At 36.7% G+C, this 144,179-nt stretch overlaps 6 protein-coding genes and 1 long non-coding RNA gene across 13 annotated transcripts in view; 3 read left to right on the top strand and 4 right to left on the bottom strand.

Moving 5' to 3' along the window:
- Positions 1 to 36,437: 36,437 nt before the first annotated feature.
- On the top strand, positions 36,438 to 72,570 carry pot1 (protection of telomeres 1 homolog). Of its 4 annotated transcripts, none has more exons than XM_058767699.1 (22): positions 36,438 to 36,520; positions 39,657 to 39,732; positions 41,783 to 41,919; positions 43,207 to 43,285; positions 43,688 to 43,785; positions 47,446 to 47,553; positions 47,709 to 47,753; positions 48,257 to 48,362; positions 49,385 to 49,515; positions 50,978 to 51,271; positions 51,358 to 51,513; positions 65,638 to 65,807; positions 66,839 to 66,930; positions 67,023 to 67,046; positions 67,159 to 67,191; positions 67,358 to 67,514; positions 70,079 to 70,269; positions 70,346 to 70,481; positions 70,575 to 70,657; positions 71,710 to 71,804; positions 72,073 to 72,175; positions 72,286 to 72,570. In XM_058767699.1, exons 3-22 carry the CDS (start codon positions 41,800 to 41,802, stop codon positions 72,390 to 72,392), a joined length of 2,328 nt encoding a protein of 775 aa, XP_058623682.1. In that variant the 5' UTR covers positions 36,438 to 36,520; positions 39,657 to 39,732; positions 41,783 to 41,799; the 3' UTR covers positions 72,393 to 72,570. The 4 variants fall into 4 exon arrangements, with proteins under 4 accessions (XP_058623682.1, XP_058623681.1, XP_058623684.1 ...); XM_058767698.1 differs by having other exon boundaries at positions 72,070 to 72,175; XM_058767701.1 differs by lacking the exon at positions 47,709 to 47,753 and having other exon boundaries at positions 72,070 to 72,175.
- A 228-nt stretch (positions 72,571 to 72,798) lies between these two features.
- Positions 72,799 to 78,770, top strand: gpr37a (G protein-coupled receptor 37a). Its single transcript, XM_058767702.1, has 2 exons — positions 72,799 to 74,120; positions 77,335 to 78,770. Exons 1-2 carry the CDS (start codon positions 73,197 to 73,199, stop codon positions 78,157 to 78,159), a joined length of 1,749 nt encoding a protein of 582 aa, XP_058623685.1. The 5' UTR covers positions 72,799 to 73,196; the 3' UTR covers positions 78,160 to 78,770.
- Positions 78,771 to 85,713: 6,943 nt separating this feature from the next.
- On the top strand, positions 85,714 to 87,737 carry LOC131534687 (uncharacterized). The gene is made up of 3 exons (XR_009269417.1): positions 85,714 to 86,080; positions 86,998 to 87,032; positions 87,611 to 87,737. It is a non-coding gene; the product is annotated as an uncharacterized LOC131534687 (long non-coding RNA).
- Positions 87,738 to 89,001: 1,264 nt separating this feature from the next.
- Positions 89,002 to 94,272, bottom strand: spam1 (sperm adhesion molecule 1). Its single transcript, XM_058767707.1, has 4 exons — positions 94,202 to 94,272; positions 92,973 to 93,905; positions 90,171 to 90,260; positions 89,002 to 89,500 (listed from the first exon to the last, which is right to left on the bottom strand). Exons 2-4 carry the CDS (start codon positions 93,894 to 93,896, stop codon positions 89,195 to 89,197), a joined length of 1,320 nt encoding a protein of 439 aa, XP_058623690.1. The 5' UTR covers positions 93,897 to 93,905; positions 94,202 to 94,272; the 3' UTR covers positions 89,002 to 89,194.
- A 909-nt stretch (positions 94,273 to 95,181) lies between these two features.
- Positions 95,182 to 104,230, bottom strand: hyal4 (hyaluronidase 4). Of its 2 annotated transcripts, XM_058767705.1 has the most exons (5): positions 104,101 to 104,230; positions 101,116 to 101,251; positions 99,117 to 100,108; positions 98,494 to 98,583; positions 95,182 to 97,728 (listed from the first exon to the last, which is right to left on the bottom strand). In XM_058767705.1, exons 3-5 carry the CDS (start codon positions 100,068 to 100,070, stop codon positions 97,258 to 97,260), a joined length of 1,515 nt encoding a protein of 504 aa, XP_058623688.1. In that variant the 5' UTR covers positions 100,071 to 100,108; positions 101,116 to 101,251; positions 104,101 to 104,230; the 3' UTR covers positions 95,182 to 97,257. The 2 variants fall into 2 exon arrangements, with proteins under 2 accessions (XP_058623688.1, XP_058623687.1); XM_058767704.1 differs by lacking the exon at positions 101,116 to 101,251 and having other exon boundaries at positions 104,101 to 104,223.
- Positions 104,231 to 117,115: 12,885 nt separating this feature from the next.
- On the bottom strand, positions 117,116 to 137,769 carry hyal6 (hyaluronoglucosaminidase 6). The gene is made up of 5 exons (XM_058767706.1): positions 137,385 to 137,769; positions 128,870 to 129,065; positions 128,025 to 128,789; positions 126,392 to 126,481; positions 117,116 to 117,632 (listed from the first exon to the last, which is right to left on the bottom strand). Exons 2-5 carry the CDS (start codon positions 129,020 to 129,022, stop codon positions 117,180 to 117,182), a joined length of 1,461 nt encoding a protein of 486 aa, XP_058623689.1. The 5' UTR covers positions 129,023 to 129,065; positions 137,385 to 137,769; the 3' UTR covers positions 117,116 to 117,179.
- A 4,315-nt stretch (positions 137,770 to 142,084) lies between these two features.
- si:ch211-91p5.3 (uncharacterized) overlaps positions 142,085 to 144,179 on the bottom strand; it is a 12,207-nt gene continuing 10,112 nt past the window's right edge. For all 3 annotated transcript variants that reach the window (XM_058767691.1, XM_058767692.1, XM_058767693.1), the window contains one exon: positions 142,085 to 143,922. In XM_058767691.1, coding sequence (XP_058623674.1) covers positions 143,813 to 143,922 — 110 coding nt within the window. In that variant the 3' untranslated portion in view covers positions 142,085 to 143,812. The remainder of the gene's footprint in view (positions 143,923 to 144,179) is intronic.

Below are 144,179 nucleotides of genomic sequence, written 5' to 3'. Positions count from 1 at the left end.
TGCAACTATTCCAACCAATCACAAAGTCCAATCAGCATCTGACCAACCAGATTTGAGTATTAACTGAACTTCAGTTAAAACTTGAACTTCTTGTATAGTTGTAGATTTTACATAACATGTTCAGAGTTCATTTTAACATGTTGATATGAGATTGCTTCTATGTAGATTTTGTCTTGTAGTTATGAGGTTCCTGCTCAAGACAAATGAAAGTTGCTACAAAATTTGGTATGTTTTAATTTTTTTTTTCCTTTAATGTTTTTATAGGGGTTTTATTCAGAGCAGCATATAAGTATACTTAACCCCAAAATGCAAATGTTTACTCACTCTCATGTTTTTTTCAAACCCTCACGCTGGTATTAAGTAGAAATTCTGCATTTTTAGACCCATATACTGTACAGTAAAGCACTAAATCAAATTTTAAAATTCTAAAACAGTGAATCTGTTCTGCCATATTTAGGATGTCCCACAGAGCGCGAGGGCTCATTAACCAGACTGTGAGGAATTCTTGAAGTGTAAGGCGTATCCGTCTCATACTGGCCAGAGAGAGATATGAGCAAGTATATGATGTTAAAAATGGTTTATGGAGTAAAGAGAGGAAAACTGTTTATATGAAGAGCACTTTATCTCTGAGGAGCAAGAGGACTACTCATGTGAGAAGTACGAGAATGTGTCTCTCTCTCTTTTTCCCTCCGTTTTCTAAAAATTATCCTTCTAACCTTCATGGAATTTGAAAGCTAGCCAGCATAATTTAATCAATTTGCATCTATAATGGTGGAAAGCGGCTTTGATCTTAATGCGGGCAAGTTATGAGGCGCTCAGAGTTATTGTTACTAGACTGAAGAATCCTGGCCTAAACACCTAATATTAATGAATTCGAGGCTTTAAAAAACAAACAAACAAAAAAAACAAACATGCTTCCCACCTGTTCAAGTCACGTCACCTATATTTATATAGTGCTTTTTACAATACATACTGTATAATGTGTCTATAACGCAAAAAATAAAGTCAGTTCATCGATTCAGTAATCACACTGACGGAGAATAACTGCTTTGAAGAAGTTGTTGAACATTGTTTTACTTTTTTCTTTTCTCTTCAGAAGCCAAGCACAGAAGGTTTTGTTATTATTGTTTTGAAGGTTTTGTTCTTCCTTGTTTTGTTATTAAAACTGAATGAATCTAGATTCCTCAGTTCATTTTCTGACTGCTGGTTAAAAGGTATTAAAAGGCTTTTGAAATTGTAAATTGTTTGCATGTAAAGCATTAATAAAGTAACTGATCTGAGGCTGTAACTGTGTAACAACTGGGTGTATTGATACAAAACTATCTAAAATATATCATTATTACAATGCCTTGCCCAAAACCCTATCAATTCAGTCATAGCACCACCTATTGGTTGTAAGTTATACTGTGACTATTGTTTCCCTAAAATTTATTTATTTATTTTTTTTTTTGGATGCCTTACTGAATCAAATGTAAAAGTACAATTTCTTTCTTATGGTGTTGCATGATCTTCAAAGTGAAAACCTTTTTAACCCTGCAAAAAATTGAATTCTAAAAATCAAAAAAATATATTTGTTTTAATGTTACCTTTTTGTTAGGCAGTGAAGAAACAATTTCAATAAAGAGTTTGATATATTGTTTTGATATTAAAATACTCAAGTATTAGGACTGTTTTACACAACATACCATATGGTTTATGGTTATTTTCAACACATGCATTGTCAACTTCTGAGAATGTTCTAGGAAGCAGCACCACACTGCTCAAATGTTCAGTGTGAATACTGTAACCTGTTATGTGAGCCTAAAATTGCACCGCAAATGCAGAAAGAGTGAGTTGATGTGTCTTTTCTTTTCATTGAAAGACTTTTATCATCATTAATGCAGCACAAGTATTAGATTCACTCATACAGAACTTATTCACTTGTATGTATTGTATATTCCATACACACCTCTCATGGTGTTTTCGAATGCTAATGAATCCTAATATTTGTTTGAAACTGTTGCCCAGTTTTGATTGGGTGAACATCATTTTATATGACACATCATTCATCTTTATAGCTTTGCTGATGCATCAGGCTTCCAGAACGTTTCAAATAATTATGTTAAGAACTTCAGTTCAGATAAATCTTGCACACATTTTTTTCGTGTACAACTGATGACTTTTGCATTTTAAGGCTGATGAGAATTCATTTTGTCATCTTTTTGCAGACCTTGGCCTTGAAGTAACTTTTTGTGCTTCTCTATCCGTCATTCAAACCTGTGTAACCTTTTACCACAAAGCACTCAGAAATGAAGACCCATGGACCTTTCAAACCCTTGAGCGCTATGGACTACAGATGATCTTTACATTAAAAAGGGGCTTGAATGAGCTCATGTATTTCAATACCATAGAGAGGAAGAGAGAAAGAATGGCAGATGAGATAAAGAGGTCAATTCTCGGTAAGGTAAGACAAATGGAAGCTGTTTTAAAGTTTGATGTGTTCTTATATGACAATCGTTCTGTAATGGACCATATATGAATTTTTAGAGCACTGTGTATTTCTTCAACCAGCATATATAGCAAAAAACAACAACAAAAAACAGTTTCTAGGGAATGTAAATTCAGTGAATGATATGCCATACTGATGTTACATCATTTCTGAAACATATGCTTGAGTGCAAATTGAGTTAATTATTAATATGTGGTCCATAACCAGAGAGAAATGTGATTTTTATTCTGTTGTTTGATATTGACTCTGTCTGGAGGTTCTCAGAGCTTCACCTCCCCGTGAAGAGATCACCTCAGGCAGCCCCAAAACCAAGAGGACCATTGCTTTGAATGAAAAGGAGATGTGAGGTATGAAATCAGTCTTGGCCTATTTTCCCTTAAATGTGAAGTTTGTCATTTCTGTGGCACTAGAGGCATCAACTGTTTTCAAACAGGTGTCCTGAACTCCCCCCTCTGCTGTTGGTCAAATAAACCAATAGCCCTGCCCCCAAACCCACACCGTTGGTTGAGCTAGTGTTGCTATGCTGAGCTAGACAGTATTTTCAAATAAACAGAGAAATGTTTTTAAAACACCACAGAGACACACTCTGAGCCCAAATATGTCTACTTCCCTACTATATAGTAACTGAAAAACCTTATATAAAAATGGTAGCCTGAACAAATTCATAGTATTTATAAAACGGTAGGTAAAAAGTATCTGGATGACCTACTGTAGACTACTGTACTACTTCTGCCAAAATTCAGAAGTGCGCATTCGATGGATAATTTAATATCCCATGAGGCCTTGGGAGAGGAGCTGTGAATGGCAGTGAAGTGGCACAACTGATGCTGTAAGTCACATAACAATGACAACATGGCAGATGTAGTACATCTAAATTTCATTCACACTACACAGAACACATTAACTGTCATAAAGTAAGTTCTTCATCAACTGTACTCAGACACTATATGCAATTTCGCAGCTAGAGTGTTTACACTTCTTGAGGAAATCAACTTGGTTATCTTAGCATATTACACTAGGACAGTAAAAAGTATTTTCAGTTTAAGAAAGAGATGAGAGCTAATGTTAATTAGTGCCGCTTGCTTGTTGTCGTTTTCGCATCAGTCTTTGCATTAGCCAGAATCACACACCAAACTTCATACATTTTGATTCAAATAAATGACTTCTTGTCTGCGCTTTGTGTTAGATCTAACTGTGCACTGGTACAGATATCCCGCGCTTGTCTGCCTTGTACTGCACCAAGAATCATTGTGAGCATGAGGAGAATATATTTGCATGAAATTAAACAATTGGAGGACAGATCAAAACATATTACACTGCTAGCAGTTAGTGTTAGGTAATTACTTTCAAGAGGGTGGGAGGTGGATGAGGGGCAGATGGTTATGCTTTTAATTTGAATGAGACTGATTAAGTTTCCATAACTTAAATGAAATGGCTTGTTTAGTCATCTGTGCAGAGAGAACGTATCAGTCACTGTCATTCCATATGTTATTCACACCTCACAGTAATAATTACAGATGCTATACTTTACTACACAATCACATGATCCTTAGCTTATGATGCTTAAAGTCAACAAGAAACCATTTTCACAACCAAGGAGGTCAGTAATATTTGAAGAAAGCAACCCAGAGTCACTGGAAAATTGTACTTGTGGTGACCTTTCTGCCAAGTTATATTATGCTGTTTCTTTTCAGTTTTATCTGAAACAGATTAACGTAAATCTGGCCATGTTTTATAATGTTGGTTGTTGAATGTATTGCGGCAATTTGGAAATAAAGTGTCCATTGAGTGCCACTAAAATATTAAAGCTTTTGAAAAAAAAACATCCTACCTATACAGTAAACTCTACCCTAAACCTAACCAGTAGTGTTAACAAAAGCTCTGCATCACAACTGCATTGTGCGCTACCAAGCAAGCTTACCTCATTAGAAAAACCATACATATATGGATCTGTTTGTGTGATGCAAATGTCACAATGCATTAGTTTACAAATCATGCACGACGGTGGAAGTGTTTTGAGGTCAGAAGATAATATTGGAAATTTGCAAAAATAAGTCTTAATTAATCCCTGTAGACACAATTTGTTTGAACGGGAATAACAGTTTTTGGTGTTTTGCTGCCACAAGTGGTTATTTCAATTGGAAGCTGCAGTTAATTGTATTTTTTAGTGTAATGTATTTTTTTTTTTTTTTTTTTCAAAAATATAAGTATAGAGGCATGATTTTCCACTGAGCCTTGGGAGGAAGTGATCTGTAAACATTCTGATTCATCTCAATGGAAGTAGCTCGGCTTGACACCTTGTTTGCAAGCAATTTTGCCTCAGTAATTTGACATATTTCTGAGTGAAACTGGGTATTCAACAGAAAAAAAAGGAGGGCTGGATTTGATTTTATCCACTGGAATTTATTGCAGTGGTTTTCAACTGCTCAATGCTAATGGCCACCAAATATGACCTCCATATAACAGGTGGTTGGAGGAGAGGAGCTGGCCTAAAAAATAAGGGGGCTTGGTGATGTCAGACAAGCAGGAAAGTCGTTTCAGAGGTGGAGAAAATAGTTACATTTTAATAAAAGATTTTGAAGACAGCTCTTTCATAACCGGACCAAGAAAGTGTATATATGGCCGATTTGATTTCACATTGACTTTGAATGATGATGATCAAGAAGGTACACAAACATGGACCATGGTGAATCCATTTAGACTTGTTTGGGTGGTATTAGGCATACTACAGACCTCATTCATGATTACCATAGTCAAATAATCTGATCTGTAATGATGTCTTCAACATATTGTGATAAAACAGTTTTATAGACACTGAATGTCATTATAGCCCGACGTCTCACATGGAAAGCGTGAGTTAATTTTCCTCGCAAAGTGTGGAATAATGAACTAGTCAGAGATCTTATGTCCCTGAGAGTGATGCTTCATATTGTGTCTGTCTAATGGGCTCCTGTTGCTGTGGAAACAACATTCTTTTTATCTGGATGAATGGAGTTCCATTAGATACGTCCCCTTGGTTAGTAAGTCCACCAACACCAAGAGAGAGGTTTTACAAAAAATAACAATAATAACAAAAGAGAAATATGAAAAAAGGAATTGCAAGGTTGAATTTTTTTCTGCCTCACTAGCTAAGGCCAATGAAATATGTCAAAACAGGACTATAAAACAAGAGCTACAAAGTGAGAAAGACAAGGACAAAGAAAACGAGAAAAACAAGAACCTATTGAGCCATTAACGTCAAACTAAATATAAAACACTATATCTGTCCATTTTTCAGAATCACTTTGCCGTGGGAGCAAAGGTGAGTGAACGCGTGGCCGGGGGCGTTCTGTGAAACAGCTTTCATTTCAGAAATGAAAGGATAAATGAGTATTTCCTTTCTTTTTGTTCAGTGTGCACTCATTTGAAGTTTCTCAAATCTCTGATGACGCACAAGGGTGAACGGCAGTAAATCATTATCTGCTGCATGGGGTCATTAATTGTTTAAATGTTTCCACTACAGGTTTGATCAAAAAAGCAAAATTATAAAATGAAACATGTTGTAACATTCACATAAGAAAAAAATATTCTTTTAAACATTTAAAAAATATTTAGAACAATTATGTCATGACAACTCTCAGAGAGTTTAGCATGGTAATGTACATGGCAATGCAAATGTGTTTGGTCTTGGCGAAATAAATCTTCTACGCTGCTGTGGCAGAGCAAGTACCGAGATTTGCTACTGCCAATACAAACATAGACATGCTGCTGTGACCATGTAGGACATACTGCCGCTCAGTGTTGGGCTAGTTACTCAAAGAATGTAATATATTACTCATTACTAGTTACTCCTTTCAAAAGTAATATTGTTACTTTACTTATTACTTTCTGGCAACAGTAATTAGTTACATTACTAGTTACATTACTTTTTCTTCACGCCCCACAGAAGTTGTAACCGTGTATCTTCCAGATAAAATTCTTCTAGAATGTTACTAACAACATATTTCTGTCTCATCATTTGACCAAAATCACAGTCAGAAGTTATTAAAAACACTCAATAGTGATTGATAGTGGCATTCAAGTAGAAGTGTTGTATTCATCTCATTAATTGTCATGTGTAGCTTGAAGTAATTTTTCCGTTACCCTTATGCGATTAAATTTCGTTATGCATTTTATCAAATCACATGAGTTTGTAAGAAACCGTTTAATTTTTCAAATATATTTTTAATTATATTAATATAATGTACCACATGCGGATCAGACGGATGTAATGCCAGAGTAAAGTAAAGCCACAACTTACACAACAGATCTTTTTTTCCTGACAAAATCAATATATATTTCTATCTGCTGAATGTAAGCTTTTCCATATTCCAAGCTTGCCTGCTGCACTGGGGACATCACATGCATGTGCGAATCATGAAAATAAATCTAGGGAATTATTTGATTGTTAGATTTTAAATCAGCGGGGTTGAGGCATCAAAAGTAACTAAGTAACTAAGCTGTTATATGGAAAGTAACTAATATTATTACTGAAATCTTATTAGTAATTAGTTACACTACTAGTTACTGCAAAAACTAATATTATTACAGTAACTAAATTACTAGTAACTAGTTACTGCCCAACACTGCTGCTGCTGCATATATAACATACATGAAATAACCCCCATATAGAACATAAATGAAATTATCCCGTAGCAGATCTATACAAGTGGAGCTGGGGAAGGAGAAGGGTTTCTAAAGCACTCTGCAACTGCTACAGCAAGCACCAAAATGCTGAGCGCTGAGCACTGAGCACTGAGCTCATTGGCTGCTGATAGAAAATAGTATCATCTGAATGATGATGTGATAATATCAAAATTGAGTTAGAACCTATTGGCCTGCGTCATCTAGAGTTTCATGATAGAATTTATCAAATTTTGCTACTGGGGACATTAGCAAAACGTTCTTAGAGCATATTTTTGTTAGCCAAGTTAGAGTTGTTCTTCTAACCATTTAGTGTTTGATGATGTCTAATGTTTTAAAAATCTGTTCAGAATTTAAAAGTCGTGTAGTGCATTCCAGTTTTTACCAGATTAGCAGACTACAAAACATCATCCTACAGGACGGCACAATAGACCAATCAGAATCAAGTATTCCAGAGCATTGCCTAACAACAAACAAAACGTAATGAAGTATTGCCATGCAATTGAACCTGATGGATTATGTATGCTTCAGTGTAAGATTTAACAGCTGTTAAGGGATGTGGCAACAAGAAATTATAACAAGCATATTAAAACAACTTTGAGTGGTGTCTTTTGAGACTGTATTGACTGTACATTTGAATCAAAATCACAATACTGGTATCATCTTGTTGCACGAGTTGATTTGCATTTCCTGAAGGAAATGCAAGAGCTTGCAAATCAATAAAGTTTATTTCGATAGTCCACTTTAGGCATTCTTCTAACAGAAAGTAACATTGCAACTACATGTCAACTAGTAGTCATTAGAGTATAAGTAGACTGTCTGCTTAATAACTTCTAACACTTTATTTTGATGGGTCCACAACATTCAACAAACTGACTATGAGCAACTTTGCCAGTATATGTGAGTTTATTCTACTAAACCTAAACCTACCCTAACAGTTTACTCTGAGAATTAGTAGATATGTAGTTGCAAATTAATGAGAATTAGTTGACATGTAGTTACAAAGTTACTTATAGTTAGTAGAAGTCCACTTCAGACATATCAAAATAAAGTGTAACCTAAGGTAATAGTATATTTTTATGCTTCGGTTATATGTAAATGAAGTGCTGCTATAGTATGGCTGTAATGTCAGTTTTAAGCCAACCTTTCCTGGAAGGCTAATTTCACTGGAGAAAACAGCTTATGGATAGAGGACTCATATTTTATCTGGAAACAATGGTGTGAAGTTAAAAATGCCTTAACGATGGATTTGTTTCTTACAAACATGCAGGATTTCACTTCACAAGATGTTAATGGATGGGCTGGAGTGGTGTGGATTACTTGTGGATTATTGTGATGTTTTTATCAGCTGTTTGGACCCTCATTCTGACAGCACCCATTCACTGCTGTTTATCCACTGATGAGCAAGTGATGGAATGCTAAATCTCTCTAAATCTTTACTGAGGAAGAAACAAACTTATCTACATCTTGGATGGCCTGATGGTAAGTATGGCGTTCAGGAAATTTTCATTTTTGTGCGTACTATTCCTTTAAGAGACTCAGGCTAATTGAACGAGTAAATTTAAATACTTGAGGCTTAGGATTTTGATATTCTAAACAGGAATATCAATACATTACTTACCTGCAAGTGCTGTAAAGATAAATGTCTGATGGCTCTGTTTAAACATTTGTTTAAAAATACCTTGATTTTAATGTTCTTGGAAAACCAGGTTATGATGTGAAGGGCGTAACAGTCAGCTATACATTGTTTCAGGGTCAATGTGATGAGTTTTCCTCTGCAGGGTTAAGTAACATCAATAATTCAGTTGAATGGGGTGAAGAGTTATACATTTGCAGTGGTTAAACTTTTAAAATATGAATGAAGCTGTATTTTAGGGGTTGGCTTATAAAGGATTTTTGGAAATCTCATGAGTGCCTCTGGTAAGGGGAAGCCTATCAATTACACTTATGATGAAAAGACTGGGGAATCATCAGTAGGGTTGGGTACCGAAACCCGGTACCAATATGGCACCTGTACCTATGTAACCGGTATGTACTAGAACCGAATCAGAACGCAGATTTCGGTGCCTCATTTCGGTGCCATGCCTGAGCGATCGATTGAAATATTTGTCGTTTGTTTCTCCAAAACAAATGTAAGAAGCATCATCACCGGAACGTCATGTGAAAAATAATTTCCCGACTGAGAAAATGCACGTGACCTCAAGTCCAAAGCTCTAATAATACAAGTCCAACAAATCTTTGTAGTAACGCGAGCGTGCTGTTTTCACATTCTGCCTTAAAAGCACAACTCTGGAAATGAGAGTATCCGAGGAGCGCGTGAATGCAGAAATTACACTTGCTCTGACGGCAGCAGGTAGCCCTCCATTAACTAGCTAAGCTAAACATTCTTAAATTAAAATGCCAAAAGCTAAAATTCTCTTGTATTCATGTTTTTAAACCTGTTGTCCAACAAAGAGATCATTACCTTTTTAGTCCACAACACCAGTTACATGCTTCCTTTTGTGATCTGATGTAGCTCCTTGTCACAGAATGAGGCAGGAAATGATCCATAGGCTACTAATACATCGATTGGCAATGGATTATAAATATACTTAATTATGGAAATACCAGAGATGGCTTGAATAACACGGATAAACTATACATTGTTGTAGTCGAGTGTTTATTGTATTTGTTTCATCATTCAAAACGTTTATATATTACGTTTACTCAGTTACATCCATAGCAATGCATTTGTCCATATTGGGGATTTCCTGGAGCTTCATGAGTTCGGCTACTTCTGTGACTGGATGTGTGGATTTTTTTGTGCGAGGGTGCCCTCTGGCATCCAGTATAAATGAAAAAGACATCATGTGTTTAGTGCTAATGGCCAATCCAATTATTAATTGGTCATTTTTATTTATTTTTTATTATTTTTAAGTATCGGTTCAGGCACCGGTACGGTTTTAAAAGTATCGATTTGGCACCGGTATCAAAAAAAAAAAACAAACGATACCCAACCCTAATCATCAGGGACCATGAAAAGACTAGAATATATATTTCTGTAGCCTGTAGAACTTCATCTACAGTACATCATCATTAACATAAATTATATAATGCTTAACATGTAACAGCTGTTGTGCTCTTTGGGAAGCTCATGAGGTTTTAGTTTGGCTTGCATCCAGATTCTTTAAGACGCAGTAACAAATATTTATTGTACATTATAATGTGTCATACTTTTTATATATTTCATAATTTCGTTTTTTTTTAGATTTCCAAGAATGTCAGTGTGGTTTCAGACTAATTATATATGTTTCAGTGTGATATATACATATACACATATACATATACATATACACATACACACACACAAAGTATCTCACAAAAGTGAGTACACCACTCACGTTTCGGCAATAATTTCAGTATATCTTTTCAAGGGACAATTCTATAGAAATTAAACTTGGATATATTTTAGAGTAGTCAATATGCAGCTTGTATAGCAATACAATTTACTGATTTACTGTCCTCTGACGAGATTTACTGTCCTCTGAAAATAACTCAAAATACAGCCATTATTGTCAAAAAAGTTGGCAACAAAAGTGAGTACACCCTAAGTGATAACAGCTATATGTCGTTTAACCATGCAAAGCCACATGTCCTATTCATCATGTTCATGTTTTTGTGTGCTTGACAGGACTATACAAATTTGTGTATCTTGTTTTAGAGCAGTTAAAATTTGGTGCTTTGAGTACAATTCTCTCATACTGACCACTGGATGTTCAACATGGCACCTCATGGCAAAGAGCTCTCTGAGGATTTGAGAATTAGAATTGTTACTCTCCACAAAGATGGCCGAGGCTGTAAGAAGTTCGGAACACCCTGGAGCTGAGTTACAGTACAGTGTCCAGTGACATACAGAGGTTTTCCAAGACGGGTTTCACTCGGAACAACCCTTGCAAGGGTCGGTCAAAGAAGTTGAGTCCTTGTGCTGTGCGTCAGGTGCAGAAGCTGGCTTCAAAAAACAGACACATAAGTGCTGCCAGCATTGCTTTAGAGGTTGCAAAAGTGGAAGGTCAGCTTGTCAGTGCTCAGACCATATGCCGCACACTGCAACAAGTCGGTTTGCATGGCCGTCGTCCCAGAAGGAAGCCTCTTCTGAAGCTGGCTCACAAAAAAGCCTACAAACAGTTTGCTGAAGACAACCTGGCCAAGAGCATGAATTACTGGAACCGTGTCCTGTGGTCTGATGAGTCTAAGGTAAACTTGTTTGGCTCAGATGGTGTCCAACATGTGTGGTGACGCCCTGGTGAGGAGTACCAAGAAAATTGTATCTTGCCTACAGTCAAGCATGGTGGTGGTAGCATCATGGTCTGGGGCTGCATGAGCGCTGCTGGTACTGGTGAGCTGCGGTTCATTGAGGGAAACATGGATTCCAACATGTACTGTGACATTCTGAAGCAGAAGATGATGCCCTCCCTTCAGAAGCTGGGCCGAACGGCAGTTTTCCAACATAATAACGACCCCAAACACACCACCAAGATGACAACTGCCTTGCTGATGAAGCTGAAGGTGATGGAGTGGCCAATTATGTCTCCAGACCTGAACCCTATTGAACACCTGTGGGGCATCCTCAAGCGGAAGGTGGAGAAGCACGATGTGTCTAACATCCAACAGCTCCGTGATGTCTTTATGGAGGAGTGGAAGAGGGCAACAACCTGCACAGCTCTGGTGAATTCCATGACCAGGAGGATTAAGGCAGTGCTAGATAACAATGGTGCCCCTACAAAATATTGACACTTTGGACACAGTTTTGACATGTTCACTTAGGGTGTACTCATTTTTGTTGCCAGTTATTTGGACAATAATGGCTATATGTTGAGTTATATTTAGAGGACAGTAAATTTGTACCTCTATACAAGCTGCATATTGACTACTCTAAAATATATCCAAGTTTCATTTGTGTAGTATTGTCCCTTGAGAAGATATACTAAAATTTTTGCTGAAATGTGAGGGGTGTACTCACTTTTGAGAGATACTGTATATATACAGTGGATACAGAAAGTATTCAGACCCACCTTAAATTTTTCACTCTTTGTTATATTGCAGCCATTTAGAGGTCGACCGATAGTGGATTTTACCGATACCGATAGCTAGATTAGACCACACTGGCCGATACAGATTAATCAACCAATAGTTTTCTAAATGTATACTGAAAGAAAGCTAGTGCTTTACTATTTAAAAAAAAAAAAAAAGCAGTAACAGTACTGAACCATACATTGTAAATGAATACAAATATTAATATTATTTACTATATTGATCATTAAAGTTATTTCATAGTTTGCTAATGTTAAAAGAAGAAACTTTACAATTTTAAAAATGTAGCCTATTAGTTGCTAATAGTGAATGTTGAAATGAACACACTCTAACAAGGAACAATACTTCTACAGTTTTCATTAATGCTACGAATGGACTCTTATTGTTAAGTGTTACCATTTAATTTCAACAATCATGCTTAAAGATGGCCTTCTTTAAATATCTACACAAGGCCATAGCATTAAAATTACATACATGTGGATCTTGTATGTGTACTCACACACTTTTGCTTCTATTTTTTAACACTTAATAATTATCGAATAAAAAAAAAATATATATTTTAGTCACACACCGGGGAAAAAAAGCGCAGCGCTGCGTCTAGGAGATCTCAGAGGTATCACAAACTCACACACGCACACACCAGATGCTTTGCGTTCAATTCAAGTTGCGGTCTAAAACTATTTATTTAATCCCAAAATGGACATAAATTTGCTTCAAGAATGAACGATGTGGCATAAATGAGTTTGAAGTTCGGTGTTTAAAAAAACAGAGCAAGCGGAAAGAGAAATCGCGATCTATTACAGCTCTCTATATGAAGTATACAGACTTTATTAGAGCCACAGAAAGACAAACGTTTTGCTGAAAAATGCACAATACATAATTTATAGCCTAGGGTGAAGTCATTATGTACATTCACAATGATTTGGGACAAATATAATGTAATTTAATAGAAAACTATGTGAATGGCGCTCTGTTCCGCAGCAGGATTTTCTGTTGGCTGTATTTAAATACGCGTCTGGAGTTTCCCGCTCTGTGCAGCGCTCAGTGTCACGTGTTAAAATAAACAACACGTGCTGTCAGTGATTTCCGCCTCTAGAGGCCGCTCTCGTACTGTATAATGCCAGCGGACCCTTCTCAGCAACTCCAGCAATGGTTGCAAACTGGAAAACTATCGGCATGGATTTTTGCCGATAACCGATAGTTGCGGCAATCAACTATTGGTGCCGATGAATCGGTCGACCTCTACCAGCCATTTGCTAAAATCATTTAAGTTCTTTTTTTTTTTCCTCAATGTACACACAGCACCCCATATTGACAGAAAAACACAATTGTTGACATTTTTGCAGATTTATTAAAAAAGAAAAACTGAAATATCACATGGTCCTAAGTATTCAGACCCTTTGCTGTGACACTCATATTTAACTCAGGTGCTGTCCATTTCTTCTGATCATCCTTGAGATGGTTCTACACCTTCATTTGAGTCCAGCTGTGTTTGATTATTCTAATTGGACTTGATTAGGAAAGCCACACAACTGTCTATAGAAGACCTTACAGCTCACAGTGCATGTCAGAGCAAATGAGAATCATGAGGTCAAAGGAACTGCCTGAAGAGCTCAGAGACAGAATTGTGGCAAGGCACAGATCTGGCCAAGGTTACAAAAAAATTTAAGCTGCACTTAAGGTTCCTAAGAGCACAGTGGCCTCCATAATCCTTAAATGGAAGACGTTTGGGACGACCAGAACCCTTCCTAGAGCTGGCCGTCCGGCCAAACCGAGCTATCGGGGGAGAAGAGCCTTGGTGAGAGAGGTAAAGAAGAACCCAAAGATCACTGTGGCTGAGCTCCAGAGATGCAGTCGGGAGATGGGAGAAAGTTGTAGAAAGTCAACCATCACTGCAGCCCTCCACCAGTCGGGGCTTTATGGCAGAGTGGCCCGATGGAAGCCTCTCCTCAGTGAAAGACACATGAAAGCCCGCATGGAGTTTGCTAAAAAAACACCTGAAGGACTCCAAGATGGTGAGAAATAAGATTCTCTGGTCTGATGAGACCAAGATAGAACTTTTTGGCCTTAATTCTAAGCAGTATGTGTGGAGAAAACCAGGCACTGCTCATCACCTGTCCAATACAGTCCCAACAGTGAAGCATGGTGGTGGCAGCATCATGCTGTGGGGGTGTTTTTCAGCTGCAGGGACATGACGACTGGTTGCAATCGAGGGAAAGATGAATGCAGCCAAGTACAGGGATATCCTGGACGAAAACCTTCTCCAGAGTGCTCAGGACCTCAGACTGGGCCGAAGGTTTACCTTCCAACAAGAAAATGACCCTAAGCACACAGCTAAAATAATGAAGGAGTGGCTTCACAACAACTCCTTGACTGTTCATGAATGGCCCAGCCAGAGCCCTGACTTAAACCCAATTGAGCATCTCTGGAGAGACCTAAAAATGGCTGTCCACCAACGTTTACCATCCAACCTGACAGAACTGGAGAGGATCTGCAAGGAGGAATGGCAGAGGATCCCCAAATCCAGGTGTGAAAAACTTGTTGCATCTTTCCCAAAAAGACTCATGGCTGTATTAGATCTAAAAGGGTGCTTCTACTAAATACTGAGCAAAGGGTCTGAATACTTAGGACCATGTGATATTTCAGTTTTTCTTTTTAATAAATCTGCAAAAATGTCAACAATTCTGTTTTTCTGTCAATATGGGGTGCTGTGTGTACATTAATGAGGAAAAAAATGAACTTAAATGATTTTAGCAAATGGCTGCAATATAACAAAGAGTGAAAAATTTAAGGGGGTCTGAATACTTTCCGTACCCACTGTATATATAGTAGAGACATTACAAAATTATCAGTTTCAAGTAAAGTATTTAGAAGAATGTGTGTACTAATGAATATTAACTTTTTTTCTTTCCATTGTTCGAAGTCTGAAAGGACTGCATCATTTTTTGTTATTAGAATGTCCAAGGATCAGCATTCTCCACCTAAAAGTTATTTGGCAAACCAAAATGCAAGTCATAGAGACTTGAAACTTGGTGGGATGGTAGTACTCACACCGCCTACAACGCAGTGGGGATTTCTTTAAGACTGCAAGGGAAGCTCGGCTTCCCTTATAATGTAAAAAAAATAATGGTCAAATATGTACAATTGTGTTAACATTTTATGGACTAAAAATGCGTTAGAACACGTTCATCTCGAAGACGAGTTCATTCAGAATCAGCTACATACAGCAGGTTGCCTGACTCGATTTCCTTCTCATACATTCATTCACATTAATTAAGTATTCAGAGAATAATATTGTCTGTTTTCACTTACATTTATTTATTTATTAAATTTTGATTAATTTTGTAGAATTGAATTATAAATCAAGCTTGTATAATATCGTAAGACATTTTTATGGTATCGTGACAACCCTATTATACACCACATTTCTTGTTTCAGTTTAACCTAATTCCCACAGTTCCTCCGTCGAGTTTAATATCTTTTTTTTTTTAGATTGTTTGTTCATTCATACAGTAGGCTAAGCTAGCGTCACTGGAAAAGACGCCTAGTTGGTACGAAAGGGTCACAGAGCATTTTCTTGAAAAGGAACGTAGGGCAGGATTTACGTATAAATAAATGGACAATTTTTATGATGTAGGCCGAAAATGAGCTTCCCCTCTTTGAAAGACCAGCAGCTGCCACTGCTACAACATCACCAAGGCTCACCCCAATTGGCCAGACGGTGGGGCTACAGCGATCAAAAGTTCAAAATCTCTCATAACTCCTAAATTGTTAGGCTCAAGTGTCTTATATTCTTGGAATCCTTGATATTTTTGAAAAAAAAAAAAAAAAAAAACACGTTTCTGAGCTAGACCTAGGTTTTTCCATACAATCAGAACCAAACCAGTGCAGAGAGATTCTCTGGAGAGTGAATATCAATAATTATCCAAAAAAAAAGTTGATCTTTCGACTCACCGTTGTGACGGGACGGCAAAACGTTAAGGGGTGGAGCCACTTTTTCTAAAACGTCTATCTCTTCAATGGAAAGAGATATTTTCGCCAAACTTGGACCACGTATGTAAGAGCTCAATCCGAGGTAACAGTAAAAAAAAAAAAAACGTGGAGTTTGGCCATTTGGTGGTGCTAAAACAAGGAAAAAACATGAAAATGGCTATAAAAATGCTCCCGTTAGTCCGATTGACTTAAAAACTGGTATAGGCCTACTGTGTCTTTGTCCAAAGGGCCACAAGTGTCTTCGAGGACATTCCGCGCATCTCAAAAAAACCTGGCCACCACTGGCCCAGGAATTTTGAGCACCACGAAGCTCGTTGGCCAAAAGCCTATCCTGAATGAAACCTCAAAATGCCACAAAACTGAGTGAGCACATGAGAGATGAGCATGCACAGTTTTATGGAGATCGTACCATAGGTGGCGCTATAACAGCATAAATTTACCATATAAAATATATTTATGTGGTAAATTAACTGCAGTTTGTAAAAATGTTCTTTTTAATCATTGTCTTAGCTGGTTACAAACATGTTAAATAATACACAATGTCTTTCACAATTTTCTTAAATGTCTTAAAGTGCTTGAACCTCGGTAATCGCTGCTTGCAGCTATATTTATTATTACGGTTATTATTTGGAACAACAGTTTGTAAAAAATGTCTATGTGATAAATACATTTATTGTTATTGTTTTATGACCTCTGTCAATTTGAATGTTCATTTCAAATAATGATTTGTTAAACAATGTATAATTATTACTTATGAAAAATATCAATGCATGATATATCAATTAACATCAATGAAAAATGTATGAAAGAATGTTTGATAAAAACTTAAATAAGTCGCACACCAATGAATCCACATAGAGCTAAAGTGTTCAAAACACACACACACACACATTAACGCATTGGATATATGGTCTGTTTCCAGTTTCTTTCTAGCCCTTATTATAAAGCTTTTTATGATCCGGACACACACAGTGTGAACTCATTATTCTATAACTGGAGGCAAGTCTTCTTGGTAAATAAAAGTGAATGTTTTTGAACGCCATTTTCTTTCTCTGTTCACTAACTTTGTTTACTCGTTAACTGTTCCAAGGCTGTGTGTGGCCTCCTGGTTGGGAATGAAGCATTTCTGAATTACGAGGGGATGTCTTCATGTAATAATTTCAGTAATTATCACAATCAAACATTTTCTCGTTCTGCTCTCGTTACCGCATTGTACTTGAGATAATGATGAATTTAATTATGCCCTGCGTAATTGTATATAATTATCAAAGAATTGAACATAAGAACTGGCGGACTATGCTTGATGTGCCATCGATGACAGAAAACCATTCAAACTAGTTCTTCCACCTTTTTCAACATTTGTGTTCTTAGCTCAAGTGGCTGATTAAACACCCTCAAACTTCATTGTTTAACTAAAGTGCACCACATTTTATTGTTAATTAGTAGCTACAAATTAGCATATATTATATGGAAGCAGGTCAGATGGCTGCCAAAATTAACATATTGTTTACTATTCCTGCTTACATCCGTGTAGTGATTTTCTCTCTCCATTATTAATGTTATGATTTTCATATGTTCAGACGTCATCCAGACTACATCTTATTTTGAGAAGTTAAACGGTTCCCACATATATTGTAATTTTAAAATTCTATGTTTTACAAAAATAGCTGTGGGGTATAAAAACAGCTGAGGGAAATAATTCCCTGGTTGATGCGTCTAAAGATACTGCAGCCGCACAAAAGCCTAGTCTGCATGAAATGGGTCATTATCACACCTTCCTTCCAAAATAGCTCTGATGCAGCAGATAATAACACATTGATTCAAATAAATTTGACAAACTAAATAAATATTACAAATGCAACTCAGTGCTTTCATTGCACAATGAAAAAGGAAGTCCTAATTAGTGCCACTGGAAGAAACCATGAGCAGAACATATAATTTCATAGTTTAAATATAGCTGCTAGCAGCGATTACCGGGGCCAAGCCCGTTTGGGCTGTTTTTGGCCTGTTTGAAAGTTGGGACTTTATTCGGATGTTTTTAAACGTTGCGCACGGTTTCCACGGTTAAACACCCCTTATGAAAATTAACCATGTTTTTTTTTTGTTTGTTTTTTTGTAGTAACCATGGTTTAACTATGGTTTTTGTAGTAAAACCATAGCAACTACGAAATTAATCATGGTTTTACTGCAGTAATCATGATTTATCTATAGTTTTGGTAGAAAACCATAATTGCAAAATGAACTATGGTTTATATAACTGTAGTAAAACCATGGTATCAGAACCATGGTTTGCACCAAAACCACGGTTACTACAGTCATGGTTAACTACAGTTTTACTATAGTAAAACCATGGTTAATTTTCGTAAGGGACTTGCTACACATTGAATTTGTATAGAATCTTCAGAGCTATGGCCTTTTGATTTACACAGATTCTGAAGCTCCATAATTCAAGTGACTCAACTCAAAATTAAGATTTTGTATATAGATATGTACTATTTAATAAGCTTAGATGAGATCATACTTTGAAAAGCACAACATCTGGAAAAGAAGCAACTTCAGCATCATTTCTTGCCACAGCAAATATGCTGGTCTGGACATGTGTGACACCGGATTCAAACCCACGACCCAACGGTTCACGAAACAGCGGCTTAGCAGAGCGCGCCACTCAGTTGACGCACTTTTACTGGGCTGCAGCGGAAAGGTTTAGATGTGAGAATGATCTCCCCAATATAGTGCTTTAGCATTTTAACCAGCGTAATATGCAAAGTTAATTTAATTGTAACGCAGCTTATGGTTAACTTGATAGCTGAAGAGTCGCATTAAATAGTATGGTAACTGGTTAGCCTGTAACTTATTAGCATGATAAGCTTACGAGCAAAAGACGACAAACACGGGCACAGTCAACTTTCCAGAGGAATTTCTTGGGAACGGTAGTGAATATCAAAAATCTGTTCAGTCATTTCTGTGCAGCTCAGTCCGAAGATCATCTGAGCCAAGTTTGGGAAGAATTGGACAGATTTTGAAGGAGGAGTAGCAATAAAACTGTTTTTCATTTAATTCAATATGGCTGATACGTACATTAATGGAAAATGACAAATGAGACAACGTCAGAATCGGCATGACCCAAGGAATCCATAGACATAAATATTATATTTTTCTGACTGACTGTTCAAAAGTTATAAGCGAAAATGTGAATTTTGGTATGTCACGACCCATAGGTGGCGCTATTCCCAACTTTGGCATGGACCCTCAGATCATGGTGTTGATGATGCGTACCAAGTTTCGTTTCGATTGATCAAAGTTTGGCGAGATACAGCCTCTGAACCAATTTTGGGTCGACCTCGTTAAGTTCACAACATCATAACTTTTGAACAAACATGAATAAAAAATATGTTCAGTCATTTATGTGCGGCTCAGTCCAAAGATCATCTGAGCCAATTTTCAGAAGAATTGGATCAATTTTGAAGGAGTAGTAGCGAAAAGACAGAATACTGTACTTTTCAAAATGGCCGCTACTGTAATGGGTGGAGTCTTAATGTAAGCTATTGAATGTGTTCAGCACGAAGAGCTTAATCAGGTGTACTAAGTTTCATTTTTCTAGAATTAGGGGTTTGTGAGTTATTACCATTTCAATGTTGAATTTTTGAACTGGTGGTGGCGCTATAGAGTTGGTTCTAGAGACCCCAAAGTTGGTCAGATCACTAGTCATGGCCATCTCTACAACTGTGCCAATTTTCATAATTTTCCTATTTTCCCTTCATAGGGCTGCCATAGACTGCCATTGGACGAAAATAATAATAATAATAATAATAATAATAATAAAGAAAACATACGATTACAATAGGGGCTACAGCCCATTCTGGGCTTGGCCCCTAATAATAATAATAATAATAATAAAGAAAACATACGATTACAATAGGGGCTACAGCCCATTCTGGGCTTGGCCCCTAACTACAGCCCATTCTGGGCTTGGCCCCTAATTATGGTGTCACAGGGAGTTGAATTTGGATTTGTGCTGTGAAATCCATTTTAATGCATGGGGGACAAGGGGACAACATTATTTTAAATGACTTTCTACAATGAAAAAAAAAAGGTTGTGTGTGTGCATAGCTGTATAAACGTGTGTGTGTGTGTTTGTCTATCTGTGTTATTTTAGTATCACTGATATACTATTATAGTTTTTGTTAATATTTTGAATTAGTTTTATTTTTTTTATGCTTCCACTTTACTTTGAGTTTAGTTTTAGTAATTTTGTTGTTTTTGTCATCTTAGTTTTTTTTATTTATTTTTTTTTATTAATGTTTATATAGCTTTAGTTATTTTAGTAAATTCCAAAATGAGAAATCAAATAAGTTTAAGTTTTTAAATATTTATTTCAGTTAACTTTTTATTTCAAGTAAGGAAAATGCTTTATGGTCTGAGTTTTAGTTTTGTCTATATAGTTTTTTTTATTAATTTGTATTTATTAGTTTTTATTTAATTTTAGTTTAGTATTCAATTTCAGAAATTAGAAATGAAATAAATGTAAGTATTTTAAACATTTTACTTTATTTCAGTTAACTTTCATTTTATTTCAAGAAATGTTTTTATTGTCTTAGTTTAGGTTTTGTATGTAGCCCCTAAAGGGACATGGTGGTGGAAATATTTTGCGTTCTCTCCCAAAACGTTTGCATTCCCTCAAGAAATGTTGCGTTCCCTCGCAAAATTTAGCATTCTCTCGCAAAGATATTTGTGTTCCCTCGCAAAACTTTTGCGTTAGTGCTTAGTTCAAGGCATGTTTTTTGGGGGACATTCTAAAACACTTAATGTGGCTTAAGGTTTTAAAACAGTGGTAATGGAGGTCCAAATTCGATAATAATAAATAATGATAACATTATTAGGCTAATATTAATAACATTATTAATAATATTACTATTAATAAAGCAGAATAGCCCACACTGTAAAATGAAATTCATGCATGATTAAAAGAAAAAAGTTAAGTGAACTTGACAATTCTGAGTTACATTAACAAATAAACAAATGCAAATGTGTTGTGGTCACTTTTTATTTTAAGTTGGATTGGTTTTTATTTTAAGGTTAATTTAATTAAATTGAGATTACTTAAAAGTGTGAAACTACTTAACTTAAAACTAACAAGTTAATCTGAGTTCTGTCTACTTACTTAAATTGAGGAAACCCGTTGCCTTGAAAAAATTAAGTAACCACAACTTACTGTATTTGTGTAATTACAATTCACTTGTGACTGATTTGATGTAATCTTATTTTACTGATTTCTTTCAAATTGAAGGGTACTAATACAATTCTCAAAAATACAAAATTGTTCAAAACAGACTGCGCAAACATTTCTGAGTAATTGTCATAATAATTGTCAAAATAAAAATGTAACTGTTTATGCTGTACTTTGGATCAAATAAATGCAGGCTTTGTGAGCAGAAGAGACTTCTTGGGAAAAAAAAAAAAACATTAAACAACTTTTGACTGGTAGTGTATGTTCATCTGTTGGAGCTGAATTGGGGGAAATTTCTAATTCATTTATATTTTTATTTCAACTGCAATTAACCAATTAAAATTCTGGAACATTCAGAGACGATACATTCTTTATTCATGCGAGTGAGAAGTCAAGTGTTCACGTACCTGAATAATATCTGCATGCACAATAATGAAAACAACACACAAAAGGGCCTCCACATACAACAGAGAGTCTGGGGTGGCAGGTGAAACTTCTGACTGAGGTTGTCACAACATAGCTTCACGATGCTCATTTTGGCTTCTGCCAGACTTCAGTTTGCTTTTTAAAATTATTTTTACATTTTAAATGAGTCTCACAGAATCGCGTGAGCTTCCGAGATCCACAAAAGTCAATTTACTACAGAACAAACAGTTCACACCAAATAAAGTTTTGAAAACATTAAATATATTATTGAAAAGGTACGTGTTTTAGTGACCAATTTAAACAACTAAAATGGATAAATGTTTACCTCAGACTGTATCTTGAACCATCTCACGCACAAAAAAAAACAGGGATATGTAACATAAAGAGGGGAATTTGAAAACTTAACACAGAAAAATATAAATTGAGTGAAATTTAACATTACATGGACAAAACGACAAATAAAAGTAGATTTAAAATGCTTACCTTTGGCTTAGCACCCATCTGTCAGTTCACTGCACGATTTTAGCCCAATTTTTCACTCCCCTACAGGTTTTGAGAAATCGCCGACAAATGCCCGAAATCGGAGGCAAATCGGTGCTCTTTCACGCGAGTGACAATTGCGCAGTGTGAATGATCAAAGACGCGATCTGATGCCGAGTTCACACTGCACGATTTTCAAACTCATCGGATCGCTGTTGTTTTCACACTGCGTGACTATCTGGGGTAGCATTCAGTCGCTGCTTTGTTCACACTGCACGATGGATCGGCGACAGGGGTTTTAACATTGCATGTCTTTACAATAGGAAGAATCGCCCACAACTCTGTCTGATCCGCAAACACACCAAAACACACGCGGGAAGTGATAAGGAAATAACGCGAGAACGCGCGTGCCTCAGCCTGAAATATTTGGCATGCTAAATATCTGGAGCTGTCGGCGATTCACAATCACGCTGTGTGCAATGAGTTCTGACTGAAATGGCGCAATGAGAAACCAATATACAGGGCAGAGGGAAGTTCGGGGAGGAGTTATAGACCAGAATATCAGTATTTTAATAGGTATATACAATTATATCATACAGAAACAAGCACAAACATTTGCTTGACCAGCCGCAACATCCACAGTTACTGCAAAATTATTATTTACCTCTTTGCAGTTCCCTGTTCCCTGCATAAATTTGCGGGCTATATTTTTTTAATACTTCCAATCTTGCTCGAGAACTCCTTCTGATGCACGCGGGTTCTCGCGTTATTTCCTTATCACTTTTTGCGTGCTTTGTTGTGAAACGTAGTTTGCGGATCAGACAGAGTTGTCGGCGATTCTTCCTATTGTGAAATCATGCAATGTGAAAGCGACTGCATGCTAACCCAGATAGTCACGCAGTGTAAAAAAAACAACGTCGATCCGACCAGTTTGAAAATTGTGCGAATAAAATCAATTGCATACAGGATCTACCGCGGTGGTATCAGTCTTTGGTAATATACAGAATTAATATCATATAAAAAGCACGTAAAAGTCTTTTGAAAATGCCCGCGGTGGAAGTGATAGTACTTCTGCTCCAGCTGGCACGCGCATAGAGATGTCTCTTCAATCCGCAACGTTAAACACCGAAGCGCATATACTTACTTGCCGGCAACACGCCAAAATAAAAGTCTGCTGATTTACATTTTGAAAATGATGAAAATTCATATAAAAAAAAGAAGTAAATATTAGCATTCTATTTTTAAGTTTACTATATAATAATTGTATTTGTATTTAATACTCCCTTTTTATTTTAAAATATTTAAAATGAATTATAATAGTATTATCAATAATTGTACAATAATATGATCTCTATATATATATATATATATATATATATATATATATATATATTTCCCCCTCTGTGTACTGTGAGGACCAAACCAAATCTCCAGGTAATCTTATGAGAAACAGGCTGAAAAACTTATGTGCACCTCTGCCTATAACACATGCACAAAGTAGCCACATTTTCAACCTTTTCACTAAACACAAATAAATTCAGTTCATTGAACTTAATTGCAATGCTTTAAGTAACAAAAAGTAGTAAAAACTCAATCAAGCTGAGTAATGTCAACAAAGCAGAAACAAATAAGATGAACGTAATTTTACTAAGTTAACAGTGCATCATCTTTTACAGTGCAGAATATGAACACAACATGCTGCACGCTAAGTTTTTTCTCCCCATAGAAAACGCTTAAGGTAGGCTAATGAACAAATACGGTGATTTAAAAATACCAAATCTGTTTACAGTTTATATTACGAACAGAAAAGCAGATGAGCCCAGAACGGAATGCGCAGTTTTATGTGTTTTCATCCCCGTAGTCAAAACATTATGAAAAACTCTTGGCACATTGCTTTTCTGTACATAGTGTATCTTTTTTTTAAATATATAAAATTTGGGCTTTTTATCACTGTTTTTTATTTTAAGCCATGTTAAGTGCACTATGGGGGAGAAAACACTTATAGAGCAATTCAGCTCATATTTTTGGCTCATCTGCTTGCCTGCACACAGTAGGCTACATATTTTTAATACATAATATAGCATATTTGGTCTTTTTTATCATCTTCATCAAGCCGCGTTAAGCGTTTTATGAACCACTGCAAGCTGTATAATAAACAGGAAGTGTTTGACCCAACTTGCGAGAGAATGCAAATATCTTTGTGATAGAACACAAACGTTTTGCGAGGGAACGCAAAGTTTCTCAAGGGAACATAAAAGTTTTGTGAGAGAATGCAAAACATTTATAAAATATTTTTCCTCCCACCCCGATTTTTTTTTCACCACTATGTCCCTTTAGGGGCTCCGAAGTTTTGTCTCTATTTTTATACAATTTTCTTGATTAGTTATAATAATAGAAATAGAAATATTGCCTGAAATAAAATAAATTTAAGTTGTTAAATATTTTACTTTATTTCAATCAACTTTTATTTTATTTCAAGAAATATTTTTATGGTCATTGTTTTGGTTTTGTCTATATAGTTTTTATTGATTTTTATTTATTGGTTTTAGTTCAGTTTTAGTTATAAACCCTTTTTGTGCCGACGTCACGATTACGTCACATCGCTAGCTGGAGGCAAAACAAAGGGAAACCTGGAGGCAGCCAATTCAAACTAGCACAGATTCGCCTACATAAGGAGCTTAAAATATCATCTTGTTGTGATGTTGGGTGCCAGAATCGACGTAGTACAGGCTCCAATTGGAAATTTACATGCTGCCACTGCCAGACAAAAAAAAAAAAAAAAATTGATGACAGTTGTGGTTAAACGCTATAACAGGATAAAACGAGCGGACTAGACAGAAATGCTCGCGTTTGCAGCGCAGACTTCTTATCAGAAAAGGTTAAATAAAGTATTGTATTTTGTTGTTATGGATTATGGTTTGTGTTACGTGTTTAAAGATTTCTTGCATCTCACAACTATGTCATGTATGGAATAATGTCTGTGTGTGCATGTGTGTAAAACAACAAACTGACGATTTATATGCTTAATCATCTGTAATATACATTGTTGTGATTGATAGTGGCTGGAATTTCTAAGAACTTGGTTAGAAAGAATAATCAAACACAGACTGTTCAAAATTAGTTTCTGGAATTTTTATTTCTAGAATATATTCACATCTTACTTTAAATGTACTGTATGTAAAGTATTGTAAAGGTACTGTAATGTCACAGTGAACGTAACTTACAGGATGTATATAGTTTAAAATAACAATTTGGCTATTACATGATACATACATCTTCAAATAATATATCCATCACATTGAATGTTTAACTCACTTTTTGTATTTTGACCCAGTTCACTCTCATGTAGATGTAAAAATAGTTGCCTGCTGAAAATGATATATACATACAGTATCTCACAGAAGTGAGTACACCCCTCACATTTTTGTAAATATTTTATTATATCTTTTCATGTGACAACACTGAAGAAATGACACTTTGCTACAATGTAAAGTAGTGAGTGTACAGCTTGTATAACAGTGTAAATTTGCTGTACCCTCAAAATAACTCAACACACAGCCATTAATGTCTAAACCGCTGGCCACAAAAGTGAGTACACCCCTAAATGAAAATGTCCAAATTGGGCCCAAAGTGTCAATATTTTGTGTGGCCACCATTATTTTCCAGCACTGCCTTAAAGGGATACTCCACCCCAAAATGAACATTTTGTCATTAATCATTTACCTCCATGTCGTTCCAAACCCGTAAAAGCTTCATTCGTCTTCGGGAACACAATTTAAGATATTTTAGATGAAAACCAGGAGGCTTGTGACTGTCCCATTGACTGCATAGTAAATCGCACTGTCAAGGTCCATAAAAGTATGAAAGATGTCGTCAAAGCAGTCCATCTGCCATCAGACGTGCAATCTGAATTTTATGATGGGACATTTTTATGATGCACAAAAAATAAATAAATAAATATATATATATATATATATATATATATATATCGACTTTATTCAACTTTTTCTGCTCCTCCGTGACACTTCCTGCAAGCATGTTCATGAGTTCACTAGCAGAGCACGACACAAGCACGCCTCAGATGGCGCAGCACATAAACGCGTTCCGAAAACAAACAAAGCTTTTACGGGTTTGGAACGACATGGGATTACAGTGATTACTGACAAAATTTTCATTTTGGGGTGGAGTATCCCTTTAACCCTCTTGGGCATGGAGTTCACTAGAGCTTCACAGGTTGCCACTGGAGTCCTTTTCCACTCCTCTATGACGACATCATGGAGCTGGTGGATGTTAGAGACCTTGTGCTCCTCCACCTTACATTTGAGGATGCCCCACAGATGCTCAATAGGGTTTATGTCTGGAGACATGCTTGGCCAGTCCATCACCTTTACCCTCAGCTTCTTTAGCAAGGCAGTGGTCGTCTTGGAGGTGTGTTTGGGGTCGTTATCATGTTGGAATACTGCCCTGCGGCCCAGTCTCCGAAGGGAGGGGATCATGCTCTGCTTCAGTATGTCACAGTACATGTTGGCATTCATGGTTCCCTCAATGAACTGTAGCTCCCCAGTGCCGGCAGCACTCAGTGAAGACAAGACACACTTGTCTTTGTAATCCTCACCTGGTTTCCACCACACATGCTTGACACCATCTGAACCAAATAAGTTTATCTTGGTTTCATTAGACCACAGGACATGGTTCCAGTAATCCATGTCCTTAGTCTGCTTGTCTTCAGCAAACTGTTTGCGGGCTTTCTTGTGCATCATCTTTAGAAGAGGCATCCTTCTGGGACGACAGCCATGCAGACCAATTTGATGCAGTGTGCGGCATATGGTCTGAGCACTGACAGGCTGACCCCCCACCCCTTCAACCTCTGCAGCAATGCTGGCAGCACTCATACGTCTATTTCCCAAACACAACCTCTGGATATGACGCCGAGCATGTGCACTTAACTTCTTTGGTCGACCATGGCGAGGCCTGTTCTGAGTGGAACCTGTCCTGTTAAACCGCTGTATGGTCTTGGCCACCGTGCTGCAGCTCAGTTTCAGGGTTTTGGCAATCTTTGTCCTACGCCATCTTTATGTAGAGCAACAATTTTTTTTTTCAGATCCTCAGAGAGTTCTTTGCCATGAGGTGCCATGTTGAACTTCCAGTGACCAGTATGAGAGAGTGAGAGAGATAACACCAAATTTAACACACCTGCTCCCCATTACACCTGAGACCTTGTAACACTAACAAGTCGCATGACACCGGGGAGAGAAAATGGCTAATTGGGCCCAATTTGCACATTTTCACTTAGGGGTGTACTCACTTTTGTGGCCAGCTGTTTAGACATTAATGGCTGTGTGTTGAGATATTTTTAGGGGACAGCAAATTTACACTGTTATACAAGTTGTACACTCACTACTTTACATTGTAGCAAAGTGTCATTTCTTCAGTGTTATCACATGACAAGATATAATAAAATATTTACAAAAATGTGAGGGGTGTACTCACTTCTGCGAGATACTGTATACAGGTGCATCTCAATAAATTAGAATGTTGTGGAAAAGTTCATTTATTTCAGTAATTCAACTCAAATTGTGAAACTCGTGTATTAAATAAATTCAATGCACACAGACTAAAGTAGTTTAAGTCTTTGGTTCTTTTAATTGTGATGATTTTGGCTCACATTTAACAAAAACCCATCAATTCACTATTTCAACAAATTAGAATATGGTGACATGCCAATCAGCTAATCAACTCAAAACACCTGCAAATGTTTCCTGAGCCTTCAAAATGGTCTCTCAGTTTGGTTCACTAGGCTACACAATCATGGGGAAGACTGCTGATCTGACAGTTGTCCAGAAGACAATCATTGACACCCTTTACAAGGAGGGTAAGCCACAAACATTCATTGCCAAAGAAGCTGGCTGTTCACAGAGTGCTGTATCCAATCATGTTAACAGAAAGTTGAGTGGAAGGAAAAAGTGTGGAAGAAAAAGATGCACAACCAACCGAGAGAACCGCAGCCTTATGAGGATTGTCAAGCAAAATCGATTCAAGAATTTGGATGAACTTCACAAGGAATGGACCGAGGCTGGTGTCAAGGCGTCAAGAGCCACCACACACAGACGTGTCAAGGAATTTGGCTACAGTTGTCGTATTCCTCTTGTTAAGCCACTCCTGAACCACAGACAACTTCAGAGGCGTCTTACTTGGGCTAAGGAGAAGAAGAACTGGACTGTTGCCCGGTGGTCCAAAGTCCTCTTTTCAGATGAGAGCAAGTTTTGAATTTCATTTGGAAACCAAGGTCCTAGAGTCTGGAGGAAGGGTGGAGAAGCTCATAGCCCAAGTTGCTTGAAGTCCAGTGTTAAGTTTCCACAGTCTGTGATGATTTGGGGTGCAATGTCATCTGCTGATGTTGGTCCATTGTGTTTTTTGAAAACCAAAGTCACTGCACCCGTTTACCCAGAAATTTTGGAGCACTTCATGCTTCCTTCTGCTGACCAGCTTTTTAAAGATGCTGATTTCATTTCCCATCAGGATTTGGCACCTGCCCACACTGCCAAAAGCACCAAAAGTTGGTTAAATGACCAGCAAACTCACCAGACCTTGTCAAGAGGAAAATGAGAAACAAGAAACCAAAAAATGCAGATGAGCTGAAGGCCACTGTCAAAGAAACCTGGGCTTCCATACCACCTCAGCAGTGCCACAAACTGATCACCTCCATTGCCACGCCAAATTGAGGCAGTAATTAAAGCAAAAGGAGCCCCTACCAAGTATTGAGTACATATACAGTAAATGAACATACTTTCACTAAAAATTGTTCAATAAAAACAATTCACTAAAAATGTTTTTTTTTTTTTATTGGTCTTATGAAGTATTCTAATTTGTTGAGATAGTGAATGGGTGGGTTTTTGTTAAATGTGAGCCAAAAGCATCACAATTAAAAGAACCAAAGACTTAAACTACTTCAGTCTGTGTGCATTGAATTTATTTAATACACGAGTTTCACAATTTGAGTTGTATTACTGAAATAAATGAACTTTTCCACGACATTCTAATTTATTGAGATGCACCTGTATATATATATATATATATATATATATATATATATCTTCATGACTAGCTAGACACAGGTGAGTTTCTCTTTACTACAGTGGTGTCTTAGGTTTTTCTATAGATGTGAGTCACTCAATCGGAGGTAATCCTGTCAGATCGTCCATCCTTTGAGTGAGTACAGGTCGACCAATCTGGTTTCATCCGTTAAAGTTAACTTATTTAAATAACAATCACGGTCCGGCACAGTGAGTGATCTTACATATGCAGGTCAAATCGAATTTTCTCCACTAATTGTTAAAAAACAAGCTAACAAACTTCACAGCTAGCATTAGTAAAGCGGTCAGTGGAATCTTTCTGCCTCCACCTAAGCTCCGCCCACAGAAAAACATCACAATGTTTACTAACAGAAAAAGGGTCTATTTTAGCACTTCAAGTTCAAACATTAGAAATGTTGGCTGAAACAAAATAAGTGGATTTTTAAAAATATATATATATATTATGTTATTTAACATTTATTTTATTTAAAGCAAAGATTTTTTTTTTCTTCCATGCTCATAAATTTAGTTAACTATAATAACCTTAAATATTTAATGATGAATTTTCATTTTGAGGTGAACTATCCCTTTAAAATTTAGGCAAGACACTTGTCTCCAGCATGTCTACCCAATCTGCCCTGGGAATCCTCCATGTTGGCCAGCTTGGAAGTCAGAGATTGATCTGAATAGTAGTGGTTACAGCTTTATGGCTCACATATCAATTGGAACTTTGAAAGCTTGAAAGGTAGATTGTGGATTTCATTTTTTTTTTTTTTATTGAATCTATACAGTTGAACTATTTGTGCTGATTTTATTCATTTTCTATCATAGAGACTTTAGCCAGTAAACATAACACCCTAGCATTGTGGCAGCAAGTTTACACATAAGAACCATTCACATTTCCTCCTTTAATACATCTTTCATACAATTATTTTCATAAAATAAGAGCTCAGATCACTAATCAAACCATCTGACTGCTGAATTTACTGTCCACAGGAGTCTTGTATGTCTTGTTCTCTTTCTTATTTCTCATCCGGTCTCTCTCTTTAGTCTCTCTTTCATATTTGCCACATACATACACGCACACACAAGCCCAATGCTGACAGATGCCTGGTTCTCCACGGCCTCATTATGACCCTGTCCACCATAGAGTTACTTCCCATAAAACATGTGGCATTTCATCAGGAAAGTGCTGGAAGCAAAGCCTCTGTCCAGGGCCTGCTTATAATAGGTCTCCAAGGCTTTGGTGTTGATGCTGTGAGGAACCCCAAGACATGCCGTGCGGTCATGGGATGACCCCAAAATGACAAACTCTTCATTTGTATTGTTTTTGAATAGGACCCGAGGTCTGTCAGGTATACTAATGCAGTGGCAAGCCTTTATGTTGCCTCATTTTTTATCCTTCTGAGTTATTCACCAGAATAACTCCTTAGGCTAATTGCTGTAACTGAAGGAAGTGAAAGAAATTTCAACTCCTATATCACATTTATGTCAGACTCCACAAACCCTCACTCACGGGTTGACTCTTTTCCTAAAAATGGCCCCTCGACACCCAGTAATAAACATTCACCTGACAATTTTTGTCGAATCAGAAGATGCTGGGGAATTCCTTGTGAACTGCATGTCTAGATAATCTAGTGTTTTTAGATGGATTCATCTTCATTCTGTACACTGTTGAGAACAGAAAGACCTGTTTGTAACAAAACCAGACAAGGATCTGTCTTTGTAAGCAAAGTCTGTTTCCACCATTTTTTGATGCTTCTACTCTCAGCTTCTACACGTGTAAATGGGAAAAACATGCACTAGATGGAAGTCTGGTCAGTCAGCACATTGAATATGAGTATAGCGATTTTTAACGCCATGTGAAGTTGAAAAAGTTTGCTTCTTACAAATGTTTTTGTTCTGTATTAGGGATGTGCATCTCTATAACTGAGGCCAATGCGATATACATCTCGATGCATAGCCAACAATACGATGCATTAAAGATAAATATGAAGCAGCTACTGATGCAATGCGATACGATTCACCCCTATTACAATGCATTGTTATCCAATTTCAAATCTTTTCAACACAATGCAATTCAATGCAATATGATGCAATGAAAAAAATATGAGGCTATGCAATTCAATATGGTACAGATAGTTTGTTTTTATTTATTTGGTTCAGACAGACAGCAACTTATAAATTAACTTAAGTGCCTTCTGACCTCTAACGCCTCAGTCCCCATAGTGTTGTGATTCGTCATATTCACATAGCAGCAGTGGTGAGAGAACGCACTTGAGAAAGAGTTTAGAGAGGAGAAATCAATCTACATATAAAATATTGGTCACAAATTATTGGTCACTTTCTAAATTATATATAAATAAATCATTTTTTAGTGATGCAAATATGTTAGAAACGATGCATCACAAATGCCAACTTGTATCTAATGCACACTTTTAAATCGATGCATTGCGTCGTTAACTTTTATGCCATCCCTATTCTGTATAGAAATGTGTTTCCATCACGGGATAAAAAATTCAAAAGGTAATTGTGACTTTTTATCTCACAATTCTGACTTTTTTTAAGAAAAAACTCTAAATCATGAGATAAAAAGTCACAATTACAATTTGTATTTTTATTCCTTGGTGTAAGAACTTTTTGAGTTTCTGTCTCACAATTCTGACATTTTTTTAATATGAACTGCAAGATAAACTCAAAATTCTAAGAAAAGTTAGAATTTTGAGATCTCATAGCCAGAACTCAGACTTCTGATTTTTTCCTCTCACAATTCAAAGTTTATATCCCAAATTTCTGTTTTCTAAGGAATAAAAATTAAAATGGTAATTGACTTTTTATCTCATGATTCAGATTTTTGTCTGGAAATTGTACTTTTATATCTCATAAACTATAAAAAAAAAAAAAACACAAGTCATAACTGTGAGATCTTTTGAGATAACCTTTGAAAGCAGAATGTGGAACTCATTTTATGTAACCAAAGAAGAACCAAAAATCAAAAGGAAACAGACTACTGGGAGAATTCTGCATCTCCTAATTGGTCCACTTGAAGCTTCAAGTCATCTTCAGTACTTTCTGACCTGGAAAAGTTTGTTGAGGAGGGACAAATAACAGTTTGATACACATAAGATACAGTCATATCCCCAGTGTCTCAGTTTGAGGAGTGTGAGAATGTGGGCACTACAATATATAAGTGTGAAATAAGCCAAACCTGTCTTCACTTGTTTGTCACAAAGTTTTATGTCTAAACACAGCACAATGTTCTGACAGACACACTTAGCACATGCCTAGATTGTTTAGCACTTTTAATGATCTAAGACACATCAGCCAATCAGGGGCCTGTGTTGACATGCATTAATTTACCATGACTTGAATAATATGAGCTGAGGACTACTGAAAATAGTGTAATTATCTAATTATAGCGTGCTTTGTGGTCTACTTATTAAATATTTACATTTTTATTACAAAGAAATACCTAGAAATTATACACTGCCATTTTCCTCTAAAACTGCAATGTCAAGAAGGTTTCAGATTTGTGTGGTCGACTAAAAAAACCCTAAAACCTGGGTTTTCAACCCTGCTCCTAAGGTCCTTCTGCCCTGCAAAGTTTATTTCCAACCCGCTTCAGCACACCTGACCTGTGAGTTGTTAAATGATCCTAAAGACCTTGATTTGCTGGTTCAGAGGTGTTTGATTGGGGTTGTAGCTAAACTCTGCTGGACAGTGGGTCCCCAGGAGCAGGGTTGAAGTCATATGCCCTAAAACAAGAATTCTGTAGTTACTGAAAAGTCTTAAAGGAACAATTTACTCACCTTCAGGCCATCCAGGATGTAGATGAGTTTGTTTCTTTTACAGAAATTTAGCATTATATCACTTGCTCACCAATGGATCCTCTGCAGTGAATGGGTGCCGTCAGAATGAGAGTCCAAACAGCTAATAAAAACATCACAATATTAATCTACAAGTAATCCATTCCACACCACTCCAGTCCATCGTGTCTTGTAAATTTATGTCTGACGGCACCCATTCACTGCAGAGGATCCATTAGTGAGCAAGTGATGTAATGACAAATTTCTCCAAATCTCTTTTGATGAAGAAACAAACTCACCTACATCTTGTATGGGCTGAGGGAGAGTACATTTTCAACCAATTTTCATTTTTCAGTGAACTATTCCTCTAAGCAATGGATAAGAATAACTTGTACATTTACAAATAGTGATGCACATTTATAATATGAACACTAAATGCTTCCATGATACATTACTATCAACTTAGTACTTTGCATGCTAATGCCTCTTTGCTTTATTGTCTCTTTTGAAAGAGTTTAGATAATGCATCCATGTTCTCTCGCGCATGTCACTGCAAATGGAAAAATGTGTGTCTTTCATTTAACATGCATGCCTGGTCACGAAAAGGTGTAAATTACAAACACATCTGATGAAAAATTGGATTAGTGCTCTGGAAAAGTGTCTGATTTACACATAATTTGTGCCTCATTAATGGCAGCCCCTTGTGTCCAAAATCTAACAGGATCGTGATCTTGAGTCAGTCAAACAGGCAGCCAAGAATCTTATAGCATGTGCTTACATAATCTTAATTTAGTATTGAGCAGGCAGACATCCTGGAGGAAGATCTTTGAGAATCTTGGCTCACTCATACAGGTATCCTGTCATAGGATCCTGCGGGATACAGAGGAACCTGAATCGGTATCAAGCAGGTGGGACGCTGGAGGGCAGGCGCTTCCTGGCTGACATTTTATTGGATTTCACAGTATCTTTGAGTTTTAGTGCATCCATGCCAGGAAAGTAACCAGAGGCGACGTCATAGAGCAACTTTAGCACAGGACTAATTCTCTACGGTGATGTGCCAACAAATGAACTGAAACATCATTAAATATGGAGAGTCCTCAAAACAGATAAGCTTCAGATAAATTACATAATCATAAACACAAGCAAAATTACATGTCAGTGCAATTAACGAGCCATATGAATCATAAAGAATTGATACCTCTTTACTTTAAACATTTAGGGACATTTCCTAGTTCATGCTTTAAAAAAAAACCTCACTTGTTATTATCTATGAATCAAAAAATGAAGAAAATGCATGAATGTGAATGTGTGTTTTTTTTTGTTTGTTTGTTTTAAATTGTGATTCTAACTCGTTTTATTACACAAAATCCCACTATGATAGTAAATACTAAAACTGTACATGGTAACCATTGCTAATAGCAGATTAGCAAAATTAGGCTATGTATTATAGCCTATACAATTATAACTTTACATTAAAAAAATACAAAAATAAAACAATAAAACAGAATTTCACAAACTGTAAATATACAACAGTACTTTTTAAACTTTTCAAATGTTATTTTACAGGTAGGGTAGAGTGGGGGTAAACGCCCCCCTTAAGGACTGTGTAAATTATTTTCTGTAAAACAAAGGTTAAATGTGTTCAGAAAAGTTATAGTTTTAGTGACACTGACATAAATTATAAACCAAGTATGAACAATGTCTAGAGTTTTCATGTTGTTAGATTTTTAACAAAAATGAATTATGTACCAAGGCAAAACGCCCCCATGGGTTGGGTAAAATGCCCCCCAGTCAAACAAAGCAATTTGCTTTAAACATTTACAGCAAAATCAGAGTACATGCAGTTTTAGCTTAAAATAAAATAAAAAAAAGAATATAATCAATAATTATGCATTACAAAATTATAATAGCCTATTTGAAAAAAATTGTTAGCTGACGCTAACTGGCTAGCTCCCTGCTGAAAAAAAAACAATAGAACCCTGCCCAAAACCCAATAGAAAATGTAATGGTTTTAATGGTTATAATGGGAATTGTATTGGTTTTAATGGAAACTATAATGGTGTCTACTGGTATGTGATGGATTCTATTGGTGGGATGTTAAATCCTATTGGAAAAATGCCCAAAACACACTACAAAAAGGAATTTTGTAATGGTTTTACTGGAAAAAGCTAATGATTTATAATGGTATTTTAATGGAAACCATTGGAATTTCTGTGATGGTTTCTATTGGGCTTCTATTGTTTTTTTTTTAGCAGGGTAACTAGCTACCTGATGATGACTTGAGGTAATTTTTATAAAGTCCAAATATTTCGATTCAACTAACTAGTTAGAATATAGTTGATGGAAAAACAAAGGATTTGTTGTTCAGAACAGAATAACTACAGTAGTTGCCCATTGCCCCCTCGGGGCGTTTTACCCCACTGACTATGTTTGAGAAAACAATTATGTCATTCTGAAAATATAATTATATTTTTATTAAATAACACGTACTCTCTATCTACAGACTCAACTGTTCTCATATCATATATAACTGTGATGTTCTACAAAACAACAAGCTTTAAAACACTTTTTTTCTTACTGCTGAAAATGAGATCATTTACTGTGAAATCTGTTTTCTCTCAGGTATACGTCACCTGTGTGAGCTTCATAGTGAAAACTTGTACATTACTCTTGTCAACGTACTCCATATAGTTACAATAAAAATGTATTTATTTTGGGAAAAACAATAGTGTGGGGGCTTTCCACTCTACCCCCTATGTTTGTACTTTTGGAAATGGATCATTATGTCTAAATTATCTTATTGTTTTGCATTTTTAGGCTAACTTTGAGCACAAATTAGCCATATGATTAAAGAATAATTGTAGAAAGAATAATTGTTTCGTTGATTAATTTGTACTTTCACCCTAGTTAGTTTTTAAGTTTACATTTATTTATTTATTCTGAACATGGTCACATTCTTTGTTAATTTCGTAATTTTGTACAATTGTTTGCATTGTTTTGTTTGCTATTTTGTATGTTAACTTTTCCTTTTTATAGTTTATATTAAACAAAAAGCAATATATAGCCTATATTGTGGAAGGATTTTTGCCTTCGTATTTCATACTTCTGTAAAAACATTCCGTTTCAATAAATACCATTGTCTGAAGGCAAATATTTACGTATAAAGAGTTTACTATTGGTCCCAAGCGCTGTGATTTCCGCGGGTTTTTTTTTAATACGTCAACCAGTGACGTAATATCCGGTACAGTACGCGCCTATTCAAACCTTCAGGAGGAGGAAGTTAAAGCAGCGTGCGGTGAGTTTGACATGTCAGATGAATGCAATGTTTCTCAGCTGTCGACTACAAAATATCAAGATGCATGGATGCAAATATAGATGTGAAATAAACGCGCTAGACAGCTTGCACTGAGTAACTTAAGCAGGAAGTTAGCTAGAACAGCTAACTTAGTTGTTTACCTCAGTTATGCAGGTGTTTTGCTGGCTCTGCAGAGATGAATGCGGCTGCATTTGATTGTCATTAACAAATGTATACATACAAACATTTGCTAACCGCAATGAAACACTCATGCAGCCTTAATATGATTCTTAATATATGACGTTAGACTTTTATCGGAAACATAATTAAGTGATAATGTTTACCGAAGTGCACAAATATAAACGAGAGCGATATGATTTCAATTTGATGGCTCGTGTAATACCGCTACCACTGACATTAATGACAGCCGCTGCTCTGCATAAATGTCAATGTATAAACTCAATTACATAAAGGCCAACAGTCGTTGCAGCTAAACAACCTTTGCTTCGCCACAGATTCCGAGAAAATAAAGCGGACACTGTCTCTCTCTCTCTCGTTGTCATTATCGTTTAGCGTGAGCCTGCATCTGTGGTGAATGTGCCTGAGGAGCTGTTGATGTTGGCATTATTACTGGAGCGTTTTGTTAACAGGAGCTCGTAGGGTCACATTATCATTCTCCTGAAGCGCGCTGCTGTTTTAACACTCGAATATATCCATTTAAACACAGCAGAGGGCCGTAAATGTGTGGAAGGTTTGTTTGTCCAAGCCAGAGATAATATATCTGTGCATAGCAGTGCTTATATCTTTGGCCATTTTTACATAAGCACCATAGGCTTGCAAGTCTACAACCAATTTTTGAGCATCATTAATAAAATGTTTGTCCTTTATTTTTGTCTATAAAGGGCAATGAATGAATAAATAAATAAGTTAAAGAGAATCAGGGCGTATTAACCAATCAGAGCCAATCAGCACTTTTCAGTGATTTTAGGGTTTTTTTGTTTATTAAAGAAAAGAATGAACATTACAATAAATTTGAACAAATATGTCCGCATACACAGAAGAGCAATCTTAATCTACATATAAACTGCTAAACAATAGTAAAAAATGATCTTCCTTTTTCCTTTTTCCTTTTCAAGGACTCCACGGGGAAACTATACAAGAAAAAAAGCTTCCATTTCTAATAAAAATAAATTACATTTTGGTATTGATTTCACAATTATTTATTTATTTATTTTTTTTTAATGAATGTTTTATTTACCTTGCAAAATGTAAAAGTTAATGACATACTCAATCATTTTGCTTTTGTGTGAATATGTGCGAATAACATTAAAGAGAGCATGTAATTGACATTACTTTGAACAAATAAAAAGGCACTAACATCAGACCAAAATCACAATTATAAAGCAAATGTGTGTTACAGAAAATGTAACTATTGCCAATGTCCATGAATTTAAAAAGAGCTACTTTACATGGGTACATTTTGTGAAGTATTTTAAAATGTACCTGTTTTATTTCAAAATACTGAATTTGTAAGGATTTGACCAAGCTGTTTTAATATCAGAACTTTTTGCATTCCAAAAGAATTTTCCTCTAGGGGAGATTTTATGTTTTGACTGAAAAATTTGAGGAAGTGAATATTTCAGTACCATCTATTAACTCCTCATCTATTAATCTTCCTTTCCGAAATTTAGATGACTGTTTATTAATTGTATCGACCCATTTGGAATAGCTTTAACAACTTGTTGAAATTCTTTAAAGGGAATGGGGAAGTTGTAAAAATGCACAAAGTCTTCATAAGACAAAATGTTTCCACTATCATAGAACAGATCCATAACAAAGTATATATTCCTTTCAAGCCACTGCAAAAATAGTGATTTATTCCTAGAGGTAATGACACAGTTTTTCCATAAAAGCATTTTACGTGGAGAAAAGTTGTGATGGAAACAAATTTTCCAAGCCAATATTACTTGCTGCGTGGTGAAATTTAGATTTAATTGGTAACTTTCCTGGAAGAAAATGACCATTTTAGGCATTCTTGTGTGTTTTGAGTGATGTCTGGTGGGCGGGCCTTAAAGCTCTGTAATATTTATTTTGTTTTTACATCTCATAGATTCAAAATAGATTCTCTTTACTGTATGTATATATATATATATATATATATATATATATATACATTTGCTGGTACTTGCATGTTATTTAAATATTTTAATAAATATTTAAATTTGATTGAATTGTTAATTAAATATTAACATTTTCGTGATGATCCAAACTTGAGTAGCGTGAAAGATTTATTTGTATTTTTTTCTAGGTTTTTTAGTATATCTTACTGTACATTACAATACTGTGATGGCTAAATTTTCTTTTAGAAGCGTTTAAAACTATTATATTTTTTTCCGCCTTTTTTGCATTTGAAAATTGGCTATTTCTTTAAAATAATTCAGCTCATTAGTATCACAACAGTGTCTAGTCTTTGTTACCCTCAAAAACATTAGATGATAAAATTTGCCATGGATTACCAAGCATCATTTCTTTGAAATGTTTTCATTTGATGCATTTAGTAGCAAGTTAACTAGTTATCCATGCATATTGCATTATTGTGAAATAATCTAATACCTACTGTACCTTTTGTATGCAGAGTTTCCTGTTCACTATTTATCCAGTGTTTTATTTACAAATCCTACATTTTCTTCACGTTTGAAATGGCTGTTTTTATTTTGCAATCCATTTCAGATTCCTGATTTTGGAAAAGGGAGAAGAAAAAAAAACGTGATGTCTGGGCTAATTAATTCTTGTTTGGAGTTGAGAAATCCCTTCAGGAATTAATTAGACACACCATGTATTGATTTTTCTTTCTTTTCCTGAATTCTGTGCTTTTAACAGTAAAGCCTAATTCACTTTGTGCAGGCTTAGTTCCTTTCCGTTCCACTTCGGAGGTTTCAATTTCCTTATTGGAGTGCCTGGGAGAAATGCGTAGGAATATTCATAAGCACTAACAACATCACTATGGTTCATCCTGATGCCCTGTGTAATGATGTCTTCTGTACGTCGTCTGGGGGCGAATAGCACAACTGGATCAAAATGTGAAAGAAATATATTTGCTGTGCCAAGATGTCTAAATAAGGTTTTATTTTTTCAGGGACAGTTTGAAAGCTGGAATGCGAAAATCAGTTCCGTCACCGCTGATTGTCACGCTTCTTTAATTCTGAATGAAGGTGAGGAGACACATGACAGTGTTAATTTCAACTCTTTTAAACAACTCTCAGATTCATTCAGTGTGTTTTCAGTGAAGCGTAAACTGTAAATTGCTTGGTTTATCGGCTTTTCGTTGCGATGAGAGGTTGTGTCAGAGGTGGACTTTCCATTCACCCTTGGTTTTCATTTTAAGCGTATTTAAAAAATACTCTTCAAGGTCAGTGAAGATGATGGAGACACTCTTACCCATTAGCCCACTCAGTTTAGCACACTCGCCCAGGGGCCTCAGACTCAAATTACCTGGAGGCCACTAGTCAGGTGGTATTCTCAACAGATTCATCCAAAGCGAGTCCAGAATTACTGTTTTTGTCAGGAGAGATGAGGCTTAGCCGACAGTTTTGAAGTCCATTGGTTCCACTTCCATTATATATCCTGTTTAGAGGAGCAAATATTTGTTCTGACATTTTCAGTGATTTGCATTATGAAATAAGAAAATGGGTCACTGTTCAATATGTTTTGATTGATTCATGACTACCAAAAATGCAAAAAAGGCATAATTGGAAATACACTTGTTAAAAGGAAGTGCACTTAATTGTATTGAGTGTGTACTTGCAGTGTACTTCAAATGTTAAACGCATCTTAAAAATCCCATTTGCAGATCATATAATATTAATGAAAAAAAGACCACTTAAGTGTGTTTAGAGTAAGAACACTTTAAAAGTAACTAACTTAAAAAGCAGGCTTTGTAATAATGTCAAAATATAATTTGTACTTCAAATTACATTTTAAATCATTGTTTTAGTTATATTTTGTAATGCTTTAAAGAAGTGCACTTATTTTGATGTGTTTACTAATGTATTAAAGTACATTGTTTACTTGATTATAATTTTAACTGTAATATGTTATACAGTATTACATTGTTAATATAACTTCATCATAACAAATATATTTAAATGCGTGACATTGAATTATATTTTAGTTTAATGCTTGATTGCATTCATCAGTACACTTCACCCACATTTCAATATGTATTTGAAATTATATATAAAGATGTACTATTAAGTGGGCCACTAACACTGTAAATCAGAATCAGAATGAGCTTTAATGCCAGGTATGTTTACACATACGAGGAATTTGTTTTGCAGATAACATGCAAAATAACAGAAGTATATATTTTAATAACATCGGGTATAATGTTGCATACAAACAAGCTATAACATTAAATTAAAGTATGTTATTTCTTTGAATAGGTACTCTTTTCAAAATTTTGTGCTAAATTGTACTAATTTTCTTCAAAAGGAAATAAATTTGCATGTATTATTGATCCAGTAAAAATATAATTTCACTCAAGCCAACACAAGCAGACTTTAAAGGTAATAGCAAGCTAACTTTGAAAGCATACGATCTCACCTACACTGCAAATCACTCTCCAAAGCCACGCCTCCTCCAAAACAGCAATATATGATAATAATCTTATTATAAGAGGAAGAATTTCCTGAACCAAAAATCTCTAGTCATGTTTTATGATTCGATTCGATTCAGCAGAGATTAAAGTGATGTGCATCCAGCAGATGTTGTTTACGAGAGGTCGAGACTCGGGACTATAGTGCTCAAGGGCTGCAAAGGCCAGAAGGTCTATAAAAGATCAAGACCCTCGATGGAGCATCTCTCCCAGATGTTCAGCTCCACTTCATAAGGATGGGCTGTTGTACACGTTCATGTTTCAAGAGAGCCGCTTGAGTTGAGATGTTTTCATGTCAGGTTTGCTTCCTTTGATTGAAGGTAGTCTTTTCAGAATTAATTAGTGTAACTTGTGATCCACACCATTTTCTCAAGATGAGTTTTGGTACATGTTTATCATGGGCAATGCAGTTCTTTGTTCTCAATTAGTCAACCATATGAAGCGTCTATTTTTGTGGCTCGGTGCCATATAGGCTTAATTGTTTCTGAGATGTTGACTGTGGTACCGTATGTTGTTTTATTCTTGCTGTCAACGCTAACTAAGTTTTGACGCATTTTTTCTTTTGCTTGGCAACATATACGCATACATTTTTGTTCTTACTGTTACAGGCTATCATCAAAAGGACATGCCTGTACAAAAAGTCAATGATTCATCTGACCTAGACGCCAAGGTCCCTCCTCATCTCCAGTGCACGTCTATAACAAGCCTCACAACGACCTCTGAACCCTCACACAGATGTGTCAAGGTTTGAAGCCACTCTTTACTGGTTTCTGCTCCAACCAATGCATGCTTACATAACAGGCATCAGACTTCCTGTGAACATTATACTCTGAATTGCAGTAAAACTTTTAGTATTACTTATTTCATGCTCCATTTTCTTTAAAAAATTACATACTTTTCTTTAAAGCAACACAACATTTCTACTTTAATTGTTTGTTTAAAATTTTTAATGTTGCTTCATGACTGATGACAATGGTTTATTATTATATGCAGTTATATAACTTCTTTTTTTAATGATTCTTTGACACAATAATGACTAAATGACCATTATATTTAAACTATAAAAATATTATTATTATTATTATTAATCTTGTCAAAATCAAGGATTTTTATTATTATTATATTTTTGAAACACCTTCTTCTTCTTCTTAATAATAATAATAATAATAATAATAATAATAAATGCCTAACTGTTTCGTTGTGAGATCTGGTGGTCAGTATTCATGGTCACAGATTAATTTGACATGATATTAAATTAAAAATTTATATAGACAGATATTTTTTTTTTTTAAATTATTATTATGAAAATGTAAAACATTATTATTATTATTATTGATTTATTGATGATTTATATTATTATTAATAAATAATAAGTGCCAAGATCTGAATGGTCACAGATTTATTAGACATATATTACATGTAAAGTTAATATAGACAGATATTTTTATTATTATTATTATTATTATTATTAATATTATATTTGTAAATATATTAATAATACTAACAGTTTGTCAAGTTATATTGAGATTTAATTGTCATATATAATTATACATATACATTTTTAATTGGTTCGGACACTGTCAAATTGTTAGGCTGCACATATCTGATATGTTAATTTTAAAAAGTTAAATAATTTTCAAAAAAGAAACATCATTATTGGGTGAAATTCCTTAGAGACCCACCAAATAGTGCCATAAAACTGACAGCTGTTAATCGGTATAAAAATATGGTTAAACCAATTATTGGACTGCCTGTATTTATTGTCTGATGTAGATTATCTGCCATCATTTACGCATGGAACTGCATCTGCATTAACTACAAGTACATCATACTTTTGACAAAGCTTATCAAGCCTCACAGATCTTTCATTTATATGTAACAGCTTAAATTTTAAAACATTAAATGAATTTACAAATTTAGAGTTTTCTTTAGCTTATACTGTATGCTGAGGAAGTGGCGTAAATAATACATTGTAACTATAGCTATTCAGTTCTTTAAAGTGCTTATCCTCTGAGATCTTTCCTCTGAATAGGCTAGAGTGGTCCACAAAGGTCCTGTGATATCCTGCGTACAGAAAGATGGCATCGAAATGCTTAGAGCAGAGATCAAAGGTGAGTTTCCCCATTTGAATTCAAATTCAAAGACAAAGATCATGAGCGAACCTGCGACGTTTCAAGCTGATCTGTTTTGTCAGCAGCGACACTCAATCTGTCTGGCATTCACACCTCGCCTTCCTGTTTAAAGCAGCTCTGCCGCTTTAGATTTGTATAGAAAAATCTGCCATCCAGACTGCATGGATTTTCCCCATTAAAATGTTAACTAATATACCACCGCATCTAGAGAAAAGAGGCACAATATGGGGCCAGTTTGATTGCCTGGAGAGGCTTGTTCAAAGCATGCTTCAGACTCTTGTGTCTGATTTTTAGCTCTCAGCCCTGCAGATTTTGAGTCTTGAAATGAAAGCTGTAGCTGGTCTCACTCTGTCCTTGCTGTTTTCTTTCTCTCTTTCTCAGAGGAGGACCCTCTTCAGAGAACTGCTGAACATACATCAATCAATGTCATTTTCTTTGGCACGTTGGCCAAGGACTTCTCCCAGTCTGCCAGACAAGGGGTAGGCTTCTATAAAACCTTCAAATATTCATTTGAGTATTGGGGAAATGTATGTAGATGTACATATTTTTCAAGGCTCCAGGCTGTAAAACAGATGGAGGAGGAGGAGGTTTGGGTGATGAAGCTTAAGCAGGTCTTGATTTTTTTTTTTTTTATCTCAGTGTTTGTGTATTTTCTCTATAATGGCTCACTTGTGCTTTTTCATTTTGACAAAATGATCATTATAGCACAAAATGCATTCAAAGTTTTAAAAAAATAATGAGGCATGTTTTCATGCTGTTTTTCACAAAATAGCTATTTATATGCACCAAAATGACTGTTTATATACAGTAAATGTCAGTATTTCTCTACAAATATTTTGACTAAAACATTTTAATGCAGTAGGCTACATGACAAATGCCAAAAACAAAGACTCAGAAAATAAGAGTTTTTAATTCTGTGCCTTCTCTGTCCTAATGTGTAATGATGCTTATTCAAATGAAAGTGCATTAAAATCATTATGATTAGCAAAATTATCATGAATATATAAAAATGTTTAATTCAAGACACAAAAAGCAGTCAAAGTTGTTGTTTTTTTTTTCTTTATAAATGTCTCCATGCTGCTTAAAATAAAGATCTTTAAAATAAAGATTATTTCCGTATTTATCTACAAATACTTTAACTAAAACATTTTAATATATGACCAATGCCACAGAAAGACTCTTACGTGAAAAACAGTGAATAAGAGTTTTGATTCGTTGATATTATAAAACCTTAGTCCTATAATTCTCTTGAGACAAAGATCACTAAATCTAGTGATGCTCAATAAGCAAATAAAAAGTGCATTAAATCATTGTGATAAGCAAAATCACCATGAATAATGCAAGAAGCAAAATGCAGTCAGTTTTGTTAAGTAACAAGTCATGGTTCCATGCTGTTTTCCACTAAAATTGCACCAAAATAACTACTTGTATATTAATGTCAGTACTTATTTACAAATATTTTGGCTAAAAAAAAATCTTAATACGTGACAATGAATTTCATTATCGATTAATCGCTTCTGTATACTATACTATACTGAGCACAAGTGCACAAGAAACATTTTCCAAAAGAACAAAAATAAAATAAAAATAAGTTTTAAAAAAAATATATATAATTTCTTTTTTTTTTTATCCGATTGATTTGTAAATCAATTAAATAATCAAAAGATAAATCTGATATCAGAATAACTAATAGTTGCCCCGCTTGTGGTTAAAATTCAATTCTTTTTCAAGCATGATATGGCAAGTCACATCTCATCCATTTTAATAGGAGATTTGTCCTAACAAGTGGGAACTGTGACAAATGATGCATGACAAGACATTTAGTCAGTTTTCTTTTCTTTTTTTGCCACATTGTGTTGAGTAGCGTTGCCCACACTAAAATGTTATTGTTTTAAAATCTTAAAATCTTGTCATGCTGCATCTAGTTAATATACAAAGTAAGGCTATAGGTTCATATTCCAGAAGAGCTAATTCAAGAACCATACATTTTTTTTATCCCTAAAAGTGTCTTCTAAATGAATAACCGGTTTGAAAGGTAATTTACGTTTAAAATATGAAATATTCTCTTAAATGCTGTTGAGAGAGTTTCTTTCTAGAAGTAGATTAGTTTTTACCAATATCAAAAAGGCAATAAAAAGAATCCAAGTACATGAAAGCCCTGTCAAGCCCTGTACATATTTTTCAAGGCTCCAGGCTGTAAAACAGATGGAGGAGGAGGAGGTTTGGGTGATGAAGCTTAAGCAGGTCTTGATTTTTTTTTTTTTTTTTTTTATCTCAGTGTTTGTGTATTTTCTCTATAATGGCTCACTTGTGCTTTTTCATTTTGACGAAATGATCATTATAGCACAAAATAAAGTAGATTAGTTTTTATGTCATATCTATGCGGCAAATATTTCTGCCTGAATTCACTGACTTTGAAAACAGGTCATCTGATGTAACCTCATTTATGTGAAGATGGTTTGAGAGGGCGCAAAGCACTGCGGTTGCATAGCCAGTATTTTTCCGCTTTTCTCCTCCAGCAACACAATGGTCACATGCAGCTCAGATCAGCTCCCCACTGACAGACAATGGCTTGGAGAGAGAAAATCGGCCTTGAGAGACGTGCCTTCAGTCAAAACTCAGCCGTTTGCTCCCCAAGGATCCTTCTTTGTGTCACTCGCAAAATTATCTGATGCTTACTGGGAAAAATGTGCCTTGTCATCACTCATATTTCCAGGAATGGTCTAAAGTTCGGTTCTGTTCTCAAAGATGGAGGTCGAACATGGTTATCTGCAATTGTTGTAGTCGTCATGTGCAACAGCTGTCGTTTCATTGTACGACAGCAACATAAAAGTTATTTTTGAAGTGCAGCGTATAAAACAACTTTTTTGATAAACAACCTCTACTTTTCTTTGCTGTTGCCAGGAGATTTTTGGAAGACGGATTATACAACTGTCGTTTGGCATGGGTAACGGCGATTCTTAAAACAATGGCACAAGATAAAGCTTTAAATTGATGAACTATCATGATACTTGGCATCTTCTATATAATAGAGCTAAACATTATCCGTCTAATCTTTGGATATCTGTGAGCAAGGATTAAACTCTTAGATACATTCTGTAAGTCAGCTTAATTTATCCAGATGCTGAAGTCTAAAAATAATCACAAGTTTGAAGTTGTTCCTGAATATTAAGGAATGAGATGCTACGTGATTGGTTAGTTCTTTCCATTCAAGGTCATTGTTAGAGGTTTGCCAAGGCAAGAAATGCTATTGCTATAATTCATATTAGGGTTGGGGAAATGAATAAACCTGTTTGTGCTACACACATGATACACAATGATATCTCAAATCATGTGGCTTGTTGTGGTGTTGTTACGTTTTTAAAGAAGTGAATTTATGATCGCCTGGTGTGTGATAAAACAGGCTTAGAAAATTCCATATACTTGATCTAAGGACAATAATAAGGAAATAATACAGTAAAAAAAAAATGTTTAACTGTCTATTGAACCATTAGACCATGTATGTGCAAAAAAAGTCATAATGAAACAAACTTATTTTTCTTTTCTTATGTCTTATTTTTTATTTTATTTTTATGTATCATTTTCGACAGGCTTTTCTGGTAACTGTTTTTGCATTTAAAATCTCAGAAGAATTTTTGTTTTAATTCTTTTCTGTTCATAACGGAACCTTTTAATATTATTCTGTGGTAGTCGAAAACGGTTTTAACGTGAAAGGAAGCAGGTTATTAATAATAACATGCTTTTAATGTACACGAACACACTATATACATATTTTTAATAATAAAATGACACAGCAATCTGCATTTAAAAAAAACAAAAGTAAAATTATCAGTGCCTGCTCTTAAAAAATGTGTTTTAGAAAAATATTTAAATTTTTAATTTACATTTTAATTAATTAAATAACTTGGCAAGCTGTATATATTAAAAAATGCATATACATATAATGTCCTGCTCTTATTAAATATTTCGGATATTTCTTCTTTATATATATGACCAATATATATATATATATATATATATATATATATATATATATATATATTTAATTTATGAATTAAGTTATTTACTGAACATTTTTATTATGTTTGGTATAACACATCATAAAATGCTTTACAACAATTGTTTTTTTTTTTTTTTAGGATGTTGTCCTTTTGGCAGACTTCACCATCAAAAAGTCTCCATCTTTTCTCAGAGACAAACTACATCCTTGTCAGCTAGAGATGGATGGCAAAGATGCTTGTGTCTATGTGAGTGGCATCTGTTTGCATTTTAAAATCCTTACCATTGTCGTCTTGAACTTTTGCTGAAAAATATATTTCTTACTCGAATATCTTTTTTTTTTTTTTTCTAATTTATTTTTGTCCATTTTTTTTAAATTTTTATATATGGATGTGATGGATAGGTATGTCCCTCGGCCGCCCCCTCCCACGGTCCCTCCAGTTCAGAGGTGCTGTATGCATTTCTTTAAATGATAAATCTCTCCCACTTTGTCCTAATACCATATATGCGGTTTATCCCTCAGAGATCAAGGAGATTCTTTATCTAAATTGGCTTCTGTCTACTGGCTTTTGTCGACTTGTCTCTGTCTGGTTGTGTGATTGGTCGTTCCTTCACTGGAGTATAACGTCCTTTTTAATTTGAAAACTTCTTTTAAATTTGCTTGAGCCAGATCAAGTGCTTCAGCACTACATGCCTCCAAACACATGCAGAATAAATGAAGATGAAGTCAAGGAAACTAGCTCAGTGTTTATTTTAATGCATGCATTGGATTTGTTGACATTAAAACAATGTTTTCGCTTCAACACAATGCACTGCTGTGCATTTAAGTAATGTCTACAGAACATAATGTTACAGTAAGGTACTGTTTGCCACAATTTCTGTTGTTAAAGCTTACCTTGTATTAAAGCCAGAATATTTGTTTAATGGCAATATTCCTCTATTTCTTTGAAGGCCAAATACACTTATGTTCCCCTAAACAATTTAAAGCCCAAGACCGTGGTGAACATCTATGGCGTGGTGACCTTCTTCAAACAGCCTTTCCCCTCTAAAGGTTCAGGTCAGTGAATTTCCTTCATCTCAGCAAGGCTGTAATAGGCTCTTCCATTGTTATTTGAGCCCTCTGGAGAGTGAGGCCAGTGAAAAGATGACTTTCTAAATGACTTTCAGGGCCACTTTCGAAATAGACGTCAAAACAAAGAAAAAAAAAACTTTAATTGATATCAGGATAGTTGACCTTTTCTCTCAGAGTATGTCATGACAGAGACTTCTTCGAGGCAAGTTTGTAAATTATTCTTTGCACTTTAGTAATCAAATAACTTTTCAGAGGCAACCAAAACAAAACTGAGACGTTGGCGTGTGCTACTCACCGTGAACAATGAGGTTTGCTCTCTGCAGTGTTGGCATGATATTATTTATACCATAAAATCTTAGAATGCATCTGAAGAAAAGTTGACACAAACCAATTATTGCCAAAACACTCTCTCATGGTGCATAACCGTACTAAATTCATGCAATTTTCTTCATGTAAATACACTTTACTTCATTGATCATGGCTTGGATCATGACATGTAATGTGTGATAAAGTGCCAAAAACCAATCTCTAGCACCCTCAATTGGTTTATTGAAGTATTAGTGTTTTGAAAAGTGGATAGAATGTAAACACCCCCATTCAGTGTAATCAGTACAGGGAGTTGTGCATCATGTCCAAAAGGTAACCAATTGATCATGGATCAATGCTCAGTGAGGCTGCAACTCCTATATATATTGACTTGTAGATATTCTCAGTCTTGAAATGCTAAACATGTCTTAAGAAAAAGCAGAAAGAACTCATATAAATGATGTTTGTGAAGGCAAAATTAAACAAAAATTGTGGTAAATTGTTTCCATTAGTTTCATGGATTCAGAACACTCTGTAAGTGATTATAAAAGGTTGATCCTTTTGTTGAAGTGTGGCTACTCCTGTCTTTTAGCAGTAAAAGCAGTACATTAAGACTTGTTTATATTTGGTCACTTTGCATAGTCACAAGCATATCACTCATGCTAGAATTTTTTAGTCAGTACCTCATTATTTGTCACTAGATTACTGCTCAACCCTAAAGATCACTGATCAGACGGATGTTAAAGTGGGCTGCAACATCTTCTCTAAAAAACTGGAGGATCACCCTGTCATCTTCAGAGTGGGGGATATTATCCGACTTCACAGATTTAAGGTAAGGAGATTTGGCCTGTTTATTTGTTCCTTGGAATATTGAAAGGTGGCCCAAATCACGTATTTGCTGTAAAGGATTATTTCACTCCAGAATTCAGATTTCCTGATAATTTACTCAACCCCATGTCATCCAAGATGTTCTTGTCTTTCTTTCTTTAGTCGAAAAGAGATTAAGATTTTTGAGGAATACATTCCAGGATTTTTCTCCATATAGTAGACTTGCGTGCAACAGCACAGCAACTTACCAACCTACAATGACTAAAGAGCTGTCAGTGTGAACACACCTTAAATTTTAAACATTGCAAACACATTGGTCAAATATAGGGATGTTCATTTCGGTTATTTTTCCTAACCGACAACCGACGCTCGTTAACCGATTATTAACCGTTAACCGACAAGATTATTTTAAATTAGAACTAAAATTAAATTAGAAAGAATAAGTGTCTGTGACCCGTTAAAAATACTAACATTTGTTTTCCGGGGATTAATTTTACATGCGCAAAAAGCAGCAAACAACCCTAACCTTTTACAATTCCGATTATCTTCATGACTAAAAGGAGTAGTTGCTTCCACTGTTAGAAAAAAAAAAAATTAAGTGATATCTCCAGCGCCGCACACAGTTTAGCATTCTACCTTGACAATGCAGCCTGTTCATTATCATTATAAAAAAACAATCAGTCAAACATATGGGAAAAAATAAAAAACACTGCTCAGTTTAAATATGTAGTAAAATCTGTGCCGTTAAGCGTTATCACCATACCGCCGTGAAGTTATGCAAAACATTTTGTTTTACGTGGATATTGGAACGCGAGTGAGGTAGGCCTAGGCTAAAAGGTAAATAATATTTTGGCATTCAAATACATCGCGAATACGGAAACATTTGATTTTGTGTCGAACGAGAGACCCAACATTGGTTTCAGTTTCGTTTTAGCCTTAATTCGTTTTGGTTTGTCGCTATAGCTTCTTACATTTTTAATTCTTGTTCTTTTATACTGTTAATTGAAAGGATTTGTTGTGGAGAGAGGGGAACTAAAATAGCATAGCTATGTTTACAGTGTTTATTATAATATTTGTAATTCGCATCAGCCTATTTCTGAAAGAAATAATAAAATGTGACTTATAGGCGACTTATGTTTTTTTTTTTTCTCTCTAAAAAAACTTTTTTTTTATACGCGTAGCTTATTTTAACCATGCATTAAACCTTTTAAAATATCTTGATAAATTACTGAATAAATAAATAAGTGACTTTAAACCGTTTAACTGATTGTATTAATCGGTCAAAATTCTATCGGTCGGTTAACGGTTAAACAGTTAAAATGAACATCCCTAGTCAAATATAGATCTAACGTTAAAATAAAGGTCTTGGTGATATGTATTAAGATGATTGGAGTGTCACCAATTTCAAGTCATTCTAACTTTAAGGCTCTAATTGGCTAATTGTTTCTCTTCCCATATCCCCCCAGACTGAAATGTTCAGGGACTCCATGTCGCTCTTAAACACTTACGGTTGGTCTACAGTCACATTCGATGGAACAATTGACAGTCCTGTAGTCCCTCGTACCTCCAGCAAATCATTTCACTTTGGAGAATCCGATATACGTATGGTGCTGGAGCTTCGCCAATGGGCTGCCAACCAGTCTTGGATATCAAATGACCTCACAGTCTCCCTGTCCTCGGTACAGCCCGGGATGTACTTTGATTTGACCTGCCAGTTGCTGGCCAAGGCCGTCATGGATAGTCGTTGTATCCTACTAAAGGTGGTATTTTAACTTGAATCTGAATCTTCAAAATCATAGAATCTCAAATCCAGTTTGTACAACTAATGGTTACCCAATGTGATCAGGTGTGGGACGGGACCAAGTGTCGACATCCCTTATTGAACGTTGCAGTTGCATCTGATGCATTAGAAGGAGAATCCACTGTCGCTAAAGACAGGATGAACTTGACAGCCAACGTTCTGGTCTACGACAATCACCTGGAGGTGGCTCGAGACTTAAAGGTGAGTTTTGCCATTGATCTTACAGTGGTTCTATATCAGAGGTGTCCAGTTCTTCTTGTGGAGGGTCACAATCCTGCAAGAGTTTGGCTTCAACCTTAACTAAACACACCTGAACCAACTAATTCAATACTAGGCGTTTCCAGAGCAGGTGTGTTGGCAGTAACCTTTGCAGAAGGGTCTTCCATGAACAAGATTGGACACCCTTGTTATATAGAAAACAAATACAAGGTTATGTCTGCCAATTGTTGGAAAACATTCTGTTTATTAAAACAAATGTTGGTAAGTTTCATTGGGAAACAGCTTGGGTGCACTTCCTGCAAGAAAGCCTGTCCTACAGAAGCAGTAATCTCATTTGATCAGCCCACAACCACCACCACGAGTGTCCTCTGTGACGCTGTTACTATTAATGCCTGTTAGAACAATCCAGCACAGGAGACCCACGCACCCACTCCAGCACCTTTAATGATGAATTAGGTGTCAGGTAGGACTCTTGTGGGCACATCTTCTCATGGCTTATTTGAGAGGCGTTCACTCCTCTTCAGTCTATTGATTGCGTTTGCTGCTCTCACTTGAATCATGCCCTCCCTGTTTCCATTGCAAAAACCCATCAAAATGTCCTCTCCAATTGATTGTCTTATAACGACTTTTGAAACATATAATCTCCAGAACTAGTGGCAACATTTCTGTCTTCTGCCGTCATCCTTTCTATGAATATTTAAACAGAAGCAGGGCTTTTATGCTAGCCTCAGATTCTTTTGTTTCTTTTTTTGTTAATGTATAGTTGTTCCCATGACAGTTGAGTGGCCAAAAAAAAAAGTTTTTTGATCCCTTCAATACACGATTAAAAGCACAATGAATCATTTTTATTATTGTACAACTACAGTACATATTCGGTTCATTATTTCAATAGTTTGAAGAGGACGCTGATGTATGAGTGTTAGTTTTTGTTTTAAGCAGTAAGCCATTTTTGTTTGCCTCTCAGCATAATGGTTCTTTTGAATATGTGCTGTGTGAATTATGAACAAAGGTGGGTGGAGTGAACCGAGTGTTCAAAAGAGGAAACGGTGAGTTGCTGACTATTCAAGTTCTTGAGTTTCTATGCAGCCATGTCCCCTACTGAATTCCCTCATTGTGTTTCTGTAATTAGGATGCATATGAAATTGATCTAATTACTTTCTCCACTGTGAAGTTTCCAAGAATTGTGATCTTTAGTTAAAGATCTTGAGTTCTTCATACGGTTCCCCTGTATGTGTATGTATCATACAGTTCCCTCCCCTATGCTGTGTCAATGCCAAACAACAGGCCTATCCATCACCTGCTGGCCATGATGTTGTTAAAGCATCTCTTCAGCCACAAACTATCAGTTAGATTGACAGAAAGAAAGATATCCCAACACATCAGCTGCCCTTACCTACAGATAAAGAGACTGGTCTTTGCAGACAATTGGAGGATTTGTGGTGAGATTTATTTACGCCTGTGCCATCTCTTATTTATAATTCCATCACGAAGTAGAGCTTTGCACAGATGAATGTTATTTCATAGTGACATTATCTGAGAGAGTACCAAGCTTTTGACACTGTTTGCAGATCACTGCTTTTATGATGTAAATCTAGAGTTCATTTTACATTTTATTTGCTTTACATTAGAAGAGTGACAAGCTAATATATATATATATATATATATATATATATATATATATATAATATTGCTTGCTGATATTATCCTCATTCTGCTCAGTAATGCACAAGCCCAGTAGTTTGAGGGTTTCTTTGGTTATGAACTTTGGATATTTGGTTTCTAAGAGTCCTTAATGACCTTCACCTTTAACTCTTGGGGTCCTCCTTTGAATCCATACTTTGGTGGCATAATGCTGCATTGATTAATGGGTAGTAGTCTGCTGTCCAAGCTTGTATCAGTGCAGACTTTGCAAAAGGCCAAAGAGAGACACTCTATGGTCTCATGGACTTCATGGAAATGTGACAGAAAGTTCACATCAATAGCCATTTTTCCGCTGTCAGGCCATGTCTAACAATGAGCCGGGCAGGCCAAATAGCCTCGTACCTCAAGCCACGAGGCCAAAATCATGCTGTGTTTCCACTATCAGACCAGCGCTACTCTAAACTTGCCCTTCAAGGGGTACTTTACCCTAAAATAAAAATTACCCAATGATTTACTCCCCCTCAAGCCATCCTAGGAGTATTTGACTTCTTCTTTTAGGTGAATACAATCGGAGCTGTATTAAAAATGTCCTGGCTTTTCCAAATGTTTCCTAATGGCAGTGAATGACTGATGAGATTTTGAGATTTTGTCCAATAAAGTACATAAATCCATCATTTAAAAAAAAAACGTGCTCCACACAGCTCTGCGGGGTTAATAAAGGCCTTCTGAAGTGAATCGATGCATTTTTATAAGAAAAATATTTATTTTTATTCTCACTGTAGTATTTTTGCTGCCGCCAGCGCCATGTCCTGGAAACGCTGTGTTTCATTGTGAAAGCGAAAGTACTTTGTTTGGGCTTCCAAAAGAGGACACAACTAGAAATCAGTGGTTAAGTTGTATCTACAACACTGTTCCAGAACAGTTCAACCCAAATATTCGAGTGTGTGCATCGCATTTTATGGAGGACTATTTCCTGAACCTGCCAGCTATGCTCAAAGACTGTTTCTATAAAGTGGGGCAATTCCAACTTTGCAAGGACAGTCTGGTGCTTCTGATTCAGAGCCTATAAGTATATTTTCATATTTAAAGAATTTGCCCCTGACTATTCAAACGCGAGTTTTGAGCGGCGTAGAGTAGCGTTAGTGCTTGTTGTTTGTCGTTTCTCCGATCACAAATACAGACATGGTAATGTTTATGCGGTGCGATGCAATGTGACGCGTAAAAAGACATTATAATCAGTAATTATGTCCCCACTGGATGCAACAAATGCCTCGTTTGTAATGGGTTTTATTGTTTTTGTGTCGTCACGCCGGGACACGGCATCACAATACGGTAAGGGGGCGTAACATTTCTGTCTCACGCTTGAGGTATTCGGCCAATCACAACGCACTGGATAGCTGGCCAATCAGAGCACGCCTCGCTTCTCAGAACGATGAGCTTTGTAAAAATCGGCGCGTTTTATAAAGGTCGGGCTTAGAGGAGCAACAATAATGTACAGTATGTGGAAAATAATGTGTTTTTTTTAACCTTAAACCGCATAAACATTGCATTACACCAAATACACAAAATAATGTTATTGTTAGCAACGTCATATGACCCCTTTAAAACTTTATAAGCTGTAATTTCTAGCTTCTGTAACTGTCGTGGGATGTCCAGTGGATGATGTAGGATGTAGGCGAATGCTGTGACGAACACGGAAATGCAGTGGAGAGAGCGAAAGAAAACAAAGACTTAAAGACTTTTGCATTGATATTTTATATATCATTGATTGAGGTGGGAGAGATGTACACATAACACATAACAGCGCTTCGCTCACGAACGCTGCTTTATCAGGCATTACAGGCAAGATGAAATGAAAATGACATTGAAAATTTTCTGAAGACAGTCAGTTTCCTTCAGAAATACAGTGATATAAAAACATTTTTGATTTTGAATTGTGCAGTGCTCATGTTTATTCAACGAAGTCAAATCCTTTTGGGGAATCTATTTGTGGCGATCTATTTTGATATTGTGGCGGCCCGCCACAAATAAATCAATGTATGGGAAACACTGTAGCCTTTCGCATCACATATAATACATTTCTGCCTCATACAGTGATCCCTTAACTTTAAAACAGCTTATTTACCAAATAAAAACGGCTTATTTACCAAAAGAAAAATAAAGAAATACCCTGGCCGTTGGCCCAGAGGAAGTCCCGACGAGGCCTGATCAAGCCCCAGAAGTGACAGTGGTAACGCAACTGGCCCTGGCATGCATTAGCACGTTCGCTTTTGGCCCGACAGTGGAAAAGTGGCTAATGAGTTGTTTTGCATAGTGCCTATATACCCACAAGAATGGCGTCATCATGGAGTGGCACCATATTACGTTGCGGTCTGTCTTTGCTCTTTGGGTGCTTTGCTTAAGAGCACAATGGCTAGACAGTTCAGCCCTTGTGGGGTTTAAAAGCCAATTCACACCACACCGACAGACACAGACCAACTCTGACGGTCACCAGATTACACTATATCACACCTAGACATTCCAAGACCCGTCAAACACCAATTCAACATTTTCAATAAACGCTGACCACTGCAGCAGATGCCAACAGGGATAACACACTGATCCGACAAAACCAGACAAATTTGTCTGTTGCCATTTGTGCAACATTTGCCAGACTAGATCTTTACCCAGTAGAGCACCCCTTGTCTAGCAGAGCCAGACTTTTGGACACTTGGCCTCCACTTTGCAGTTTATACTTGCTAGGAACCACTGGTTTAGACATGTCTGAACAAGATGCAAAGCATCCAATAGGTTGTTCGGAAATTGAGAGACAATGCATTAGTAGGGTGTTCCATAATCAAAGTATCAGTAAAATGCACTGATAACAAAAAAGTTTTTTAACAAAAAAGGAAATTGCTGTTTTCATATGGTAACACAAAACCCAGTGATCAGAAACACAATTTATCCACTAAAGATTGCATTGAGTCAGACTCAGAATATTTCCCCACCATTATCAATAACCTGGGCCGTATCGTCTCTAATATTGTGTGAAATTGCTTGAGCTCGGTGTTGAAGAGGGAGAAAAAGCGAATAAAGCCAGCCATTAGGATTAAGTGGTCTGAGAGAGATAGCTTTATGAGAGAGGAGAGAGAAGGCCAAATCAATACGGCTGTCACGGTGGACGAGGGCCTTCATTGTGGGATCTGCACGCACACACATTCTTGACTTCGACTTACATCATATATCACTCACCCTATAGGTCTAGTGTGGCACACATTGAAGTAGACATATATTATTCTGTTTTATTACAAATCAGCAGGGAAGTATCACTTTAATGATAATAAATTTGTGCCATTTTGACTTCATTTTCTTCATCATTCTTTGTGGCATCAAGTTTCAAGGCCTATTTTAGTCAGTGTTAGTGTTGCTGTTTTGGGTTTTTTGGGGGGGGGCTAGAATCTCTTGAGGAATCTCTGAGAACATAGAGGAAACACCAACTCTTTCACCTCTTGGTTTTCCTTGTCTGTCTTGTGAAATTGTCTTTGTTGCATGCTTTTTGTGCTATTTGCATCATCTGAGTCCCAGGCCAGTTGCCAAATGCACTTGTGTCATCTCGCTTATAAACTGGGGAATGGATGCCTCATGCAATAATAATAGAGATTAACGTAGTGCCAGACGCTGCATGTGTACAATATGGTGGACAAGAATCACTTTTACTTCATTATTTTGGAACTCTTAAAGTAATTTTATTTCATGTTAACGAGATATATCACGATATAGAATTTTTGATACCATAGAAATGTTGTAATTATTGTCACCAGGGTCAGTGTCACGACAAACTAATACTAGCCTAAATAAATAAATAAAAAAAATAAAATAAAAAAACTCAAGCTCACTGAGGACTAGGCATGGGCCGGTATGAGATTCTGATGGTATGATAACCTTAGATAAAAATATCACGGTGTTGCGATTACAGCTCTAAAATATGTTATTTTTAAATGTCTGGGTAAAAAACAACAACGTTTTTTCCACTGAACACAATGCATTTTATTTTTAAGAAACATATAGAACATTTTGGAACGTCAACTAGTTTCCTCCCTCACGTTACTTCACAGAGCGGGGAATATCAGAATAAAGTACTAAGTTTCTGCGATTTAGTACAAAAAATTATAGACGTGATACCAGCTAAATTTAAAGCCTCCTGCCATCATTTACATACTGGCTCAGGTGTCTTTTTTAAGAAACATATAGAACATTTTGGAACGGTAAACATGTCAGGCTAAATAATTAATATAAATAATTGAATTCTTGTTAATTAAATTGATACTGAGAGAGACCGTGGGTGTGTGAGACACAATCGCGCACTCTCCTTATGTGTATGTGCACACATCTTTGTACCTCACCGCTCATAACTTGGACTGAAAGATGAATGTGCAGAAAGTGAGCATATCTCCAAAAACCTTGTTGAGCTGCAGGTTTAATGACTGCATTTTTTTATTTTTTACAGAAATTGTTTTGATTTATGTTTTTGATTATTGAGCTGTAGGTTTAGGTTAAGTGACTGCATTTTTAAAATTTTTTTTCATTTAGAAGGATTTTTTATTTTTATTTTTTTACAGAAAATAATTTATTTATGTTCTGATTATTGTTGAGCTGCAGGTTTAGGCTCACTTAAGTGACTGCACTTAATTTAATTAACAAGAATTCAATTATTTATATTAATTATTTAGCCTGACATGTTTACCGTTCCAAAATGTTCTATATGTTTCTTAAAAAAGACACCTGAGCCAGCATGTAAATAATGGCAGGAGGCTTAAAATTATAGATGTGATACCAGCTAAATTTATTGTACTAAATCGCAGAAACGTAGTACTTTATTCTGATATTCCCCGCTCTGTGAAGTAACGTGAGGGAGGAAACTAGTTGACGTTAGCTAGTTAATTAGCCATGTTATCTGCCTCGGTAGCAAGCCAAATAGTATTTATTTCAATACTGAAACAACCAGCGAATGAGTCTCTATTTATTTAGCGATCGGCGCCAAAACGTCATCTGTACGGAACATCATTGTGTACGGAACATGATTGGTCTGCGTTACCCGAGAAATTCCCATACGGCAGACTTCGCCTTTTTCGACGGGGGAAAAAGTTCCAGGGATTCACCTCATTCAGCCATCATCCTTCACACAGGTTACTCTCAGTGACCGCTGTCCGGAGGAGGAGGGGTCGTGTGACTCGTTACGCTCTTCACTGCTCACAACTGAGGGAGTCCTGCACTTTCCGTCTTTGACGACACGTAAAAAAAAACTGTGCATACCGCAGGAACGGTATAACGGAAAATTTTTGTGGTTTTGAAACCGTGAATTTTCCAAACCGCGGTATACCTTGAAATCGGTTATCGTCCCATGCCTACTGAGGACAAGTAACTAATTACATGCAATAGGACAAAAAAAAACATTAGAACAAATAAATAAGAAATGCTACATACATTGTGTAAAGTAATCAAATGTTTAAAAACACTGCATATCTTCACTGTGTAAATTAAATATATATTGTTTCTTAAAGTTACAACAGTGATTTAGTCAAGAGCAGTGAGACATTTTCTCCCTTTCGTTGTTTGATTAACATGAATGACAGACAGCAGGAATATTAGACTGCTGTCACTTTAAGAGCTGCCCAGATCCGATATACTGTTACACATGTTTTCTTTCTTTGCCGTTTGCTTTCACTTAAAGATCTAAATTACTGTGTTTACAAGAATATTTGCAAAGACGGGCATTTTGACACACACAGTGTGTATATTTAACTAAATATTTGACCAAAGTAACTCCCGTGCTCTATGAGCATCGTCTTCATGTATGAAATTACTTCTGTTTCGCTGCTGATTGTGTTTCAATGGTTTTTAATCTGCAATGCTTAAAAACACATGCAAACTATACAGTTTTGTGGCCACGTAGCAAAGCAACGTCACGTGATCATGTAACTGCGATAGAGAAGATAGTCCAAAATCTCTACTGGTGGACAAATTTCTACCAGTTAATCTTGTCTACCGGTATATCGCCCACCTCTATGTCTGGTGTTAAGATGCATTTTGTTTGATCCGTTAACGACTTGCTGTTTATACCTGGTAGTAATATGAATCTGTGGCTTCTCTGACCACTTGCCATCGGATTTCAAGCAAAGGGTGTCTGATCTACTTAAAACATCCTAAATGCATGAGCACCTGCAGCACGGCTAGAGCTGATGCAGTATACTGTGACATCCTGCCTCTATACACAAGTGACTATCAATTATTCATAGTGAGAGAGAAATCAAGCACCTGGGTTAACTTAACACCCAGACGGCCCCTGCCTGTAATCGCTTCAGACAACCAGCATATGACACTTATCCACTGAGAATGTGTGTGTGTAAGAGGATTTGAATGAAATGTCATGGCTATTTGTTTTGTTGGCTCCATAGGACATTTGTTCTGCAATAGGCTGAGACTAAGTGTATACATTATGCAAATGTAATGAATCGGTGGGTTGCCTGGGCTCTTAAAAATTGTCTTGTTTTATTGGCATTGATGGTTCCATGAAGAATCTTTATGCATTCATGAAATCTTTCCATTAAACAGTTCTTTATAGTGTTAAAAAAAAAAAAAAAAAAAAAAAGTTATTTTAGATTATTAAAGTGTTTTTAGGGTAAGAAAAAAAAGTTATTTTAAGAACTGTTCACAGAAAGACCCTTTGGGGAACCAAAAATGGTTTTTATAGGCATTGTTGCATTGTTATTTATAGAAATATCTTAAAATTTTACATCAACCATTTATCAGTTATCTGCCAAAACATTAAAATAATTATTAGTATTGCCCAGAATTTTAATATTAGTGTGTCCCTAGTTTTAAATGTCTAACAATTCTGTTAGCATGCATTTTAAAGCATTCTGCTAGAAAAAAAAAATTAAATTAAATACAAATCTAATCTGACTATAATGATGATCCATCCCCATTTTGAATTAAATCAGTCATTCTCATACTGATCTGAAATAATAATGAAAATCTAAAATCTAAAATTATTCCACACACACTTAAAAAAAAAAAAAAAAAAAAAGAAACTGATATTCTTAGCACTCTTATTAAATATGACTTGTGCAAGCATGTGGTGGGGCACTTCAGGAATTGTCGGCTGTCAGACGATGGAGGGTCTGTCTTAAGCACAGTATTTGCTGACAAAACGTAGCATGTCTTTGAAAAGAAAAGCGGGCGCAGAGAGAATAGCTGCAGAGTTACAGACTCTTTCAGAAATCTGCACAGCTAGTCTGTTTTAATAGAGGCTTGGGAGCCCATATTCCTCAGCCTGGACTGGAGAAATAAAAAAACACAATGCTTTTATGTGTACAATAATAGATAGCAATGCTTCTAAAGGAAAATTACAGTTAAAGGTCCACATTAAATTTGACCTTATGTACCTTTGTAGTACACACATTATGAAAAATTTGTATTTTATAATACATTTTTGTAAAGCTATTTTGTTAAAATTTAACTTGCTCTGTACTAAACCAACCTTCTTTTTAAGCTGATGTCATACAGTTATATGGATTATTTGTGAATGTTGTTCATGTTAACTTAAATACAACTTAAAGCAGTAGTTGAAAAAAAAAAACATTGTGTCATCTTACCATAGAACATAATTTGGAATATAGAAAAAAAAGATGATAATAATAAAGCACCCCCAAACCCCTTAATTACATTTTAATATGTTGTAAATTTAAATTGTAATTAATTGTGTGTTACATTGTATCCATTATATGTTCATCTGGTCATGTAACACTTCATTATGTTGCTAAAGCAAAGCTTTTTCACCCATCTGGTCAGCACCATATGTTTTTCAGTGCAATCCCTTTAATATCTACTAAATTTATACAGTACATAAGCTTTAGGTTGTAACCTCAAGGGTTTTGAATTACTATTCAATGCCTTCGCAAAACGCTTTCTCAAATGTACTCTTTGCCTGTATTTCTTCATGTTCAGCAGCGCATGTGTCACAGGAATTGGTTCGTTTTAGTGAAAGGCAGATTTTCTTGTTTACGAAGCGTGCATTGTTTTTTTTCCATATAGATGAGGGTCTGGACAAGGTTTGTTTTATCCAGCCGTACACATCAACAAAGCTTTGTGTAATGGAATTTTCCATCTAGGATGAGAGAGTTGAGGAACGTTATAGTGTTCCTGCTGCCCTCGCCAGCACCATCAGAGGAGCTTCACGCCAGCTACAGCACACCTGTGCCGAGCAGCCCGGCTCCTTCTCCTGCTGTGCGTAACCAACCGTGCAGTGAGCGCGAGTAGAAGAATACCAAGTATATGTAGATTCGTCTCCAGCGATAGTTTTATGTTCTGAGCTGTTTCTCAAGGAAAATGTTGCAAGCCTGATGGTATGTAGGAATAGTTCAACCGAAAATGAAAATTCTGTCATTTACTCATTGACCCATCATTCTAAACCTGTATGACTTTTTCTATGAAGCTGCTGATTCTCCTACACTTTTAGAAATAAGTTTTTTTTTTATTGGCATCTGTGGTTCCATGAAAAACCTTTAACACTCATTCCACAAAAGGTTCATTATAGTGGAATTTTTTAAATATATTTTTTAGATTATTAAAATGTTCCTCACACTAAGAAAAATAGTTATTTGAAGAACTTCACTGAAAGGTTCTTTGAGGAACCAAAAGTGGCTCTTCTGTGGAACCTCTCTGTAAAAAAAACCCTTTTGGAACTTTTATTTATAAAAGAGTGTAGAAGCTCCTTTTGTATATAATGAAAGTGAATTGGGACTGCAGCTTACAAATACCAAAATGATACCACAAAAGTATCATACAAGTGGTTCATGCAACTTGTGCTTAACTTGTTCCAAGTCTTCTGAATTTGTACCATATCATTGTCTGAGAAATGGACTACACAAATCATATAGACTAAGAATGGCACATCAGCACCATTTGGTTCTTATTGTATATGCTGATCAGTCGCCATTAGAGGTCGACCGATAGTGGATTTTACCGATACCGATAGCTAGGTTGGACCACACTGGCCGATACCGATTAATCAACCGATAGTTTTCAAAATGGATACTGAAAGAAAGCTAGTGCTTTACTATTCAGAAGCTGGGCCGAACGGCAGTTTTCCAACATAATAACGACCCCAAACACACCACCAAGATGACAACTGCCTTGCTGATGAAGCTGAAGGTGATGGAGTGGCCAATTATGTCTCCAGACCTGAACCCTATTGAACACCTGTGGGGCATCCTCAAGTGGAAGGTGGAGAAGCACGATGTGTCTAACATCCAACAGCTCCGTGATGTCTTTATGGAGGAGTGGAAGAGGGCAACAACCTGCACAGCTCTGGTGAATTCCAAGACCAGGAGGATTAAGGCAGTGCTAGATAACAATGGTTCCCCTACAAAATATTGACACTTTGGACACAGTTTTGACATGTTCACTTAGGGTGTACTCATTTTTGTTGCCAGTTATTTGGACAATAATGGCTATATGTTGAGTTATATTTAGAGGACAGTAAATTTGTACCTCTATACAAGCTGCATATTGACTACTCTAAAATATATCCAAGTTTCATTTGTGTAGTATTGTCCCTTGAGAAGATATACTAAAATTTTTGCTGAAATGTGAGGGGTGTACTCACTTTTGAGAGATACTGTATATATACAGTGGGTACAGAAAGTATTCAGACCCCCCTTAAATTTTTCACTCTTTGTTATATTGCAGCCATTTAGAGGTCGACCGATAGTGGATTTTACCGATACCGATAGCTAGATTAGACCACACTGGCCGATACCGATTAATCAACCAATAGTTTTCTAAATGTATACTGAAAGAAAGCTAGTGCTTTACTATTTAAAAAAAAAAAAAAAGCAGTAACAGTACTGAACCATACATTGTAAATGAATAAAAATATTAATATTATTTACTATATTGATCATTAAAGTTATTTCATAGTTTGCGAATGTTAAAAGAAGAAACTTCAAAATTTAAAAAATGTAGCCTATTAGTTGCTAATAGTGAATGTTGAAATGAACACACTCTAACAAGGAACAATACTTCTACAGTTTTCATTAATGCTACGAATGGACTCTTATTGTTAAGTATTACCATTTAATTTCAACAATCATGCTTAAAGATGGCCTTCTTTAAATATCTACACAAGGCCATAGCATTAAAATTACATACATATGGATCTTGTATGTGTACTACTCACACACTTTTGCTTCTATTTTTTAACATTTGATAATTATCGAATAAAAAAATAAAAAAATGTTAGTCACACACTGGGCAAAAGCGCAGCGCTGCGTCTAGGAGAACTCAAGAGGTATCACACACACACAATTCAAGTGGCGGTCTAAAACAATTTATTTAATCCCCATATGGACATAAGTTTGCTTCAAGAATGAACAATGTGGCATAAATGAGTTTGAAAAAACAGAGCAAGCGGAAAGAGAAATCGCGATCTATTACAGCTCTCTATATGAAGCATACAGACTTTATTAGAGCCACAGAAAGACAAACATTTTGCTGAAAAATGCACAATACATAATTTATAGCCTAGGGTGAAGTCATTATGTACATTCACAATGATTTGGGACAAATATAATGTAATTTAATAGAAAACTGAATGGCGCTCTGTTCCGCAGCAGGATTTTCTGTATTTTTCTGTATTTAAATACGCGTCTGGAGTTTCCCTCTCTGTGCAGCGCTCAGTGTCATGTGTCAAAATAAACAACACGTGCCGTCAGTGATTTCCGCCTCTAGAGGCCGTTCTCGTACTGTATAATGCCAGCGGACCCTTCTCAGCCATTCCAGCAATGGTTGCAGACCGGAAAACTCTCGGCATGGATTTTTGGCTATAACCGATAGTTGTGGCAATCAACTATCGGTGCCAATTAATCTGCAAAACCGATGAAACGGTCAACCTCTAGTTGCCATTGACTTCAGTGATGAAACATTTTTTTCATTGAGTATCTACTTAAAGGGGTCATCGGATAACCATTTTCCTCAAGTTGATATGATTCTTTAGGGTCTTAATGAAAAGTCTGTAACATAATTTGGTTAAAATTTCTCAAAGGTAATGTAAAACAATGTTTTTATCCTGTCGAAAACAGCTCTGTCTACAGCAAGCCGTTTTATTGCATGGTGCTTTAAATGCTAAAGAGCTCTGCTTACCCCACCCCTCTCTTCCGAGCCGCTCTCTGAGAGATGGTGAACTTTAGCCGCATTCATCGTGAAACTTGTTCTGGTTCTCTCAATGGATCCAGCCATGTTTCTTCAAGGCCATTTTTATCACTTCCAGTTCTCTTTTTAGCTCCAATCTCACACCCCGGTTTTCAGTTGTCAGCTTATTCTCGAGCAAGATGGTAATGAGCAGAATCAAATTTGCAGTTGTGGAAAACAAGCCTGTTTTCTTGAAATGTGGTTACCCACCTTGTTCTGTTTATGAAATAAGCCTGTTTCAATCAAGTATTGATGCTGAATAATTGACGCCAAAATTCAGTTTGTTCAAATTATTTGGTTTGCACCTTCATAATGCATTTTTAGGCTGTATAGAAGCACTGTCTAGAGGCTGTGTCACATCCAACCAGTTCTTGTGAATGCCAGCACTTAGGCTTACTTCAAATCTCTGAACAAACAGAGCCTGGTTGGTGAATTCAGGTAAACAAAGACATGGCTTTTGCCCCAAACCTCAAAGATGACGTCAGAAGCGTACAGCTATAGGAGGACTCCCAAACCTGATTGTAAATGCAGAACAAAATCTGACCCAGTCTGTTTAGAGGTGTTTTGATATCATATCCTCTTCTTGACTCGCTAAAGACCATAATATGAAGACAATCATGCATCTATTGTTGCGCAAGAGTTCATTAAGTGATTCCAGCTCTCGCTGTCTTCATATTCCTTCTAGTGATCTCGAGGGACCAACATTTATTTTCTTACCATCTTACTGTAATGTTGAGACACTTGCTCAACTCTGATGCCGTAGCTCCCCCTACTGTACTGATAATTGAACGTTGTGTACATTAATTAATATAACAGACAATAGAATAACTCTAGAGTAGTATATGTTTTTTTAATTCTTGTTTTATTTTTTATTATTAGTTAGATTTATTTTTTTATATTATTTCATATATTATTGTAAAAAAAGATATTTGCTCTCCCCTGATTCCCTATTTCTGTCTGAATGGTTTCATATCTTCAAACGAAATTTCAACCTGAAAAAGCACAAAGTATAGTTTTGATTGTCAAACATTATTTCATTTATTTGGACTTACATTGTTAAAGTCCTGCCTTGAATCCTGTTGTGACAGAACCTGAAAAGAGCAGTTTGGACTTGAAGACCTACCAAAAACAGTTCAGCAAGACAAGTTGAACTGCAATTTCTAGGTTCATCAGTTTTTAGAATTGAAAATGCTAATGTTGTAATGAAAACATCCTTCTGTTTGTGTTTGCGTTCAGCCAGGCACGTTCCTGCGGTTCTACAATCTTCACACGCTCCTTCAGAGAGCCCCGGACCAGCTGCCAGATCAGCCTGAACACCTCAGTTTCCACCTCCATGGGGGGACGTCATATGGACGAGGTTTACGCAGCCTTCCTGCAGAGAGCCCTGCTTTACAGTCCCTCAAGAGGTGAGACTATAGTCCACAATGTCTCTATTTTGCATTTTATTTCTGTTACCAAATATATTATCGGCATAACAATTTCGATTAGAGACAGAAAAGAGTGTGGAATCTCATTAATGTCATTGTTACTTCATTTTTTTTTTTGTAATCTTAATTTTCTTTCTGATTTAAATTAGATTTTAAATCCACAATGTGAACTCGGATGTTTGAACTCAATGTGTATATGTTGCTGTACAAATTCACTGACCTTTTGAACAATGGAGTTTGTATGTACACCACCACCCACACACACACACACACACACACACACACACACTACCGTTCAAAAGTTTGGGGTTGGTAAGATGTTTTTAAAACAAGTCTCTTATGCTCACCAAGATGGCATTTATTTGATTAGAAATACAGTAAAAACATTAATTATTTGAAATATTATTACCATTTAAAATAAATATTTTCTATTGCAAATTATTGTAAAATGTAATTTATTCCTGTGATGCAGTGCTAAATTTTCAGCATCATTACTCCAGTCTTCAGTGTCACATGATCCTTTGGAAATCATTCTAATATGTGATCCGCTGCTCAAGAAACGTTTTTTATTATTATTATTATTATTATTATCAATGTTCAAAACAGCTCTGCTGCTTCATATTTTTTGTGGAAACGATGCTAAATTTTTTCAGGATTCATTGGTGAATTGAAATTTCTAAAGAACAGCATTTATTTGAAATAGATTTTTTAACATTATGAATGTACCAACTGAATACATCCTTGCTTTCTTTACATACTGATACCAAAATTTTGAACAGTAGTGGGTGTGTGTGTGTAGTGTAATATAATATAATATATACAGTCTTCACATATAGGAATTTGCTGAACTCATGAGCATTTTGATGGCAATATAATTCAGACACCCTATAAGTCAAAATCATTTCCATTAAAAAATTACTTCTGTGGCCCCTTAGCTGTCTACCTTACATTTATGTGATCGTGTCTCTCTCCTCTTGTCTCTCTCTCTCTCTATACTGATCCATATTCAGTGTGCTGGAGAAACATGTGGACTTGGATGTGTATGATGAAGTGAACGATGGCACGTTACTGGAGATTTGGTACACGCCGCCAGAGGCAGTAGGTTGGTGGCGCCTCTTTTGGTTTCCAATTTCTGTCCAATTTTGTGTCCTGCTCAGCTCGCCCTCATCTGTATATGCTTATGTTTCCTTCTAGTCTTGCCAAATGATGAAGAAACAGGTATAGATATATATTATTAAGTTTAAGATATCCTCAAAGCTTTTTCTGCAACAGATGAATAAAAAGGTACATATGCTTGAATGATTAAATAATGTTATTGTTATCATTTCAGATACAGAAGCAGATTCAGGACCTTCTTATACAGGTAAAAAACAGTCACGTCTTACTCTACAGTAAAAGTGAAAAGTAAATCCACAATATTGGATTCATATTTGAAGAAACGGCATTGGAAACGTGCACATGCAATCCACTAAGCCGCAGCTCTGACAAACTCTAATGTAAATGCTGATATGTCTATAATGATTGTTCAGTGCGGATGTGTGAGCACAACACGCGACAGCTCACACTCGCCCGGGTGAAGCGCTCCACACCGCCGCTGTCGTGTCACGTCCGAGCCCGGGTGAAGAAATACAGGCCTCAGCAGTTATACCAGTGCCTGAAACTCTTCTGCTCCAACTGTAAAACAATGTGAGTCTGACACTTTACAAAACCTGCTCTTGACTCTCATGCATGAAAAGAAATGTTGTAATATTGTTTTTTGTATACTTACTTGCAGTGATGGGCAGTAGCGTCGCTACAAGTAGTGACGCTACTAGTTTAACTACATTTCTCAGTAGCGTGACGGTAGCGTTACTGCTCTCTGAATCAAATAGGTAGTTAAGCTCTTTTTTTTGATCAAGTAGCGCTGTAGCGTCAACAAAAGCTAACGTTACATTTTCCAAAGAAAGCATTCTGAAACTCAAGCTCAAATCAGAAATATAACAGCTACGGATCACTGATCCTGGATCAGTAAGTGACGCCACAGACACTAAAGCTCGTAACACCATTGGCTCCTCAAACTGTCAGTCAAACCTCGTTATTCCTCCCGTCTCCCTCGTCAATGAAGTGCGGCACACATTTTGGAGCTTCTCAGCTTGTTTGCAGTCTGAAGGTAAATAAAGAACTGTTGATTGAATAAGTACAGCGGTTTATTTACTCAAAAAACACTATTCATAAAGGCTAATGCTTTTTTGTTTGTTTGTTTGTTTGTTTTTTTTGAGGAGCGGAGAAGAGTTTCTCTAGCATTTGTTGTCAAGTCACAGCCAAATAGCTTGTGCGAAGCACTGAATCTTTCATAATATGATACTTTGGCCAAATAACAGAAAAAAACTGAACGCCCACATAATGACAGAAAACTGGGGAAAACGGGACACAAGTCAGAAAAACAAACAACAACAAAAAAAACCTTCGCTGGTCAAAAGCTTTGTATTTGAACTTGATTTTGGTGAAGTGTTTATATTAATGACATATATCATATATCATATGTTATATCTAATGACACATGCAACGATGCAAATAAACATAGCCTATCTGTAGGCCTAAACATCTGTATGGTAACACTATACAATACGATTTCATTAAAATACATTTGTTACAGTATTTATTAATCTTTGTTAATGTTAGTTAAGGAAAATACAGTCGTTCATTGGTAGTTCATGTTAGTTCACAGTGCATTAACAAATGTTAACAAACACCTTTTGATTTTAATAATGCGTTAGTAAATGTTGAAATTAACATTAAGATAAATGCTGCAGAAGTATTGTTCATTCTTAGTTCATGTTAACTACACTAGTTAACTAATGTTAACTACTGAACCTTATTGTGAAGTGTTACCATTTATATAAATGTATCTGTATACAATAAAGCCACAATACCAACTACCAATAGGAGGTTTCCGGCCGACAGCAAAACTTTATTTGATACTGATTATGTTGCCAAATTGGTTTGGAACAGCTGTTGAATAAACAATTAAACTGAACATGCCTGTCTATCTGCTTGACTGACAGCTTTATTGATCACTGAGAGAGCACTGACTTGGTATGATGTTGGTTCAATAGAATTTTTTTTTTTTTAATAGCTTGGATGTAGTAAACTACTTTTGCCATGTTACTGTAGCTTAGCTTGCTACATTTCCCAGGGCTGTAGCTTTAGTGTAGTTAAGCTTAATTTAAAGAAGAGTAACTGTTAGCTTAGCTCACTACATTTTCCAAGTAGCTTGCCCAACACTGCTTACTTGGTAGTTGTTTAATGCATAATTGTACCTCTGTAATTTAATACACATTGCAAGATAAAAATCACAAAATAAAAATTAATACAACTAAATTTCTTTTTAATCTTAGAATAGTAGTTCCTGAAATAACATTATATTTAGCGTTTCACCCTTGAGGAGCAGATTTGTTGTTCTAGATTTGCTGTATGTTCTGTTTGCCACCTGGTGGCTGTTTAGTGCAATAAAACTGCAAAAAAAAAGACATTTTAACTTTGTATATCACAATCCTAATAAATAATCTTTTTCCTTGTTACATTTACACTAGCATTCAAAACTTTGTTATTAGTAAGGTTTTATTTATTTATTTATTTTCAGGATGTATTAAGGACATTTATAATGTTTCAAAAGATTTCTATTTCAAATAAATGCTGCTTTTAAACTTCATATTCATGAAATAATCCTGAACAAAAATATTAAGCAGCTCAACTGTTTTCAACATTGATGGTAATAATATTTTTTTTCTTGAGCATCAAATCAGCATATTAGAATGATTTCTGAAGGATCATGTGACACTGAAGACCGAAGTTATGATGCTGAAAAGTCAGCTTTGCATCACAGGAATAAATTGCATTTTAAAATGTATTCAAATAGAAAACGGTTATTTTAAATTGTAAGAATATTTCACAATATTACTGTTTTTACTGTATTTTTAATCAAATAAATTCAGCTTTGCCATCACATGAATAAATTACATTTTATATTCAAATAGAAAACAGTTAGTTTAATTAGCCATATTATTTGACATTACTGTCCTTACATGTTTTTGAATAAATACATGCTGTCTTGGTGAGTATAAGAGACAGAAAAAAAAAAAAAAAATCTTTGTTATTCCAATGTTTGGCTGGCTATGTGAGTAATTACCTTATTTCATAAACATTAAAAATCTTACCAACCCCAAACTTTTGAACAGTAGTCAACAGTAGCTTTTTTTTGTATGTGACAGGAAAGATGTTCCTGATGACAGCGCTGTTGCTAAAGTCTTTCGGGAGTCTGCAAAAGACAGCCAACCTTGCGATGAGCAGTGGGCCGCCACTTCATCAGCAAGTTCTAGAGAGCCTGGCAGAACCATCTCAATGCACATTTCCAGAGACATGGTGGGGGAAAGCACTCACATGCAGCTGATATTCGTCGAAGGTATCTCTGACTATAAAGAGAAGTATTTTTATATGTATGTTGGAATATTCGTTTACAAATATAGTTTTATCTACAGGAACGACGCTGGATGAGATTTGTGTGTTATCACGGGATTACAAAAACCTGGTTCCCGTGAGATCAGTGAACGGCAGGATGACTCTGATGGATCTCACAGCTCCTTTCCTGTTCTCTGGAGACAAAAGATATTATGGGTAAGACGACAAGCTTACCTCCTTCATTGTGAACTCCCCTGGTGTTCAACGTGTACATCTATTATCATGAAAATGTTTGTGTGTGTGTCTCAGGTGTAAGCAGTGCTCTCTGAACACTTTTCAAAACCCTGTGTTTACTGGAGTGGAGACCTGGGATGAACAGGCAGTTGCTGAAGGTACTTTTTTCTAACAGTTGCATCTATTTTGATTATTTATGCCAATTTTTACCTGATATGCTAAATTATTTTTTTTTTTTTTTTGCAAATAAAATGGTAATCAAAATTATTTTATTTTGGCATACAGCACCACAAAGTGTTATCTTAGTATTATTAATATACTGTTAATGTTTTTATTAATATTTTGTATGGGTTTTTATTTTTAGATTTTTCTATTTTATTTCTGTTTTCAATTAAAATATAGGTTCATACAGTTTTTTGTTTGTTTGTTTTAGTTATTTTTGCACATCAAGTTAAACTAAACTAAATTGAAAAATGTTGCTTTGGCAACTTGCTGAAATAAAAAGGTTTTTTATATTTAATTAGAGTTAACATTTATTTTATTTCAAGTAACAAATGTTTTTAATGGTTTTAATTTTAGCTTTAGTTATAGTTAACTATAATAATCCTGCACTGAGTAAATATATTTTATTGTAATGAAATGCATTTAAGAAGCACATTAGGTGCCACTTCAGATATTAATATCTAATGTTTCTGAATGCTGACATTCTTAATAATTTATTCATACAGAAATGACATGAATTACTAAATATTATTACATTTTAAAATACACTTCATTTTATTTAATATTACAGTAATTTATTGAAATATTTTTCCTTGTTGTTCTACTTGTGTTAAAATTAAATTTTTGCATCGTGCTTGCTACCTCAATTGAAATTTAAGAACAAGGACTTGGCTTAGATCAAAATAACATGTCATTTCAGTTTTAAAATGATCAGTAATTAGGTATTTTGTTGTTGTTGTTGTTATTTATTTGTTTGTTTTGTTAATTTTAATGAGCCTAGTTCTGGTCAGACTTATTTTTTGCAGGTGTGTTTTCAAAAAAGCTGACCCAGGCATCACTGCAATTTTAACTTCTTCTTTTTTTCTTTTTCTTTTTTTTTATCTCATGTGATAGTCCTAGTTGGCCTAAAAAAAAAAACTGGACACTTCAGCCACTCTTAAAAATGTATGACTGATTTAGACAGTTGATCTGTGTCTCTGTCACACAGCTCTGGGAGTTCAGCTGATGCAGTACAGATTGTTGATCCAGTTTGAACTGGAGGACCAGACTGACACATTAGAGGCTCTGCTGTGGGAAAACGCTGTGAGTGTACATATAGCAATGCCATTTGATTACAGATATTTATGTTGCATATAAACATTGTGTATATAGACTTTTTGTTGAAGGGCAAAACAGGATGCGTTTTCAGCATTTGATTAAATAACTGCAATTATTATTTCTAAAAGCAAAAACGTAAAATATTGCAAAGTAGCCTCTCAAATGAGTAGAAATGCTGCATACGTACATCAGCAGAGGGCGCTGTTTTCTATTCAGAAATAGGTTTGAGTGATTCTCTCATTCTTTACAGGAGAGATTCTTCCATGTTTCTGCTGTAGATGCTTCAGGCAGTCAGGATTTGCAGGACAAGATTCAGACCACCATGGACACAATTCAACCACCAGACAGCAGTTTGGGTAAAGATTTCATTTCCTATGAATATTTTCTCTAAATTCTACATTATTCCTACATTATTCCTCGTACAATGTTTTTTTTTTTTCTCTCTCTCTCTGTACTGTCTTTGTAGAGGAGCGTCCATGGCTGGATCTTTGCCTCTCTGTCTACACTGTAAAGGACGACGACAGAAATAAAGTTTGCTATCAGATCACTAACACAGAAATTAAAGAAGAATAGAGAAGTTATGGACAATTTGATTCAAAGTAAAGAAATCATCGATGACCACCTGTGATGAACAAGAAAAAAAAAGGAGTTTCCAGGAATGTTATGTGTTAAGAAATGTAAATGCATTATGGTCAAACACAATCCATAAATTCATATTGTAAAATAAAACACCTTTATATTTATAATGCATCTGTTCAGTATTTTCTGCAGGATTCACATGGATTTCCGGTTAGAAACTTGAAAAGTAATTGGCTAGTTCTGTATAGAGTTTATAGAAAAACTCTTTTCTGTTTACTTGTTTTGCTTAGACCTGTATCTGACATTATTTAACTAGTCAAGTGAAGGTAACTGGTTGTTGGAAACACATTGCAGTTTTGTTTCAGTCCGCTAGATGGCGCGTTCACTGTGTTGCATCTGTGAAAGCGGCGCCTCCCTGACAGAGCTTCATATCGCAGAGCTGCATCAGGAGCCCATGAACGGCACTCAAGGACTTTCACTTTATCGAGATGCTGGATGCTCTTGGCCTTGGCGTGTATATTTTTCCTCATACGAAACGCTAGGAAATATTTCAGAGGTCCCAAGGCTTCAATTAATTTTTAATTGTTTGGTTAATCACCTGTTTGACCAAGTATTTCCACATTTTTTTCCTCACAGTTCTGCTGTTATAATATTACTCCTGGGATTTAAAAATGGAAACTGGAGATGCTCATCTAAACGAGAGACCAGCGAACGGAACGAAGCTTGATGTTTGCTCTACAACTTTGCCTTAACAATACTGGAATTATCTGATTTGGATATTTTCGAGGAATATACGCGATGGAAATGCAATTTTTAACTGTATTTTGTTTGCTCGTTTGTTGTGAACTCTCAGTAGTCTTCATGCGTAGCAATAACACGGCAGATTTAACGTCAAAAATTGTTTCGTCCTACAAAGTGCGTGAAATAAACACAGACAGCCGTGAACGACGTGTAACTTTAAATAAAATCAGTTATGAAACCGGTAAGGAGCCTATTACAGATGTGCTTTCATCGAGCAGGACTACTATAAACTTAATGCCGGTGAATGGGAGCGATAACACAACGGTGAGAGCATCTTCCAGGCAAAAGTACGAAAAAAATGATCAAATGGACAAATATAACAAAACAAAGTCGTTTCTGAAGAAAACACAAGGCGAAATTCGCGTTAAAAGGCGCTTTCGTCGACAGGAAAGAGTAACGGTCGTTAAAGGCGAGACGATGGCGCCAAATGAGCCTGACAGGAATCAAACCATCAAATCTCCAGATAATGAACTTGAACGCGTGGAGTCATTACCTAAACCTGTAGCGCAGATCCAGCCTACAGACCTTCCCACTGAGTTCACGTCTATCCCTGAATGGGGAACCTCACCTGTGGAGGACTTTGAGGAAGTCTTCACCCCGTTCATACCCTTTAATACACGATCAAAAACTCCAGGGGTGAAGAACCCGTTTTACCCCGTGACAGGTGAATCGTATGGTGCATATGCTGTCATGTGCATCTCCATCCTCATTTTCACTGTGGGAATTGTTGGGAATATAGCAATCATGTGCATAGTGTGCCACAATTACTACATGAGAAGCATTTCAAACTCCTTGCTGGCCAACCTCGCCCTGTGGGATTTTGTCATCCTCTTTTTCTGCTTGCCACTTGTTATATTCCATGAACTCACTAAGGATTGGCTGCTTGGGGAATTCTCCTGTAAAATCATCCCATACATTGAGGTAAAACTGTGGTTGGTCACTTTTAATGGATAATTGAAATGCTGTTTGTATTTCTAATGTGTGATGTTCTTGGTATTATGCCTACTATTTCAAAATGAGTATGTTAATGGTAAGATGCATTGATACTAAAACTATATACTGTATTAGTAATATAGGAAATCAGTTTGGATAAAGTTAATATGGGACCATGCTTGATCACATACTGTACATCACATACTAGAATGTTTTCATGCCATTCCATCTCTTATGGTTTAATGCAGCCTACAGTAGGTCCAGCTGTATGGTGTAAGGTGAACTTGCTTTCCATGGGTCAGACTGATGATTGAGTGGGCCGGGCCTTGGGCCAGTTGCATAAACTTAGCCACCATGTTAAGACTGTCTTAAGACCTAGTTTGACCAAATAGCAGTTGCCAAGGGGTAATCAGTCTTACTTTTCCAATACAAAAAAAGAACAATCTACCTTTTCATAAATGAATTAAAGTTATGACCAGTCTTGAAGAGAAAAAATTAGGTGACTAACTTTTTAAGACTAGTCTAAACAGTTTATGCAACCAGACCCTGGTTTCAGGATTGAGCTTGACTTTATTCTAGCAGGTTCTCATAAGATAATCACACTTTCACACATGAAGCTGGTTAAACTGTAGTAAAGTTGCTGGTTTCCCATTTCAGGTGAATGCAGCACATCTGATATTCACGTCATTTGTTTCATGTCAGCATGTTTTGCGTATCAGAATTAAAAATGATACAACTTGATATCGTTTGAATCTGAAATGCCAGTAAAAGTGTTTATTTGTGCCAGAAACACTTCGTATTCGTCTGTAGGTAACAAAGCTGAGTACTCAGGGGAAGTGTTAAATTTTCCTACAAATGTCAGTTCTACTAAACTATACGTGTTATTAGGCTAGTCAAGTAAGTTGCTATACATATTGACTTAAACTTGCTTGGCAAGATTTTTGTCAAACTGTTTGTCCTGCAGGACAGTTGTTGACCCAAAAGAGGAACTGACTGTAAAAGATGATATTTACACCAATACACCTATAGCACCTTTTATGGCAACATTGAGATTGCAGAACGTTTTTGCATTGCGCTATTTCAGTCAGCCTTCTGGGTTCACATACTGGCGTAAAAAGCTACACCATTTAGTGTCTGTCCAGTTTCACACAATGTAAGATATTCACAATTTTTGACTTGCAATTTCTGGATTGTTGCATCAACTACTTTATTTCGTGATTTGGCCTCTTGACAGACTTATGTCAAAGCACCCTATGTATTGTACAAGTTCAAACCACTAATTAAACACATAGCTTGGAAGTTTTTTTGCAACACAAATTTCCAGAGCTGATTTGTTGGCATTTTAACAATGGGAGCTGTTCACACATTTTAAAATGAAAAATGCTGTTAAATGAACAAAAAGGCTGCATGCGTGAAAGTGTGTAGACAACAGGAATTCATTGCAAATGTATACGTGTAGGTCAGGACAGATATTTTGGCTGTGTTTCGTTTTCCTCAGTAAGTGTCCTCTGCAGACACAAAGAGATAGTGGTAGTGCCCTGGGGCAGCTTTCAGATTGTATCATGTGTTTCTGAGGAATTGACCTGATTGGTGCCATAGTTGTGGCTTTAATCTCCTGACACACTACAGAGCGCCAGCGCCTACACCCTAGATTCAGAACATCCCGCTAACTTGATCACTGTGTTTCAACCTAACAATGAAGTCGATGGCCTTAAATGGAAAGGCTGTGGTTTTTATGCACAATCTAGCAGGATTAAATTTCCTTGTCGTTCCACAGGCTTACTAATTCATTCCGACTTGTTCCTCATTCTTGAATATTTTTTTGAGGATTCAAATGTAGAAATGTAAATATCTTTATAAAAAGACTTAAATTAATTCTTCTGTTAAAAACTTTATTTAAAACTTACATGGATTATTTGAGCTTTATGTTTGTTCTTGACATTTTAGGTGTTAAGTTGTCATTTACATTTATGCATTTGGCAGACACTTTTATCCGAAGCAGCTTAGGTTGCATTCAAGGTAGACATTTTATGAGTTCTTGCTTTGCCTGGGAATCGAACCCATGACTGGTGTTGCTAGTGCCATGCTCTAGTAAACAATTTTTTGCTTTAAAATCATGTTAATGCACATATTGTTTAAGTCTCATGACTGTACTATTGAGTATTTAAAAGTTTACGAATTTGCCCGATTCACTCCCATTGTAAGTGCCTCACTATAAAGCCCAAAGTATGCTTCAGTTTTTAGACACATGCATGACACAAATTTTGTCACCAGAATAGCACGTGCATACTGTACTCGCACCGTCCAATTTTTGTAACCGATTACAGTGATATTGGTCGCACATGTGTAGTGAATTGGTGTTGCGCTTATCAGTTGTTCCAAAAGTAGCAACACTGGCCAGGGCCGCTGTTTCACAATAGAAAACGAAACTAAAAAGACAAAATAACAACAACATAGTGGAGATTGCAACAACAACAGATGCCTGCATTGACAAGCGCTTGTGTAAGGTGGTTATTAGATAGAAGCAACTTTGGTTTAAAAGAGTAAAAAGACATTTTTATTGGTCATAACTTCTAGAGAAAATAGAGCAGGCTCTAGACAAATATGAAGCTCTCTAGAGTGCATGTGTCGACCGCCTGTGTTCGCATACACCTTTAAAAGGCTGGGCGTTCAGATGTACACATTTGCTAGCGTATACATACACAAACAAAGTATACTTTTGGCTTAACCCAGATTTTTGCTTTTTTATTCCATAAGTGTTGTCAGTTAAGCTTAAAGGGATAGGCTAGTTCACTCAAAAAATTACAATTTTGTCATCGCTCAAGTTGTTCTAAACCTGTATGAGTAAGAATGTTGGTAACCAAATGGTAGCCATTGATTTCCATAGTAGGCCTATTTTTTTTTTTTTTTTTTTTCATGCAATGGAAGTCAATAGTTACTGTCAGTTGTTTGGTTACCAACATTCTTCAAAACATTCTTTTGTGCTCAAAAGAATAAAGAAACCCATACACATTTGGAACAACTTGAGGTTGAGAGAATGATGACAGAACTTTAATTGTTTGTGTGAACTGTCCAGTAGAACCTGGAATAAATGTTAATAGAACGTGGAATGTTCCTTGATCCACTTTTTGTCCAGGTTTTTCAGTGGAAGGATTTTCTAAAAGTTTATTTATAATGACCACACATCCCCTTTACCTTGCAGGTGGCGTCTTTAGGAGTAACTACCTTCACTCTTTGTGCTTTGTGCATTGACCGTTTCCGTGCCGCAAGCAACGTCCAGATGTACTACGAGATGATCGAGAACTGCACCTCCACTACAGCCAAGCTAACCGTGATCTGGCTGGGTGCTCTGCTCCTCGCCCTGCCCGAGCTCCTCATCCGGCAGCTGGTGAAAGAGGAGCGTGAGCCTCCTGAGGTGATACCTTGCGAACATTGCGTAGTCCGAATCTCCACGGCTCTCCCAGACACACTTTACGTGCTTGGACTTACCTACAACAGCGCTCGCCTGTGGTGGTACTTCGGCTGCTACTTCTGCCTGCCCACCCTCTTCACCATTGTCAGCTCGGTGGTGACCGCACGCAAAATCCGCAAAGCCGAGCGTGCCAGCGTCCGAGGCAACCGCAAGCAGATCCAACTGGAAAGCCAAATGAACTGCATTGTGGTTGCTTTGGCTATCCTGTACGGCTTTTGCGTCATTCCAGAGAACATTAGCAACATCGTATCAGTGTACATGGCTACAGGCGTGCCACGTCGTACGCTGGATATCCTGCATCTGGTGAGTCAGATGATGCTGTTCTGCAAGTCCGCGGTTACGCCCATCCTGCTTCTGGTGCTCTGTCGGCCCTTCAGCAAAGCCTTCCTGGACTGCTGCTGCTGCTGTTTTGAGGAGTGCGGCCCACCAAAGTCCTCTGACCCCAACAGTGATGACAACGATCAGGACGGCACCACCGAACTGGAGCTTTCACCCTACAGCACTGTAGTCCGCAGGGATCCATCTACCTTCCCAATAGCGGGAACGCACTGCTAAGGTTGTACCTTACCTTACCTAAGGGCTAAACATTACCAAGGGCTTAGATTTACAAAATAAACCAGTTGAGAGATGTTATTTTCACAGGCTGTGCAATTTTGTGCAGTTTCTGTTTATACTCGACTTTGTTTTGGGAGAGATGCCCAAAAACTGGATATTTTACCTTGTGAAAATAGGGACAATGAGCCACATTTATCCCAGGCCACATGGTCTTAGAGATGCTACTGCCTATTGATGTTTACAAAAGAAAACATGAGTACCTTTAGAAAGTTTAGAAGGATTATGAATTAACTCACAGGCATTTGTTATATTTGCACAGTTTTCTTACCCCTGTATCGTTTTTTCCCCCATTTTAATTTGGTGTATTTGTTTTTGTTTTTTTTCTCAGTGTCTCTGAAGCTTATGGAAGTTAATAGAAAATGGCTGTTCGTAGTATGTTTTGGTGTTGTGGAAACTGGCGATTCTTGTGAATCGGTTTAATGTTAAGCCTAGCTCCCTTGCTATGTAAGTATTAAATTCACTCTGTATTTGCTAGCAGAAGAACTTGTGATGCTCTTCAGCCACCGGAAAGCACTGAAGAAGCTGTTTAGTCAAGATATGTCACTTTAATAAAAAACAACAATAAATCAAAAGGTCTTAGGATTTTCTTACATGTCACAAGCTGATTGGTTCATGTAGCATATGCAGCCAATAAGCTTGCTTCTTTACATTTAAATGGCTGGTTAGCATTCACTAGAGGAGTTTGCAGTGCGCTTTCAGAGTTCCTCTGAAACCCTTCACCTCCCCAGCTCCACCTTTATAGATTTACTGTGGGTTATTATACACTATATTGCCAAAAGTATTGGGTCACCCCCTTCTAATGAACAGGTTTGACTACATTAGTCATTTCCATGAGTACAAATCTTAATGTTTAAGCATATAATGATATTCTAGGGAATTGTGTGCTTCTAATTTTAAAGCAACAGTTTGGACAGGACCCTTTTCTATTCTAACATGACAATGCCTCTGTGTATAAGGCAAGGCTCAAAAAGAAATTATTGATTTAGTCGATGTGGAAGAACTTGACTGGTCTGCAGAAAGCCAAGTCCTAATCCAAGCTGAACACCTCTGGTGTGACGTTAAATGCAGATGTTGAGCCAAAAACTCTTTACCAAACACCAATGACTTGTACATAAGGGTACAGTCATTTTAGACACTTCCAAAACTGTTGCGACAGAGATGGAAATACAATTTTTAAATACATGAATTATGTTTCCATCTTTGTTGCCACAGTTTTGGAAGTGCCTTTTTCTGTTCTAAAGAAGGGGGTGTCCCAATACGTTTGTCCATATAGTGTATGTACAAGTCATTGGTGTTTGGTAAATCATTTTTTTTATTCGGTTTATGGTAAATTGAAGACCTAGAGATCCTAACAAATCAGTTTTTTCTCCAGTGGCAAGTTCACAGGCCTTTGGGCCATTACAGTAGTTTCCTAGCACACAAAGGCTATTGTTTAATGCTGTGGCCAGTTCAACATTAGGCATTCATACTGCAGCGGATTCCATGACCTCACGGACAGAAGTGCGGACTGGATTGGGAGTGTGGGGAAAGATGTAGGAAGCCTGTTTGGCTTAAAAGGACAGCTGGAGTTTCTTTCTTGTGGTCTGGTTGCTTATTGGCCATTTAGTGTCAAAGAAATGTTGTACTTTTGCGCTGCTTGAGGAACAATTTCATCTCTTTTACTATACATTTAAGCTCAGTTCCAAAACCTAGTGAGTCAACTTGCTGTCTGTTTCCTACACTGACAGCTTCCTTTCAAGGCAGCATCATATCAGAAATAGAATTCTCAAGTGACTGATTTTGGGAAGAATGCTTTTCTGGTGGATAATGTGACACTGAAGACTGGAGAAACTTTCTTCTGTGGAACACAAAAGATATTCTGAAAAATGTCCAATGATTTGGACCCCATTGACTCCAACTGTATGGACACAAACATTTGACATTTTTCAAAACATCATCTTTGGTGTTGAACGGAAGAGAGTCATACAAATTTGGAACAATGCAAAAGTGATATAATCATAATTGACAGCATTGTCTCCATCTTCTGTGTATAGTCAACTTTTTTCTAGCATGACTTTCAAAATAGGTTCCTATCATAATTAGCTTGTATTTTATTTTAAGGCACTCTGAGTGTTCGTTGATGACATTCTCATGCATATTTAAGTAGATTGCATCATTCAAACCCACACTTCGGCCTAATAAATTATTCATAGGCACCAACAAACAGTCATTCTTTTTGAACGGCACGTGTCATATTAATATTTCATGAATGATGAGCACTTCATGCCACTACAATGCATACTTAAGATGTTGTATGGTCCTGAAAGGACTAAATTCATTGTTTGTCTCATTTTTGTTTGTTTTTTTTCTAACTCATTTTACTTTTTATTGGGGCGATTTATTAATTTCTTATGCCAGATTTACTATGGCATTTCTTAATTTTTGCAAGTTATGCACAATATCTTCCCAGACAATGTTTACACCGATGGGAACAGTTTTAGGTGTTTGGGCCAGGATACTACCCATACTTATAATGGCTGTCCGCTTTTTAGCGTCTCTTCTAATTGGATCTATCTGATTGAGAGGATGCCATCCATGGAAAAGAAGGGCTTTATTGTCTTGTTATTCCTTTTGTGGAATTGTCCCTCATTTCTAGGTCACCGCCTGTGATGGATGCTTGAATGCGTTAATGAGTTCCCTGTGAACTCTTCCCTGTGTGTGAGCGGCTCTCTTCTTTGTCACACACACACTGTATGTACTATTTGCAGTGCCCCTCCTCAGCTGCCCTATGAAGGGGAATTATGGGATTGTTGGCACTGCCAAATTGCTGTTTGTTGAAGGAGAATGTGAAAAACCTTCGAGTTTGTTTAAAAGGTTGCTTTTGAAATGCCTAATTGAGCTGTTCTAATGTTCACACAACGGAACACCCCACATCCCCTCCTTTTGCCCCGTCATCAGCATTATCCTCAACCTTTGATTTGATCCTAAGGGAAATCTCAATCATTTGTGCCAACTTGACAACTCTATTGTAGCCATTAAATTAATAAACCCAGCCTTTTTAAAGGGATACTTCACCCAAAAATGAAAATTACCCCATGATTTACTCACCCTCAAGCCATTCTGGGTGTATATAACTTTCTTCTTTCAAACGAATCCAATCAGAGTTATATTTAAAAATTGTCCTGGCTCTTCCAAGCTTTATAATGGCAGTGAATGGTGGTCAAGATTTTGGGGGTTAATAAAGGTATATTGAAGCGAAACGATGTGTTTGTGTAAGAAAAATATCCATATTTAAAACCGTAATCTCTAGTTTCCACTAACTGTTGAACACGTTCACGAGAGAGTGGCGTTCCAGCGGGTGACGTAGGCGTAACGTAAGCTCCAGTGAGAATATGCTAGTCTCGCGAGAACCACGTTTCGTTTACAACAAAGAAAAACCAGTCTCCTCTTGGCTTATATTGAAATCCTCTGACATTTTTCTTTACATAGCCTTGTTTTTTACTTCTAATTCGTGACCTGTGTTTTGTTTTGCTCTCTCCTCTGCGCTTCCCCATTTGTCACTTCTCACTGGAGCTTATGCTATGCCTACAGAACGTCTCTCGTGAACGCACGTACGACAGTTAGCACAAGCTAGAGATTACCGTTTTAAATATGGAAATTTTTCTTACACAAACACATAGATTTACTTCAGAAGGCCTTTATAACCCCCACGGAGCTGTGTGGAGCACTTTTTATGATGGATGGATGCAACCTTTGGGGCTTCAAAATCTCAACCCCCAATCACTGCCATTATGAACCTTGGAAGAGCCAACACATTTTTAATATAACTCCGATTGTATTCGTCTGAAAGAAGAAAGTCGTAAACACCTATGCTTGAGGGCGAGTAAATCATGGGGTAACTTTCATTTTGGGGTGAACTTTTCCTTAAATGTCAAATAATATGATTTTTGGGAATGGGCTAATTGAAATTATCATATCAAACAGAATTTTATATTTTATTCCCTGTTCAACACTGGATGATTATCCAAGACATAAATGGGTCCCCAAACCTGTGGGATGGTGAAATTGTGCACCGGATGAGAAATGACCTTTACTCATTACATAATTATGAGTGTCTCATTAATTATTAAACTCTTTTTATCTCAACTTGGCAAAGTAATTTACCCAGTAACAAATGCTTTAATTAAAGTACTATTAATATTTATAAGGATTCATGGGCTATTATTTTATAATTGCTATTTGCATATAGAATTACAAATATATAGAGTGGTACCAAAAGTCTGAGATCACTTGTGGAAATGATTCTGTTTTGCTTTATTTTTAATTGGATTTTAAAGAAAATCTATATATTATTAGCAAAAGAGGTGCAAATAAAAGAGGTCCCAATTAGAACGATAGAACTAAGAAGAACGAAGCATATTAGTGTCCACACAAACGCACAACAGCATTCTGTTTATTGTAAGTACACAAGTTTTGTAGACTGTCACTTTAAATTATTGGGCGCTTTAATGCAGGATGGTTTCTTATTGGTTGTCAATGTTTTTATTGTTTCTCCACTTATTGTTTGTCCTGGAAGTGATTCCAATGATATCATTCCTCAGTACTGTAGCTGTGATGTGGACTTCACTATTCGCATGGAATTAGAGCTTTTTATTAAAACGTTATAGGCCTAGTTATCATCCTTGGTGTGAATGGTCCTTAAGTCTTAATTTTCAAAGTGAAAATGAGTAATTTATACATTTGTAAAGTATCCAAAATTAACTCCTGTTTAATCTTTTCATCTTCACCTCAATGCTTAAAATTAAAGATTTATCCTCGTCAGACTTACAGTTCAGCCTCAGGTCCACAAACTTGAAGACTTTCAGACTTTAGGAAAACGTACGTCTTATCTGAAAAATCTAGAGCTCACCTTAAATGTCAGATTAAATAAAAAAATTAAAAAAAATAATGTACTACCCGAAGCACAGTGGCCCGCAGGACTGAACATGCACCCTGAGTAGATGTTAATCAGCATTCTGAGTCACCACAGTTAAAAACAAAGACAAAAATACTGTTCTTTAGGCATTTAGCCGCGTAGCTCGAATGCTAATGCTCTACATGTGCATAAACAAGCATTTAATGAACCAGAAAAAAATACTGTCAGTGCTCCCAAAGGGAATGTAAATGTGCAGTTTAAAATTGGAAAAACCCAATGTTTTACACTAGTCTCAGATAGTTAGACCGATATTTGTAAGATTGGAGGAGGGTTAAATGTGCATCATCATCCACTGGCATAATAATGCTTAACTGGGTGTATATGAACAATCTCAGCATTGTTTCCCTCCCTCGTTCTCTCTCTGAAATAGAGAAAACATCCTTTTTCAACCATCTCTGTTCTTTAGTACTCGCATGTAAAGTTAGTTGTGACCTCTCAGCTCTGTTTTCTTTTACATTTGCAAAAACAAAAAGTCATTTTGATGACTGGTTTTTCGTTTTGAATCATTTTCCATTTCCACTTTCCCATACAGTATGTGCGTCTCTGTGAGCTTCTCAAGGAGATTTTTCTCAGCGTATCAAGACACATACTAACATGAACCTTTTAGCAAAAGAAAAAAAAAAAAAGAATGAAATTTGCAGTGTTTTCATTTGGACAAAGGAAACCGTTTGCGTCACTGTGGCATTCGAGCCGAAAGGAAACAATTACTGCCCTGTGTGGACTTTTTATGGCATGTGGGAGAAAGCCAAATGAGCATTACTGGCCTGCGACTCAGTGGTCACAAACAAAAGGACCGCAAGAGACACTGAGGTGCTATAATTCATTTTAAGCACTCGAGGGGCCATGAGTCCAATAATGTGAAATATGTTTGCTTCGACACGCATTGATATCCAAAATCATATGGCCACTTTCCCTTCTGAGGTGAATCCATTTAAAAGTTCCCAATATCCTAGATTTTGCTTTTCTTTATTGGTCCTTTTCTAAAACTCTTGTCTTTAAAAACATCAGCTATTTTGTTGTCAAAATCCTTCAAAGTGATACAATCAGAAAGTGTCTCTGCTCAGTTCAGTGGGTGAAAAGCTTCCGAATGCCACACACGTTGCAAAGGTCACTTTTTCCATAGCAGATTTCACATGCTTTCCCATGTATTGCCAGTTGCATTATAGACGGGGCAGTTTGCGTTGAAGGGTTTCCAGAGAGAACTGTTATGGAAAGACATCAAAGGCGATATTGCATATAATAGTAATGGTCTCGTCACTTTGATGGGTTCAGGAGGCCTGAGATAAAGCACTTCTTTCTTAAAATGCAAGGTTGGAAAGATTGCCATAAAATTTATTATTTCCCCTGAGCATTTTATGTTATCTAAAATTATAGGCCTACAAAAATAAAGCAATTCAGACACCTTTTGTATGATGTAAAGAAAAAAACTGATTTGATTTTTTATTTTAATAAATTATATATTTTTGTTTTATTTAAATGTACTGTATTTTATGTTATTAAATGTAACTATATTTATTTTGACAACATTTATTGTTCAGTTTAATCAAATAAATTTAAATAAAACAAATATTTTTTTAAAAATGTAACACAATTATAGGCTGCCTTTTAGAGAGAAACCAATTCAGTACATTTTGTTTGATATAGACAGAAATAGAAATGGATTTTTTTTTTTTTTATTATTGATTATATAAAATTATCTTTTCATTTATTATTAACAATAAATGTTATTAAACTCATATATTTACAAAATAGGTGTTGTAAGAAGAGGAGGACAGCTGCTTATTACTCCAACGACAAAAAGTCACATTAAGCTGAAGAAGAGGGAAAGGAGTGAAGAAAGTGGAGAGAGGATGATGTTGGATATCGCCCATCTGTGCACAGGAACGACAAGGCATTACTTCTGGGCCGTAGCTGACAAGTGAATTGAGTAATTGCCAATCGTGGCAGGCTTGTGCTAATGAGATTTCATTCCTGAGCCCCGAGCCAATCTCTCCTCATGCATGATGGAGTTTAATTATGTGTGTGTACAGAGATGAGCAAGATGTTTACCAGGACCATGTCTTGGGCATGATGTTGTCCTAAATGAACTTCTCATTCACTCACACCGTTCATGCCAAATTTCCTCCATGAAAATTTTGGAGGGAAAAATGTCATGCATATTCATTTCATGCATAGTTTACAAAGCTAGACTGCCTGACACACTCTGAAAAAATGAAATTTCTTTATTGGCATCAATGAATAACCTTCAATATCCATGGTTAAAAAGGTTTTTTAGATTTGTTCACTTTTGGTTCTTGTACCAAAAACATACTTTTGGTAACTTTATGTTTGAGTACCTTTTACGATTTGTCATTAATTTCTATGACCCTTCCAGACCTAGAAATCACCTTTGCACCTTTCCTTGTATTTCCAGGTTTTCCATGATCATGGAAGAGCTGCAAGTCCACCTATTGGTTGCAGGTTGGGATGATTTTTGTGGTGGAATGACACATAGGTGGCGTCGGTGGGTTCAATCCAGTTGTCACTGAGTGGTGCTGGCAAGCCTCTGGGTCACCGCATGATCTGAGCCCTTTATAGACGGTGACAAAGAGCTGAATGAGTTGATCTATGGGAACACTGACAGGCTATAGTCCTCAGACGCTGTACGCTGTGTTATAAATCAAAAGAATAATGATAACAGTGTCATCCTAAACAAATAATATTCATCTTCAATATCATTCGAATATAGTGGTCTGGTAAAAGAAACTCTAAAGATTAATCAATTTGAAAAATCACTAATGAGCAGTCATTAGTTGATCATTTGGAAACTTTAAGAGAAGAAATGACTAACAACAACATATGAAAAGAGATTTGAGAATGTGGACTTCTCGAATGGAACCAAGAACGTCAAACCGGAACGTCCCAAAAGTAGGTCAGTGGTAACCTTGTGTGCGATTAGTCAGAGGTCTTTTAGTCCACTGAAACCCTCAGACATTTGTGTTATAGGCATTATGAATCACATAACTCAAGGGCAAAACACTGAACATGTGTCATCATTCATTTGTATGTGAGCGCATAGAGGAAAATTTATATTACGGAAATTATATAAGGCCAGCACTTTATTCCGTGAATAAATACCTCCTTAACTCATAACACTGATCCCATCCTTAAGCTGGAGAGAGATAAATTACTTCATTTCAGAAAAATTCATTAATTTCTCTTCATTTGCTGCCATGTTTTGCTCCACGTAGGTCAAGGACACACTTGGGGAGAAATGACGCATTTTGATGCGTGTCTACAAAGCATTTGGTTAAGAGAAGTGAAAAAGCACTGTGTACTGTAACTACTGTTTCTCTTTGTACTCGTTTTTATACAGTACTGTGAGTACCCGAGTCTTCAAGCTTCAAAATGAACATAAAATTATCATTACTGTACATCCCTAAAACTTGAGCGTTAAGATTTTTGTGAGGAAAGGACCGAAAATTAAGATGTTAATTGAAGATCTTACCTTCCAGAGAAACGTTAACAAACCGATTCACTAAGCTGAACGCAAAAACCAAAAAAAAATCGGATTCGCTAGCGAATAATTCTCTGTATGCTATTTCAGATGCACACATTGTGAACCAATTGATTTAAAATATCTGATTTAAAAGAATGATTCATTAATGAATCGGACATTGTTTTCTCATGAATGTGACTTTTGGTCTATTCTTCACATGGAGATACCATATGACAACAGAAGATTAAGTAGGCCTAATATTGACTAGGGGTCTACTTTTATGATACTGTATTGTAAATGCATTCAGGAAAGTCGATTCTGTAAAATTACTCCTTTTGTGTTTCAGATAAGAAAGTCATGCAGGTTTCGAAAGACTTGAGTGTGAGTAAATGATGACCGTTTTCATTTTTGGGTGAAATATTCCTTTAATGTTGCTATAGATAGTCATGTGGGAATTCACATGTGTTTTGGGGAGGTTTAGTCTGACAGATGGTCTCAAAGTCAGGGTTCAGAATGTATGTCAGTAGGTCAACCTAAAGGGGAGCCATAAACACTACGAATCCTTGTTAGAGCAATGACAGCCCGCACTTTGACCTGAGGCATCAACATATTCACAGGCATTAGAGAAAAGTCACATCTTACTGATCTACAGCAACTGACAATATCTTTTGGCAAAATCCGTAAGAATGCATTAAAATTGTATCCATTCAAACCACAGGCTACATATTAGGAATCATAGGTAGCTTGACTTAAATACGTTATGTAAATACATTATTGCACACATTTAATGCATAAAAATATCATTTGTATGTTAATGTATGCCCACACATTCCCCAACAGCTGACTTGCATTTTCTCACCCGTTCCTTTTAGCTGTATGTTTTCCTTTATTTTATAGAGTCACTGTTGCAGTCTCTGTTTGTGTTACTCAATAGTAAAAGCTGTCTTTTGTCTGTCTAGGGACATTTGCGTCATGTCACCCTGTGGAAGCGCGGACCAGCCCCCTTCAGAGTCAGAACACTATGCCTGTCACAGGCGGTCACTGCAGGATCTTTTGTTGATCATGTTGATGTTGCAGTTTCAGCTGAAAACATACATCTGATCTTACTGTGTGGCACACACATTAAAGAAGCATTTTTGGTGGGGATTTCTACCAGCCCAGAAATTTGAGGAGTGAATCAGAAACGTTACTGGTGGTGGTTTGGTCTTTAGAGACTTGTTTGTTCTGTAAAATACAATTTAGTAATCTTTGGGTTAGCTCAGATTCAAAATAAAAATTCATAATCGATAAAAAAAATTGTATTATTAAGATTAATATGAGTGGACTAGCTTTAGTGCTAGACGCAACAACACTGCCATCTACAGTCAAGTATATGTAACTAACTAAATAAATAAGTTTATATCTGTTATGCATATTTATGATATGTTATATAAATATCGTTTATTTGAATATTTTGAAAATTGTGAACATTCATAACTTAAAAGTTATCATAAAAAGTATCTTAAATAAAAAAAAGTAAAATTTGACATTAAAAAGAATAAAAAATAATAATAATTAACCTCAAAAAGAAAAAACTCTTTCCTTATCAATAACCAATCATTGTCAAAGATGAACTTTTAAGCCAATCAGCTTTCGTTTTTACTCAAGTGCGTCATCAAACCTGCGTGTGGTAAACGCCGCAGTTGAAAATAACCTCAAAATTAGTTAAAATATCGGTGAAATTCAAAATTATTGGTGGATTTCAGGATAAGTGTTAAGTGTATCGACACGGTAAGTAGATTTTAGATGGAATGGGGCTCTCCATTCGATTATAAATGTTTGTATGATATGTATTGATATATTGGGAAAGATTAAATTGCATCCTTGATTACTATATTGAGGAGAGATCGTCTGTGTAGGTCCTACGACAAACAAAACGTTTTGAAAAATACAACATTGTGTGGGATAGTTGAGTACACTGTAACGTTCATAATGATAATGAGCATCTTAAATTGCAGATTCAGTATTTGCACTGTTGGGTTCAGATCAAGTGTGCATGTAATGCAGAGACAGCGACTCCCGGTGGTTTAAATCTGCAACCTCTTGGTTAAAACTCTTCCTGAAGGGCTGTGTCTACTTACATGTATGGGAATATGTTTATGTGTAGTAAACCCCAGGCAGACTAAAATGTGCCATGGAAAGAGAGTCCGAAATTTGAAATGTGCTTTAACTTATAATTTTAAGATCAATTTAAGACACCCCTGATTCTTAAATATTGCTCTTTTTTTTCTTTTTACCTTTGCATCATAGTGACTCCAACATGCATATGTCTGTTTAGGTATCAAAAATGCCTAATTTTTAATACAACGAAAGTTAATTAAAATGATGTGTTGTGTTTGACAGTTTGTGACATGATTATACATTTTATTAGACTGTAGACAATTTCATTTGCTCTGTATATATCATTAGTGAACAAAAATAACTCACTTTTTAGAGAAGTAATGTAAATAAATTACCCTCTCTACGTACAATAATTTTGTCTACTTATTCCACAGTATTTTCTGTTAGAAAGAAGGTATTGTAGCTGTGCACTTCCTGTCTTCATAGCACTGACAAGTGAATTTGTTTTCCCAGTAAGTGAGATCACTTGGAGAGGGGGTCCCCGTGACCACATATTTCCCATCTTTCCTAATGATTTGGTGGCTTTCTGAACTAATGTGGAGATAATCGTCTGAGTTGTAGTTTTTGCGGACACAGCGTCCTTTGCCTTGACAGAGACTTTTGCTGCAGAGCTGGGCCGCAGAGGTGACATTGGCAATGTAGGGGTTTAAAGTATCAGACAGGTATGCAGACAAGGCTTCACATGAAGTCTGAAAGGAAAGAGAAGCATTAAAATTATTGTAAGTTTTTCATGCTTATGTCATGTCATTCCAAAAACATGATTTTCTTTCTACTATGGATCAAGTACTGGGGTGTATTAAGCTTTAGAAATACAACACAGCACGGTAGTGGTCCATAAACCTTAGGCACTATATTCAAAGTCTTCTAAAGCCTATTATATATTCATGTGTAGTCCAAAACTAAAATCATTATTTGCTGACGATCCTATGAGCTCTCACATTTCACCTGTTTTTGTGTACTATAAACATGTTGTTTGATATAAAAAACATTGCATATTATGGATTTTGTGACCAGTTGTTAATTTACAGTATATATCCACTTATATAAGATTATATAAGATCCACTTATATGGCACAGCCATAGACAGAACTTTGACTTCAAAACTTCAAAAACATTTTGTGTGCTGTTACACCCCTATCAGTTGTCACTGGTGTAAAACCTGGCACCATGCATTATGACCTATCGTACTTGAATTTGTGCATAATTGATTGAGAATGTGAGAGTATTATGGAGCTCAACATCACCAGTCTCAGGAAAATAGCAGCAATGATATTCTACAGATTATCATCTTTTGTGTTTTACATAATTTTTTTTCTTAAAACAATAGTTTTTTAACAAATTATTCATATATCTAATTACCTTGTCTTTGTAATCAGCACTAGCCCCCCATAGCACAGCCCCGGAAGCTCCCAGGGCTGCACTCTCACCGATACTGCTTACCAAATCAATCTATAGAAAAACAGACAGCATATTATGGCAAGAAACCTATATGGCCTAGACCTGTGGTTTCCTAGAGTACCCTCAATACTGCGCATTCTGCATGCATGTCTCCTTTGTCTAACACCCATTTCAGGCCTTGAAGCAGGGGTTTCATACTCAGCTCCTGGAGGGCTACAGTCCTACAAGGTTTAGTTCAAACCCTGCTCCAACTCACATTCCTATAGTTTTCAAGTAACCCTGAAGGACTTTATTAGCTGGATCAGGTGTGTTTAATTAAGATTGAAGCTAATCCTGCATTCGATTTACGTCGGATGTCGGAGCTGGGAATGACATAAAAAGCTGTACTTTGCACAGATAATGCCATAGTATCATGTCCACAAATAGAGGTTGGATAGTACTGTGTGCACCACTGAGTTTGAGACACAGACAAACATAAGTGCTAATAAATAATATATTACTACGGTTTCTCTTCTGTTGATGCACTGAGCAGCTATATTCTGAAGTTGGAATTGTTGCAATTCCTCTGAGATTCCTAGTCAGACCTCAGATTTGGGAGGGTGTTCCAGTTAAAAGCTCCTACTCAGAACTCGGAATTTCCGACTTTTGAATACAAATGGAATCTAGCATAAATTCTGCAGAGCTGTGGCCCTACAGGAAGTTAGTTTAACACCCCTGGCTGCGTTCCACTCCACTTTTAGACACGCACTCGTGAACTTTCCTAAGCACTTCCCCTCTGCCATTTTGAAGTGCATTCCACTTCGTGAAGTGGACAAGGGAAGTTATATGGACAGACCCTCGACCCCTCGATTTTGACCGAGGGAGCGAGTCTGCTTCATATGCACACTTCAGGCCGCTCCATAGACCACAATGCAACACGATTATGACGTCATCGCAGATTGCGTTTAATTTATCCCTACCCCAAACAGTTCTATAATATATAAATGATTTTTTTAAATTAATATCAGCCAAAGCATACCTATATACATACAGAATGCTGTGCCAAACAAATTCATAAGGCACGATATTGGATTTTTGCCGATATGCCGATATTTTTCAACTCATTTTGGCCGATACCGATATATTTTCTTTTGTTTGGAAACAGCACCAAGTCTCTCCTGTGCAGAAATTATAAGTAAAATATTTTTAATTTTGGTTAGTTTTTAACAAGAACTAATTTGTTAGAATTAAATCGACAATAATGAAGGTTTTTTGACAGTACATTGAAGCTTTGAAAATAACTATAAATAAACTATATATCAATCGCTGAAATTTATTTCCGCAGAAAGATGCAGTTAACCCTAACATTTTATTTTAAGATTTAACATTTGTAGATGGTCTAAAGCAAAAGAGTTGTAAAAATTCTAAAAATCTTTTACAGCTTATGATTTTTTTGTAAAATAAAACATTACCCATTAATGAATAAATCAGTATATATAAAATTATTTAATTTACAAGTGTCATGTTTGTGATTATTTATTTATTTTTTTTCATGCAAGCTATAGCTTCTGACCTTTAAATCAAAACATACTCATTATTTTATGACGTCAATTACTGCTTTATTTAATCAGAAACACAGTCTAAATGATATTTGTGTTGGCTATTTTACTTTTAATTTAATTAGAAGTAGGCCAACAGGGCCCCCTACAGATTAAAACTCCTTACCGAACGGGCATTAGGACCCGGGGGAGGCTGCCGATGCACGTGCTATTACTGTTTACTCTATCACACACAGAACACCTCATTCTGTACATGCTTTCACAGATTAAATGCAGCGATCCAAAAGAGTGAACCTAATCATCCTTCAGACAAAACTTTGCTTCAAGAATGAGCCACACAGCTGACGTGATCTAATCACTAGCACACCCTGAGCACATGTGAGTTAAAGTATTCCTCTTATTGGCAAGACATATCGGCATTATTTTTCATATCGGGCTGATGCCGATATTTACATTTAAAGCCATTATCGGCCGATTATGATAATATCATGCATCCCTAGAAAAAAATGTAAACAATAAACAAACTCCATAACAGATTCTAAGTGATCAAGGGCTTAGGACGTTCCGATTCAGCACATTGCGAGAGTTCAGCCAGTAGTGGGCACTCATGCAAGGTAATCAATGACGTACATCGGAGTAAACGAGAAAGTTTGCGAGTGAAGGGCATAAAAAACAGACTGGAACGCAGCCCCTGTCTTGAGTCTCAACTAATGAGCTGATGAGTTGAATCAGGTGTGCTTGATTAAGGAGACATTAAAAATGTGTTGTGGCGGCTCCAGGAATGTGGTTGGGAATGACCAGCCTAGACCAGATGTGTCCAATTTTGCTCCTGGAAGGTGACTGTCCTTCAGAGTTTAACTCCAACCCCAATTAAACACACCTGAACCAGTTAATCAAGAGGCTTGTTTGAGATGAGCCTAGTCTTGCCTGAAATGTAAGCGAGAGTAGATGGCTGCAGTGAGGGGAGGAGTGAAATAAGCGCAGTCAAGGCAGACAGTTCTGACCTCTTGAAGCAAAACTGATCGGTTCTGACCAGATTTTGCTCATCTCAAATGAGCTTAAGGTCTTCAGACTTACTATATAATTTGGAGCTGAACTTCAAGATGTTGAACCTCCAAGAGCAAGTTTGCACACTCCTGGCCTAGACTATACTTTCCATGTTTTGGTTGTATCAGTTGATATGCTTTGCCATGGTCAATAACAGCCAGTAGTCTCCATACTGTACCTCATTCATGTAAAGCTCATTTTGGTCCCTTAAGAGAGGCCGTAGGTAGACGTAGACTGGTGCAGTGTGGCGACTTTTTGGCAGGGCTGCCACTCTTGTTGCCTCTTGCACCTGGTGACGAACAAACAGTGCAGCGCTCCTGCTTCCACTCACAGAAACTGGCAGATATGCTGATGGGTATAGGGCAGTGCTAACCTCCCACAGCCAGAGCAGCTTGTTGTTCAACTGTTTTGTGTGCTCTGAGCAAGTACCAGTATAGTTTGACTCCTCAAAGTCATAGTTATAGCAGTCTGGAAACAAGTAGTAGCCCCACAGATGCAGAGGTCGAAGATCGATTCCCATTTTCAACGTTTCTTCCATGAAACGTCTGGCTTCATGCTGGAATTGTAGTCTGGCATTGCTGAATGCTTGTTGCAGGTCAAGGGAAGAATTTTGCTGGAGGGTATAGTTGACGGACAGTTCCTTGTAGGTCTCCTTGTCATCCAAATTCCGGTCAAACATTGGAAGCCACTCTTCCCAATCCATGACAGCGAGACCAGTGGTTGAGTCCAGAATGTACTGGGTAAACTCTTCCTTAGCTTTATCCAAACTAGCAGACAGGTTGCCCCTCTGCGGGATGCCGCCATTATACTCTTTCAAGGAGTGGAGGTGCACATAGGGGTAAAGGCCAATTCGATTTTTGTAGAACAGGGTCAGGGATTGATTGCGTTCCCTGGCCGGTGTGGTAACTGCCTGGAAGAGCGATAAATCTAGAGGGACCTTCAGCTGTTGGCATTTAGAAATAGGAGCATTCCATAACAGCACAAAAGGCCTATGGAAGAGAGGAGCTACTGTTGGTGGAGGAGACGGTGATGTGATAAGATGCCCGAATGTAATGAAGAGAAAGGTGTAAAATGTTAACCGTTGTTTCCTTTTGTCTCCCATCTGTGTACACTGATTGAGATTAAAAATTATAATAATGTTTTAAAATAAGTAAAACATTTGTGCAACAGTATCTTATAAGATTGTTTTGACACAATAAAATACAACATTGCAGAAATAAACCCTGAAGTATTCAAATGATCTTTACTTGAACAACGTGACAAATGGTATGCATTTTTAAAACATTATGGTGGTTTGTCTAGATCTTTCTTATAATAAAATATATGGAGCTAGGATATGTCTTTAAAATTAAAATGCATATTCTTAGTTTAGTTTGAGATTTACTGTAGAAATAATGAGTATCTTACCGAGTCAAATGGGTTTCTCCTGTAGCAAGAATCAAATGTAGCTTGCGCAGGTTCCTGTTAAATATTAGCAGAGGTCAATGTTTAAAATGCAAGACTGTGCTTGTATGTAACTGGAAAAACATGAGTGTAGTTAGAACCGGTCAATATGTTCTCGGGTTACTTTTAAAAACCATTTCCTAAACATCAGGCCACTTAGGCCTAAATCAACTCTATATTTAATGATATACCAAGAGTTTGTTGTTGTTGTGTTATTTTGTACAATCATTTTGTACTTTTGGAATGCAAGAAATATCAAAATCTCACTTTTATGTGTGGATCATTATCTTATTCAAACTGGTAAAAGCAAATGATTGAGTTCAGACCTCTTCGAGACTCTTAAGGTAATTGTAGAGACAGTAGAAGGTTTTGTTTGGTTTAGATTTTTATTTTTTTAAGTATTTGAATTTTTTTGTATTTACCTGTACCGGTATTTTTGAATCGTGTCAAAACCTCAGGCCCAACTGTAATGCAAAATATGGCGGAGGGGGCATTGGGGCTGCTTTGCTGCCTTAGGGCCTGGACAGCTTGCTATCATCAATGGTAAAATAAATCCCCAAGGTTATCAAGACATTTTTCAGGAAAATGTAATGCCATCTGCCAGTTGAAGCTCAACAGAAGTTGGGTAATGTGACCAGATGATGACCCAAAGGGGGAGGTTCTACAATTTATTAAATCGCACACATTTTATTCTGTGCACTGTGAATGTTTAAATGTCATGTTTGATAAAGGGATTAAAATGTAAGCAGACTTTGTTTGGAAATTGATGTACAGGTGGCTTAGTTGAGGATCAGATCAAATTGTATGACAAATTGTTGAAGAATCTGTAATGCATTCCAAGATGTTGACAATGAGAATCAAGACCAGGTTACAATCCTTTATTTGCAGTGCATCAAGACTCAAGCAACATTTGTCTTCATCGAGTATTTGATTAATGGTATTGCTTAATGTAAAAAAAAAAAAAAAAAAAAAATCAAGTAATGAATTACACATTGCATAAATGACTGATTTTGAGATGAATAAAAAATAACTCTGTGGAAATATATTTTGGAGAACTTTAGCAGTGAGGTAAAAAAAAAGACACTGACCAATAATGAAGGCTCTGATAATAGTGTCTCATACAAACTATGGTCTACATGCAACAAAATGCAGCACACTGAGTCAAAACAGGTCAGAAAATAGTGATAAAACATGGTCCGATTATCCTTCAACCTGAAACTGGACATGTAAGACAATCTGTAGACCTCTATTACAGTTTGCAGATTCTGCTAATTAAAAGTATTCAAAGTACTGAACGATGTTGAGGTATAATACCTTTCTTTGTTTTCAGTATCAATCATTCTGGCTTCATTCAAACAAGAGCAAAAAAAGACACAGTTTAACGTACAATCATAATGAGTTTTCACGCACCACAGCATTCTGTAGTTTAGCAAATGCAGACTTACATGTGTAAACATACATATTCATAATCTTTGGTTTAACACACATTTCAGGAATTTGGGGGACAAAAAGACAATAAAATGAGACTTTGTACTTTAATGAAATTCAACTAGCTTCAACTCTGGTTGTGTCCACTGAGTTTTCTCATCATTAGTATGATGAGTACAATGATTTATTCTAGTGTGCAATATTGATAAAGGCTTAAAATATGATGAAAGATAAAGATATAAAGATTAATTGTTTCATATAATGGTATAATGACAAACTTATGTTGGGATTTGTACTGTATTTTATACAACTTTCAATAAAATGAGAACAGTAACATCTGAACATGATTTTGTGTATAATATCTGTTTCCCTTTTTTGAGAATATTATAAATTGAGGCACATTTTATTTTATTATATATATATATTTTTACCTTTAGGTTAAGGATTATTTTGACCCACTAGCACAATTCACTTCAAATAATGATGCACTGATATAGGCTATAATTATTTTAAGTTTAGCTATTTGGTATGTAGCAACTTTGAAAAATATAACATTTGGCCAGTTTAGGTTATAAAGCATGACATGTTTATATAATATGTGGATCTTACCTCATTTAGGTAAATTTTGAATACCCAGCGCTCCCTGACTTTGAAGTGCTCTGATAGCAAGTATTGTTGTAAGTGATAAGCTTGCTAATATACATCACGGGAAGCATCTTGGTTGTCAGTGCTTTGTAAAAACAGACTGCATAGATTTAACCTTTCCTGTCAGAAAACAGTGACGAGTTAACAATCATCGAGCATTCATCCAGAACAATTTAAAAAAAAATATTCAGACTGAAGTTTGTGCAAACAAGGCTTGCATCTCATCTACATTAGCATACAGCACCATTGTAACATCTATCATTTTTCAGTATTGCAAAATCACAAATATTAAAACCTGACATGTCATGATGTGCCATCAAAGTGGCTCTTTAGCCACTTTTCATTAAAGGTGAAGTGTGTCATTTTTCTAATCTGAGATTGAAGAAAATACAACTGTAATTTAGCTATTTGTAGGTTGATTCCCTTGAAAAGTCTAGACTAGTTGTCAACCGTGATAAAATTAATTGCAGCATGAGTTATTTGGTATCTTTAAATCAAATTCTCATATATATTTATCAGCTATTGACCACCTTGATATAAAAAAAATATATTTTGGTTGCCCTCTAGTGTAAACTTTGGCTCTGTAGCATTTTAAAAACATTTCTCTGTTTGTGAATCTGACCAGCTGAACATGTCAACAGAGTCTTAACGAATTATGTGAGTTTGGGGCGGGGCTATCTGATTGTTCAACCAATGGCATACAGGGGGTGTTTGGGAAACCTGTTTGGAAACAATAACTGTTGTTTTTGCAGTTCCACCTGGAGCTTGTTTCATAAAACAAGTTTACCAAATAGGCCAGGTTTATTTCAGTTAGTCTGACTTTTTGTCAGTTGATTTGGTTCTAAATAAGTCAGACTAACTGAAATAAGCCTGGCATATTTGGTAAACTTGTTTTATTGAACATGCACCAGATGATGTTAGTGGTGCAGAAAATACACACTTCACCTCTAAATAGAACTGAAGTTCAACAAGAGGAGTAGAACAGTCAGGATGAAGGCGTTTTGTAAAGGCACAGCACTATCCTGTACATCTTTGTTGACCTCTGGTTTCTTCTTTCCGTCCTCCTCCTCTACATCCTCTTTTATCATGTTGTCCTCGTCTGTCTCCTCCGGCTCTATGCTATCACAGCGCTCTCCTTCATACCCCTGATAACAGTGACAGCGGAACTTGTCGGCCAGCATCTGCCGCTCGTTCTTAGATTGCTGTCCGGTCACGGTGAAGGTGCCGTTTCGATTGGACAGGATCCGATAGCTGCCGCGGCTCAGGTGCAGGTAGTGTGGTGCCTGTGGGTCTCTACGGACACATCGCCCATTGGACTGACACAGTAAGTCGCTACAGATTTCTGCTGCCCGGGTAACGTTAGTGATGTACTGACCCAGTCTATGGTTCAAAAATGCCTTCACTTTGGAACAGTTGTGCTGAGGGGACACAGGAAGTTACCGTAAGTTAAAACTGTGGCATTAAACTACAGGAAACTTAGTGCAAAGTTTGCTGGCAAGTTTATTAATGCATTCTGTATTGAACCAGCAATCAATGTAAATGTCACATTGCATTGCAATCATTGAGTCTGGTAAACTTTTGCATGTGTTAAAGTGTCGCTGCTACAGAAAATATCTAGAACAGGGTTTTTTTAAACGGGTTTTTACTGGAAAACATATGGTTCTTGTAACTTCTAGAATCATAAAATGAATTGTGTTCAGTGTATTATATCAATGATCCCAGTTGCTGTTAATAAAAAACTTTGGAAACAAGCAGCTTTGTCACAATAACAGCATAAATGTCTAAATTATTTTAACGTGTATAGGCGACTTTTAAGTCAAAAGGTTTAGAACCACTGTTTTATAATGGATCACCTTTAAAAATTAGCTTTATATTTTACTATTATTCCAACAAACCTGCCTGCAATTTTCAAGTCATCATGAACACCTTGATTAGCTGTTTTAGGTGTGTTTGATTAGATTTGGAGCTAAACTCTGCAGGACAATGGGTCTCCAGAAGCAAGGTTTTCTTTGGAGGACAAGCTTGAAAATCCCTTGTCTAGGAATTTTCTCTTTGAAGCAGATTTGTAACTAATAAACACAGCAGTTTTGACTAATGAGACAAGTGTCATTGCGGAAGAAGGTACCTGTGAACAGATGTTTTTAGGATATTTCAGGTGTATCAAATGGTGTTAAAAATCTCACCCTTGAAGAAGTGAGGTTAAGGTCTCCCCAAATGACAAATCCTGCAGCACCCAAAGCAGCGCTTTCTCCTATTGTATGTATCAAGTCTTTCTGTGAAATGAAAATGAATAAAGAAATTAATGTATATATGTATAAAACACCATTGCAATGAAAGTTTCCTAAAACATTAATAGTTTAACTGAAATTATTATAAGTGTTTGTTCTGTTGGACCACAAGGGGGAGCTCTTGATTTCAGACTCACAGTTTGTGTGTTTAGGGCAAGGGTGTCCAAACCTTTTCCTGGAGGACCACTGTCCTGCAGAGTTTAGCTCCAACCCCAATTAAACACACCTGGACCAGTTAATCAAGGTCTACAGGTTCAGTAGAAACTTCAGGAAAGTGTGATGGAGCTATTTGAAGCTAAATTCTGCAGGACATTGGCCCATTTGAAATGTTAAAATTTGTCCAGAAATGTTAGACTATGATATAAATGTTATCACCATTTGTTTTTGAACAAATAACAATCAGAAGATTCAACTAGATTCTTCTTGGCTGTATGATAAAATTGTATTGAGGACTTGTGTATGATTCTCCAAAGTTTATCTTGTTATATTTTGATTTCTGGTTGAATTTATGCTCCTACCTGAGTCAGAAACGCCATGGCCTCATCTCTATACCCCAAGCGTGTGTATACATATGTAGGCAGGTCATAGGGCAATGAGGTAAGGGAGGCCAGTCGCAGCGACTCCAGTACCCTGTTCTGTGAGAAGTGCAGGTTGTGAATGCTGTCCATGTGGCCTTTGCGTATAGCGAGGGCTGGGAAGAGGGCAGTGCTGCTGTTCCACAACCAAAATAGCTGGTCATTGCGTTTGCTCTCCTGTTGGGGGCATGTGCCATTGTAGTCGTGTGCATGTACATTGTAATTGTGACAGTCAGGGTAGAGATAAAAACCCCAGAGTCCGTGCGGACGAGTTTGTGTACCGAGCTTCAGCGTGCCCTGCATGAACTCCTTGGCACTCTTCTCAAAGCGCAAGCGTGCCAGTTCTTCCACCTGTTTGTCGGTAACATTAAGGTAAGCCTGTGCAATCAGCTCGCTTGAACGCTGTCGGTAAATGTACTTTTTGTTCCAGTTACGATCCCACTGTGGCCGCCAGAACTCCCAGTCGATCACAGCCAGGCCACGGAAGTCTTCCGAAGGGATGAAGTGCGCTATGTCTTTTCGGGCTTTGTGAAGATGTGCTTCAAGGCTGCTGTTCTGAGGTAGGCCTCCATTGATGGGAACCCCTTGCTCGTTGTAGAAAGGGTAGTAACCCAGGCGGTTGGCATAGAAGATGGTGACATTTTGGCCCGTGTGGACGGCTCGTGGACTGCCACTGATATGGAAAAGATCAAGGCTGACGTTGATATTGTACTTCAACATACACATATCCAGTGGAGCATTCCAGGCTGCCAGGAAAGGCTTACGGCCCACCAGAGGCAGCTTTGCAGGTTTCTGGCAAAAGGCAGAATGGACCAGGATCAACAGCCAGGAACAGATGATGGCACAGGCTACGGGCACAGTGTGGTGTTGCAAGGCCCCGCAGGGCACACCGGGCATTCTGCTACGTGACTCAGCACAGGCAACTGTCAATCATCCTACAAGGGACAAAAACAAACAAACAAGTGAGGTAAGTAGTGTACAGAGTTATACAATGTTTGCACAATTACATTTACAGTTGGCGTGATTTATCCAGTGTGACTTACGTTCGAGGTAGATATCTTATCAGTTTATGCATGATTTGAAACCACAAACTTGTTAAGCATGATCTACTGATTTAGCAACTGGAAACTCTTAAGTTAAACAATAGCTTAATATGAAATGGCATTCGTAAACAAATTAATTCATGTGGTGTATTCAGACTCAAACAGTATATTCAATTAATCAAAAAATAGGATGGGAGTGGACTTGATTTTATCCATTGGGAATTGATTGGATTGTAAAAAGTTTCATACCAGAAACTTTAGATATCAGAACTGAGCCAAACCTGAATGTGAGTTTGTTAAAACAATGCCTAAACAGCTATTTGGTTTACAGTAGACTGTGCAACCAAGATGATTTTAGTGAAAAGGTCATTTCTAAGACAGAGAGAGTTATTTAATTAAGGACATCTTATGCAGACAAATGTTGTTTCTTAAGAATAGCATGCACTGAATTGCTTGCTGTAGTGAGTATTACAAAAGTACATCAGTTTTTAATTTAATGTTGACTTTAAATGCTCTCTTAAATGCTTGTTCATGCTAATTTTAAGTTTATACTAAGTTCAGTGGTGCAAACGTTGAATATCTATTCTTAGCAAAGAAAAAAGCAATTACAACTGATTGTAAAGGAAAATTTGTCTAAAATGCAGTAGATTGCAAAATGGAAAATTCTGAAAACTTTGCAACTAAATAAACATGTACAGTATAGACTGTCAAGAAATACAAGCATTCATGCAACTGACAGTAGATAATGTCTAAAATGACTTAGGTGTTTATCTTTAAGATGGACGTGAGGCCCTTTGTCCAAAGTCTTAGGTCAAGTTAACGGTGCAAAGTAGGGAGAGGTCAAGCATAAACATAACATTTTGTGCTTCAGCTTGGTTTGATTATGAGTCAAACTTTACTTTGGGGGTTGCAGTCATCAGTCAAACCAGCAGTTAACCACAAGGGTAATGGCCAAATCCAGCCACATACTCTCACCAGTGTGGCGCCCACATAGCCATAATCATAGCTGCCCTCGCCAGATGCCCTATCTGCATACTAGAGCATTAAAAGACAAGACAAAGGTAAAGGGTATGAATTTCATTGCATTAGATATAACCAACTGGCATCTGCAAACAAATACTCTTGGCTTTTCTCACGACTAACACTGGTGTCAAGGTGAATTTTAGTAGACATATAAAGTCAGATGCTCTCAAGTGTCCAAAAACTTTTAGGACTACTGTATGCAAAGCACAGTATACTAAACCTCTCATCTGACTTTCATTATTTCATTGTGAATTGGGAAAATTTTGAAAATTGTGGTTTTAGTAACAGCCTCCAAGTTCGTTAAAAAAAGTTACAGGATGTACTTTAGTACCAGATAATCAAGAGTCTCAGTTTCTCTCAGAATAAAGCATGGAGCCAATCACTAGTAAGCATGGCAGCAACACATGTATTGGGAGGTTATTAATGCCAGTCATATGCTAAATCAAAGGTTGAAAAATGAGGTATGGCGTGGAATGTTGCGGATGAAGGCAAATTGTGGAGCCCCGTGGTGGTTGTGTTATTGAGTGGAAAGAGCCTGGCTGAGAGTGCCGTAGCTCCTTTTTCCCCTAGGACTGGCGCCGGGCCCGTGCCATGAGGGGGAAGAATTAAACCACTTCCTGCATAATAAGACCTCTGCTTTGCATCGAGCTTCACAGATGATCTTCATGGCATTTGTGCATGGAATACCTTCACACACTGATAATGTATAAAAGGCTTTATTTATAATACCGTGGCTTGTGACAAAGGTTGTTAAACATGTAGAGGAGGAAGGATCCCACATGTGATTATGCCTAAGTATGCGAGGAAATTCAAGTGGGGGAATGAATAAAACTTTCCATGAAGCTTTAGGGTTAGCCGTCAATGAAAACGCTTGGAGAATTGAAGTGATTGCAACTGTATTTCAGATAGATTTATTTATCTTTGAGCTTCCTCAAACCCTCAGCCCTCTCTGGCAATAATTAAGATACATGTGGCTCAGTGAGAGTGGTTTTTACAGAAACCTTTTCGGCGACGGCTTCAGAGAAACCACAAAAGGCATGGAGTCGACCTGATGCTTGGATTTCGATGCGACTTCATTCAGCCCCATCCAAATGCGAATTTGATCCAAATTGGAAACATAAATATGACTGAGCCAGATTTACAACAGGAGACAGAGAGGTTTCTTGAATCGCCATGAAGTAACCTCAGGGCTCCTCAGAAGATGTGTGGTTTAATATCTGTGGCGCTAAGGACGACGTGAGGCGAGTGTTCCCATTTAATCGTTTGTTTGCCTTAAATGAAACAAGATGACATACTTTGACGTCCGTAGCTTTCATTGTCATTACTGATATTTTCCATTTGATCTTTCCTCAAAGTCACTGGACTTTAAAGATCACACACACCAAGATCACAGATAAGAGGTCTAATTTGGTTATTTATTGCTGCGTTTGATGCTTGAATGGTAAACAAAACCTTAAAAAGATTATCTTAATCACAGTGGAACCCAAACAGAGATCTACATCAGGTTAATCTGAAAGCGTGTTTTGGTTTGAGGTGGATTGTTTTCTCTTGGGTAGTAAGGATAATAAGTGATCTCTTCAGGATCAAAGAATCGTATTTTGGGCACTGCTGACACAATAAGCAACTTCTAAAGCTGCCTTTGAGTACTGCTGACAATGAAATGGTATAATGACACTACATTTTTACCATATACCACAGTGATCATGGGCTCCTGGGAAACGTTGACGTTAGAGGCTGTCAGTTTCTCCAGCATCACTGGCCATCACCCAAGAGAAGCTCTTTATCCGGAAGTGCGTAATCTCATCTGTAAACCCTTCCCTCTGATTAAATAACTTCAAAATATTTACAGAGCCACAGTTCAAAGACCTCAGTGGTGCCACGGCACATTTCCTGACAGTAAACTTTAAATTAAGCCCTTTGAGGAACACATATATTTGGAATGAGCTAATAAGTTTATCTTTCATTTGATTTCCTTTGCGGAGAGGTCTTGCCCTACAACTTTCCCATTCAAAATGGTCACAACACTGTTGAAAATCCCCTTAACACTATTAGTGATATAGTATGCATTATTATTACAATTCTGGCTGATAATTATTTTCACATTTTGACAGATAACCGATAACCGCTCTCTATACTAATTTTATTTGAAAATTGTATTAAATTTATATAATTTATATATAAATTCCTCCATTTATTTTGTATTAAATGTATTTGTACTATATTAAAATGTACGGTTTATACTGTTTTCAATTGAGGAATAATATACAGTATAAAAATTGACATTTTGAGATTTGCTAAAAATTGCGTTTTACTGTGATTTTAAATTTAGTGTTTTGAGATATTTACATTAAGTAAGCATTAAATGATGACAAATGTAAAAACAGAGAAAATGAGCATGATTAAACATTCAATAACAATACTGATAAATTTAAAAACCTCTAATATTGGCTAATAATGCATTTGGTACTCGAGTATTGTGCATACCTAAAGTTAACAACTACCTTTACTAATAATAAGCAGCACATTTGGAGTTTATTCAGGCAAAAGTCATAGTTAATGGTTTGTTAATAGCCCAAAAAAAAATCATATTGCTTAACAAGCTAACTCAAAGTATATGGCTACAGTCATTCAAAACATTCACTGACGTCTGGATACAAAGTATGTGCAGGAAAGAAAACACTGAATTACAGAGTATACTTAACTGAGAACAACACAGACAACAATTTTAGAAATGCTATAAGAAGATGGAATGTGTCTACTTTTGTCATGCACTTTGTTTCAGAGTGTGCTGATGTCAACAGGGTCATGTGAAGTGTGGGTATATATAAAATATTGAGTCATAGTAATTAGAGGTCACTCACCTGTAGATCCCACGCTGCTGCTTCAGTCACATACGGCTGACGATACACTACACACACCTCTCTGCATCTACAGTACTCTAGCATAGTTTTTCTCTGTCTGCTGAAAAGCCTACCCACTGCTTACTTATATACACATCGAAGAGAGAGAGAGACAGAGAGTTTCCTGAGAGGGAGGAGAAAACAACCACAGAGCCACAGCGAGAAAACCACAACACTGCGATTAGAGTAGAAAAGGAGGGAGGGAGGACTCCAGTCTAAATCCCATTGAATGAGTGTGTACGTGAAAGTACATTTGCATGAGTGTGTGTGCACATTCGATCCTCTAGACACCGTGCACAGCGTCTTACCTTCATCCACATCACTCAGCATTAGCCGGGTTCGTCATCCTCCAATCACCTGGCTGTGTTCACAGGGGATTTTAATACAGACTACAGACACAGCCAGGCCTTGTTGAAGCTCCGGGAGCATTTTTCCTACTCGAGTTACTGTCCCTTGTGGCCTGTGATTGTCTTGTTTTTGTCTCTTAGTCACTGTCTTTTGTGGCTGTAAATAAACGCAAAACATTATACTGTACATCCAGGGATTAAATGGGGGTGGGGAACCCTAAAATAGACACAAAACAAACAAAAAAACTAAACTAACTAAGAAGTGAAATTAAATAATATAGAGCCATCATCTACCTTTCAATGTTAATTTTAAAATCCCTAATAATGTAGTAACAAAAGCCCCTTTCACACATACAGACTTTACTGGAAAATTGCCGGTAAATTGCCGTAAAGAGATCATGTGGGAAAAGGCCATTTTTAAAAATTCCAGTAAATTCGTTCTGGCAATTTACCAGTATCAGACGTTGTAACATTACCAGTAAATTGCCAGAATTCTGCTGTGTGTGAATGCAGAATGAAAATTACCGGAATGAGCACGTACGAGTTCAGAATGCTCTGACGTAAGATGTCTACTCCTGGCCAATCCAGAGTCGTTGAAATTCAAACTTCAACCGCTTTGGGCCAATCATAACATTCTGACGCAGATGATGCATTTACTTCTTGCTGTGTAGTTCAGTTTGAAGTCGTGTAATGCGATGTTTCTGGGCCAAAAGTGCTGCATGAATGTGAATGTTTGACACAAAAATGAAAACATGAACAAAAACACTGACCACGTGTACCCCTCCATGTTTACAAACACAACACCAGAGGCGCAGCCTTTTAGAGGTCATTTCCGGTTAATGATGTCACAGAATTTACCGGTAATTTGAAACCAATGTGTGAACAGTGCATTTTTGAATTTACCGGTAAAGTCATTCTGGTAATTTTACGGCAATTTACTGGTGTGTGAAAGGGGCTAAAGTTAATTGTACATTATTATATTGTGAATTCTAAATTCAAATTTTAGCATTTAAATGTCTTGTTTTAGTGTCTTGTTTGTAGTTTATGTAGACAAAATAATATTATAGAATTTTAATATTGGCAGTGGAATTTTAATAACAGTATGTTCTTAGTGAATGCAATTGCTAATCAGAGTGCTGAATAAACAAAAAAATTATAAATTTTAAAAAATGGAATGGATTAGCAAACAAATTGGCAATAAAATCTATTTTTATTTATTTCATTTTCATTTATTTATTTATTTTTTGTAGTCAAATGTGATAGAGCATCCTTTTAGATCGTCTCACCCAGTTTAACCCATGGATACATCTCAAGGTGTTTTTTCAGTATAGTTTTGTAGTGAAATGACTCGGTATTATGATGTTCCTTGACTCTACCATGAGTATTATGCATTTATGTTCGCACATTTAAATTTTTCCATACCTAAATACACACATGACCCCAGTTTTGGTTGGAAATGTAATACACTGCAATAATTTAACTGCAAATATCCATGGTGTGATCTCTGGAAGCATTAGTTGCATTCCTATGGCAAACCGTGCTAAATTACCATGTGAAAGTTATGGTCCCCAAACTTTGTTAGCACATTTTTCTCTAAAACACTCCCTTCAACCCTAATTTAAAGACAGCGCATGAGTCCTGTGGTGCAGCTGTCGTTACATTTATGGGGTTCCTTAAGATCCCTGGCTCAGAACTGAGATAAACAAGGGATGCTGATTATCTTTCTCAAACAAAGTCTGAATTCTTACCAAAACCGTACCTGTCTTTCTTAAATAAGTGTGACTATTCAGTTGGTTTCTGGAATCTTGATAGAAACTTGCTAGATCTTGTAGCAATTTTGTGTTGTTATCCGAGCATGACGAAGTCAGCTGAATGGAGTGGCTTGTTGACAGCCAAGAATCACCAAGTCATCTGCTATGTAAGGCGTCAGTATAATGATAGGGTCAAGGTCAGTGCGTAGGGGTAGTGGAGGCATGTTGTCTTGGTGTACAGGATTTTCAAACTAAAGGCCTTGCACTGTCAGCTTGTGCATGGTCCCTTTGTTGTATATAGTTTCATAATAAAAGATACCAAGTAAACGCCACAAGATGCATTGGGTCAGTGATGTATAAGATTGTCCATGGTAAAAAAAAAAGAAAAGAAAAAGGAAAACAGTTCTTAGAAATATACGCTTTGTATTCATGTTGGTTTCATGTGCATTTGAAAACTTACCATTTTCAAGAAATGTTTTAATGTGACAAATCTATAGTTATACACATAATAAAAATTTCTTTCTCATCTTGAAAGCCAAAACTTATTAACCAAATTAACAAAGAGCTCTGGATCTTGGACAGAAGATTGGGCAGAAAACACCAGCACAAAATGGTTTGACCTGCTCTTTATGTGGGAAAGCAAACAAAATCTACTTATTCAGGAAAATAAAATCTCATCGTGACTAACCAGGACCACCAACACACTGAGAAAAGCTACTTTAGATCCACTGGGTGCCGGATGCTGTGTTCTGGACTGACTTCTTGCCACTGTCCGGCCTCCTCATAGTGCAGTCAAAGTGAAAATGAATTTATTCAAGATGAGTTTATTCAGCGGCGGAAGATGAGGTGGAGGAAGGCTTAGGAGGTTGGCGTGCTTCAATAGAAAACCACATTCCCACATTTGAGGGAATGAGAAGGTCGTGTTGGGCCAGCACTTTGGATCATTGGAGAACATGTTCATTTCCCTGACCTCTTGTGACTTTAACCAATAGAGCAGATCTGTTCCTAGGGTACGATCGGCTTGCTAGTATAGTTTTACTTAAATTGTATTAGTCTTTTTTAGTGAAGTCAGACAAACAATGCGACTTCAGCTTGGTGTTGTTCAGCATTTTACATGTTAAATAGACTACAGCTGGCCTCATTGTTTTTGCTCATGGTGATGCTTCAAATATTCAGTTACTCATTTTGTCGTGTATACTTGGACAGATGTGAAGACTAGCTCAACCAAGCACAAAAACAATGTAGCTCCATTATAACTGCATGTGTAAACATACTAAAGTCCAAAATGTTGCAAACTAAAGATCTAAGGTGTTTCACTGGTGAAACCTGCTTTAACACACTTCCTTCCTCTTACTCTGGTCTGGTTTTATATTATATATAAATTATATTATATTAGACTCTTTGTATGGTAAACCCTGTGAGGTGTGTTAACATTGAGAAACTGAGTCACCACATTTGGCTATTAGATTAGCCTGTTGGACATGATTTGGATCTGAATGTCTAGCTAATAAAAAGAGAAGATCAAATTCTGATTCTGTAAAGAGTGTTTGGGTGAATGAGAGCTGGAAAGCGGGGTTAATATTGATGCTGAACGAGTGGGATCTGCAGAACTGTAGAGAAACCAGTGAGGTCTAGTCGAGCGCAGTCATCAGATTCCAGACCTCAGGGCCGCTTGCCAGACCAAGTGGTCAGGGAGCCATTTTTCTGGCAGTGTACCATTGAGAAACATACGCTTGAAGACTCTCCCTCACACATTCACTTTCTCTCTCCACATAAGAAAGAAAAATCGCAAATGAGATCTTAAAGGGATAGTTCACACAAAAATGAAAATTACCCCATGGTTTATTCACCCTCAAGCCATCCTAAGTGTAAATTACTTTCTTCTTTCAGAGGAATACAGTCGGAGTTATATTATTAAAGAATGTCCTGGCTCTTCCAAGCTTTTTAATGGCAGTGTTGAGATTTTGGCTGTTGAGGCTGTTGAGATTTTGAAGCAAAATAAAGTGCATCCATCTAAGTCATCCACTGGAACCCCACTCTCTTGTGAACATGTGTATGACTGTTAGCGAAAGCTACAGATTACGGTTTTTAAAGTTGTACATATGGATATTTTTCTTACACAAACACATTGATTCACTTCACAAGGCCTTTATTAACCCTCTGGAGCCATGTAGAGCCCTTTTTATGATGGATGGATGCACTTTTTTGGCCTTCAAATTCTCAACAGCCATTCACTGCCATTATGAACCTTGGAAGAGCCAAGACATTTTTAATATAACTCTGATTGTATTTGCCTGGAAGAAGAAAGTCATATACACCTAGGATGGCTTGAGGATGAATAAATAATTTTTGGGTGAACGATCCCTTTAATACCTTAAGTGTTTCTCCTAGACAGCAATAAGAGAAACAATGTCTCCATTCAATCTCCATTCGGTCGAGGTGTCTCAAACAGTTTTTAGGTTTGTCTGCAACCAAAAGTCAGAGGTCTTAATTTGAACATTTCTTGGCAAATGATTTTAAAACAAGATGCTAGATCTATACTAGCCACATTCATTTTATAGCTTTGTAGTCTTACTTTATTGTCTCAACTGTGTCTGTTCTAAGGAGGTTTAAAAGAAACATCTGAGAATGGTAGTTTAGTATGTATGTAATTTAGTAAGTATGTAATCAAGCTTTGTATTGTTGAGCTCCGTATGTATATGATGCAATGCATAGTCAAATATTGGAAAGATTAAATACACGTTTTATGTCTTTCAAAGTAGTTTGCGCGCAACAGTAAAGCCATCAGTGGGGATTTCTTTAAGACTGCAAGGGAAGCTCGGCTTCCCCTATAATGTCAAAAAAATAATGGTCAAATATGTACTATTGTGTTAACATTTTATTGACTAAAAATGCATTAGAACACGTTCATCTCGAAGACGAGTTCGTTCAGAATCAGCTACATACAGCAGGTCGGACTCGATTTCCTTCTCATACATTCCCGTAGCGTCAGTGTATTTCTCTGTTGAAGCCTAGCGTCCATTTACTTCAATGGCGCTGCTTTAAACAGTTTTTTTCAGTGCTTTGAAACTAGACAGTCATTGGATAAATGCTGCGATTATGTCCCGCCCCCGGACGCTCAGCGTCTCTGGGGGTGAATGGAGGAGTGGGCGTGCCTGGACTCCGATCTTCTGCGTGATGATTGGAGGGTCTGTCGAAAGACTGCATCTCCTTTTGATCGACAGCGATTTTGTACTATAAAAATTAAAATTAAAATTAAAAAAAATAATTAAGATATGCGAGCAAAAAATGCTCCTGACACTTAGGCAATACGACACGAGCAAGAGTGCTGTTTTTGTTTCGTTTGTGTTCGAATCCAAATCCACGTTGATTTGGGCGAATCACTGATTCACTGAGCCACTCATAAAAACAGTCATTTGATTCGCTCCTGAAGGATTCAGCCGTTTTGAAAGAATCATTTGAATGACTCAGTGATTCAATCACGAACTTCTGCCACCTGCTGGCCGTTTTTAAGTTTCCCGTCTAAAAGTAGGCATATTACATTATTTTCCAACATATTTCTATATTCAGAATTTAGTATTTAAAACATTAATCTCATAACATTATTTATGCAATTATAAATACAGCCTAAATGAATAAATGCCACATCTAAATGTCACTTCATGTAGCTTCTGTGCATTATTCAGTGCTAAGATTAGTTTTGTTTAGATAATTTCATGGATAACAATAACCAGTCATTCATTCAAATTAATTAAGTATTCAGAGAATAATATTGTCTGTTTTCACTTACATCTATTTATTTATGAAATTTTGATTCATTTTGTAGAATTGAATTATAAATTAAGCTGGTATAGTATCGTAAGACATTTTTATGGTATTGTGACAACCCAATTATAGGCCTACACCACATTCCTTGTTTCAGTTTAACCTAATTCCCACATTTCCTCCGTCGAGTTTAATATCTTTTTTTTTTTAGATTGTTTGTTCATTCATTCATTCATACAGTAGGCTAGGCTAGCATCACTGGAAAAGACGCCTAGTTGGTACGACAGGGTCACAGAGCATTTTCTTGAAAACGAAGGTAGGGCAGAATTTACGTATAAATAAATGGACAATTTTTATGATATAGGCCGAAAATGAGCTTCACCTCTTTGAAAGACCAGCAGCCGCCACTGAAAGCCATGTATCGTTGGATGAAGCTAAGCTACAATCGCATATCCTAGGTGTGTTAGTTTGACTTTAAAAACTGGATTGGTACAATTTCAGTCAAACTAACACGCTTGCATGGCATTTTAAAATATGAATTATTGCTTTGTTGTGAAAAAAATGGAAGTAACGGCAGTTTTTCTTTCATATTGTGGCATACATCCGAGTGAAATGGATGATTGCAAGAAATATAGGATTGGAGACTTGGGTCTATCCATCAGTTGTTGATTGGATGGAGGTAGATGTAAATGCAAGCTTGAGGTTGAATGTAAGAACTGGGTGGCGTTTAAGTGGACAAATTGATTGGATATTCAACATACGTCAACGGGGAGAACGGTGTTGGTAGATCTGGTTGAGATTTTGATTCAAATTTGAGGCCAAAACAAATTGTATACAAGAAGATTTATAACATGCATTTAGAAAAGAGATAGAGTGAATTTTCATTTCATGCTGATTTAAAACTTGCTGAGTTCATGACCTAAATACTGAAAGTGCAAACTTTAAAGCAGTAAAATGTTCCTCTGGGAACGGCTGAATGGTTTAAATAGAATATAATCCTTAGAAGATTACAGTGAGAGAGCATAATATCAGGGCAGTGAAACTGCAAATGTTCGTCTGACATTGACTTGTTACATTGCAGATGGGGAGACATCATGACAACAGTGGTGTTTTAGTCATTTTGGTTACATTGCATCCAAGATTGGGCTGTGAAACGTGCTAACAAATGGCCTGTGTAATGACGATAAAGTGTTTTGTTGTTTTTCCCAAGCCTTTCGAAGAGTTTATTCAGACAGTAAGTAAATTACAGACTTCCTGTCTCCTGGTCAACTATAGCAACAATTAGCAATGACTGTGTGAGTGTGTGTGACACACCCCACGCTCTTCAAGAGTCATGCTAATGCTAGCAGTGGAAGTGTGTATGGGCTTATGTAAAAAAAATATGCAGTAGTTTTAGTTGGAGCTGTGACATAGTGGTTTGTGCACAGAAAGTGGTTGTGGGTCTGAATTTGACCTGCATCATGTTATTCCCATTCCAGTTCTTTTACATCTGTCTAAACTGTCTTAACGATATAAAGGCAAAAAGCCCAAAAATTAAAGTAGAAAATTTGAGTTTTGCACCAGTAACCTCCAAGTTGTCATATATTTATGTTATGATTGCATTTATATTATGATTGGAGTGTGATAATGTGGACAGTGAACACCACATGCTCTTTGGTACAAAACCGCATTTCATCGTTCAAACTGGGAGGTCTGTTTTATTAAACCACAGCTCAGGAAATGCGACCCTACTGTTGATTTAACACCACTTTAACGTTTGTTGTATCATGAATCTAGTGTTTGGTTTGCTTGTTCAAGGGTAGTCTTTATGGTATGAAGTATGAAGCGCTCTTTGAACTGCGCGTCTTAAGGGCAAGCAGGCTGGCATGTGATCTGAACGTCTGCAATGAAAATAAAGATTCTTCCAATGCTCTCAATGTTCCTCACTTAGTAGCTTTTGGCATGAGAAATTATAGCATAATTGTATGGAAATATTCCCTTCTTATTCTTCAAAAACAGTATTAATGTAAACCAGGTTTCGAGCACAAGTTATGAATCATTTATGGAGTTGTCCTTCAGATGCACTTGATGGTTACTGGAAAAATTGTACAAATAATGTAACACAGATAGATGTTAAATATTTTGAGTTTTGCAAAATGGTGTGGCAAATTTGGAGAAAAGAAGCTTGACTGGAAACTTTAAATGCCTTTACATAAGACAATTGTAAGAATTAATTTGTCAAAACTGGGATCTTTTTTGAACCAGGCTGACTCATGTAAAACCCTCAATCAGTAAAAATAGTTTTTTACAACCTATAAATTACAAATCAGTATGGGTCAATATTGGATATTTAACTCTGCATGCTCATTTCTTCATTTAGATCAACTTTGCCGTCATTTACTGTAACGCTCACTTAAAATTCATCTTTAAAAACACAATACAAATACTGTTTATTGCAGTGACTTTTCATTTTGGTTTTACAATTTACACATGAGTCATCTGAAAATACAGCCTCAGCAGTATTTGGCTTTTTAAACCACTTTCCGCTTGCCAGCTTGAGTGATTTTGAAGATTTTCTTGAGCATTGTTAAAGCTGAAGTTGTGCTTTGTCTGCCACTAGTGCCACCAAACAAAACTACAGAACCATCTACTGTTTTCAAACAAGTTTCTAAACACGCCTCAACTACCATTGGTTGAACAAACGGATAGCCCTGCCCCAAAACTCACACTATTGGTTGAGCCAGTGTTGCCGTGCTGGGCTGCTTAATAATGTCTTTCAGAGCCACAGTGAGGGAAATCTGCCTACAAATGGCTTACTTATACTTGTCTCTGCATTTTAAGATAGGATAGAGTTGTTTAACATCCAAAAAAGTATACACTTCAGTTTTAAGTCCCACAGAAAAACATAAACAAGCAGTGAGTCAGAGACTTACCAGCAGTAGAATCAGTAACGGGTGTTGTGGCGAGTGAATGAGGCAAACAGGTGAAAAGTGCAGGATCTTCTTTATATCAGGTAACACTGGTTTTAGTAGATGCGTGAAAATGTGATCTGTGACGAAAGGAACGTGTGGCATAGCAGGTAACACTACAGCTCCACAGTGACCCATTAACAGAGCATTTTAATGGCCTCCTATAGTTAGCTTTTAGAAGAACAATGTCAAAGCCATTCACACTCCCCACTGAGCAACGTGTCCAGACAATGAGCTCGTATTTTTAACCATGGGTCATAACAAATGAACCTTTGACTTGTAAGAAAGTAGTATTATAACAGATGCTGCACTTTTTAAAAGATTTGCTTCTGGTCTGTGACATCAGCGAGTTGTGGATTTGACAGACTGAAAATATCAGCATATCAGGCCTGTGTCAGACTTTGAAAATAATTCATTACAGACTGCAGTGATTGTTTTTTTTTTGTTTTGTTTTTTTACATATAATTAAATGCAATCAGAACTTACTTATTCCTATATTAACATATTTTATTAGCAATTATGTTTGTTTGCACTAATCTACTGTATGTATAAAAACCCAGTCTTAACATTTTAATTTATTTAATTTAATAATTTATTAACTTTAAAATAATTAATTAATAAACTGTCACTAAGTTAACGAGTAGAGCTTATATGCAATAAGCATACAAAGAAAACACTAAAACATACTTCTATGAATAAAATCTTTACACACGTTAATAATAATTATTAATTATTAATATTAATAATAATAATATCACAATAAGGATTGAGCAACAAAATATTGACACTTTACCTGCATGATGAACTTTACAGCTGATTACATAGGTTTGGCTGTTGCAAAAATGAATGAAAACATACATTTAAAGTCTTTAAATTTACGCTGACCCATTTTTACATAAACTAAGACATATACAGTGGCAGTGGCAACCCATATTTAATGTAATACCTGTCAGTGGGTAAGATAAATGGACATGTGGCACATTTTAGCAGCCCATAAGCTGTTATTAGTGGTGAGAGAGTGGGGTAATATAGACTGGTAGTTTGTGGAGAAATTGTGGAAGGGAAAGACGACATCACCAACAAGACCTTTTCCTTTCTGCTCTTCGGTACTGAGCTACTGCTGATAACTGTCTCGCTCCTGTCCAGAAGACACTTTAAGACATGAAATGATCAGTCAGTTATGGTTATGGGGGGTACAAATATTTGAACTGAAGTTGAGTCCTTTTATTTGAGTACTGCAACAATACTATAGTACGCTGATGGCATTAAATGGTAATACAATGGTAGTGAAATTAATGTACCATGATATTTACCAGAGTTATTATATAGTTAACTAAAAAATTCAACTGAAACTAAAATTCAAACCATTAAAAAATGTGTTGCTTGAAATAAAGTATAAAAACAAAAAGCATGGTAATGTCCAAAATAACATGTTTTGCAGCCATTATCATCCCATTATCTGTTGTTAGTGGTGAATGGTGTCGATCCAAACCCACAACCCACTTTTTTTTGGACATGTGCCTATGCTTTTTTTTTAACCATGTCCCATGGGGTCATCGTCCCAAAATAATATGCTAGTTTTTGTTACTTTTATGCAAGTTACACTGCAATTTCATTGTACACCCTTAAAAAACAAAAATAAGATATTGCTCAAATTTGATTCTTGATTTTTTTTTTTTTTTTCACATCAAATTCTGCACTACAAAAAGCATGACTGATTTCAAAACATGTAGAAATGCTTTGCCCAAAATTATAGTGTTTGTTTTCTGAAGGAATGCTTAGCTAAACAATAAGAAAATTTCTTAACAAATGGTTCGGTGTACATACATTAATAGGTATGAATATATGACTCATTTGTCCATTAGTTCAACCACATTAATTTTTGTCGTTTCTACAGTAAGAAATGTACCTCTGTACTTCATACTGCACTTCTCCTTATTGCAAAAGACACAAATATCCACCCGCCCGCCTAAACACACATACTGTACTGCTTTGATGTGGTCCCCATAGAGCACAAACTATGGAAAGGCACCGAATGACCCCACTCTCTCATATATACGGCTGTTTTTTTCCTCTTAACTTCCCGGCAAGGGGTCTGGAGGTGCTTGTGTTGGATTTGTCTGTCCCACCCAAAACTTCAGGAATTCCTCAATCTCTAGATCAGGTTCCAGGTCTGTGTTTGTGAGTGTATCCTGGGCTCCAACCAACAGCTGTGAGGTGTGTCTCTGTTATGCACGACCTTGCTAGCCTAAAACCTTTCCTCACATTCCCGCTTCTTACGTGCGCAGCCATCCAGGTTCAACAATTAACATCAATGCGTATAAATGTTCAAATCCAGCCATGTGTTTTATGTAAGACGCTGAATCCGTCTTGGAGTTGGATTATGTTTGTTTTCGGTAAATGCTGATTTAAGATTAAATTAACTCTCTAAGCTCCATTTAATAACGGACAAAATGAAAACAAATATAACTTTACTGAATGTTTAGCTTATGTGCAAAGCACAAAACCTCCTCTTCCAGTTTTCTGTGACTCATTTTACCCCAGACTAAATCAACAACGGTCTACATGCACCACATTGTTTGCAAAAAACTCTTTTTTTTATGTAATGTCGTAGCCAATAATCGGACAAAGGAGTATTTTCTCCAAGATCAGAACCTCAAATCCCTTAACAGATGATGGGTGCTACAAAAAGAGATGTTATTTAGCTTATAATAAGCAGGAGTCTCCGTTTTCCCAGGCATGGTAATTTATTGACAGTTTTTGGCTGACAAGCTGAATCACAATCTACGGAGCCTCAGTCTACACTGAGACATGTTGGTCAACCAGCTTTGCCTTATTACACCATGCTGTTATGTCTAATTTCTGGGGAAATAGTTGAGAATATTCCCTTTGGTTTGGGTGGGGAAGGAACCATTTGGAGTCCTTTTTAATGAATCATGATGTTTTTGTGCATATAATACTGAACTCTGAAAACCCAAGTGATAACACGAGAGTCTATTTTTTACTTAAGATGGATGTATGTCTAAACAATGGAGTAAAACTTATGCATTTATGTATACCTGTTACTTGTTTTTCACATGTAGAGGTTGCTAGTTGTCACATTTTTCGCTCCAGTGAATATTCTCATGGTGGTTTATTTTTGAAACTTGATTTCATTATAAATACCTGATAACAAAACGTAATTGAACATTTACAGTCTTTTTGAATTATTCAAGAAGGATTAGCTAATAGGAATAATTTGTTCATGAATCTAACTACACTTATGCTGCATGTTTTTTGATTCATTAAAAATAACTGGTTTAAAAGAGTCATTTGTTCATGAATCGAAGCACACTGGTTGGGCTATTGATTCACTAAAAGGAAGCCGTTCAAAAGAGTAATTTGTTTGTGAATCAGACTGCACTTGTTGTTCTGTGTTTTTAAAAAGAATTGGTTACAAAGAGTTATTTGTTCATGAATTGAATCAAACTGGTTGTGCAATACTGTATTTTTGATTCTTTAAGAGAAACCAGTTCAAAAGAGTCATTTGTTCATAAATCACACACCATACTGGTTGTTCTGTATGCTTTTGATTCACAATTGTTTTTTGTTTTTTTTGTTGTTTTTTTAAAGATTTAAAGAGTCTTTCTGGTAACTGGTTTAAAAGAGTCATTTGTTCATGAATTGAACCACACTGGTTATGCTATACTGCATGTTTTTGATTCCATAAAAAGAACCAGTTCAAAAGAGTCATTTGTTCATGATCCACACATCATACTGGTTTTTCTGTATGCTTTTGGTTCACTAAAAAGAAAAATATTTAAAAGAGTAACTTGTTCATGGAGCTACAGGTACATTGGTTATGCTTTATTTTTGATTCGCTAAAGATAACTGTTTTAAAAGAGCCATTTGTTCATGAATCAGAAAACACTGATTGTGCTGTAATGCTTTTGATTCATAAAAAAAACTGTTCAAAAGAGTCATTTATTCGTGAATCACATACCATACAGGTTGTCCTGTATGCTTTTGAAACACTAAAATTAAAAACATTTAAAGGAGCCATTGTTCATGAATCGAAGTATACTGGTTGTGCTGTGCTGCATGTTTCTGATTCTGATTTAACATAGGCAACATACAAAACCACTTCTAGACTCAAAACTTTACAGTCATTGAGATACAGCTACAACTAACTTTATTTCCTTGTCTTTTTATTTAACAGATCCAGTCCAAAGTCCCATCTACCCTGCACTTTACAGTATCAGACACTTAATAATGAGACACAGACCCAAGAACATGATGACAGACAGACAGGAGAAGTGAAGGGACAGGAGCAGCAGTAGTTCTCCCAGGACACTGTCTCTCGGTTGGGACGGGACAGGCTCTGTTATCTGGGGCATCTCACAGTAGATGCCCGTCCAGCCCTGGTAACACTGACAGGTGAACTTGTGCTTCATGTCCAGGATATCGTGGTTGTTGAGGTGGCCGCTGACGTGGAAGCGTGGTCCTCGGATGCCGTGGTTGAGGTGGATGTTGAAGAAGCGCGGGTTGAGGTGCAGGTAGGCCCCAGAGTCCAGGCTCTTGCGGACACATTTGCCGTTCTTCTTGCACAAGGCCTTGCTGCACAGCTTAGCAGCTGAGGTCACATTGATCACATAGTGACCCAGTGGACCATCAATGTACTTCTTGACTGTCAAGCAGTTTCTCTGCACAAAGACAAACACATATTAAAGACACTCGTATTTCTATACACTGCCGCTCAAAAGTTTGGGATCAGTAAGATTTGTAATGTTTTTTAAGGGAGTCTCTTCTGCTCATCAAGGCTGTATTTATTCGATCAAAAAATACAGAAAAAACAGTAATATTGTGAAATCTTATTGCAATTTCTAATATTGGTTTTCTATTTTAATATACTTTTAAAATAGAATTTATTTCTGTGACACAGCGCTGAACTTTTAGCATCATTACTCCAGTCTTCAGTGTCACATGATCCTTCAGAAATCATTCTAATATGCTGATTTATTATGAGTGTTGAAACTGTTGTGCTGCTTCATATTGTTTTTTGGAACGTGATACATTTTTTCTTTGATGAATACAAAGTTACAAAGAGCAGCATTTGTTCAAAATAGAAATCTTTTCTAACAATATAAGTCTTTACTATGACTTTTTATTAATTTAACACATCCCTCCTGAATAAATTTTCTGAATAATTTCTTTAAAAAAAAGAAAGAAAAAATGTACTGACCCCAAACTTTTGAATAGCATTGTATATTGTAACACAACATTTTTTTTTTTTTTAATAAATACTGTTCTTTTTAACTTTTTATTAATCAGAGAATCCTAAAAAAATATCACAGGTCCCCAAAAAAATATGAGGCAGCACAACGGTTTCCAACATTGATTATAAATCAGCATATTAGAATGATTTCTGAAGGATCATTTGACACTGAAGACTAGAGTAATGATGCTGAAAATTCAGCTTTGATCACAGGAATAAATTATATTTTAAAGTATATTAAAATAGAAAACTGTTATTTTAAATTGCAATAATAGGTCGCAAAATAACAGGGTTTTTTTCCTGTATTTTTGATCAAATAGATACAGCCTTGATGAGCATAAGAAACTTCTTGATAAAACATTAAAAATCTTACTGATCCCTTAACTTTTGACCGGCAGTGTATATATCGCAGATAGTCTCTCAGGAGTCGAGAATGACGATATATATATATATATATATTTGTCGATATCAGTTTATTAAGTGTATCAGTGCCATATTGTTACTGTTTACTAAAATTATTTAAAACATTTTTTATTAATTGAAATAAAATAAAAAATATAAATATTAGATGAGAAACTTTTCAAAATTAGAATAGGTAGATCTAAAAATTAATGTTGCCTTCTGGCAACTTGCTTGAAATAAATGCAAGTACTAAAGCACTAAAAAGTACTAAAATTAAGTTACAAAAAAAAAACTTGAAGTATCATTAAGATACTATTACAGTATTTATATTTTGAATTATTTTGAAATCTTATATTTGTATTTAGTCATTTTTATTAGTTTTTGCTTTTTAAAAGATTTTAAAAATCTATATAGTTTTATGAATTTTTATAAATTTTATATATATATATATATATATATATATATATATATATATATATACACACACACACACAAACACACATACAGTATCTCACAGAAGTGAGTACACCCCTCATATTTTTGTAAATATTTTATTATATCTTTTCATGTGACAACACAGAAGAAATGACACTTTGCTACAATGTAAAGTAGTGAGTGTACAGCTTGTATAACAGTGTAAATTTGCTGTCCCCTCAAAATAACTCAATACACAGCCATTAATGTCTAAACCGCTGGCCACAAAAGTGAGCCACAAAAATGGCTAATTGGGCCCAATTAGCCATTTTCTCTCCCCGGTGTCATGTGACTCCTTAGTGTTACAAGGTCTCAGGTGTGAATGGGGAGCAGGTGTGTTAAATTTGGTGTTATCTCTCTCACTCTCTCATACTGGTCACTGGAAGTTCAACATGGCACCTCATAGCAAAGAACTCTCTGAGGATCTGAAAAAAATTATTGTTGCTCTACATCAGGGGTTCCCAAACACGTTCCTGGAGCCTCCCTAACACTGCACATTTTGTATGTCTCCTTTGTCTGACACACCCATTTCAGGTCTTGGAGTTGCTGCTGATGAGTTGAATGAGGTGTGATTGATAAAGGAGACATGCAAAATGTGCAGTGTTGGGGAGGCTCCAGGAACGAGTTTGGGAACCCCTGCTCTACATAAAGATTGCGTAGGATGAAGATTGCCAAGACCCTGAAACTGAGCTGCAGCACGGTGGCCAAGACCATACAGCGGTTTAACAGGACAGGTTCCACTCAGAACAGGCCTCGCCATGGTCGACCAAAGAAGTTGAGTGCACGTGCTCAGCGTCATATCCAGAGGTTGTGTTTGGGAAATAGACGTATGAGTGCTGCCAGCATTGCTGCAGAGATTGAAGGGGTGGGGGTCAGCCTGTCAGTGCTCAGATCATACGCCGCACACTGCATCAAATTGGTCTGCATGGCTGTCGTCCCAGAAGGAAGCCTCTTCTAAAGATGATGCACAAGAAAGCCCGCAAACAGTTTGCTGAAGACAAGCAGACTAAGGACATGGATTACTGGAACCATGTCCTGTGGTCTGATGAGACCAAGATAAACTTATTTGGTTCAGATGGTATCAAACGTGTGCGGCGGCAACCAGGTGAGGAGTACAAAGACAAGTGTGTCTTGCCTACAGTCAAGCATGGTGGTGGGAGTGTCATGGTCTGGGGCTGCATGAGTGCTGCAGGCACTGGGGAGCTACAGTTCATTGAGGGAACCATGAATGCCAATATGTACTGTGACATACCCTCCCTTCGGAGACTGGGCCACAGGGCAGTATTCCAACATTATAACAATCCCAAACACCTCCAAGATGACCACTGCCTTGCTAAAGAAGCTGAGGGTAAAGGTGATGGACTGGCCAAGCATGTCCCCAGACCTAAACCCTATTGAGCATCTGTGAGGCATCCTCAAACGGAAGGTGGAGGAGCGCAAGGTCTCTAACATCCACCAGCTCCATGATGTCGTCATGGAGGAGTGGAAGAGGACTCCAGTGGCAACCTGTGAAGCTCTAGTGAACTCCAGGCCCAAGAGGGTTAAGGCAGTGCTGGAAAATAATGGTGGCCACACAAAATATTGACACTTTGGGCCCAATTTGGACATTTTCACTTAGGGGTGTACTCACTTTTGTGGCCAGCGGTTTAGACATTAATGGCTGTGTGTTGAGTTATTTTGAGGGTACAGCAAATTTACACTGTTATACAAGCTGTACACTCACTAATTTACATTGTAGCAAAGTGTCATTTCTTCAGTGTTGTCACATGAAAAGATATAATAAAATATTTATAAAAATGACAAAAATCTTTTTTAAGCTTTTAGTTTTATAACTATAATAACCCTGACTACAACTGAAATAAAATAAATTAAAGCTAAATAGAAATATTACAAAAATATTAATGATAATAAGTATGTAAAAAGTTACTAAAACTTAAACTAAAATAAAAATTATAAATATTATAATAGTTTATAAATAATACTAAAATAAAATTGGTTGATTATTGTACAATTGTTCATGCTCATTTCCCTCATTTTTACATTTACAGTAGATTAACTTTGCCATTATCTAATGCTCATGTAAAGTTAATCTTTTATAAAAACAATAACGATAATAATATAATAACACTGTTAAATCTAATATTTGGGAAATTTGTATACTGTTATGATGCCTAAATTCACTTCTAGTATTTAAAATGATTACTTTTAGTTTTTAATGTTTTGTTTTTAATTTGTTACACAAAATAATATAAATTTGAATACTGGCCATGTTCTTCATTTTTCTCATGATAAAGTGTGTTTCTGTTAAACTCTATTTCTATCAACTTCACTGAACATGATATAACTCGTCAGAAATTTCCTCCAAGTGAGTCAAAATGTCTAAGCTCATTTACGAGACGAATAAACATAATTCCCATTATGTCACGCAACATAAAAACACATTAGCATTTTGTTAAATCTTTCCATCTGCTTCAGTTTACTCTCATCCTTATGCTCTCTGTAAACAGGAAATGGGATTCACCCACAAAATGAGCATGTGCCCTTCAGGAGCACGTCTGTCGCTGTGCGATACAGTACTGTATATCACCAGATACAGCGACGCCATTATATCATCAGTCATGATGATACTAGTATTATTTTATATTAGGTTTAGATGATTACATATTGATTGAAATGTCCTTTTTAAGACATGAATTGAGGATAGAACATTTCCTGAGCTTTAAACATGTTTAATATGTTAATACCATCAGCTCAAGCAGATGCTGATCCCCAAATGCGGTTGGTTATGGCTGCTAATATTAGCAAATTCAGCTAAAAAATGCAGCAAATCTAGTCAAGGAGATTTAATGCTGGATAATATTATTAGCATTTAATTTGATTAAAATGATTATGATTAAATTTGTTCTGTGTCTGATGTACATTACCATAGGGGAGAAGCCGAATATTCACCAGAAGAGACGGACAGCAGCTCGTAAGTGTTGCGATACTTAGTCATAGATCTGTTGTTTAAATTATTTACTTGCTGTTGGGAAGGAATACTTTAGTTTCCCTTCTATTTCTATTCTGCATTTTCGTTGAGGTTTCGTTGTTTGATTGCACTTTCTGTTAATTATAATAATTTGCACCTCGGCTAAGAAGGAACCTGGATCATTTTCAGTGCTCCTTGCAAGCGAAGTGTTAGTTTCGTCTTGAGTTATTTGCACAAGGCTATTGGCTGGGCCAATCAGAAGCCGGCCACAGCGACTGTAAAAGTATTTAAACTGCCTGTTCGCTATTACAAGTCGGGAGAAGCCGAATATTCACCAGAAGAGACGGACAGCAGCTCGTAAGTGTTGCGATACTTAGTCATAGATCTGTTGTTTAAATTATTTACTTGCTGTTGGGAAGGAATACTTTCGTTTCCCTTCTATTTCTATTCTGCATTTTCGTTGAGGTTTCGTTGTTTGATTGCACTTTCTGTTAATTATAATAATTTGCACCTCGGCTAAGAAGGAACCTGGATCATTTTCAGTGCTCCTTGCAAGCGAAGTGTTAGTTTCGTCTTGAGTTATTTGAACAAGGCTATTGGCTGGGCCAATCAGAAGCCGGCCACAGCTGTTTTCACGGTAGTGTGTTAGGCTGTATTTATCAGAGGTCCGAGCGCTGACGCGGAAGCATCAGCGGAAGCGTTCAGCCTCCTCGTGTGAAGACCGACGAGGGTAAAGACCATCGACTTTTCCTGCGCGAATTTAACCGAGCAACGACACCGAGCGACACACTTAAGTATCTTTTCTTTTTTCCCCCTTCCCTTACACACTCTCCGTTTCCATCCTCTTTCCTGCCACCTCTATCATGTGTTTCCAAACTATTCCGGTTCTCTCTCAACCACGCTCTAACGTCCCACGCAGACGGCAACGTAATCCTGCTAACCTGCGCCTTATCTCTACCTCCTTCACTACACCTCTTTCCTTCTCTGTGGGTCTCTGGAATTGTCAGTCAGCTGTCAACAAAGCTGACTTCATTTCTGCTTTTTCTTTAAAATCCACGCTCAGCATCTTGGGCTTGACTGAGACCTGGATTCGTCCAGAAGACTCAGCAACCCCAGCTGCTCTCTCTACTAATCTCTCTTTCTCTCACACCCCCCGGCAAGTTGGCCGGGGTGGAGGCACTGGTCTGCTCATTTCTAACAATTGGAAATACTCAACCCGCTCTTCCCTATGCAATTACAACTCATTTGAATCTCATGCCATTACTGTATCAGCTCCGATAAAACTCCAGATCGTGGTCATTTACCGTCCCCCTAGCCAAATTCTAGCCACCTTCCTAGAGGAGCTGGACGGGCTGCTGTCCTCTTCGTGGAGGATGGCACTCCACTCCTAGTCTTTGGTGATTTCAACATTCACCTAGACAAGCCTTATGCTACAGACTTCCATGCACTCCTAGCTTCATTTGATCTCAAACGCCTTACCACTACTAGCACGCACAAATCAGGCAACCAACTTGACTTAATTTACACACGCAATTGTACTGCAGATAACATTCTGGTACAACCGCTACATACTGGACCATTTCTTCATTACATTTACATTACACTTTGCTTCTCCTGTGCCACCAACCCCTACCAGTTACTTTTAGACGAAACCTGCGCTCCCTTTCTCCTTCCCATCTCTCCTCTGTAGTATCCTCCTCTCTTCCTTCACCCACCCATTTCTCATCTCTGGATGTAAACGCAGCTACTGAGACTTTATGCTCTACCTTAACCTCTTGTCTAGACGACATTTGTCCTCTCTCCTCTAGGCCCGCACGGGCTGCTCCTTCCAACCCCTGGTTATCCGAGGTTCTTCGTGAACATCGGACTACACTCAGAGCGGCAGAGAGAAAATGGCGCAAATCAAACGATCTGTCGGACCTCAGTAGGTACCAGTCTATGCTCACATCCTTCTCTGCTAAAGTCCACACTGCCAAATCCTCACATTTCCGCAACAAGATCGACAGCGCTCCAGACATGCGTAATCTCTTCAGAACATTTAATTCCCTCCTCTGTCCCCCTCCACCTCCTCCCTCCACCTCTATTACAGCTGATGACTTTGCCACTTTCTTTACAGACAAAACTAGATCAATCAGTGGTCAGTTTTCACCTCCACGCACACAGGACCCTCACCCTACCACATCCACTGCTAAAACTCCCATCTTTTCTTTCTGTCCACTCACTGAAGCTGAAGTATCCAAGCTTCTCCTCTCCAACCATCCTACAACATGTCCTCTTGACCCAATCCCCTCACACCTTCTCCAAGCAATCTCACCCACACTCTTACCTGCACTCACACACATCATCAACACATCCCTACTCACAGGTAACTTCCCCATTGCGTTCAAGCAGGCTCGGGTAACCCCACTGCTCAAAAAACCTACATTAAACACTTCTCTTATAGAAAACTACAGACCTGTCTCTCTCCTTCCGTTCATAGCGAAAACACTTGAACGAGTTGTCTTCAACCAAGTCTCACTGTTTCTTTCACAGAACAACAAACTGGATGCTAAACAGTCAGGTTTCAGGAGGGGCCATTCAACTGAGACTGCGCTTCTCTCGGTCACTGAAGCCCTGCAATTGCAAAAGCCCATTCCAAATCATCAGTCCTCATTCTGCTGGACCTATCTGCCGCTTTTGACACTGTCAATCATCAGATATTCCTGTCCACCCTCTCATCACTGGGCATCTCTGGCATTCCACTTCGCTGGTTTGAATCCTATCTCACTGGTAGGTCTTTCAGGGTGGCCTGGGAGGTGAGGTATCCAAAGCACATACACTGGTCACTGGGGTTCCTCAGGGATCAGTTCTTGACCCTCCTCTTCTCCACATACACTACATCACTGGGTCCCATCATACAGGCACATGGATTCTCATACCATTGCTACGCTGATGACACACAGCTCTACCTCTCTTTTCAACCAGATGATCCAACGGTAGCTGCAAGGATCTCAGGTTGCCTGGCGGACATCTCGGCATGGATGAAAGAACATCACCTGCAGCTCAACCTGGCAAAGACTGAGCTTCTTGTCCTCCCTGCCACTCCGACTCTACAGCATGACTTCACGATCCAGTTAGGTTCATCAACAATAACCCCATCAACTTCGGTCAGAAATCTTGGTGTAATCTTTGATGATCAGCTGACCTTCAAAGACCACATTACAAAACTGCTCGATCTTGCAGGTTTGCACTATATAACATCAGAAAGATCAGGCCCTTTCTGACAGAGCATGCTGCACAACTTATTGTCCAGGCCCTTGTCATTTCTAGGCTGGACTATTGCAATGCTCTTCTGGCTGGACTTCCGTCTAATACAGTCAAACCTCTACAAATGATTCAGAATGCAGCGGCACGACTGGTCTTCAACGAGCCCAAAAGAGCCCATGTTACACCTCTCTTTATCTCCCTGCACTGGCTACCAATCACGGCTCGCATCAAGTTCAAGACACTGATGCTTGCATATAGAACAACCACTGGCTCAGCACCCGTTTACTTGCACTCTCTATTAACAAACTACATCCCCTCCAGAAATCTGAGATCTGCTAGTGAGCGACGCCTCGTGATACCATCACAGAGAGGCGCAAAATCACTCTCTAGATCATTCTCATTCACCATTCCTGGCTGGTGGAACGATCTTCCCACCTCTATCCGGAATGCTGGATCCCTGTCAATCTTCAAGCAACAACTGAAAACTCATCTCTTTCGACAGCACTTGACTTCATCCTAAACTTAAAAAAAAAAAAAAAAAATTATCTTTACTTATTCCTTCCTTTGGTAGTTTGTATTTATTTGAACAATGCCTGAGACTTGGTGTTGCAAGCACTTCGTATGTCTGATTGCCTCTTCAAGATTAATCGCTCTATGTATTCCCCAATTGTAAGTAGCTTTGGATAAAAGCGTCTGCTAAATGACTAAATGTAAATGTAAATGTAAATGTATGTTTTTTAAAACAAGAAATGAATGCTTTTGTTCAGCAAAGATGCATTAAATTGATCAAAATTGACACAAAAAATATGAAGCAGCGCAGCTGTTTTTTTAACACTGTTAATAATAAGAAATGTTTCAGTGAATCAACATATTAGAATGATTTCTGAAGGATCATGCGACACTGACGACTGGAGTAATAATGCTGAAAATTAAGCTTTGCATCACAAATATAAATTATACTGAAATATAAAACAGTTATTTGACATTGAAATATTTCACAATATTGCTGTTTTTACTGTATTTTTGATTACATTAATTCAGCATTGAGCTTAAGAAACATTCAAAAGAATTTGAACAGCATTGTAAATAATGAGTACCTGAGATCTTGCATATTCGGAAGAGCCCCACAGGACCACCCCAGCGGCCCCCAGTGCTGCGCTCTCTCCTATAGTGTGGACCAGGTCACTCTGTTCAAAATTAATATACTTTTTCTTTATGTTAATGCAGAAAAGCAAGAGATTGAGTCATATAGTAGCAGGCCTGGAAAAGAAATCTGTTAGTTTTTCTCAACACAAACATCACAATTACCGTTTGTTGTATGTAGGGTTTAGAATTTGTATGTCAGCTATGAATGATACCTTAAATCATATGACTTACTGAGGAGAGGTGTGTAATCGCACATTTGATTTTCGCCTGGCAGGAAGTGAAACAATGCAGCAGGCCTACATGTATAATGTAAGGTCTGGAGCTTGTACTATCACAATGAACATATGGAAGCTATCTGTTGTAACCTAAACTAGTCATAATAAGTACATTACCTTGTGATGTACCTCGTTGTCTAGAAAGGTGGGTGGTCCCATCAAACTGAAAACACGACGGCAGACCTACTGCAGAGTTTGATTTGGAACATTCCACTCATAATGAGGTGACAGATGAGTGTTTAAGCATATCTCTGGCATTTAAGATGCTGGGGAGGAGGGTGATTTAGGAGGTGGGGTCTGTCACTCAAGTATTTGATGAATGATTAAAACAATGTGTGTTTGACAGGTTCTTCTAGATGGCTGGAAAGCATGCAAAGTAGCAAGTTGGTATGGAGTAAAGCAACTCAATACTTTCTAAGCAGTTATTAAAGGGATAGTTCACCTAAAACTGAAAATTCTGTCATTAATTACTCACCCTCATGTTGTTCCAAAAGACCTTCGTTCATCATCGGAACACAAATTAAGATATTTTTGATGAAATCTGAGAGCTTTCTGACCCTGCATAGACAGCAACGCAACTGACATGTTCGAGGCCCAGAAAGGTAGTAGGACATTGTCAAAAAAGCCCATGTGGCATCAGTAATTCAACCTATTTTATGAAGTTACAAGAATACGAAAATCTTTTTGTGCGCAAAGAAAACAAAAATAATGATTTTATTCAACAATTTCTTCTCTTCCATGTCAGTCTTTGACACGCGTTCACGACAGTACCATGACGCATGCGCAAGAAATTATTGAATAAAGTTAATACAATTATTTAATAAATAAATTAGTTGATAAAATTAAATTTAATTAGTTAAAATTACAGTTGAACCATTGATGTCACATGGACTATTTTAATGATGTCCTTACTACCTTTTTGGCCCTTGAACATGTCAGTTGCGTTGCTGTCTATGCAGGGTCAAAAAGCTCTCAAATTTCATCAAAAATATCTTAATGAGTGTTCCGAAGATGAACGAAGGTCTTGCAGGTTTGGAACGACATGAGGGTGAGTAATTAATGACAGAATTTTCATTTTTGAGTGAACTAAACCTTTAAATAACTAAACAAGGGAAGTGTTTGGAGAAACCTGTTTGAAAACGATCATTGTTTTTGCTATTCTGTTTGTTGGAAAGATTGGAATTGGAATTCTGTTTTTAAATTATAGAAAAGCCATAACAATGAAATGACAAGAAATCACGTTTCGGCTTTTTCAACTCCTTCAAACTTAATTACTAAACTTTAATCCTATATTTAAAGTTCTACTCACCTCTGATAGGACAACAAATGTGTATGCATAGAAGGGCCTGGAATAGACAAAAACAGGCAGCGTATAGTCATTCCTAGCAATCGAGGCAATCCGCATGGCCTCCTTGACACGGTAGTGCACAAATTTAACAGTATTAGCTGAAGACTTGAGCTCATAGTCAAGGTAGATGGAAGGATAGAGAGCCGTACTCTCCTTCCACAGCCACATCAGGTGATCATTGCGCACATGCTCTATATTAGGACACTCTCCAGTGTAACGCAAAGGATGCTGCTTGTAGCCATAATTGTAACAGTCAGGAAACAGATAAAAACCCCAAAGGCCATGCGGTCGTCGACTTTCGGCCAGACCCAGTGTTGAGTTCATGAATACTTGTCCGGCTCTATCAAAGAGCTCCTTTGCTTCATTCTCCACCTTACTTTGTGGCCAACCAGGATGCAGTTTCCTTATAAGCTCCTTGGATTTGTTCCGGTAGATGTCCTTCGAGCCCCAATTGCGAACCCACTGCGGTCGCCAGTTTTCCCAGTCGATAACACCAAGCCCATGAAAGTCCTTGAAGGGTATGAGCTTGTCGATGTCGGCTCGAGCTTTGCTGAGGTGCTTGCTCAGGCTTTGGTTCTGAGGAAGGCCACCATTGATGGGAATCCCAGAGGTGGTGTAGTAAGGATAGTATCCCAGGTGACTGTGGTAAAAGATGGTCACGTTGGGGCCGCTCAAGGTCTCGTTATTGTTTGCAACGATGTCGAAGACACTAAGGTCCAAATCCACCTTGTTAAAGAGATGGACAAGATGTTATTCCCATCATTTGGACCACACAACGTTTGCTAGATTATTGACACATGTTCAACCTTGAATCGAAGACGGCAGGATTCAGTAGGTGCGTTCCACACCACCACAAACGGCCGATGGGGTAACAAAGGCGTTCGGGCCTGCTTCAACTGATCCGCCCAAGCCACCAGTGATCCATACACTGCCAGTGCCAGAAAGCCGATCAGCGCCATCACTCGAATGCCCGCATAGATCAATCAACCCACATGCCACAACCTGAAGAGAAACAAAATATGAAAAATCCCATCGCTGTTGAAAAAATGATTACATCATGAGGGTCATTTGGCAAGGAAAATCAAAGATGTGGTTGAGTGACAGACAAATGAGGGTCATTGAGCCGTGGTGCTCTAGATTTCACTGCACAATGATCCTCTGTACTCCACCCAATTAACTGTCCCTTCATTTCAATGCTCATTCGTGTAATTCATGCATATAGGACTTGATTAAGTGACTGTAATCTAGCAGAACTGGGAATTTTATATTATTTACTAGTATTTAATAATATTATTATAACATTTTCAGTTTACGTTTTGATTTTTAGTAATAATTTTATGTGCTTTTGTCATTTTTATTTTTATTATTAGTGTTTATAAAAAATTTTTTTACTTTTTATATTTAGATTTAATTTATTCCAATTTTAGGTTCCAAACTTATTTAGTTTGTCAATTTTTGTTAAAGTTTTTTCTCAATCTAATATGTAGATTTTATTTCAGATTTTTGTCCGTTATCGAAAACTATTTTAATTGTTGTAGTTAACAATAGCAACACCGTCTAGCTGTACGTTACACAAATATTTAAAATGGATAAAGTTGATTGATTTACTTGCACTGTGAAAGAGTAAATCTATTCCTTGGAAAACTATTATTGTATTGTATTGTATTGTATTAGATATATGTTTGAATGGCAATGTTAAAAATGTTAGATATAAAGCATAATACAATAAAACATAAACATTTGAAAATCTTTTACTAAAATAAAATGTATATAAAAATTATAAAATAAGTACTCCGCTACATTTGTGTTGCTTTTATTGCCCTTTTGGCAGAAATAACTTTATGTAATTAATACTACTCCGTATTTAAATGCATAATTATACCTTAAAATAAAGTGTAACCCAAACTTTTTGTAGATGATTCTTGTATTATTCTTTTCCCATTCCTCCATGCAGAATTACAATATATTTAGTTATACAATATATTTGCATGAAAAATGCTGTAAAGATCTTGCTCAAAGGAGCAGTTTTACCCAACTTTGTTGACAATATCTAGATTTACTGCCTTATATAGACCCTTGGATATTTGGAAACTGTTTTGTAATTTTGGTTTAAATAATATGGGAAATCACGTTAAATGACAAGTCACATTTGAACATTTGAAAATGTCATGTGTAGTACATTAAAATTCCTTTCTAATCTCCGTCAAATTCCTCTCACGGTTACAAGTGTGATTGTGTACACTCAGGGGGCCTCGCAAATGAAAGCATGTGCCTGTTTCGGCCTATTTATTTTTCAAATAATTCTTTAGAACAAGTTTTGTTCAAAGAGAAAATAAAGACAAAGAAAACAGTAATATCAATTCACCATCTGAAGAGTTTCTTCTCCTCAGATATTTTTAATGGATAACATCTCTTTCTCATGGGTTTGTGGGAGTCTGTCAGATAAAATAAAAGGGAAAATGTAGCTTACAGTACATGTGGAAGATCTGCATTTCCTCTTCCAGTGAGATGGCAGTGAAACTTGTCCATCTAACCAAGAGCAACAACGTGGTGAAGTCACCAAGTCTTTTCAAAAAACCACAACCATCTACAGTGCCCAACCACAAAAAAGACCCCCCAAAAACCCGTCTGAGACATACTGGCACTGCTTTCTCCTCAGACAGACAGTGCTCAAGGGACATGAGAACCAACTGCATTTTCTTTCTCTTCTTTACAAAATGGACTGATTGAATCCAGATGGCAATGGAGCTGCACATCATGTTGCAGCATTGAACTGTTTTGCCTTTTTATTCATTTAAACCTGGAAAGAAAGTTTATAGGGTTTTTAAAAATGTGAAAAAACGATATTTAAGATTTTTGCTTTATCCATTTTTAAATCCATTCTGCTATTATCCAACTGCTGAAACCTATTTATGCCTCCAGAGTAAAAACAAAAAACTGCAATATAATTCCTCTTAACTGTAACACCTCAACATTTTTTGAATGCTTCTCATGTGGCTTTATATCACAAAATTTGACCCTCAATGTCTACTTTATTTCTAGCAATTGCAATTTTATCAACTATACTGTAACTTTGTATCTCACAATGTAACTATCTCAAATTTGAATTTGTTTGTGACTTTGTATCTCAAAATGTAACTTATCTTGTAATGACTGTATCTTACAATCGCTGCTTTTTTCTCAGCTGTAATATTAAAACTCCCAAATCTAACTGTATATTTAACAATTTAACTTTATATCTCATAATTATGAATTTGTTTTCTTATAATTCTGAATTTATGCCCCACAATAACGTTATATGTCAAAATTCTTGTCATGACTGCATCTCATAATCGCTACTTCATTCTTCACAACAGCAATATTATACCGCTCAACTGTAACTTTATATCTTGCAATGTAGCTTTGCCTTACAATTATAATGGAGAATTAATTGGCAACAATTTGACTTTATATGTAAAAATGTTGACTTATAATTGTGATTTTATATCTGATAATAAATAAAAAAAATTTAAAAATCAGTTAAACCTCCCAAACATAACATAAATCTTGAAATGTAACTTTGTATATTACAATTATGATTTTGTTTCTGATAATTATGATATTCCACAATGTGACTTTATATATAATACTGTATTACTGTACAATTTTACATCTCATAATGACTATATCTCATAATCACTTTATTTCAGAAGTTGCAATATTAAAACCTCCCAAATTTAACTTTATATCTCACAATTATACTTTTTTGTCTAATAATTATTATTTTATATTCCACAATGTGGCTTCATAGCTCAAATTTTAAATGTTTCTCATAATTGTGACTTTACATCTCAAAATCTGACTTGTCTCGTAATGCCTGTATCTTACAGTTGCTTCTTTATTTTCTCAATTGCAATATTATACCTTCAAACTTGTATATTGAAACTTTGTTTTTGTTTTATATCTCACAACTGGACTATAAATCTCAGAAATCTCACAACTACAACCTTTCTTTACAATAGTGACTTTATTTCTCACAATTGAGACTTTATTTGTTGCATTGTGACTTAATATATGTGGCACAATGTGTGTTTCTTATAACTACTTTTATTACTCCAAAGCAGTCCAAAGTAACGATTCCTGTCATGAGCCGGGTTTGTCTCTAGTTTTCTTTTCTCTTCTATTTTGTGTAGTGCTATCTTTTACTCAGCTGTTCGCGATCACAATCAGAGCTCGCGCTGACTGGGACTGCACCTGTTCTCTCTTTACGCTGATTTTCCTCTCTATTTCTCTCTGCGTGTTACTAGGCCTTTTTGCCAGATTATTGTGCTTTGCTGCCAGTCTCTTAGCGAACTCATTACTGAGTTCGCTAAGAGTATGAGGTGTTTTTTTTCCCTCCAACCTACTACTTATGCCAAGGATCGCTCCAGGGTAGCTTTTGTGCTCTCTCTCCTGACTGGACTGGCACGTGACTGGGGAACAGCAGTATGGGAGGGGTTTGTGAAAAAGAAGGATGGTTCTTTGCGTCCCTGCATACATTATCGTGGGTTGAACGACTTAACTGTTAAGAACCGGTACCTGTTGCCACTTATGTCATCAGCCTTCGAGATCTTGCAGGGAGCAAGGATTTAAATTAGACCGCCGCAATGCGTACCATTTGGTGCGCATGAAGGAGGGAGATGAGTGGAAGACAGCTTTCAATACGCCCCTCGGCCACTTCGAATACCGGGTTCTACCATTTGGACCCGCCAATGCTCCGGCTGTTTTCCAAGCACTCGTGAACGATGTCCTGAGGGACATGCTCAATGTCTTCGTTTTTGTGTACCTAGATGACATTCTCATTTTTTCATTTTCTAACACCTGTTAGAGAATCACCTTTTTGTTAAGGCTGAGAGGTGCGTCTTTCATGCTAGATCTGTTTCGTTTTTGGGTTTTGTTGTGTCCACCGAGGGCATTAGTATGGATGAGGCCAAGGTGCGCGCTGTTATCGATTGGCCCATCCCTGACTCACGCACTGCTCTCCAAAGGTTATTGGGGTTTGCAAATTTTTATTGATGCTTTATACGGCATTTCAGTCAAGTGGAACATAACTACGATGTAGGTAACCGTGATCTCCTGGCCATTTGGTTGGCACTAGGTGAGTGGCACCATTGACTTGAGGGGGCAGCCCATCCGTTCGTTGTTTGGACTGATCACCATAACCTTGAATATGTTAGTTCAGCTAAGAGATTGAATGCCAGACAGACGGTTCGACCTTACCATTTCCTATAAACCGGGCTCTAAGAATACAAAACCCGATGCACTATCTCGTCAGTTCGGTTCGTCAGAGGACGGCTCATCCACAGAGACTATTCTGCTCGATGGTCGTATGGTCGTGTGGTCGGGGCCGTGGTCTGGGGAATCGAACGACAGGTAAAGAGGGCTCTGGTTCATGTTGCCATTCCTCATGAGTGTCCGACGGGTAAATTGTTCATTCCCAAGCCCGTGCGTCCAGCTGTTCTCCGCTGGAGTCATGCCTCTAGGCTCGCTGCGCAACCTGGGATGAGGGGGACTCTAGCTACTGTCCATCGGCGTTTCTGGTGGCCGGATTTAGTCCGTGACGTACGCCATTTTGTAGCCTTGTGTCCTGTCTGTGCCCAGTCTAAGTCTAGCAATTCTCCACCTGCCAGTCTACTTCGCCCCCTCCCTATTCTGTCTCGCCCTTGGTTGCACATTGCTTTGGATTTCGTTACGGGTCTGCCTCCGCGGGTAACACGGTAATTCTCACTATCGTTGATCGTTTTTTTGCCCTCTGACATATGGCGCTTTTCCACTGCGTGGTACGACTCGGCTCGGTACGGTTCCGAATGGCACGGCACGGCTCAGTTCGGCTCGGTTTGTGTTTCCACTGCAGTTTAGTACCGCTTTAGAGTGGGCAAGATTATTCACGTGTCGCTATAGTCGCGCCGCCTCTACTGCCATGACTCCTGAAAAACTTTTTAATTCCGCCACGCTCCATCCGCTCCTCGGCTATCAACGAGAGGACAGTCTGTACATCCTCAACTGACAACGAAACAGCCATTTTTTGGTTGTTAAAAGAAAGGTGCGCTCATTCAAAACAGTCGTGTTTGATCCTTCGCTGGCTGAGTGGCTGTGCTGATTTAAATCTAGCGGGTTTGTTGTGTCTCGTGCCGCAAGTTCAATGACGCAGGCAGTGACGATTCTCTCCGGCCAATCAGTGATCAGCTGAGTTTACACGTTACGTTTTGGTAACGGTACGGTTCGCTTGGAACCTCGGCCGAGGTGGTACTAAAAAAAGTACGAGGTACCAGGTACTGTACCCAGTGGAAAACCCCCCAAAAGTGAGCCTTACTGAACCGTACCATGCCGTACCATGCCGTGGAAAAGCGCCAATAGTCTCCGATCAGGGGCCGCAATTTGTCTCTCAGTTTTGGAGGGAATTCTATTGGCAGATCAGAGCTACGGCCAGTCTGTCGTCGAGATTTCATCCACAGACTAATGGACAAGCTGAACGCCTCAATCAGATCTTGGGTCGGTTGCTCCATACTCTAGCGGCTCACACTCCCACCTCGTGGTGTGAGCAGCGAGGTTGGGCCGAATACACCTATAACTCGTTGCCATCGTCGTCTACCAGATTATCTCCATTTTATTGTTTTCTGGGTTACCAGCCGCCGCTATTCTCTTATCAAGATTCAGAAGCCTCCGTCCCCTCTGTCCAGGTCCTTATTAAGCGCTGTCGACGCACCTGGAAGAGGGTGCGCGATGGATTATGTAAGACGAAAAAGCACATCTGTCAGGCCCCGAGATACATTTGTGGTCAGAGAGTGTGGCTATCTACTCGTAATCTTCCCCTTCAGTCTCCGTCTCGTAAATTAGCACCTAAATTTATTGGCCCTTTTTCGATTGTTAAGGTGCTCAGGCGGTGTGACTTAGATTACCTCACTTTTAGAGACAGGCGCACCCGGCTCCTGAACTCTCAAGTCAAGTCCACTCCTTTGTTCCAGTTCTTCTTGTGTTAACGTCCAGTTTTGCGACCGCCAGATACGGCCAGTGATCGGCAGACTACCTGAGTTTATTTTTATGAACAATAAAACCTCAGTTTGACTTGCCTTTGCCTCTGGGTCCCTTTGTCGTGACACTTCCAAAGTAACCCTTTTAAATATGAACTTGCAAAACTTCTTCTCCCTCATATTCTATGATCAAACCAGAACATTTACTTCATATTGTAATCAGCATGCAGCTGGAATAAATACAGTGGTCAGCTGCAATCAGAAGGCCTCATGCTGCCGAATCTTGTGTTCCCTAACTTGAAAAGTAATCTGGAAAAAATACACGTGGACCCAGGCCTCTGCTAAACCTATAAGCTCAGAAACATCATGCTGCATCTGATAATTGGGAAAAGACTAAATGCATTGAGATTTTCCAAGATTATTCTCGTAAAGCTTGCAACCGAGTAGTCTTGACGGTAACAAACCCTGGCGTTCCTCTAAACATGAGCTTTTTTGCGTGAAATTCAGTGATGAAATGTCTCAATACTTTCCAAAACATTTCACAATGGCCTGTGTGGCCTATGAATTTGATATTTACAGCCTGTTTGGACATAAGTGTGTATGTGATTATCTGCTAATGCTCTAAATACGATTTACATATGGCACATGGCTGATGTGGGATATGTTACATGGGGGTAAGAATGTACAACTAAGTCAGCAGGCATGAGTCTTTTGCCTGCTGCAGTCTGTATATGGAAATATGTGTGTATTACTGCTGTTGGTCCAATAAACCTTATGGAAAAGGGCTTGTAGGCCAAGTCCAACATTAACATCTTCAAGCAAGGTATTATCAAAATTTGTCTTTTTGTATAATGACTACTATGGTACTTGCAATTGCAATTTTTCACCTCAAAACTATAACTTTATATCTTGCGATGTGGCTTTATATGTCACATTCCTGAATTTGTTTCTCATAATTGTAATTTCATATCCCACAATGTGACTTACTATCTCAAAATTGTACTTACTGTATCTCATAATGACTATATCTCTAAATCACTACTTTATTTCTCCCAATTGCAATTTTAAACCTTCTAACTGTAACTTTATACCTTGCAATGTGGCTTTATATTTAACAATTCTGTGATTTTATATCTCAAAATTATACTTACTGTATCTCATAATGACTATATCTCTCAGTCACTAGTGTATTTCTCACAACTGGCATACATCAAAACTATAACTTTATATATAACTATAATTTTATATCTCACAATTCTGAGTTTGTTTCTCATAATTGTGAGTTTTTATCCCACAATTGATTTTATATCTCAAAATTTGACTGACTATATCTCTCTGTCGCTATAGTTTATTTCTTACAATTTCAATTCCTCAAAACTTTAACTTTATATATTACAATGTAGTTTTATATCTCACAATTCTGAGTTTGTTTTTAATAATTGTGATTTTATAGCTCAAAATTTGACTTTTCTCATAATGACTATATCTCTCAGTCACTCCTCACAATTGCAGTGCTTCAAAACTGTAACTTACAATGATTGTGATGATTGTGATTTTCTCATAGTTGTGGTTTTGTGGCAAAAAGTTACAGTTTCTCCACAAGACAATGCAAAGAAGTTTATTTTGGTCCTTTTCTGTAGTGCGTTTGTATCTTTGTGTTGCAAATATGTTCCCATGAGTCATGTCTGAATGACCTGCAGTGTCCCATAGATATTTACAGCGCTTTAAGTGCTTTGTCCGGACACACTACATGCCGGTGGGAGTTTGTTTATGTGCTGTCGCTCTACAGTTGGACGGTTCTCATGAAGCAGGTTGTCCTCACAATGAATACATTGGTGTTGCTGAGGGAAGCAGCTATTGAAAGCCTCTTGAGTCCATCCACCGTGAACTTGTCTCTAGTCCAGTCCTAATTAGGAGGAACTTGCTCTACACACACACTTTACCACCAAAAAGCTCTTTTCACTTGCCTTGAACATGTTATTATTTATGGTCAGTTTCCATGAGTTTTAATGGTTGTTTAGTCCACAAAAAATAAATGATTTCATTATTAACATATGCCAGGTCATTTCCTTTGTGAAGACTTCCCATCAAATGGTATGGTGACGTAATGTTTTAATTTGTGAAAAAATTGCTTTATGTATTTTAAGCCAATTAAGGATCCACAGTATTTAAGTATCATGTCACACAAGTTTTATAAAACGTATCAATATCAGCCTTAATTTCTGCTTTGTGGCTTTGAATCCTATATTTTATTCGCTGAGTTTTGAAAACTTCATTAAAACATGATAAGACAGATTCTTGTCTTTGATTTGGATAAACACTTTGCACTAACCTCTCAAGTCTGTTTTCAAAGACGAGATATCCTCAGCAGCCGCTGGTTCCAGCACCGCTCAGCACATCCGGTCTAATTATCTTGTCTTTGTATTGAATATCCAGCTGAGGCGTTTTGTTTTGTTGTGCTATGTGTGTTCAGAGATATCACAGTTATCAGGGTTTGCTGTGCGGTTGTTGAGTGGCACTGGCATTGGCACACTCTTGCATTGTTAATTGATTTGGCTCCTCCTCGTCAAGCTCCCAGATGAACTGCAATTAGTGATCACCGACATGCCAAAGCAGTCTGTGTCGCTCCAGGACTACAATAATTCTGAGTGATTTGTGGCCTGATTATAATTAAATGCTTTGGCTTTAGTTGTTTTGGGACTTCATGTTCGTTTATAAGCCTTGATTATATGGGTCAATAATGTATAAATTTTAAAGAAAAGGGGAGAAAATCTAGTTTGAAACCTGGCAAGTTGTTTGAAATGTAGTCTTTGTATAAAGACTTTCTTGTATTTTTGAAATGCATTTAAATTTAATGACTCCAGTATCAAATGAAATATCATGAATTATCATTTATAAACATAAAATGTTTTGGGGAAGTGGCACACTGGCACCACACACAATTTTACAATCTGAATTAACCTTGTCTTGTGACGGGGAAAAAAAGAACAACAAAGAGATATTCTAAGTGTTTTATTGATCCTGAAACACCCTGTTTTATGCATGTTTCTGTATATTGGTTGCATAGCCTATTGTAGTTTACAAAAACTAAAACTAAAAATATTTTTAAAATATTTTAGCTAGTTGCCAGGTTTCTCATTTTCAATTAGTTTAATTTAATGTTTAAAAACAACTAAAACTGAAATAATAATAAAAAACTATAAAGACATTTAATCAAAAACTAATACAATTTATAAAACGGAAATGGAAAGAATAAAAAAACACATTGAAAATATAAATATAAAATTATCTCAGTGATACTACAATAACACTGGCATATTGGCAGACAAAAGATTTTCAAATATTAATAAGCAGTAAATCACTTTTGTTTGTTTATTTATTTATTGTAAAAAACAACCTAATTCTTAATAAGAAACCATTGAGGCTTTTTTCTGTATTATATCAGAACAGTTGTACCACCTGACATTTCTGACATTATGCCTCCCCCATAAATTATTAAAATGAATTTAATTAAGTATTTTAACACAATCATCATACGTTCTTGAAAATAAAGGTTTCAAAAGTTATCCTTTTCACAGTGATGCTATAAAAAAAAATTAAATAAAAAAAATCGTTCCTCAAAGCCTTTTAATGAAAAGTTCTTAAAATATAATTTTTCTTAGTCTGAAAAACTTTTAAAAAATCTAAAAACCCTTTTTTTCCCACTATAAAGAACTTAATAATAAAAATAATAATAATAATAATACATCCGGACCAAAAAATAAAGAGCCTCGTGTCATTGAGCCATATAAAAAGGAGAGCGTCTAGCCTATACAAGCATCATGTATTGAGAATATGCTGAGCACAGCACCAAGAAACACACTTGATATTCGCTCTTGTATTGAAACAGTTGTGAAAACACAGTCGTCCTTCTTACCGTAATGCAATCTGATTGTTGTTATGGAGAGTAAATCCACTGCAGTAGACAGTTTCTGTAATGTCAGGTGGATTAACGTTTCAGACACAAACGTTTAGACTGCATGACAGGGTGGGAGCCAGTATCTCTGGCACTTACACGGGACCACCTGCCAGTTTCTTCCTTTCTTCCTACACACTTTAACCTACAGCTTTACTATTTCCTTTCAAATACAATGTTACTTTTTTTGGCATTTCTGAATGTTCAATGGTACATTCCTATCAGTATTTATCTGATTTTGTTACCCGCAGTGAAGGAAGTCCCCCTTCTCTGCTTGCAAAACATGAAAATTGCATACTTCAACAGTATTTGGCACCACAGACAGATCAAGGACTATGGTTAGGTTGCATATTCTTATGTAACAGTAGCAGGGGGGAGAGTTGCTCTCAGTCAGCAAAGTACAAATACAGTGCGAGGAGGTGTACGGTTACCATAGTATATCCGTAGTGTTACAGTGCATTTGAGGGCTGTGCAGGGAATATATATGTTTGGCCAAGACAGTATCCTCCAGGTTTGGCTCCAATCATGAGCTTGGCCTTCCTCCCGAAGTCTTCGGCCCACCCTGATGGTCCGATTTTAAAAAAAAGGTCTGTTTGGAGGTCTGTTTCACAGCTTTATGTCTTGGAAGGGGCAAAAATTGTGATGGCAGAACATCAGAGATGAAAAAAGACCAAGGTCCGTATGTATAAAACTTCTCAGAAATGCTCTTAAGAATAGTCTTAAGCTTTGACTTCAGTGTCAAAACATTCTTAGTAAAAAGTGGGACTTTTCAAAGAGTAGGAGACTTCTATAAAGAAGCTAAAAGCAACTTTCAGTAAAGTCTAAGACTGATTCTTAAGTGTTGACTGAGGTGACACTTAAGTGTTGTAAACTAAGGACTACAATGATGTCAACACAAAATGGCTGACCTTGACCTCTGAATCAGCCAATAGTGAGCCTGTTCATGTAAAGTCACAGCAGCACAACACCAATCATTAATGTAACTACAATAAAATCATTTAATTAAGACACTGAATTATTTTAATATTTAAATGCATTTTTTTTTAATGCTTTGCATTGTGCAAAATTATCACAAATCATTACTGATTCTTCGTTTTCTATTGGTATGTCTCCTCGTTTACAGATGGAGCAATGATATGAACATGAGTTCTATCAATGCCTCCGACAACTCCAGGGAAGCCCACAATCCTCATAAAACTGGCTTGTTTTTGCAATATGTATTTTAATGGTTTAAGTGAAATGTGGGGTCATAACATTTTTTTTCAAAAACGACACATGACTTTTGACCACTGTTGTGTTTGGTGGGGTTAGTGCCACAATATGTGAGACCCTGCTTACAGTGTCATCACCGGTGCATTGCTGAATTTTTCCAATTTTCCAGGCAAAAAAATTTATTTACTACTTTAATTTCTGCAGTTAGAGCATTGACTTATTGAGTGGAAGAGGTTATGAAATTTCTTACTTCGTCAGTTACAAAAAAAAAAACTTTTTGATCTTGACTATCAAGTTTGTATCATTTTATCAACTCCATATTATCATATAAGTCCAATATGTCATATTTTCGCTGGAAAGTGTTTGTCTCTTCCTCTTTGCTGCCATCTTGTTACTCCTAACTAGGTTAGGAGACCTCTTCAGCTCTCTTAAATAATTTAGGAGTTGAGACCTATAGTCTTAACACTTAGGAACCTTTATGAATCACTCTTATTCTAAAGTCTAGGAATGAGAGTAAAATTACGTCATTCTTAGAATTTTGACACACTTAGGACTAAAATTTGTGGCTTTATACATACGGCCCCAGGTTTCAGTACATCACCTGATAGAAAACAGGAGATTTAAAGGGATAGATCACCAAAAAAGCTCTGTCAACATTTATTTGATTTTTTTTGTAGAACACAAAATGAGATATTCAGCAGAATGTGCAAGATGCTCAATTGACCCTTTGCAGGGAATTTGACTGACAGGTGATCTGACCAATCATTGCACCATTTTGTCCGACAAACAAACCAGACAAGAGAGAGTAGATTAATGTCCATGGACTTGAACTTGAAAAACTGTGTGTTGATGTCTTTCCACTGTTGAAATAAGACACATTCTGATGTTCATTCATGTTTATTTCATGCTATAAGTAAAGAGTAAGCGATGATTGGTTCATATGCCATTTGAACGACACATTATATGGTATTTATTGTTTGAATTTCTAAAAATAATGACAAAATTTTAAAGCTGAGACTTTGTTTCATACCAAAAGTAGCCTGCTCTGTCTTGTCTGTAAGCATGTTGTCAGTGTCCTCTTTGCTCCTCAATGTATTTTTCGAAGGAAAAAAAATTACAACAGAAGTGGCTCATGTGAGTCGTGCACTATATTCCAAGTCTTCTGAAGTCATATGAAATAAAGATAAATTAAAATTAGTGCTGTCAAACGATTAATCGCGATTAATCACATCCAAAATAAAAGTTTTTGTTTACATAATATATGTGTGTGTACTGTGTATATTTATTATGTATATATAAACACACACACATGCATGTATATATTTAAGAAAAATGTTACGTTTATATATTAAATTTATTTCTATATGATTTAAATTATATGAATATAAATATATACATATATATACACACACACATATATTATGTAAACAAAAACTTTTATTTTGGATGCGATTGATCGCGATTAATCGTTTGACAGCACTAATTAAAATATAAATATTAGATTAAAAAAAACTTTGAACTTACTACAATTAAGTATTTTTAATTTGAAGTACTAAAATGACTTGTGTCAGTGACAAATGACTAAATCTGAAATAACAATTAAGTTACATAGAAATTAAGCTATATAGAAATATCTTTAAAAAAAAGGTAATAAAATGTATAAAAGCTTATAAAATTACTAAAAACTTGAACTGAAATGAAAATGAAAACTGATCATATAAAAGATTTAACATTCATATACAATAAACACTGATTCAGAGTATTGATAAAAACTATAATTGTATGTAAGTAATGCTAAAATAGCACTGGAAATACATGGGCCAAGAAATGTAATATTCAGTATTTTTTATCTTTTATAATTATTTTTATTAGCAACACTATTTCCTCACTGTACAGTTGCTTTGAATAAAAACATCCCCCAAATTAATACATGTAAATCACTACCAATAATGTACTGTACAATAATGACAGAAAAAGCTAGCAACACTATTAATACCTTTTCACAAAAGGCAGATGGCAAAAGTTTCCCTGATTTGATCAGTTTCGAAGATGCAAAAACCACCAGTATAGGCTACATTTAAAAAAAAAAAAAATTATAATGATAATAATAAACACTGCGATAACACAGTCCATTACATGAAGGCCTAAAGAAGTTGTTTCCCACAATTAATAACTCATTTACAGTTAAACTGTAATAAAATCTGGCCACGATTTACCTAAAACAAGGCAACAAATTCTTAATTTGTGGCCATTATATCTTAATTGAGCAGGGCAGGGTTCCATCATTTCCAGAACATGAATGGAGAAAATATGTTTGTGCATTGAAATTACTCCTCACAGCGGTAATCACTAGAGGAATATGAGCTTTAGACAGTATTGTATGTCTGGATGAAGCTGGTGCCTTAAGTTGGTGAGGTCTGGGTGTGAAGAACATCCAGAAAGAACATCCTGACCCAGAGTAGCTTTAACATCCTGCTGGAATAAAACCTAACTCTCCATCATTACAACAACATTCAGACTGTAGCACGTCATTGACATCTGGTGGTCAGTTCATTGAATGAACACTTCACTATTGTGTCAAAAGAACAAGTTTAAGGATTTCATAACACTTAAAACTGTCTGGGTCGGTATATTCGAGCAAAACTGGCCACAATTCAACAGCCTATTAATGTTACTATTGGGTTTTTGGTATTTATTGTGAATTACCATTTAAAAGAAAATGTGGACATGAAATACTGATTTGAATAATAATTTATTTTATTTGTAGAGATGCATGCATAAGTGAGTTATACAGTGTGGTACTGGACAACGGTCATTATTTAGAAATACACATTAATATTACGAACGTACCGATTACACTGCATTGTTACTAAATCAATAATGCTTATTCTATCCTCACTTTACTTTTTGTAAACATTTTTTGTAGTTCATTGTAAACAGGTTTCAAATTGCACAGTCAGCAGTTCAAGGGCAATATTAATCAAAACGATTAATAAATATACAAAAGACAGAAGCTGGTTTTTAAAACTCACATCGTATGGCTCGGTTTATCTTGTAAGCCTATGAAGATCTGATTCATGTACACTATAATTTCTCAACACAAGTAAATACTGTAAAATGACTCTGCAGTAAAGTGTGGAATGAATAGATTCACTTGACCATCCAAACTGTTAATAATGTAGCTCATCTCATTGAATCATATTCACAGTAGTAGATTAAATGTAGTTTTCCAGCAAAGACAACAAACCTCTGAAACTGAACGAGTTTCAGTCAGTGCAATATCAGTGCCTTTTGGAAAATGAATGAAACTTCAGGTTTTCCATTTGATAAAATTACATTTCTTTGATTTGTAATTTTCTTCTGATGTTGAAAGGGTTTAGCTGGTATACCTTTGGTATAAATCTTTAAAATACATCTAGTTTCATTCAATGCCATGGTCATTGATTTAAACCCCAGGGAAATGTACAATTTAATAAATAAATTTAGTACATTTAATAATGTAAAGCTATATTTGTACCAACACCTTAAAATAGATCAAATTGCAAGCCAGGTTTGAAAATCTTCACCAGGACAAGTCAAGTTAGAGTAGGTGACTAGGACATGCTAAAATAAATTTCAATTGTTTTTGTCCTCCAGAAACTGAATCTGAGCTTGAGCTCTTGAAGCAGCTTCGACTTTGCAGTTTCCCAGCTGTCTTCCCAGCCTAGAAGTCAAACAACCAACTTGTAACCAACTGTAATATTTAATATTTAATATTACACACAAATATTTCCAACTTGACAGAAGAACTGTTTACTCTGATTATTAATATTAATAAAATTGTAACATTTATAATGAATTGTTTTTGAATTGTATTGAATTGAATTTTTTTTTTTTTAAGAAATTAACACTTTTATTCAACAAGAATGCATTAAATTGATCAAATGTAACAGCAAAGATATTTACAGTATAATGTTACAA

The sequence above is a fragment of the Onychostoma macrolepis genome, chromosome 25 (assembly GCF_012432095.1).
Source record: "Onychostoma macrolepis isolate SWU-2019 chromosome 25, ASM1243209v1, whole genome shotgun sequence".
Classification (NCBI taxonomy): domain Eukaryota; kingdom Metazoa; phylum Chordata; class Actinopteri; order Cypriniformes; family Cyprinidae; genus Onychostoma; species Onychostoma macrolepis.
The sequence above is the reverse complement of the archived record's forward strand: the minus strand, read 5'-3'. Positions and strand labels throughout refer to the sequence as shown.

Excerpts from the sequence above, each read along its gene's own strand:
- spam1 (XM_058767707.1), bottom strand. The coding sequence starts at position 93,896 with ATGGGAGACAAAAGGAAACAACGGTTAACATTTTACACCTTTCTCTTC. Across the intron at positions 90,261-92,972 it reads ATGAGCTTTACATGAATGAG|ATTGATTTGGTAAGCAGTAT; the intron begins GTACAGTATGGA and ends GTTTTTCTATAG. Across the intron at positions 89,501-90,170 it reads GTGCTGATTACAAAGACAAG|ACTTCATGTGAAGCCTTGTC; the intron begins GTAATTAGATAT and ends CTTTCCTTTCAG.
- hyal4 (XM_058767705.1), bottom strand. The coding sequence starts at position 100,070 with ATGCCCGGTGTGCCCTGCGGGGCCTTGCAACACCACACTGTGCCCGTA. Across the intron at positions 98,584-99,116 it reads CCATGGCGTTTCTGACTCAG|AAAGACTTGATACATACAAT; the intron begins GTAGGAGCATAA and ends TTCATTTCACAG. Across the intron at positions 97,729-98,493 it reads TTAACCTCACTTCTTCAAGG|CACAACTGTTCCAAAGTGAA; the intron begins GTGAGATTTTTA and ends GTGTCCCCTCAG.
- hyal6 (XM_058767706.1), bottom strand. The coding sequence starts at position 129,022 with ATGGCGCTGATCGGCTTTCTGGCACTGGCAGTGTATGGATCACTGGTG. Across the intron at positions 128,790-128,869 it reads CCTGCCGTCTTCGATTCAAG|GTGGATTTGGACCTTAGTGT; the intron begins GTTGAACATGTG and ends CTCTTTAACAAG. Across the intron at positions 117,633-126,391 it reads CCGAATATGCAAGATCTCAG|AGAAACTGCTTGACAGTCAA; the intron begins GTACTCATTATT and ends GTCTTTGTGCAG.
- gpr37a (XM_058767702.1), top strand. The coding sequence starts at position 73,197 with ATGGAAATGCAATTTTTAACTGTATTTTGTTTGCTCGTTTGTTGTGAA. Across the intron at positions 74,121-77,334 it reads AAATCATCCCATACATTGAG|GTGGCGTCTTTAGGAGTAAC; the intron begins GTAAAACTGTGG and ends TTTACCTTGCAG.
- pot1 (XM_058767698.1), top strand. The coding sequence starts at position 41,800 with ATGCCTGTACAAAAAGTCAATGATTCATCTGACCTAGACGCCAAGGTC. Across the intron at positions 67,047-67,158 it reads GCCAAATGATGAAGAAACAG|ATACAGAAGCAGATTCAGGA; the intron begins GTATAGATATAT and ends TTATCATTTCAG. Across the intron at positions 70,658-71,709 it reads TGAACAGGCAGTTGCTGAAG|CTCTGGGAGTTCAGCTGATG; the intron begins GTACTTTTTTCT and ends TCTGTCACACAG.